Source organism: Punica granatum, chromosome 6, assembly GCF_007655135.1.
Source record: "Punica granatum isolate Tunisia-2019 chromosome 6, ASM765513v2, whole genome shotgun sequence".
NCBI lineage: Eukaryota > Viridiplantae > Streptophyta > Magnoliopsida > Myrtales > Lythraceae > Punica > Punica granatum.
The window spans coordinates 8,306,862-8,451,040 of NC_045132.1; the positions used below are offsets into that span (position 1 = coordinate 8,306,862).

Consider the following 144,179-nt stretch of genomic DNA (forward strand, 5'->3'; position numbering starts at 1 on the left):
TAGTGTTCCAACAAGACAAAGGCTATAAGTATCTTTTACCGTGACTTCAAAGCTCACGTGGTGGAAAAACATCGATTCCAAGCCTCGTCAACCATTGACCAAGACATAAAAGCATCACAAATAACGACGTCGTCAGGCCGATAGGTTGATCTCCACTCAATCAACCACTACCACCGTCTCACAAGTAGACACAGCCAAAGTTATGGTCCTCGATATGGTTATGGGATCGGTCAAGCTCCCGGGTGATTGTCTAACCTTGTTTCGCGCGTCCCGACCAAAGTTATTCTCCACTCGGATACTACTCAGGTTGAAATGGTGCTCGAGACTATACCTCATACCGTACTCAGGTTGTGCACAGTCGGTGTGTATGGGGGCGTTTGACTCCATGATCGATGGTTGGGGCGTTGGATTCCATGTTGCTCGAGCCCTATGGGTTTAGGCTCGAACTGCAAGAAAACATACGATAACAGATATGAAACTGATAAGATAAAACATAAAATATGTGAATTTAACTGTCGCGTTTACGTGATTATCATTTTATTGATCTGGGATTACTTAACAAACATGTCTCTATCCTAAACAGACAAAAGCAGAATGAGTACACATGGTGAAGATCGACCATGAGCCGCCATGAAGAGTATATAGCATCTGGTTTTATTATAAAGGACTTGATGGACATGATGTCTGTTATCGAATCCTAAGTGTGTAGGTTCATTTTAAGTTGATATGTTTCATGACGCTAACAAATGAACAGATTATGATCAGAGCGTGTTTTGTCAAAATCATAAAACCTAGGGTTTTGTCCTATCCGTTTTCCCATATTTGATTATGTCGAGTTCAAAATTAATTTGTTTTCGTGTTTTAACCCAATCTAAATACAAACTTAAGAAGGTGGGAACGCGAAACACCACGAGGGTGCCAAGACCCTTCTCTTGATCCCAGAGGAACTGGGCAGCCTTTCATGGGCCTTCCCTGCTCGCGTCTCTATTTAACGTTCCTAAGCACCCCAGTTCCTATTAGAATGACAGAAACACTCCAGTTGGATAAAGAAAGCTATGCAAATAAGACTTGCACTTACACAGGCTGCCCATTTTTACCTGTGGCTTGGAGTTTTTCGATCACTCTAACCTTAGAGCTGTCGGTAAATCATAAATTGATCGTCGTGCCCTTGAGTCGAAAAAATGCATTTATGTGAAGAGAAAGCTGAGACTGTGTGATATGGACCGTCGAGGTCAGTAGCTGATCTCAACCGATCCCCTCGACCCATCGGGGTCATGTGAACCCTAAAGAAGCTAGGAGACCGATCGCTTCGCCTAAAAGTAGTCCAGGGAAACCTCCTAGGTTCCGACACAAGTCGCTTCAAATTAGGCTCGGACTTGAGTTAGGACATGCAAGTCGTTCCTAGATATCCATGCTATGCGTATCACCTGTCTCGATAATTTGTAAAAAATTGTGGGTTTTGAGAATGACATGATTACCGATTCATGGTTGATTAATACAATTTATGTGAATGGCCAATTAATGCAATTTATTTGAATGTTGAGTGGATTAATTAGTCGAGTGGTTCATCCCATTTGCTACACGTGTAAAATTAATTGATTTAATGGATTTACCAAATGCTCTTGGTTTTTTGGGTTTTAAATCGTCGGATCAATCATTAATGGACTGTCCAAACATAATTCTCATTCTTGATCCTTTTAATTATTCGAAAAAGACTCCTGACATAAGGACCGCGGTAGGTTCCAAAGGGTCAATCTCATGAAGGCCGAGAGCTCTTTGGGCCCTCGCGGGCCCACGACGATCTCCGTTACACGAATCCATGCAACTTTCTCGTTATTGATGCGATAAAAGCGATTAATCATCAAATCGGCATTAGCACGGAAAACAAGATTACACGAAAATCGGGAAATGGGGTCTAATCGAGGAGGGGAGGCCGTTATTTGACATGAGATAGGCCAAGAGGTTCTAGGCCATAACTCCAGGCCGAGGGGCCTCATGGCCCGACTGCAGTCAAAAGCAATCTCCTCGTCCCGATTCGAATCGTATCCCGCATGCTCCGTCCATCAAACACGATATTAAGCAAATATACACAAGGCCGATACCGCTATGATAAATGAGGAATACACAAAAATACAAAATATAACCAAAACGGAGTCGAAGATAACACCACGGACCCGAATCGAGTGGGAGAGGTCTCGGCCACTCCCTCATGGGTATGGCCGAAACCTCCTCCAACCAATTCGGGTCCAAGGTGGTTTCCTTGACCCCTTTCGCATACCACATACACATAAACACATAGATGACACGATATTAAGTGGGAATTGATAAAATGGTACTAGCACGGAAAATGAGACAAATTGAAAACAAGATAAACATGAAAATAAAGTCGGAGAAGGGGCCAAGAAGTCCGTTTTGGACTCGGGACGGATTGAGAAAGGGTTGGATCAAACCCTCTTGGGTTAGGCCGAGACCCCCCTTGACCTGACTCGAGTCCGAACGGACTCCACAACTTCAAGTTCCACCTTATCTCCCTATAAGTGCGATAATGTAAAAGTCATATCTTATCTAAGGGTTAAGAATGTTACCTATGCCTGGGGCGTGAGTGAAGTGGCTCGGTGACAAGGAAAAGGCACGGGGGCCGCGAGTGATGAAGGAACAGAGAAGGGGTCCTCGGCTAGAGGGGGAAGCTATAGGTTCGCTCGGGTGTTCAGGGGCCAAAAGACCTATAGAAGGAGAAAAGTCACAAGTGTGGGCACAACTTGTTATAGCCATGGAGTGTCAAAAACTCGCCATAGCTATAGAACCTCGTATTGAGTACCTTCAGGTGGCCCGATGATCAATCGACCTTGGAAGTCTGCTGGAAGCCACCTACGATTACTCGAAAGCTTCTCATGAGGTGTAAATGGTTTCCGAAGATCGATCTGAAAAGTGCTCGATTGTCCTAGGAACCCCTGGGGTTGGTTGAGCATGACTTCAGGTATTAACCATTAGCCTAATGATCCAGCAGCTTTAGAGCCTTGCTGGAAGGGCCCTTTTTTTTCTACTCATGAAGTGTGGATTATTTTCGAAGAGCGATTTGAAAAGTGTTCCATGGTCCTGGGAACCCCTGAGGTCAGTTGATCTTGACTTCGGGTATTAACCATTGGCCTGATAAGTCTACGGCATGGGAGCCTCGCTAGAAAGGCCCATTTTCTACTTAGGAGTCACTCGTGAAGGGTGGATCGTTTTTGGAAAGTGATCCAATGAGTGCTCCATGGTCCTAGGAATCCTTGGGACTGGTCAGGCTTGACCTTGGGTGCTCATAATTCGCTTATTGAGTTGGCGACACGGGAGCCTCACTAGAAGCCACCTGCTATTACTCGAAAGTCCTTTGCATCAAGCAAATGATTTACGGAGCGTGCTCAGAGGGAATTCTCATCATTTTGGCACCGCAAGGGATCTTCGGCGCCTAATATTGGATATCTTTTAATGGCTCGATTATTGTGCCCGAGAGTACGCATCATTCAGACTCTCCGGTTGTCTCCGGGATTTGAAGGGGATTCCTGAGACTTCTTGCTTTGCTGTTACCCCGAGTTGTTAGTTTGACCCTGATGACCCGGCTATGAATAGTGACTTGGGGTTTGCCGGACCGCTTTTTGTTAGAGTTCTGGGGAAACCTAGTTACGGATCCTTTGATAGCCCTCAAGAGCCGGTAGACCAAAAGGAGGTACTAACGCTCAATCCATATCAGCTCTCCCTTCTTATCATCGTTATGTTCTTGGAGGATCTCCAGAGCCAGCATCCACTCCACCAACTCAGTCACATCAATGGCAGATTCTTGTCCAATCGGTGTGGACGAACCACTAAGATGTCCTAACTCGAAAACGGGTTGGACTTCATTATCTATCCACCTTCCTGTGCAACCACTCTTCTAGCCTTACTCCCGGTGTACACCATTGGTTGTTTCTCCAAGTTGGGATTAGCAGCAGCACCATCAAAGCGAGCCACCTCCTTTGGTTCCTGAATCATGAGCTTCCTTGGAGCCATCGTCACTTCTAGTTACAGGATTGTGAAAAAGAGATGAGAGGTATAAAGTCTCCCACTGTGGTTGCCAAAAAATTTTACGCATCAAATTTTGAGTCCCCTCTGTCATACAAGAAATAAATGCGACAAAATAGAATTTATATTAATGTTCATGTGTGTAAATATCTCTAATTGAAAACTTGTAAATAAAAATACAAGTAGATAGAAATTATCAAATTCTCTTCCATGTGTAGCAGAGTCTAAATCGAGGGCTTGAGCAGCTTGATCCCGTCGAGGTATTGGTGGAACCACTGGAGCCTTCATGGCTTGAATACAATGAATCCTTGGTGAAGTCTTCCGAGTCTTTGGTAAAGTCTTTCGAGTCTTTCGTTCAGTGGACTTTGAGAGAGAGTTGGAGTCTCGAGTTTTGCAGGGTTTCTCTAGGTCCTTCTACCTCCTTTTTTGTTGTTCGTTTCTGAGAGGGCTCCTCTATTTAGAGAATAGAGGGGAGAGACTGGTGATCAGAGTACTCTCACATAACTGGTCGTTAGAGATAATTATCTGATTTATTTAAATAAAGATAATCATCTAGTATAAGATATTCTGAAATATTCCATAACTTCCCAAATTTTGTTTGTTACAAGTGTATCTGATAAGTAGCTGAAATTAATTTATTATTTCAAATAATAGCAAATATGTCAAGTCACGCTCTCTATCACGAGAATGGCCTAGGTAACACTTAACATTTACTAAATGAGAGAGCACTGCTCAGGAAATGCCTACTCCGAATAATATGCAGTTCGGTCCATTTACCCAAAAATGAACAAAAAAATGGACCTGACTGCCAAACTTGCTGAGATTTACTTCTAAAGCCACAATCACTATCCTAACAGTTCAAATTTAATGGTGAAGATTAAGTCAGTCATAACTAGCTGTTAAGGGTGGAAAGGACTCCACCAGTGGCAGTTGGGATCACGACCTCCCAACCCGGTCCCTTGAGAGGCATCTCATCAATGGGAGCCTCAGTATTCTCAGCACCGCCCAATGATCCTACGAGCAGATCACTGCGATCCAAGAGTTTTTCCAGGTCTTCGTCACTTATATCGGTTTGAATCAACTTGTCCTCTGCACTCTCCTCATCTTTGAGGAGGGCCAGCACATCCTCTTCCTGAAATTCAAATTAGAATATGAGCATTACAACAAAGAAAAGGCACAGGGGACATTGCAGGCAAGGAAAGCTCATTGAATAAAAGATTGTAGAAAGGCATCAAGAAAGCAGAGAAATGTTCTGTTCCTTTTCCCCCTTGATAAGTGAAAGTAGAGAATGTATCATCTTGTTCCAAGTCGATTTTTCTTTGAAGACCAACACTAGTTTCCTTATCTCAGAAGGCCATGAAAAATTTCCTTGTAGAAAAAATAAATATTGTGGCTTAAGAAAAATTTTGGTGAAAGCCATTACGAGCCCAATAAATGGGTAGACAAGCTGAATGTCAAAATGACGATAAACCAGAAAACAAACCTCCATCAAATTGTTGGGTTTGTTCCTCTCTTGGTGAAATTGCCCTTTTGCAATCACTACATGCTCCAACTTCAACTTACTGAAAGCCCGTTTCAATATACGACCCTGTAAAGACACATTTAGTTAGGTGGATTCCCTTATTGAGTAACTACGCATCAGCTCAACCTAAGCCCAGTAGAAACTGGATGATATAGAGTACTTAACCCAATAATTACCTCCACTGACTGAGCCGTGGCAAGCCTATAAACATGAACAGGTTTGGTCTGACCAATCCTGTGACACCTGTCCATGGCCTGCAAATCCATTTGCGGGTTCTGCAATGAAGATGAAGCGTGTCCGGATTAGTTTATAACATTCACGATACCTCTACAGGCCTTCAAATGACTTCTTCGGGGGGGAAGAGAATTCAGTAGAGTTACCCAGTCACTGTCATACAGTATGCATGTGTCAGCAGCAGTGAGGTTTATACCCAACCCACCAGCCCTTGTGCTGAGAAGGAAAATTCTGTAATTGCTGTTTACATCATTGAAGTCTTTAATCTGTAGTCAAAGAGGACGAAGGACTTTTCAGCTAATTGGTTAAATCAGGGAAGTCAAAGAAGCTTTTGTAAATTGAAAGCCAATCGCCTGAGGCCTGATAGGCCAATATAAGCATAAAATTCCTATCAATTTCAGGCAACATTGAATCGGTCAATAGGAATTAGCAGTACAAGTTGAGAGAATACGCAGAAATAGCACAGCTATTGCTTGTCGGGAGAATAAGGAAACAACTGAATAGCGCAGGTCTAAGATGCAAATGAGGAAGCTGAAAAGCAACATCAATGGAGGAAGAAACAATATATATATATATATATATAAATATATAATATATAATATATAAAAGAGCATAGAAAGGAATTCTGATCCAGTTTATAATTGCAGAAACGATGCAAACCAAGAAACACAAAGTAACAAGAAGATGCCTATTAGGTGCCGCATGTGATATAAGCCATATAACCTTGCACAGAAACGACTAGCATTTTGATTGTCGAGAAATGAATTCAATATACAGCCAAAATTTGGTTTGGTGAAAGATTGGGATTCCCATAGAAAAGAAAACATCATGACATATCTTTATGAATGACATAAAGACTGACATCTAGCAGACGAGTATGAGCCCAATCTACCTAAATCATATCTTGTAAAACAGGCAAAGTAGAAAGAGTTAAAAGGAAACATCAAGTAAACAAAATCGTGATGGAAGATGTAAAATGCTTGAAATGTCGCTGGATTGCTCATAAAACCAACCTGGCGTTTTCTCTCGTCAAGTTTCACACTACCATCAATGCGACAGACCTCATATCCCTTTTCACTGAAATAATAGTCCATTATATCTAAAACCTTAGTCCATTGGCTGAAGATTAAAACCTGGAGAGAAAAGTAGCAAAATCTGTCTTAGAATCTCTAGTACAAAAATGTAAATATATGCATATATCGCTGTGTTTTAGTGAGAATTAATTGTATCTATACCTTGTGGTTGCGATCAAAGAGCTTCGCCAACAACTTGTCCAGCAAACGGTACTTGCCACACTGTTCCACGATTTGTTCCACAGGAGGATAAAAGTCTATTTGGAAACAACTGAGAATAAGTGCTTTGGTTTTGGCGAACACGAGAACTTTGTAATATAATATTATCCAGTAAATAGATATTACATGATCCATCAAAGGCCGACTCTAAGAGATCTGGATGGTTGCAGTTCTTTCGGAGCTGTGTCATCAAGTTATTCAGCTTCCCTTTCATACCACGTCCTAACCAACGAGAAATTACTAATGAACAAAACAATGTATGGAGCATGAAAATAATAATAAAATAAAGGTTCATGATTTAAATGTACAACTAAATGGAGGCATCCTAAACTTGCATTTCCACCAGCATTATTACAGACTGCACTGCCTCATCCCTTATTATGGACCAACAGAAATAGGAAGAAAATACAACAAAAGATCATCTACACTAATTTTTCATAGCAATCCATTCTGTTGAGTTAAAAAAAACGAGTACAATAAATACGCTAACATACAAACAAAACTATTAAAATGAATATGAAACAGATTCTAAAAGTTTAAATGGGTGCACTTCACTGTAGATTAGATGTTGCAGGAGTTTGACCAATACAAATACGAGGACCACAAGTATGATGAACAGAGAGAGCAATTATACTATGTCGGGAGTACAATGTGTCTATAACAGACTATTGTTAAGAATTCCACGAGGTCTGGACAGAGTTGATTAGTGTTTGATAACGGCAGCAGTTGCATCCTCATGCATCCTCATGTAACAACTAAGTCCAGCTCAACTCCATGATAAAATCATATTTGGAAATGCGTAAGAATTTGATTGCAATGTCAACCAGAAAAACACATTGCAAATTATCTGCCTGAAGGACATAATCAGAATGTACTATAATGGAAAGATACCAGTAGAAACTGTCTCTTGCAAGTAATTCTCCAATGTTCGATTTATCAGATGATCCTGGAAGTTCTTTTGATGCTCTGTCAAAGTAGCATATAGGATGATCTCTTTTTTTCGAGGAAGCATCTGCTCAACATCAGCCTTCATTCTCCGGAGAAGGAAAGGACGGAGGATAGCATGGAGCTTGGCTACCACCTACAAAGGACAAATAATGCTATTACATTTGTCACATGAAACCATCTACGACTTTGAATATATGCATTTGGTAGAATGCTAACCTGCGCCCTTCTCTTCTCTTCTGATTCCTCATTTATTGCTCCATTATTATGCTTTCCTGACAGATCAAACCTGGAATATAGAAACGAATTAGAATCTCTGAGCAAGCCAAGTACGCCAGTCGTGCACCAATTCGAAGTGCATTTCAGAACAGTACTATCCAAGCAATTGAATGCCATGGCCACATAAATGCAACTTCAAGGACGGAGCCTCGTGGTTCAGACTATGTCATACAGAATATAACAGTATAACCGTCATATGGGAGAATAAATTCACAAGGTTTCATGACTGCCTCTTCTAAAACAATAAAGGGGCAACTGAAAAACAGCAGCAGAACCACATACCAAGATTCGAATTCTTCATGAGAAGAGAAGATATCAGGCAAAAGAAAATTTAACAATGACCACAGCTCAGCTAGATTATTCTGAAGAGGAGTTCCCGTTAATAGAAGCTTATTTTCTACATTCAAGTATTTAAGTTCCTTCAGCAGCTTGCACTTTGAGTTTTTCAGTCTATGACCCTGTAGAAAGAATGAAAAAAGATAAATAAATAAATAAATAAGAAACTTGCAGAGTGATATTATAAGAAAAGGAGCAAAAATGAACTATGCGAACAATCTCTGTAACGAGCGGATCAAATTTATCACCTCATCAACCACCACATACTTCCAAGTATAATGTCTCAAATATCTCTTCGCATCATTTAGAGCAACCTCATATGATGTAACAATAACAGGGAATTTTGGTCCAATGGTTCTCGGCATATGCTTCCGCCTCAGTTCATCCCGTTCTTTCTTGTCCCCATGGTAAATAATTGCAGTCACTGAGGGAGCAAACCTGCTTAAAAATATATAGGCTTAACAATAAACTTCACCAAGTACAGGAGATTCTATTCCAGGGCAGAAACTGAAATGAGTATTTTACCTCTCAAACTCATTGACCCAGTTGGATAGAGTAGAGAGTGGAGCAATTATTAAATAGGGCCCATCCAAGCCCTTCCCCTTAAGATGTGCAAGGAAAGCAATAGTTTGAATAGTCTTTCCGAGTCCCATCTGATCTGCTAGAATACCATTGAGACCATTTTGCCATAAGGAGATCAACCACTTCACACCTTTGATTTGGTAAGGCTTCAACTTCCCACCAGTCAACAATGGAACAAGTTCCTTTTGTTCTTTCTCAACTTTTTCTTCCTCTGTCAGATTCACATCATCAATGTTTTCGCCTTCTTGTGATCTTGATAACATGGCAGCAACTGCCCTTTTGGCTTTCCGCTGTAAAAGTGGAATGCAACTATAAGCAAATGACAATGGCAATCCATGCAAGCAACAACTAATGGCATATCAGCTAAGAGATAAAAGATATACATACAACTTGAATTTATAGTTCGAGAAACACGATCACCTGCTTACAATTGAATCTTCCCTCCAACAATAAATGGTGTTACTTCATTAGAAAGAACCGATCATGATACTGCTCTCGTAAGAGAAGTTTCATTGAATTGGTTGTGTCATTTAACCTTCTAGATAATGAGGTTGTCTTCTTTAATCCATGGAAATCACTCAACAGGAAACCAGGCTAGTATAAAGCTAAAGATATCTCATCATTTCTAGCTACTTCTATGATTCTCACGCCACAACCTTGCTTCGATCTCCACATCTGATAATTAAAAACAGTAAAGCTTTGCTCACATTGTTATACTTAGGTGCAGCTTTTCTCTTTCGACCACGGCCTGTCTTATTCTCAGTGCTTTCATCTGCTCGTTCAGAGGCATTCTGGCAACACAAATAACATATAACACAATGAGGAACTTGACTAGAGATAGAAGATCTCAAGCAGAAATCACAAGCTAAACGGGGAAAATACACATACAAACGTGATGTCATCCATCTTTTCTAGCAAGAACTCAGTATATAACTGCGTCTGCGTCAGAAGTTCATCCAATTTAGTGAACTGAGAGTCATTCAGATCAGGTGCTTCATCCTGATTATTTTCTTGTTCAGCATTCTCTTCATTAATCCGGGTATCAAGCAACTTCTCTTCCTCCTCAGCCATGGCTTTTGAAATAAGAGAGGAGTCTCCATTTTTTGCTTCAAGAAGAACCTCATCCTCCACTTTAATTCCAGGTTCCTCTTTGCAATTGCCCTTTCACGAAAGCAGAAAGTGAGCAGTTTTATACAAACATAAATATAATAAGCCAGATCAAACAGATAAACTTTCAGGCGCAACCCTATCACACCCCAATAAACATTCCTGCACAGGAAGGCATCACATTCACTACTACATACAAATGCACCAACATAGCTCCATAAGGATAACCCACTTTCAAACTGATTAAAGATGGAGAAAAAAGGGAATTTTTAAAACAAGAGAACAGAAAAGGGTAAGGGACAAAACCGAGCGCTGTAGAAGAAAGTGAGGACCGGAAGACAAAAGAAGTTTACAGTAAAACAAAATCCATTCAAAAATCATAATAAGAGCCAGAGCTTCACCAGAAGACAAACATAGAAAAACATTAGCTTCATAAGAGCAGCAACCAACACATTAAGTGACAGCAGATTAGCTTGTGGAGCACATTAAAAGCATTAACTTTCTTTAAGCACTAAAAGAATCTACTTCAACATTCTTTCACCGAACAGGGCACACTCATTTCCTCCAACTTCCACCATGTCCGCATGAATACAAACAGGAATAGCAGCTGAAAACTGGGAAAAAAAAAGAGCTGATTTATCCGATAAAAGGGACGCTGTACCTCGTCTTCGAGCACCGAAGTTGGCGACTCTACGGAGTCATCAACCTTGGTTTCCGAGCCCATCTGCAACCTTCAAGCGCAGAAATCGACTGAAACGGCCTAAAATCCACCAGGAACAGCACAAAAATCAGCGAACAAAGCAAGCAAATGTCACATTACTCCAAAAAATCGATCCTAGGGTTTCAAATCCGCAGGAGAAAACGAAGGAGAAACGAAACAGCCATCACCGCTGGGGAGAAGAACTCACTCTGCGTCAACGGCTGGAGAGGAAGAGTTGCCCGAGCGGGAAAACGGAGACAGGAAAAGATGGAACCTTCGTGAGCGCACTGAGGAAATGAGACAATGGAAAAGTGGCTTTTCCGTTTTATATAATTATTTTTTATTTATTTTATTGTTTATTTTTGGTGAACAGCGGAAGGGTTTTTGGGCGGGAAAGTTGATTTAGAACATTTGCCCCTGTAAGTGGCGCTTAATACGATGTGACCCCTCCCACCGCCGGCTGGAGATACAGTTTTTGTCTTATTACGTTCAACCGGTGCCCCTGTTTTTTTTTTTGAATTAATTGCACCATATAACTTAACGTTGATATTTATTCTTAGATTTATCTCATCTTTTATTTTTTCTATAAGATATCCCGACGATAACGTGTTGATTTAACGTTTATCCCAAAGTAAACTTTCCGTCCAAAATTGACAAATATTGCTTACATGTGCTGGTATATGGGCCCCTCATTTGCCACGTTTCTCTCTTCCCGACCCATTCCCGGCCTTCCCGCACATTCCCAATTTTTTTCTATTTTCTTATAGCTTTCACTTTCCTCGTTCCTGCAATCTTTCACTTCCAATCTCCCTCTTTGTTTGTTTTCCACTGAAAATTGAAAAGGGCTTTTACAATTAGGGTTTGGGTTCATAAAGGCTTGTTTGGTTTGCAAATGTGATTTTAAAATCACAACTTTAACCTAATTCTACCCACAACAAAACAAAATAACTCATACAAAGTCAAAAAGTGGACCCCATTTATACCACTCTTTTTCAAAATCTAAATCTAATTTTAAAATCCTACTTTGAAACCAAACGCCGCATAAATTATTTCATGATTGTGTTTGATTAGTGTGGTGTGGATGACGAATTTGGGAGTCGTTTTAGGTTATGGTTTTCCGATTTACATTAACTTGTTGAGTTGGAGGTCCACTAAGAGTTCGTGGCTTTTCACAGAGGAGGATAACTCAATGCTCCTCATCTGTAGCAACACAGAGCTGGTAGTCCCAAAGTGCATCAAAATGAAGGTTGGTGATTATGTTTGCTAGATTCTTCACTGTTAGGTGGACCAGAGTTTTGCATTTTGCTTTACTACGTTGGGAGCTGCTTCTTGTCTCTTTCTTTATTGCTTTGGAAGATGATAAAGTGCTTAAAAAACTGCTACTTGTGTGCAGGTGCTTGTCCCGATTTTGTGCCCTTCATTCATGTATTAAAATTGATAATAGAAGTTAAAAACTTGTTATTTCTGTGTTTTGCTTCATGAAGTAAACAATTGAATGAACTTTAATTGCATCATGTCACCAATTGAAACCATTGCTTAATGCATGACAGGGGCACCCAGTTTGGCTTAATTCTTCACCATGGATGGTTAATGCAATTTAAACCTCATGTGAGGTATTTAGGAGGTGTAACAACCGTAATAGCTAAAGAGAAAGATAACATGTCCTAGTTTCATTTGAAAGGAATGTTGGATGAGTTTAGTTACAAAGAGTCGAGGAGGATGTGGTATTTACTCTCTGAGAATAGTTTGGAGACTGGTTTGAGAGAAATGAATACATATATAGAGGTGTGGGAGATGAATGAGCTTGGGATAAAGCATGAGATGATAGCGGTGTATGTAGAAGTTGATAGGAAAGATTATGATTATGATGATGATGCTAGTCATAATGTTGATGGTGTTGTTGCTAAGGATGGTGGTTTGGCTGTAGATGGTGGTGTTGTTATGGATAGTGTTGTGGCTGTGGATGGGGGTATTGCAATGGATAATGAGGATGAGGATGATACTAAGTATTGTCCACTTAAAAAAGAAGAAAGTGATGCCTCCTCAAGTGCTAATGATAAATATAATAGTGACAATGATAATGAAGAGTTTCTTCCCCGATCATATATTGAGAATTACCTAAGGGAACAGACAGACTCATATGCAGTTAGAACAAGAGAGGGCCAAATCACATCAAGGGGAGGAGAGTGATAAGCATGTTGAATCTGATGATAATGAAGTCACCCCTTATAATAGTGCTAATGAGGGTGAATGTAGTAGAAACTTCAAAAAGGTTGAATGTCTTCAATCCTAAGTGTGATATGGCAAGTATCAAGTTTAAATCAAGATTGTGTTTTATAGATCCTAAAGTGTTTATACGTGCTTTGAAGAAGTCTGGAGAAAAAAAGGTAGAGGTCGTATGCAAGGCAAACTGTCCATGGATGATATATGCTGCCTGGACACAGAAGAATGGGGCTTTTCAAGTCAAAATATTGACTGACGTGCACTCATATAGTAGAGATCCAAAGGACAATCAATGAACATATGATTGGATAGAGGAACATTTCTTATAAAAGTTTTGACTGATATGAATTTGAAAGTTATGAATTTGATGAAGAAAATCAATAATAAGTTTGAGATTATGGTTTTCAAATGGCACTTGTTATAGGGTTAGGGCACGTGCGAGAGAACTGCTTCTAGGGAGTATAAAGGATCACTATCACTTGTTGCCCTCTTATGTGGATGAGTTGAATATAATGTACAAGAACAACATATTTGATCTTATGCTTGAGAGAGGGATAGCTGATAAGCTTGTTAGATTCAAGAAAATGTATGTATGCTTTGATTCCTTGAAAAGGGGGTTTCTTGATGGGTGTAGACCAGTGATTAGTGTAGATGGTTGTTTTATGAAAAATGAATTTGGGAGGGGGCAAGTTTTAAGTTCTATTGGCAGAGATGAGAACAGTCAGATGTTTCCAATTGCATGGGTAGTCATTGAAGGAGAAACGAGGAGTCTTGGCGATGGTTTATATAGCATTTGAGGGAAGACTTGAGTATCATTGATGGACTTGGGTAGACTTTCATCTATGATCAATAAAAGGTAATATCTTTACTTTGACCTTCTTCTAAATGTTTTCCTAGTTATGAGGTTTGTTTGTTACTAATTGTGAAGTCATTATGATACTGTAGGCCTAGATAATGCAATAAGATTTCTCTTACCTAATATAAAGCACAGAAATTGTGCTAGACACTTGTATACTAATTGGAAGAAAAGGCATAAAGGTCTTGCAATGAAGTCAACACCTTGTGGAGAGCTATCAAGAGCACCACTGTCATAGGGTAATGAGAATACAGTGGCTAAGATGAGAGGTTTAGACTCGAAGGCAGCTAATCAGTGATGAAGTTCTGTCATACATTTATCAGTGAATGGGCCCAAGTGTGATGTCATTGACAACAACATCTGTGAGTGTTTTAATAACTCATCATGCTTGCTAAGTCTAAGCTTATTATAGATTTGTTGGAAGATATTAGAATTACAATGATGTCGAGGATAGTAGAGAAGATGGATAAGTGCATGGCCTCAACTGATGAAATATGCCCTAGAATAAGAAAGGTGCTTGAAGAGAATAAGCTTAGCTCTAGGTTATATGATCCCACTATGGTAGAGAGTCAATTTTCGAGGTTGGCCACTTTGGAAACAGATTTGTTGTGACTTAAAAGGCCAGGCCAAGACTTGCACATGTAGGAAGTGGAACCTCACACGAATTCCATGCCCCCATGCTATTAGTTGTATCAACGGAATAAGGGAAACCCCTGAATAATATGTCAACGAGATACTCAAGGAGGAAAGGTACCTTCAAGCCTATGCACACACATTGAGGCCTTTGAATGGTCAGAATTTATGGTGCAAACCAAGAAGAAATCCTGTGTTCCCTCCCAAAGTGAAGAAACTACCAAGGAGGCCAAAGAAAAATAGAAAGAATGATGCAAGTGAACAACACCCAGCTGGTCAAAGACTTTCTAAGAAAGGAATGGAGATGAGTTGCAGCATTTGTCACCAATATGGTCACACCAAGAAGTCATGCAAAGATAAGGACAAGCAACCTCCTCAAGCAACTCTTGCAGTAAGGTTTTTTTTTAAAAAAAATTCCTTATGTTTTTAACTAACTTAGAGTCTTAAATAAGTAAAGTAAATACTTTATAATTGATACATGAATAGGCTGGAGAAGGAGACCATACTAATAATGCGAGTCAAGTGGACCAGAACATGAGTAGTCAAGTTATCATAGATCATAGCATGGTTTAGCAGACAGACTAGCCAGGGGCAACTAAGCTTTAACAGAATATGGTCAGTCTACTGGATATGGAGGCAAGACTAGCACAGAGCAGGGAAAGGTCATGTAGGCGTCAAGGTACAATCCTCTGTTTATTGAGGCAGACCAAAACTTTAGGTTGGGGCTTTTCCTTTTCTTGATAATCTCCCTTTTTCACGCAAATATGTCAGTATACACAGTGTCATTATATATGCAAATTCAAAAAGAATCAACCAGTTTCATTCCAGCCAAATCCACATGGGGTGTCCAATGGATTCTCTTATTCATAGAGAAATGGCCCAAACTAACAAAGGGTTCGGTGTCCTACATGAAGAAAATGGAATGACTTATATTTATGTAAGTATAAACCTAAACACTATCAGCCCGTTTGTTTTCAGAGTCGTGATTTAAGATGAATGAGCTTGGGATAAAGCATAGATGAACAAAAGTATAAAAGTTAAATGGTGGTCATAATGTTGATGGTGTTGTTGCTAAGGATGGTGGTTTGGCTGTAGATGGTGGTGTTGTTATGGATAGTGTTGTGGCTGTGGATGGGGGTATTGCAATGGATAATGAGGATGAGGATGATACTAAGTATTGTCCACTTAAAAAAGAAGAAAGTGATGCCTCCTCAAGTGCTAATGATAAATATAATAGTGACAATGATAATGAAGAGTTTCTTCCCGATCATATATTGAGAATTACCTAAGGGAACAGACAGACTCATATGCAGTTAGAACAAGAGAGGGCCAAATCACATCAAGGGGAGGAGAGTGATAAGCATGTTGAATCTGATGATAATGAAGTCACCCCTTATAATAGTGCTAATGAGGGTGAATGTAGTAGAAACTTCAAAAAGGTTGAATGTCTTCAATCCTAAGTGTGATATGGCAAGTATCAAGTTTAAATCAAGATTGTGTTTTATAGATCCTAAAGTGTTTATACGTGCTTTGAAGAAGTCTGGAGAAAAAAAGGTAGAGGTCGTATGCAAGGCAAACTGTCCATGGATGATATATGCTGCCTGGACACAGAAGAATGGGGCTTTTCAAGTCAAAATATTGACTGACGTGCACTCATATAGTAGAGATCCAAAGGACAATCAATGAACATATGATTGGATAGAGGAACATTTCTTATAAAAGTTTTGACTGAATATGAATTTGAAAGTTATGAATTTGATGAAGAAAATCAATAATAAGTTTGAGATTATGGTTTCAAATGGCACTTGTTATAGGGTTAGGGCACGTGCGAGAGAACTGCTTCTAGGGAGTATAAAGGATCACTATCACTTGTTGCCCTCTTATGTGGATGAGTTGAATATAATGTACAAGAACAACATATTTGATCTTATGCTTGAGAGAGGGATAGCTGATAAGCTTGTTAGATTCAAGAAAATGTATGTATGCTTTGATTCCTTGAAAAGGGGGTTTCTTGATGGGTGTAGACCAGTGATTAGTGTAGATGGTTGTTTTATGAAAAATGAATTTGGGAGGGGGCAAGTTTTAAGTTCTATTGGCAGAGATGAGAACAGTCAGATGTTTCCAATTGCATGGGTAGTCATTGAAGGAGAAAACGAGGAGTCTTGGCGATGGTTTATATAGCATTTGAGGGAAGACTTGAGTATCATTGATGGACTTGGGTAGACTTTCATCTATGATCAATAAAAGGTAATATCTTTACTTTGACCTTCTTCTAAATGTTTTCCTAGTTATGAGGTTTGTTTGTTACTAATTGTGAAGTCATTATGATACTGTAGGCCTAGATAATGCAATAAGATTTCTCTTACCTAATATAAAGCACAGAAATTGTGCTAGACACTTGTATACTAATTGGAAGAAAAGGCATAAAGGTCTTGCAATGAAGTCAACCTTGTGGAGAGCTATCAAGAGCACCACTGTCATAGGGTATGAGAATACAGTGGCTAAGATGAGAGGTTTAGACTCGAAGGCAGCTAATCAGTGATGAAGTTCTGTCATACATTTATCAGTGAATGGGCCCAAGTGTGATGTCATTGACAACAACATCTGTGAGTGTTTTAATAACTCATCATGCTTGCTAAGTCTAAGCTTATTATAGATTTGTTGGAAGATATTAGAATTACAATGATGTCGAGGATAGTAGAGAAGATGGATAAGTGCATGGCCTCAACTGATGAAATATGCCCTAGAATAAGAAAGGTGCTTGAAGAGAATAAGCTTAGCTCTAGGTTATATGATCCCACTTATGGTAGAGAGTCAATTTTCGAGGTTGGCCACTTTGGAAACAGATTTGTAGTTGACTTAAAAGGCCAAGACTTGCACATGTAGGAAGTGGAACCTCACACGAATTCCATGCCCCCATGCTATTAGTTGTATCAACGGAATAAGGGAAACCCCTGAATAATATGTCAACGAGATACTCAAGGAGGAAAGGTACCTTCAAGCCTATGCACACACATTGAGGCCTTTGAATGGTCAGAATTTATGGTGCAAACCAAGAAGAAATCCTGTGTTCCCTCCCAAAGTGAAGAAACTACCAAGGAGGCCAAAGAAAAATAGAAAGAATGATGCAAGTGAACAACACCCAGCTGGTCAAAGACTTTCTAAGAAAGGAATGGAGATGAGTTGCAGCATTTGTCACCAATATGGTCACACCAAGAAGTCATGCAAAGATAAGGACAAGCAACCTCCTCAAGCAACTCTTGCAGTAAGGTTTTTTTTTAAAAAAAAATTCCTTATGTTTTTAACTAACTTAGAGTCTTAAATAAGTAAAGTAAATACTTTATAATTGATACATGAATAGGCTGGAGAAGGAGACCATACTAATAATGCGAGTCAAGTGGACCAGAACATGAGTAGTCAAGTTATCATAGATCATAGCATGGTTTAGCAGACAGACTAGACCAGGGGCAACTAAGCTTTAACAGAATATGGTCAGTCTACTGGATATGGAGGCAAGACTAGCACAGAGCAGGGAAAGGTCATGTAGGCGTCCAAGGTACAATCCTCTGTTTATTGAGGCAGACCAAAACTTTAGGTTGGTGCTTTTCCTTTTTTCTTGATAATCTCCCTTTTTCACGCAAATATGTCAGTATACACAGTGTCATTATATATGCAAATTCAAAAGAATCAACCAGTTCAGCCAAATCCACATGGGGTGTCCAAAATGGATTCTCTTATTCATAGAGAAATGGCCCAAACTAACAAAGGGTTCGGTGTCCTACATGAAGAAAATGGAATGACTTATATTTATGTAAGTATAACCTAAACACTATCAGCCCGTTTGTTTTCAGAGTCGTGATTTAAGATTTTAACTTTAACTTTAACTCAAAACACTACACAACAAAACACATATTTCAAAAGTCAAACTGGTGGGCCCCATATATTATTAAACATACAATCCCATTATAATTAATTATCTATACCTTCCATTCATTTCAATATTACCGATTTCCTCTTATTTCCGCATTCCGTATTGCATTTGCAATACGATTACGTAATGCATCCATTTCCCTGCTTCTCATGTCTACATCAACCCGATCCCCAGTTAGATGTGGAGGATTTCGGAATTCATCGTAATATTCCCATGCATTTCCATACTCTTCGAATAATCTATCGTGATAATTATTAAGCCGAATGAAATTGTGCAACACGAAGCATGCAAGAGTAATTTGTCCTTGGCGAATCGGGCCGTAATTTGATATTGTCCGCAGTATTGCAAATCTGTTCTTCAGCACCCCAAAATACCGTTCGATAACATTACGAACGGATGCGTGACGCTGATTGAATAACTCTTTCTCCGTCGTTGGTGGGGTGTCGTCATTATAATCACTGCGGTGATACCTTTGGCCTTTGTAAGGAGCCAGATAACCGGGAATATTAGGGAATCCCGCATCAACTACATAATATTGTTCTGCAAGCACAAATGTAGATCTAAGATATAACAGTAGTGAAATGTATTTATGAAAATACATACGCGATTAACAAGGGAACATACGATATGAGCATGAAGAACTTACCGCCATATGGTGCAGGAAATAATTCCAATGTAGCGGCATTGGAGAGAATTCGAGTGTCATGAGCAGAACCCTCCCATCCAGTGACGACATAAATGAACATCATGTCATACGAACAAGCGGCGAGTACATTTTGCGTAATCTCGTTATTCCGATCGCGATACGCGCCTCTCACCGATGATGGAACACAAGCAGACACATGGGTCCTATCGATTGTTCCAATGCAATTCTACAATAATAATGAAAAGAATACGAATTACATTACAAAGCAAAAAAAATTAGTGGTGTTTTAATTTCTCACATGTACGACATATACCTGAAAGAATGGGTACCATTTTCGGCAACTCTGAATTTCCGGCTGCACATCAACGTTCCTCCGTCTTATATACGTTGGTGACAACGAATGAATTCCATGAGCTATTACCTTGATGACTCGTGACACCGTCTCCTTAGAATGCTGAAATCGTTCGGCAACCACGGCCAAGCGAGTACTATGTGCAACTACCATTAAGAACATGCCGACCATCTCCTCGACGGTCATACCATTCCTGCTATTTCTGATTCCACAGTTTGCTCTTAGCGTATCGCACAGGTTATGAAATACGTGAGGGTTCATCTTGAAATTCTCGTAACACCTTGTGTCATTGTCAAGAACTTCCTCTATGTAATATCTGCCTTGTAGACGTGAGGTTCGACAAGGAATGTTGCGGGACATTTTCTTCGGCCGCTGCAATCTCCAGCGCCAGATAAATCCCCATAAGTTGGGCATCTCTTGATTGGTTATCATTTCGTCGTGAATTCCCGTGTCTTGACATTGTGTGTTCCCTTTAGCTTAGCAAACTATATCGACAAACAAGATAGCAGATTACCAAAAGCATAGAATTGAAATGATATGGTCAAAGGAAGAAGGATTCAAATGTAAAACAAATGCAAGTGCAATGCACAAACATCATAATTGCATGTCAAAAGAGTCACATAAAACAAACACATAGTTCAAGCAAAGTAATAGCACACGCAACAAATATAAAACAAAGGTTTGGTAAATGACATAACAAATAAACTCTTAGTTATAAAGATATATCGCAGTAGACGATGGACCGTGGCCGTTCAAGGGTCAAGCAGGCTACAAACCCATGGCAACTTTGTATCATTGAGAAGGCACATGAACATACGCCGTGTGTGCTCCTCCCTTGAAAGTCAATCACTAGCCACGAGATACTCTTTTATGGACATGAATGGACGCATTTTATTGAGCACATCCATCGCCTTCTCGATGCTGCCCTTCGCTGGTTTGTCGGGGCTCGTCACGGATTTGCTTTTCTTCGTTTCAGGAGGGGTACAATTTTTATCCTTATCCCTATTGTTGAGATTGCACTTCAACATCTCCAGGCACTCCTGCAACCGCGAGCCGATGGTCGAACTCCTTTTGCGCACACGACGACGGGACCCAGTAACAACTGGTTCGGTAACCTCATGAACGGGGTCATCACTATCGCCGGATCCCTCTTCAAGATTGATCGGTTCTTTCCCACGGCTTGACGCTGCTGCTAGGAACTCCTATTCCATGCGTGCATATGTTTCTGGGCTCTTTGGTGGGTCGGTGGATGAAATTCGTAATGCACCTGTTGTTGTCTTAGACCTGAACAACTCTTTTAATGATGTGTAATGCTTGCAACCTTTGTTCTGAAAAGTATTGAAGCTGCTGTTCTTCTGCATGTTTAAAAAAAACGCAACAAATATAAAAGTATGAACTACTTTATGTGGAAAATTACAAACTGAAAAAGTGTCAGAAGTAAAGGTTAGCGTTACTATACCTTAATAAACTTGTCCCAGACATCAGCATTCGCCTTTACGGTATTGGTTGTCTCATCCCAGCCGACTCCAGTGTGCGCAATCAGCTCAGTGAACTGTGTGTATTGGATCCTCAGTTTTCATAATTTCTGCCGCAACTTGTTGGCGTCGAGAATGGTGCCCGAAAATTGCTCTTCCAGCTTCTTATTCATTTGTTCTCAGTCCCTGGCTTTCCAATATGTTATATGCGTCCTTGTGAACTTCTCGAGCAAGATGGTAATGAAAGCGTTCTCCAGCGCTTCAATCCACTCAAGTATGCCTTCACCCTTGGGGGCCATGTCTTTGAAACAACTATAACAACAACTTATAAAGCCACGTACAATAAAATATGACAAACAACAATGTTTGTGTGCACTTGTGGAAAATGGAACAAAAACAGACATATAAATATGCAGGCAAGGCAACATCTTCAGTTCAAACAATAGAGAATATATCCAAATTCGACGTACAGAACCAAGTATTTTCGCAACCTAAATTCAGCACATATCGAATAAATTCAGCACAATCACTAAGACATACACACTGATACAATCGATTTGCGAATGCCAGATGTTTGTTGATCCATTAACACTAATAAAAAGTATTACCTGAAGCATACTTGTGCATATGCGTATGCTGATGCTGTAAAGAAGCATTTACTTGGCCAACTAACAGTAAAGCTAAAAGAATATATGCTGATCATTCAAACCATTCCGTTCATCAAGCCATGCTATTGATCAGTATGTGAATCCCCATAAGTTCATCTGACATCTGAGAAGCATCTACTTTGAATGAACAGCACAGGACGAAAGCAAAAGCAACGATTATATTGTAATGCTATTTCTATTAAGCCCTTCACAGACATTTCATCGAGCATGTGTGCTGCCTGTGACCAGGGGAACGAAACAAATGCAACCAGGAAGGTTTCAGCAAAACAGATCAATGCAAAACAGATCAGTATTCCAATCCAAAGCAGCCGGAATTGACAAATTGACCAACAGCAACAACAAAATCCACCGCACAAATGTACACAGAAAGCAATCAAACCGAAATCGACCAAAAATCATCAGCTACTTCGACCAACAGCATGGGCGAAGAACTATCCTCAACCAGGAATAAAAATTGGGGAAAATCACAGAATGTAACTTGGAATTGGTGGAAGAAAGTACCTTTCACTTCGATATGGAATTGGCTTCGGACGAAGATGCCTCTTATACCGTAACACCCATTGGTAGGGGCCCGACAAAATTCGACGGCTGTCCACTGATTCCACTGACGATCGAATTCTGCAGGGGGGACTATGCGGCTTCACGCGTTTGTACAGGATAGGGATCGTGCGGTAGAACCGATAGATTCGCGAATTAAAGCTTAAGGGATGTAGATCACAGAAGGAAGAAAGTGGGGGAGGCAGCGAGGTGTCTGAAGATTAGAAGAACGTTGGGTAGGGGCCTCTCACTGAGGTTGCAGTCAAACTAAGAATGCCTTTGCACGGCTTGGGTGCGGTGGGGGGCAAGGGTAGAGACAGGTTTGTGGACCCCACAAACGGGCAAATTTATTTTTGTCTTCTTCTACAATCAAAATCACAATCACAAATTCTTAACTTTAACTCCGAAAACAAACGCATGGTATATATACGGTAAAACTGATTGGAGGATATTTACATACTAGTATCTATTTTGTTAGTTGCCTAGTGAGCGGATGACGATGTCATACATGGGCAGACATGGAAGGCAGTTCAGCAGTCCATCATATGTGCAAACATGATAGCCAAGCAGTTCACCAGTGCAGTCCACATCCCACTAGGAACCTAAGAACCAGCAGAGAGACGACCATGAAAAGGAGCAGTCCAAGCCGAGTATAAGGGCACAAGCCCGAAAGATGATGGCTTATACTGATCAACGAAAGAGAAAGAAGTAGACGGTTGATGGTTGTCATAACTTGCTCATTTTGTTAGACTGTCTCATTTTGGTGGAATTGTAGTTGGTTGTCTTGGTAGACACTGGTAGTTAGGGAGTCTGGTAGATAGACATGATGAAATTTGGTCATTTTGGTGATGCTACTTGTAAATCTAGCAGGCATTCTTGTACATTGTGGTGTTCAACACTTGTGAGTACTCTTATGTCATAGAAGTAACAAAGTACTCTTTGTACATTTTGATGATACTACTTCTAACTTAAATGAATCAATGACAATTTGCCTTGTAAATTCTTTAAATATTGAGTTTTGTCGAATAAAGAAAATTTCAATTTTATAAAGTGTTTACCCGTTTGATAAACCAAAACAAGAATTGTTTCCGATATAATATAGGATTGCTAATTCTTTACTCTCATCTTCCCACATTAATATACATGTCTACTTGATATAATTTTACAGACTCAAGGTCTTTACATCTCTCGTTGGACAATTCCAAACTCTTTGCTCAGCTAAATAAAACATGTTAAACCCTATTACATCCAAGGTTAATCCCTGGCGACATGGAGGGCGAAAAAAGGAAAGAGGGGATGGGGTTTCTCTTGCTTTTGACATAGCGGGCCTTGACGGGAGACCTGCAAGATGGGCTATTAGCGGTGAACCCATACTTCGACATCTTTAAAATATCTTCTCCTTCACAAGACTTCCAGTACGGATCACAGATGTTACATGTGCTTGAATCATGTTTTGCCATTATTTTGGCCGAAGCCCAAGATAGTTTTTGAAATTTATATTTTTGCACAATGCCTTCTCTTTGAAGTTGGGGATCATCAAAATAACTAGGGGGTGCACAGGTATCCGGTATACCCGGAACCGATTGGAATCTACCCGTTAGGGTAGGGTCCGGGTAGCTCGTATTGAAAATAGGGTAGATTCCGGTTATTAAAATCAGGAACCAATGAAAATCGATTCTGATTCCGATTCCTGCCCACGGGGTACCCAGAACCGGTTATTTATTAAAAAAAAAAGAGGAAAGAGTAAAGTTACTATCTCTTCTAATGAATCAGAACATATGCACTTTATTGTGTAGGATCGTATTATGAATGTTTATTTTTATCGATGGATTGATGAGACATATTATTATTTTTGTTGTTGTGGATTAATGTAAATCTTTGTTGATATTTTATTTGGCATTATTACTGATTATGTATGTGACATTTTCAATTTTATTTAGCCAGAGAAAAAAATTTACAGGTTCCAACTGGGTACCCAGAACTTGTGGTACAATACAGGTTCTAGGTAGGTTCCGGTTCCAAGATTCAACAGGGTAGGGTCTGGTTCCAAAATCTTGGAACCTGTCCCTTACAGGGTAGGGTCCGGGTATCGTGAAAAAGACAGGGTACTCGGAACCGATCACCCATAAAAATAACTCCCTAAATATATATATATAACCAAATGTGACTTGAGCAGCTATTGCTTGGGAAAATTTTCTTACCATGGCGAAGATAAAAAGACATCTGACTCACTTGGACCAAATATAGCCGGGAAGGGAATTAAGGCACCAAATTAATTAAAATATGCTCAGATTGTACAAAATAGATATAACAATAACTCACACCAAATTATATTTTTCAATCCATAATGATATTAAATCAAATTGATGTTCATGAAAATTGTTTTTTCAGAACATTTTGTGACGCAATAATTAAACTTTTTTTTTTCCTTATGGTTGAATTCTTTGTATTTGCTCTTTTCTAAATGTGCAGACATTCTGATACAATTGCAATAAATTAGATGGGTTCAAGCTGTGAACTTCAACAGAAGTCTGTCATAAATTATTTTTGCCAAAGAAACCTCTCTTAAGTATTTTCATTGAACATAGAATCGCCCGATTTTTCATTTCCGGTGCCTTCATATGAAACAACTTTAGTTATTTTCTACGTTACCTACCCATTCGATTCATATTACTTGAGATCAAAGAAAGCAATCAATATTTTTTTCGGTTACATAATGAGGCTCATTGGCCTAGTACAATGAAACAGAAATTCTAATAACTAATAAATGAACATGAGTGATCATCAATGACTATCAAACCTGGACCTATTGATTACCCGATGGAGACGTACGCCACTTCTATACCTTCTTTGATAACCAATCAAATTTTGATTCTTGTAACTAAATGATGAATTCTGAGGTTTATACAGGATTTTCTTTTCTGAAATTTCCGAGAAAACTTAGAAGAAAATAGATGCTGAGATAATGCACATCATGCTCTACAAAAAAAGACGACCCTTTCCCCTTTTCTTTATGAAATTTCGCATCATAGCAAAATTTCACTTAAAAGTGGCTATTCGTAAGTACAATATACTATAACTAATAAGATTGTATGTGCATTGTGCGGACTTTCATATTTATATATATTTAATTAATATTTTGTACAATATATTTTGAAAATAAAAAAAAATTGATGGCTTGTAGTAAATTCATTTCATTGATTTAGAAGATTATTTGGATGTTCAAATATATTTATTTCTATGGAACAAAAAAAAAGAAAAAGAAAAAATCCCTAAAATGAGCTGCTTTTTCATTTTATAAAAAATGCTCTTCTTAACTTAATTAGTTTACAACTGTAAAAATAAATAATAATAATAATCTGTCCAAATAAACCATAATTCCCATAAGTCTAGTAAATTTTTCATGAAAATAAAACCTAGATCAAATTAAAATGCAATAGCAACCGCCCACGCACTAGTACATTTCACTGCTAAATATCTCGTCAAAGTTCGCTGGCATGATCCATATCATTGCTTAATCTTCAATAAATCTTGACCTTGATCTTCTTTCTCTGTAGATGTTGATGGAATTTGCTTAGCCGTCAACACTGGAGATCACAATCCTTGTCAGTTATATCTTGCCATGCTTATGAGATTTCAATCACATATATAAAATATCTCCTCGCTCTGCTTAAGTTGCAGCCTGTTGAGCTTGCCCCTTTTATTCCAAACATAGATTATTTTATTCTTAAATAAAAGGAAATAGCATGTCTTCATTTACGAAAAGATTGCACACCTTGCAATATGTCACTAAGATAGATTAGTTGCGAAAAAGTAAACAAAACATTAACACCTAATCGTCACGAGAAAGAGGCCAGGTGTTTTGTGATAGTGCAGTCGTTGTCTCATAATCAAGAGATTTTTATTCAATTTTCTAGTTGAGACTATATGGACCCTTTATTAGAATTTAGATTTTAAAATTTCTATTATATATATATATATATATATATACTTATTGGGTCAATGGGTCTTTCATTAAAAAAAAATTAACACCTAAATTTATCACTTTGGCCAAAACTGCTTAAATTAGGTGCTAAAAATCGCGTCTTGACAATTTGTTTCCTATCCCAACCCTTCCTACTATAGGGTTAAATTATATAGAGTATTTAGACTTACTGAACGAAATAAGGATAAAGCAGAATTGTCATGGAAAATAATAAATCAGATTAAAATTGATTTTTGATAACATTTCATTTATATTTTCTTTTTCTTCGAGCGCTATCTGAAATGCAGAAGGACAATGGGCTTAACTAATTTAGGTCAGAGGTAGGTTAGCCCACTAACAGAGAAAATTCTCACGATCATGGATTTTATCATTTATAGAACTCGAACCTAAAATATTATTTAAAGAGCATAAGTATCGAATCATATGAACCAATTCACGTTATTTTCACTTAATTAATTAATTAATTAGATGGAACAGGAAAATAAATAATCGAAATTTTGGGGCCGTTTGGCTTAAATTTTTTTTTTAATTCAACTCCACTCTACTTCACTTATCTTCAATTCATTAACGCAATTATTATTATTTTCCTTTTTCTTCAATTTTTAATATTAAATTCTCTCAACTATTCATTACTTTTTTAACAATTCAACAACACAATCAATATTTTCTCTCAACTATTAATTATTTTTTCACATTTTTTCTCATAATTCAACAACACAATCATTACAAACCAATTAAAATCAAAACTCAATTCTACTCAACTCTAAAATCAAACACAACCTCAATATTTTAGTTGTCTTTAAACTATTTAAAAAGAAAAAAAAAGGAAAAATGAACAAGAAGAGGTTTGATCTCAATCTGAGACGAAAAAGTTTTAACTTTTATTGGTTGAGCTTCGCGCATATCTTTATCATGATTATCAACAAATTAATCGTCAAGCATGAAATTTTTTATAGTGACTAAGTAAGTTGTAAATTTATCGCTGAAGTTGTCATCACCACCCTGTTACATATGTTAGAGGCTTTGCCTATTTTGGCATGACGAAGCCAAATCTAGCGTTGTTCGGGCCAAAAGTGGCCTTGTCATTCGGTTATGAGGTTTTGATGAATGACCTGAGACCCTTAGGTTGAGCTCTCCTTAAAGCGTCATGCAGTTTTGAACACTACAATTATTTTTGTTGTTTCCAGAAAAGGATTTTCTAGGAAATTCCAAAATCTCTACGGTAAATTCGTTTGGAATTCAAACTAAAATCTTTCAAAAATTCAAAATTTACTTATTCAGAAAATTCAAACCAAATTAAAAAAAAGAAAAAGAAAAATAGCTGACTTGGTATGCCACACACTAATCAGCCTCGCCAACAAGTAAGCAGAGCTGACCGTTGAGCGAAACCAGCCCGACTAGCTGTCCTCCCCCCTAAGGATGCTCCTTACCACTAGAGCTATGCTCTTTCAGTTGTCACAAACCATAAGTTACGATATCAATTATTTATTATATTTACTGATGAAAATATTTATTTTTACATTAATAATATATATATATATATATATATATTCTCTGTTGAATTATCTTTTTCACGATATTTTACATTCCAACAAAATCGGCAAAATTCCTTGCAGTGGAACCAAGGGCTGGCTTGCCTTAGTGTAGAGGCCCAAGGTGACACAGTCAAGATTATGATTCTTTCAAACCTAAATAAAACTTTAGACTCGAGCGGAAAATAATACGTCTAAAACACTAAAAATATTACCCAGAAGTGTCACAATCGACTTTGACTCATTAGTCAGGATAAATTTTAATATACATCCAGAAATTTAAAGTAGATTTTAAATTGTTTTCTTTAATATAATGTCTCAAAATACTTCCTAGAGATATTAAACCGTCTCAATACACTCCGAATCGCTAACACTGTCAATTTTTCATGGAAAAGAAGGTTAATGTGCGATTTGCATGATTCTTAATGTGGGACGATATTGAATTAAATATTGAGTTAATTACTTGAAAAAATTCGAACTTTTAATATTTTATCAATACTAGTACAAACTTTTTTTTCTTAACCTAAAAGCACCAAGTATCGATTTAGTATCAATGTTAGAATTGTTAGGGTTTTTCGATTCCGATTGGTGGGACTTCGACGGCAGCTACCACCCCACCAATTGGGGTGGCCGGTGACCTCTGTTATCATTGGCGACCCCAATTGGGGGAGAGTGTGGCCACCGACAAGGCTCCCCCCATCGGTCCCCTCTTCCTCCCTTTGTCGAATATTTTTTTCTTTTTAATTCGGGCAGTGGGTCCTCGCCAGAGGCCTTTGATGTCGCCGACAACAACTGACGTCAGCAATTTCCCTTTGAATTAATCGACAAATCGATGTCGTGCTAATATTGATACTTAATCGATAATTGGTGTATTTATAATCAAGAAAAAAAGTTAGTACTAGAATTGATAATATGTGAAAAGTTTGAGTTTTCGAAGATAATTACCCTTAAACATTACAAAAAGAGTTTCATAAGGGTCTACATCTATTTTGATACTTTTTCCCCGCCTCTCATTCCTATTTCTAATACTTCAAAGGAGATCGCAATGACTTCACTCTCTTCATTTTCACTTCCATGTTGTCGAGCGCCATCCATAATGTTAGTAGTAGAGCCATCGGTCTCTTGCCGTAATTGTGAAACTCTCTTGACCTCCGCTTTAGTGCGAAGTAAATGAGTCTTCGTATCTCTTTCCATGCTTGTTGAAACTTCATATATGATAAACCTAGCTTGGCCCTAAATGTAGAGGATTTTGGTGGTATCGCGGCGGTCTTAGCTGTGGAGATGGAGATTCCGGTGAGGAAGAGGCTGAGGTCGGATAGGAATCTCTAGAGAGAAGACGGAAGAGGAAGAGAGAGAAAACCGGGCTTTGCCGAAAATCTGTTATCCCCTTATGGATTGTTGGAACACGAAAATATGAAAAATCAATGATACGTACATCTCTCCTTTTACTTGGGCTTTGGCCCTATACATTAATATGAGGTCAGTTTTATTTTCAATTTTTCACTATCTAATTATATATGTTAATATGGAAATTATTTAGGTATTATGTAGATATAAATAACTATGAGAAAAAGACAATTTCGGTCCAGGACCTTTAATATTTTGTTTTCGTCATAATTGTTTTTGGTTCAACTCTGGCCATCTATTTTTTCTGTTAGAAAACACATGTGCCATCCACAAATTATATTTTTCAATAATTATTATTTTTGAAATTAAAAAAATAAAAGAAAGAAAGAAAGGAGGAATGGGGAATGGAACGGAGAAAGGGGGCGGTGGGTGGCAATGCCGGCAGCCACCATCCCTCAATTAGGCTTGTCGGCACCTCCCTGGTTGTCAGCGACCTCGATAAAGCATTGGTGGCCGTCGGTGTGGGCCCTTCAATCATCCAAATTAAACTAATTTACAAAAAAAAGAGAGAGAACAAATTAAGGGGAAAAAGGAGAAGGGGACCGGTGGGGGCCTTTGCCACCCTGCAGTCGAGCTTATCGACACCACTAAGGTCGACTTGGATCTAGACTTGGGAGGCGTTGACGGCCACCACTCCCATTCAAGGTAGCCGACTTCTCCAACAGTCGCCATTGACCCCAATTGCGTTGGGGTCGTCGGACCCCAGACTGACTAACCCGTCGTTCTCCCAACCTCTCAGTTCTTCCTGCAAATTTCTTTTCAATTTATTTTTTATTTTTTCTATATTTTGAAAATAATTACTATAACAATTATTTTTGATGGAAAATGTGTTTTTTGACGAAAATATAGAATGCGGAACCAAAACAGCGAAAGATTTATCATGACAATGATAAAAAGAAAAAGTTCAGAGCCAAAATGACGATAAGGTGAAAGACAGTGTCCCCCCCAACCCCCCTGAATAACCAAGGGATATCGTTCCCTCGCATCGATGACTAGGGGTGGCAATTTTTGATACGACACGATAACACGACACGAAACGACACGGAGTTAAACGGGTATGGGTTGGGATTTTTTGATAATCGGGTTGAACCCGTTCAACCCGTTCAACCCGATTATACACGATTAAACCTGTTTATTTAGACGTATTCAATCGTGTTTTGTAATCGTGTAACCCGTTTACCCATTTATCTAACTGAATTTACTAAATTATCCTTTGAGTCTAAGTCTAACCCTAATTTCGAAAGTCTAACCCTAATTTCGAAACTATCCTTCCTCCAGTGTCCAGAAGACTGCAGTCCTCCTCTTCCTCGGTTCCTCCCATCGGCCTCCATTGTAAACCCTAACTCCATTATTCTCTCAGATTTCTCGGAACCCCGTCGAGGCTTCGACGATGATCTGCTCAAGCTCAAGCTGTCAAAGAAACGGACCTCTTTTGAATCTCCCTCTCCGCCTTTCTCTTTTGTTTCTGGTAAGAATCCTACCCATTTTACGCTTCCTTGCCGATCTGCTCTGAAATGGACTCGTCTGCTCTGTTTTGCAATCGTTTTTGCCCGTTTAATCGATTTGTCTGCTCTGTTTTGCAACCGTTTCTGTCGTTTGATTGATCTGTCTGCTCTGTTTTGCAACTGTTTATTCTCGTTTTATCGATCTGTTGCCGACCCGATTGATCTCTATCTCTCTCGAGGCAGGGATCGATCTCTATGTGTGTACTCTGTTTTGGGCTGTTCCTATCACCCCCTTTCTCTTTCTGTTATCTTTAAGTGGAAGTTGCTGGAAAGACAATTTTTTTCCAGATGAAAACGTAATGGAATAATATGTAATGGAAAAAAGGAATTCAATGAAAACGTAATGCATTTATAGAATTGATTCAATAAGCAATGGAATGATTAATTCGTTGTAATTCAGGAAAAAAATGAAGATTAATAATGCATCTCACTCGGTTTTTTTAATCCTATTCTGATAGTTCGAAAAACAAGTCTCGACCTCTTCATGCTTTGAGGTTGCTGTGCTTGGGCTTCCATCATCGAGAGTAATTCCAGCTGTTCTGCTTGTTTGCTGAGGAATTTGGGGAGTAATTACAGAAGGAAAACTTTTTGTTTTACATAAGGAAAAGTTTTTGTTTGCTGAGTAATTCCAACTGCTCTTCTGTTCCACTTTTGTGATACTGTTTGTCCATGAAGAACCTACACCATGTTTCGCCAAGTGTTTGGCCTCTCTTCACTTTCTTTCTCTGTTATTATGCTAAGTCACACCTTCCTTTGCAATACTTGTGTGAATATTTTGAATTTTACTGCTGCAATGTGAAGAATGAATCTTCTATTTTTATAATCAGTGCAAGCATATGCGTTTTACCTGTTCTGACTATATGAATTCAGGTGGTCCGGTATAGAAGGTATCACCAATCTGTGTTTAAGTCTGAATGATTAAAGCACATTTCCAGTATGAGTTATTGGATAATTTTAGTCTGAGTTTCTCAGTTATTGGATAATTTTAGTCTGAGTTTCCCACTACCCAGCATGCTACGACTTGTTTGACTGCTTTGATTGCTTTTTAATTTATAAGTTCTTTTTTCCATTCATGTTAATCAGTTTCTCATTGTCTGTTTTTTTAGGAATAATGACATCAGAAAATAATTTGGAGGTGAACTTGGAATCTTCTGAGAGGGAAAAACACATGGCCACGGTAAACCAAGATGATGATGTTTTGGAGCTTGATGTAGACGACATCCAAGACACTGCAACAGGAACTCAAGTAGGGACATCAAAAGGCAAGCGAAAAAGAAGGTTGACCTCACCTGTGTGGCAATTTTTTGAAAGGTTAGCAGAAAATTCTATTGATGGTAAAAGCCGCTGCAAGTGTAAGAAATGTGGCGCTATTTTTATTTGTGATAGTCAGTATGGGACTGGAAATCTGAAAAAACATAGTGAAAAATGCATTCGTAAGGATACACGGGATGTTGGTCAGCTGCTCATGAACCATGATATGTCTTTGAGAAGTGCAATATTTGATCCCGAACGCTTTCGTGAATTGCTGATTGGTGCCATTATTTTGCATGATCTGCCTCTTGCCTTTGTGGAGTATGTTGGAATTAGATCTATTTTCTCGTATTTGCGTGAGAATGTGCCTGTTATATCCCGCAATACTGCAAGAGCTGATGTGTTAAAAGTTTATAAGAAAGAGAAGTCACGGGTCAAGAGCTTGCTTGAGGAAGCTAGTGGTAGGATTTGCTTGACATCTGATTTGTGGACATCGATTACTACTGATGGATATCTCTCTTTGACTGCACATTTTATTGATAAAAATTGGATTTTGCAAAAGAGGATTCTGAATTTCTCTCCGATGCCACCTCCACATACTGGCGTGGCATTGAATAATAAGATTACATCTTTGTTGGCTGAGTGGGGTATTGAGGGAAGATTGTTTTCTATTACTTTGGATAATGCCTCCGCCAATGACACTTTCGTGGGCTTGTTGAGATCACATTTAAATTTAAAGGATGCACGCTTAGGGAAAGGTGAATTCTTTCATCAACGATGTTGTGCCCATATCATTAATTTAATTGTGCAAGATGGACTGAAAGAGATTGATGTTGCGATAGAAAAAGTCCGAGAGAGTGTCAAGTATGTTAAAGGGTCGCAAGTTAGAAAAGAAAAGTTTCTTGAATGTGTGAAACTCTTCTCTTTGAATTCGAAGAAAGGCTTGAGGCAAGATGTCCCTACTCGTTGGAATTTAACATTTCTTATGCTTGAAAGTGCACTCTATTATCGTCGTGCATTCTGCCACCTAGAATTGAGTGATTCTAATTATATAAATTGTCCTACCCCATTGGAGTGGCAGAAGATTGAGAAGATAAAGAAGTTCTTGGGGGTTTTCTTTGAGATTACGAGTTTGTTTTCTGGGATCAAGTATCCAACCGCAAATCTATTCTTTCCTTCCACTTTCAAAGCATATTTGATGTTGAAGGAGTTTAGTGATGGGACAGATGAAGATTTGGGACCAATGTCGTTAGGGATGCTTATGAAATTTGAAAAATATTGGTTTGAATTTTCAGTAATTTTATCAATTGCGGTGATATTGGACCCTAGATACAAACTTGAGTTTGTGGATTGGAGTTACAGAAAGTTGTATGGTAGTCAATCTTCAGAATTTCAGACTGTTCGAGACAAATTATTCTCATTTTATGAAGAGTATACAGCATGTGATAAGGAGAATCGAACATTTGCATCGAAAGAGAAGGTGGTGCTAGATCTCGATCAAGAGTCCGAATCCGTAGATATGCTGGAGGTAAAATTTTTAATGATGTTATGTGTTCTTTTGTCAATATTTGTATTTGTTCTCCTCATTTTTGTTTTCATTTTCTTGTTGTTAGTTGCACTTTGAATACATTTGTCATTGATCTTTCCTTGTTATTTTTTTTTTCTAGGAGTTCGATGATTATGCTGATAATGTGTATTCAGCATCAACGAAAAAGTCCGAGCTAGAAAAGTATTTAGATGAGACAAGGAGTGATAGAAAGACGAACTTGGACATTCTTGAGTATTGGAAGATTAACTCCCAACGATATCCAACAGTTGCTAGGATGGCTCGTGATGTTTTGAGTATTCCCGTATCCACAGTTGCATCCGAGGCAGCATTCAGCTGTGGAGGTCGTGTTCTTGATCAGTATCGGAGTTCTTTGAAGCCCGAACTTGTGGAAGCACTCATGTGCTATCGAGATTGGCTTTATGGATTAGCCGGTAAGATTACTTTTCAGAGCTAATTTCTATGGTTCTTTTGTTGAGCTCTCTCTTTTTTGAATATAGATGGTAGTGGAATTTCCGTGGATCAACTCACCGAGGATGTAATGAACCTAAATATTAGCGACGAGCTATCAACTCAAGGGTCCAATACTGTGGTTAATCGAGGGAGAGATTAACTGGGAAGGTATTCCTGAACTTGCTCCCTTTTATAGATTTTTCACTTCAAGTGTTTCTCTTTGAAATGGGACTGTTACGAGTGACAAAATGATATCTTGCTGCGAGTCGTTGCCGCTGGTTCTATGCGTACAGCTCTTAGTCCTGAGGGTGCTTCTTCTTCCACAGCCATTTCCTTTGCCAATTAAACTTTCCCTCAGTCAATGATAGGAGAGAGCAAAGAATGCATACTTATATACCAACAGGAGATCGGAATCTTTGATTATTATTATTATTATTATTATTATTTTAATTGATCGATTAATTCAACATGGATATCCCAGCGGGCCATAATCTCCAAGTGAAGTAACAAAACTTCAATGGCATTTTTTGGTTGGTGGGGACTTTGATTGACTCTCCACAAAGTGATTTTTATTTGAGGGAACTTCCTCCGTCCGGGGCCGTGGCTGGACCGTCTACATTTTCCGGGGATGGATGGGTCATAGGTCGGTTTGCTAGCCGCTACTTGGATTGGCTCGTTGTTCAATGTTATCTTATATTCTAGGCGTGTTTTTAGGCATTGAACAAACTGGAATGTTATTGATTGTTATGGCATTGAACATTTGAACAGGAATGCTGTAAATGTGTTTTTGGGCATTGAACTGGAATGTTATTGACTGTTTTAGCATTGAACATGAATGTTAAAGATGTGTTTTTCATTTTTGGGCTTTCACTTTCGGCAATGACCAATGAGGTCGCCTTTGTTTTTCCTTCTCAGATAAACGTGTCCCGTGTCACGTTAACAAGTCGTGTAAACGGGTTGAACGGATAAACGTGTCGTGTTAACGTGTACGAGTAAACAGGTTGACGGATAAACGGGCCGTGTTAACGTGTACGAGTACACGGGTTCAACGGATACACGGGTAGGGCTGGCGTGTACGGGTAAACGGGTTGAACGGATAAACGGGTCGTGTTATCCGGTATCGGTTATAATCGTGTCGTGTATACGTATACCTATTATGACACGTTACGATAAACAGGTTTAATCGTGTCGTGTACGGGTTGACACGGATATAAACGTGTCGTGTACGGGTTTGCAAAATCTGACCTGTTTAATAATCGTGTCGTGTATGGGTTATGACTTTGATGACACGAACCCGTTTAGACACGACACGTATAAACACGACACGACACGAATTGCCAGCCCTATCGATGACAATGAGTCTTCGATCCGTCACTATTGACGGCCCATGGATATGGAGCATACTTTTGCGCACAGCTCTAGCAAGGCCGACCTGGGTTTGGAAAGGGTGACATTATTCATTGATATATACTATTATTAAACCATTTTTATGTTTTGACCCATTCATCACGAAGCCCGGTAGTATTCTGGCAAGAACTCTCAGCTCTAGAGGATCAATAAACTTACCGATATGGACCTTACTCAAGATCAATGACTAGCCTAATTACTAACTGATATATTGGTAAATTTCGGCCTATATAACGACATATAATACTGCAAAAACCCCAAATTGAGATAATGGCCATGAAAGCTCTTAACCCCATCACCAAGGCCCAATTGATTTTTCTACACCCGGCATACATCATCTCTATGGGGCGTATAGAAGGAATTCTTGAGGTAACCCTAACACACACTCTTACACAAACACTTGTACTACTCTTCTTCTTGCAGGTACAGGGCGGCGGTCGAAGACGGGAGGAGTTGGGGGATTCATCCTTATTTGGCCACACTTTACTTCTTGGAAGGATTGGAAACGAACAAATCTTACATATAATATGACTAGTGGTCTCAGGAGTTGAGCTGATCGACTAGACTATTTATTTGGCTGGTAATATCTCCCTCAAACTTAGCATCGAAGGGCAGAGATTGAGACCCCTTCAGGCCACTGGAGTCGTTCAGGACAGTTGGCAACGGCACTAGAACCACTACCAACCGGAGTCTACCCGGCCGGGCTCGAGTAGTTACTTTCCATAGTGTAAGCTACAAGTAAGATAACTTTGTATGAGAGAAGAAATAGAGGTGGCTTTGCAGCTATTCATAAAGTTAAGTGATCATTATAAGGTATCATGCATTCTTCTTTGCCTATATGACCTCAAATTAACCTTCTCTTTTTTTTCGATTTTCCCAACAAAATATCAAAAAATCCAATAAATTTCGACTGACCTAATTTCAAGTTGGGACGGTCGGCCTATTATAGGTAAAACTTCCCCGATTGCGAATTTTTTTCATTAACAAAACTTGAACCCGAAAATTTATTTGAGAAAAAGAGGTGTTGAGCTACCTGGACCATCCTTCACGATAAATCAAATTAACATCTTAACATATGAATTGTTGTAGGGTCAGCTTCTTTTTTCGGTTACAAAGGAAGTCTATGAGCCTAACACAATGAAATAGAAAATTTAATAACTAATAAAGGGACATATATAGTCCCACGAATATCAAAACTGAAATCACTTGATTACCAGACGAAGATGTGCATCACTGTACTACACCCTCTTTGATTGTGGGATCAACTTTTTATCATACGAATCCCACATCAAATAAGTTGATTCACCTTCTTTATCACAACATTATAACCAGTCACCGGACAAATACAACCCCACAGCACATCCCTGAATAAACAGAAACCACAAAACAAACGCATAGGTCAGATAGAAATCTTGTGGCTCTTATGTGCCACATTATCTACACATTTTTGGAAATCAAAGAGAGAGATCTCAGCCGAAGCACTGGTCGGCGGGAAGAGGCCCAGGGATGTAGCCCTTCTCGAAGAATTGCAACCCGAACACAACCAGGATGGCCAGCAAGCACAAGTACGACAGCCCTTCCACGGCCCCGAGCAGCCCGAAGGGCCCATTCGGGAGGCCAGACCCTGTCCTCGACTTTGTGTAGATGGACCAGCCCACGATCCCCACCACTACGAGGTAGCTCACTCCCTCAAGGGCCCCAAGGGACCCACCCGGGCCCGGTGGCAGCCCGCAGCCCGTCACCTTGAGGGTGTAGAGGGACCACGCGATCACAGGGGTGGAGATTAGGCCGCCTCCTATAGCCACCTTCTCGAGAATGCCAATCTCGGGTTCGCTAGTCTCCTTTGCCATGGCGCGTACCCTGACTGATGGGACCACGATGCGGGTTCCCCTGCTTGTGACATTGGAACCAGGCCGTTTTAAGAGTGCTAGTCGAGTAGACGCCGGAGATAGGAGGAGCATTCTTGAGCGTCTCGGAAGTAAGGTGGGGGAACTGAAAATGGCCGACTACGTGCGGCAAAAGTAAAGGGAGAGGAGAAGATGGAAGAAAATGTTCAATTTCTTCAACTGGTTTGGGGCCTTGAGATATATTGGACTAGTTCGGAGTTTTCTCAGACAACTTACCCGAGTTTTTTTTTTAAATGGTCATAAAGGAGGCTCGTAAACTTAATAGAAATTGCAGTAACAGGCTCTAGTATTGGTCACGGAGGCCCATTCATTGAGAAATTAATCTTAAAGAAAAATATTATTCGATTTCCTTAGTTATGTAATATGCTCCTTGTATGATTGTATCTTAAAAGTGTGTAGTGTACCCTCGACTACAAACTACAAATATTCTGATTATAATTTCATCACGCACAGATTCATTTCCTCTTCGCCATTCCCACGATAGACCTTCTTTTAACTAAACAAAATAACAACTCTGGCTCGATTATTGGGCAATGATTTATATGAAATTGATGATGAGATCGGGCTTAATTTAGTAGACTTACGGACTTAGGTAATTGTTATACACCCTGAGTTAACTCTATTTTCGAATCCCTTCTAGATCGATGTCACCTCTGCAACAAATAAATAAGTAAACAATTTTGTTTTATATTCCCCTCAATATAATTAGGGCACTTTTGGTAGTCCGGATACAGAGATTTTTTAAATCCTTAACATAAGTCTAATGACGACGGGATTGGGATTTTAATAGAGAAATATAAATATTAAGCACTAATCCTACTTAGGGGTGGGTTTATGAGGATTAGAGTAATATTTCATGCAAAATGATAGAAGTACCCTTACTATTGTCTTGAATTTACAAAATTTATCACAAAGGGAAGATGGGAGAGGAGTGTTACTGTGGCCATGACGCGGTCCGTAGTAGTTCCTCTCTCTCTACAAACAAATAGAGAGAAGGGAAGAGAAGATCAAGACTGGTGGTCCAACTCCAACAGTCCCAATTGAGATCGTTGGTAGTCATAGAAATCACTAGCGACCTTAATTAGGGCAATGATGGTCAAAGTTGAGTCACTGTAACTCTAATTTCTTTCCTCTTTGATTCGAGTTTGTCTTCCCCAAGCCGATTTTATTTTTGAAATTTTACTTTTAAAAAGTAGAAAAATCTATCTATATAATACATATATATATATATATATATGAAAGCAAGCCGATTTTATTCTATTTTATTTTTGAAAATTTACTTTTAAAAAGTAGAAAAATCTATCTATCTATATAATACATATATATATATATATATATATATATATATAATAAGCAAGAACAAGCAAGAACATGGAGTGCCTAATCAGATGGTCTCTGCTCTGTTATTGAATAAATTTTTTTTTCCATTTTTTAAGCTTTTCAATTTTATAATTTTTTTAATAAAAAGATTTTGTTAAATTTTAAAAGATTTTTCGTGATAAAATCTGATTACATAAATTTTTTTCTAATTTTTCTATGAGATATTATAAGTTACCTAATATTTAATAAATCCCAAAATTTTCAATTTTTTAAATTCAAATATGATTTTGAGTTTTCCTAATGTTTAAATTGAATATTGACATCAACATATTGGAATTTTATGAATTTCTCTAAATTTATCGTTAGATGGAATTTTCTCTTTTTCTTTTTAATTTTTCTAATTTATATAATAATTATATATACAATAATAATTTTATTTTTAAAAGATATTGATATTTTAAAAAAAATTCTAACATTTAGAATAATCCTTAAATAAAAACAATCTTTCTTTAATTTTCAAAATATATTTTATACTAAGTTATGAATAAAACAAAATATTTTTTAATTCAACATCACTCGTATATAACTAATATAACAAATTTTTATTGACCGTAAATTACAATTTATAACCGTTTAAAACACGTGCATGGTATATAATAATTTTTATTAGCTTGATATATAATAAAATTGACAAAAGAAAAAATGAATGATGTTCTATTCTATACAACCACGTGCTCCACGATTAGTTTTAAGAATAAAAAGGTCATTTTAGTTTCATATCCTCTGTCCATTCTCGACATGTACCAAACATGTCCATCAAACCTTGCCTTAAGTGGAGCGAGACGGTAGTTGCGAATCTTTGCCCACCATATCCTGCAACACGAGGAGAAACGAGGCGAGCAACATGCAATATCCACTAGGTGTGGTCCCTTTGCCACTTTGGTGCTCGATTTGAAAAAATTTTCTCTAATGTGGAATACATGATTGGAAGTTGTACAGAACAAGTCAGAGCAGTAACACAAGTCGCGCGACTCGTTCCCCCGCCTTACCTGCCATCAAGAAGACTCTTACCCTTGTCTCGTTGTTTGAGAACCTTAGACCGTTTCAACTGCACTACCACTTGAGTAGTATGTTTGATCATACAAAAATCTATGAGAGTTCAAATTACAACACTCAGAAGAACTATATCTACAAAACAGATCTACAACTTTTCATAGCAGCATGTTGGGTCCAGGTACCTCATACATCTTACAAGACATAGAACCGTTCTAGCAGGGAGTCGGAAAGAGATTTTGGAACCTGAGCCATGCTCTGTTTCTGGAAGGGAACCGATACTTAAAACATGTAGTAGCGGTTTGGAACAGCCTGCTCATCTCTGTTTTACATACATTATTAGTTTTCACTTTATTTCTGACTTCTCTTGGAAAATTATAATAGCTTGTTTGAGGATGATCAGATTGATCAGATGGAAAGCCTTGTTGAGAGACAAAGATTACAAGAGTAAAAGACATCCTACAAGTCTTGCGACCGAAAATACTCCTAATAACTACAAAGAGATTCATTAATCACTGAAACAATGGTAAAACAGGAATTGATGAGGGTAAAATGAAAAAGGAGACATTGCGATAAGAGTGGAGAGGAATTGCGGATTCAGAGATCGATGGGGAGGAGTTGGAATAGTTCCGCAAATTAAAGATCAAGAGCGCCAGAGCCAGGACATTAATCTGAAAACCCTAACATAAGTGAAAGAGACTGATTTGGCTTCCACATATCCCACCATTGCTCGTTCTACCAAGCAAAACCTTAAGAGCAAGCACGTTTCTGAGTTGCACAAACTACTGAACTGGAATTTCACTTCAAAGTCGCTCGACAATAATTGGAAACACAAAGAACAACCTACCTATTTCCTTGGGAGGAACCATCTCGAAACCAACCATCAAGATCAGTTCAGAGCTCATTTGCTGACTACTGTTACTACCTACAGCTCATCACAATAAAGAAAAATGCTTGAATTTGGATGTTGTGGATTATATTGCTCCCTTAGTCACATAAAGTAACTCTACCCAGTTCGGGAGCACCTTCGGATTTAGTTTTCATCAACAAATATCAGGCATCGCTTAAAATAAGCAGGCGAAAAGGTTGCTCCAATTTCTATCCCAGGAAAACAACGATATGACAACAAAACCTTACAAAACAATAAGCGGCTAACAAGATAAAAAAAAAGGAGTTTGTGTAAAAGAATGAAGAATTAGACCATTTTTGAACCTGCTATGACCTCAGAGGCTGGTGTAAAATTGCCTGGACTAAGGGTGATTTGAAGCACTGAATCCTAGAGAATTCTTCTCATCATCGCCGAGTTCCCCCTGACATGCCTCTCTCTGCTATGTTGAAACTCTTTCTGAATTCTCGGGCACTCTGCACAAGCAATAAATCACAAGGTGATAACATTACCGAACTTACACAAGTCTAGGCTCAGCATAGCTAACATATGAAGCTTTTGGGAAACACAAGCATATGGTGAGATATTTTTCTAGCTCTTATGTATATAAGAATTAAACGTATGACAATCCACTTCTGAGCACAAAATGTTGACAAGAGTCCGTTGCTCTGTAGAGAAAGGGACTGGTGAAAATGTTAACATTGAGCTCATCATCATTCCATCAGCTGAACGGCCCTTGTAGACTGGACTCTCTGTCATGAAGTCCAATTATGCTCCACTTGACTTTAGATAATGGTATTATGAGTCAAAAGTGCAGGGTGGATATAGTCAACTAGGTAAACAAGTTTGTTCTAATTATGCAACTGACTTCAGAGAGGACCATAAGAGTGCCCAACTGAAGACCATCAAATACACACGCACCAAGTAAAGAGGGTGACACTTTTGCCCTTTGTTGGGATGTAGTTCCAGTTATTGAGCTAGAGAAATAGCTAAGGAGCAACTATAAGGCATGCCTCTATTCTAGTGCATAAGAAGCTGGCCTGGTTATTTCCATATTAACAATGTCGAGCATAGTGATGAATAGTCATCAAACACAATAATTCATTTCTTAAGTACGAGCAATCCAAGTTTGTGGACAAAACAACAAGTGATCTACTAACCCAATATCCTCAGTCAAAAAACCAAGATGTTCAGTAGAAAGCAAACCCCAGAAATAATAGATGAGGAACAATTGTCCTCTCCATGAGCTTCTTTTAGGTTAAGATATAGAGGTGAAAGAGTGAAATGCTTGCTCACATGCCTTTACCATAAGAAGAATCTGAGCTTATGCGGTTTAAGCTCTTTAATTCTCAACTATAAATGTAGTCAAATAAAGCAAATAATTCCTAACAAACTGTTGAACTAGGTTGTAAAGTGGCATACTTGAATAGCAGCCCTACCAGTGGGCCCGGCCAGTCAAGCTGCCTAACGGTAAAGGACTCTTACTTTAATCCGTAGATAGCAGAAGTTGCAAGTGTCTCTTTTCAGATTAAATTGCTGAAGTCATTTTGTTAAGAATCAAGTAATTATGTCTATCAGGAAAACTGACTAGATCAACGTTCTTATGAGTCACTATGCAAAATTTCTGAGAACTAAGGGTCGAAGCATGTTAGATGAATATTATGTGACGACCATATTAAAAATCGATATTATTATGACAGTGATGACCAAAACTAAATCAGGAGGAAAGGAGGGCTTGAACCAGATGCAATACCAGAAAAACATGTTATTCAGACAGCTACAGCAATCAGAATAACATCAAGCAATAGCATAATCCTGTAAGAATTCTCTAGGACACTGGAAATCTCAGAGGATTTGACAATTTATTGTCATACCCCACAGAAGGATATATGACCCAGGACCAGCCATAAATTTCAAAAGAACATATCACAGGTGGTTTCCTAGTAAACAGGAACTTTTTGATTAATTGAGTTTTGAATAGATTCTGGCATAAGTGACTTGCCTATTTAGTATGATTTTGTCCTAGGTCTTGTCTCCAAGTATTGCTCCTCCTCCAGTGCTTAATAATGGAGGTGATAAGTAGTCCATGCGTTCAACTGCTGGCTTCTTTACCCCATCTTTTATTCTTATTTACACATTTCTTCCTTCCACTTTCTTGAATTGTGGCAACTTTTACTTAAATTAGTATACCAAAGAAGTGCTTAGAATTTATTTTTTGAAACATACAGAATAATATCTGAAATATGATCAAGCTTTCCTTTTTTCTTTTTACTTTTCTTTTTGGCCATAAGTAGCATTAATTCTACATACACCCTGAAATTTTAAGTGAGAGTTTCCATAGATTAGTTGAAATATATAACTCATCATTTCTTCTTCATTAATTCAAATTTATTGGAGCAAATCTCTTCAGGGAGGAAGTTTCTCCCTCATATTGTACATCCCAGTACAATTGTCAGTTAACTACATTAAATTCTTGCACTTCTTCACCTTCTGAAAGTTCATAGTCCTAGACACACGTGTTTACTACTAAAAACATTCCTAACAAATTTTACAGGACAGTATCCTGACACCATAGCGACATCTAAAATTCTTTCAGCTATGAATAGGATCTGGATTTTCCTGGGAAGAGACAAGATACAGAACACTAATTTGTTTTTCTAATAAGCTTTTTAAAGAACTTCCTAAATCTCATCCCGGTAGAATCTGATCCATGAGATTCGACTCAAACTGATGCAGTATGAAGACAAGCACTGAACCTGGATACCTCGTTATCATCTGATTGGTAGATTCAGTAGCAACGCCATTCTCCATCACCCTCCATTATTTCATCTTAATACATCAGTAAGGAGGGCACATCATGGCAAACATAAACAAAGATCTCTTTTGTGACCGAATACTAGGAAAAAGAATTCCAGCGCAATTTTTTAAATGCTAAAATTATAGATAGTCAACTTCAAAGTTCGGATTGTAACTTCCTGGATAAGGTAAGAGTGACATATTCTAAAAGAATCCCTTGGAAACTAAAAGAATTAAATCTTGTGGCTCTTAGACAGGAAGCTAAGAGCCAAGCCAAGCCAAGCTACACTGAGTATTATTATCAACACGTGAGAGGAAAAGACAGAAAGAAGACAGCAGCTGCCCGTCATGAATATGTAAGACGGAAAGGAAGCATGAATTGTTGTTTTACAGGTCACATGCACTAATTTTTCAATATACCTAAAGCAGCCACATAGTGGAAGCAGGTATTGATTCTTTCTCACATAATATTTTAGCAAGTTTTACATGGGCCAACTTCTCTTCACGAGATGCGATCAATTATCACATTCTCATGGTTTGATGAATGATCCCAGAGTGGAATAAGACTTGTTCACTACCGCGGAATATAACAATCCAGTGCACTCTCACCATATTGTTCAGCAAAGCCAGCATGTATATAGCATGATTCTTGATGCCATTACAACAGTGAAGAGCCAAATCTCTACAAATGAACTTGAAAATTCTTATCATTTCAATACTGAACCATATGATATTGAAGCCTATTTTAATCAAACACTTGAAACTCTACAAAATGTCAGACCTATACGAAGATTGTGTAAGCCAACTATGCTAATAGGTGAATGGAAAAGCCAGTTACTGAATAAGAAGTCAAGAACCATTAGGTATAGTCAAAAGAGAAACAGTGATTAGGGATGGATACCAACCGTGGTCTGGACGGGAGGGGGATGGACTATAATAGACCGCAACGACATCTTTGCAATCTCAGAGGTAGCGGCCTCTCTAATGCCGGGGACCTCGCTGGTCATATCCTCAAATGCAGCCTCGAACGCCTCACGCCAAAATTGAGCAAGCCTGACTTGACGGCTGCTAGTGTACACATCCCACATGTGCTTTACCATCTCCTCCCTGTCCTCCATTTCCTATTCACACAACATTCAGCCCCTTCCTTTAGCGCAAATCGCAGTACATGACAGGACATCACATTCGAGGGATGATTCAAAGCCAATAATGGCTTCAATTGGCCAAATAAATGAGATTTGAGCTACTCATAGAAGCAGGCTTTCATGGACAAATCAGTCATGCTCCATAATTATGTAACAGAAGACGGGAGGTTAAGACAGAATTGACAATAGAGCAAGCGAAGCACTCACAAGGACGTCAATGTCGTCGTGAACAAGAATGTCAAGGTCGTCGTACATGGGGTCCAGGTTGCCGGCAGACCACCGGAGGGAGACGGTGCCGGTGAACATCGACCAGCAGGCTAGAAGCAGGATGGCCGCCAAGGCCCAGAACTTGTACCGGCCTCTGCCGAACAGGCTCGAATCTGGGGCCTCCTTCTTCGAGCTCAGCCCGGAAGACGCCGTCGTCGGCAGGGGGCCGTCGTCGTCCATCCCGATCGATCGGCCGATTCCGGATCTCCTGTTCTAGTGAATGCGATCTGAGTGGGGAATGGACTGACTGCGGGCTCGAAGAAGAGGAAGAGGAAGACGGAGAGGGAGAGGGATCTAGTGAGTGTGTGAGAGGATTCCCTCGCCGCAAGAGATGCCAACGTTTGATTGATTGATTGTGAAGGGAAATCTGCTTTGAGGTTCTTCGATTCTTGACAATGGGCGTCGCGGGAAATGACGCGTGAGGGCAAGTTTGTCACATTTCGAGGAAGAGGGTGATGCTCCACATTCTCATCCTACTTATGTTCGATTTCCATTTATTTAATTAATAATAATAATAATAATAATAGTTATTATTATTATAATAATAATAATTATTATTTATGTATTGTTTATTTATAATAATGTTATATATAGTTTTTTTATGATATATGGATCCGAGTAAACGGGTGATACTCAGATCCCTTACCAATATGGATCGGTTCACATGACAATGGTACGAATATGCTGCGGCTAATATGAGAATCAGGATCAAAATGCAGTCTAACATGCCCCATGATCATGCCATTCAATCGTCGGATTTACTCCTTCAACCTTATCCTAAAATGTTCAGTTGATTGCTACTCTCAGTTACTTGATTCGATCTAGCGTCATTCTCATGCACATGACTGAGAGAGTTTGAGCTGTTCTTTATGTTGTTCAAACCAAAACAATCAATAAGTTTGAGGTCAATCCATTCGAAAATTTTGAATGCTTATTTGCAATCTAATATCAAAATAACACATATAATATGTAATTGGAATAGTCCCGATACAAAAAAAAATCCAATTATATAAATTTTAGAAAAGAAATGCAATACCAACCAAAGCAAAGTACATGACAAAATCAAAAAATTAAAATATAAACACATGTTATCTATATTACAAACAGAAGAAAGAAGGTAGTTGGAGTGACTTTTCTTATTCTAAATTACCATTATAAAATAATTTAATGAATTGAGAGCCACTAAATCATATAAATTAGAGGATAGTTTAATCATTTTGGATCTTTCTTAACTACCAATACCAATTAACCCACTTCTCTTACTCTCTCAATCCCCCTATTTCTTTCTACTCTTCTCCTTAATATATCAAAGTGATTATTTTTCTCTTTTTGGCTATAAGGTAACTAATTTAGCCTTGAAGATTTGAATGGATTCATCATAATTAAAGATTCTCCTAAACACCCACATACATCAAATATAATTTGATTGAAAGAGCAAATCAACTTATGTCCAAGTTTTAATAGATAATATAGAAGCAATAAATTCTAAAGTCTACGTATTTGTCATTGCCAATGCCCCCTAAAAGTTTTTGAATCATTCTTAAAGTCTAGGTAGATGGGTATTTTGTTTGTAACTAGATTTTGACCACCTTTAGCAAGAAAAATGATGGCATTAAGAGATATAGAATTCAAACTCAAACTCTTCTCTTTCGTATACTCTTGCTTCTTACAAGTTTACTAAAAGGTTATCAAATTTTCGCTTTCCTAATAGTAGCTTGCGTTTGAAGAGTATTAGGTTGGACATGTGAATGTGATTATGAGTTAATAAATTTATTTTCTATAATCTCCACGTCTCTTGATTCGACAATTACATTTGTTCCTAAATCCATTAGTCAATACGTTTTCGAACTTTTCGGATGACCCACAATAATGCTTCTTGGAACACTCAGTGATAATCCTATATTATAGGATAATTCAGGTTTTGTTTTCTCCTCTCCATAATTCATATCGAGCCTCTTTCTATCATTTTTTTCTCTTATCCAAATAAAATCCTAAGATTGTGCTCCACTTGATGAAAATCGATTTGCATCACCACTAGCCTTCATGCTCAACTCCATGTCATGTGTGCGCATTGCTAGCTCCTTGAACGTATGCAGCTTAATTCCTTGTAGAATGTAGCAAACCCCAATGCGTTCCTTGTACGCACATATTGAAGGCCGATTCTTCACTCAAATGATCTTTGCAGTTAAGGCTCAAGTTCTTCCATCGTTATATGAAGTCTATGACAACATCATACTCACTGTTCTTCTTGTGTTGTAGAACCTACCTAGAAACTCTTGCTCCAACTGCTCCCAACTATCAATAGATTTGAGTTATAGATGAGTGCACCAATCAAATGCATTTCCTTTCAAAGATCAAACAAATTGTTTGAAGAGTAGAACCTTTTTAGTTCTAACAACTGTCTAGGATTTCTTTCCCATCAAACTATTGGAACTTTGGTGGCTAATAGTTCGCTGGCATCCTCATGAGCTCGATCCTTTGGGTGTAGGGCTTTTCATATGTCACCACAGATGAACTGCTTGCTTCCACTTGACCTTTTAAGGCTTCTCTAATGATTTCTTGCAATTTGTTTGCAAGAATAGACTCGTTAGCAGCAACTTGAATTGTTTTTGCTAGGGTTGACACCCTTAGAGCAGCAGTAGCAGTTATAAATGCTTTAGCAGTCTCAGGTACTAGTTCTCGACCTGGAATTGTTGCAGGTGCTCTTAGGTCAGTGGCAACAACTTTTGGAATCTCCCCATTGTCTCGGAGTGTTGATATCACTGCTCAATTATCCCATACTATCAAGTTTGTTCATCCGCAATGTTGTTTGGGGTATATCATTTTTGTATGGTCTTCATGAGAGTTTTGAGCGATCAATTGAGCTCAAGACTTGTTCCTCCAATGATGTTGCATTCATCACTATTACATGCATGATTCCTGAGTTAAAGCTGCATTTTGAAATTGGAGTTAACCCCCAGGAGGTGGTCCATCAGAAATCTCAGAGATAACCAAATCAGTCCCATCAGCCAGAGTTGTTTCCTTCATCTGAACATAGTTGGGATCAATATTCAGCAAGAACTCTATGTTCCCACCTTGTTGAACTGCAGCTCTGGCCTTATTACTCGTCATTGGCCCTTTTGTATTGGGTGTTTCAAGTTGAATCAGCAGTGTTTTGCTTTCCCTCTGTGTTAAATCCTTTTCTTGCAAAGAGAGATAGGAGGTAGAGACTATCCCACCGCGAACACTAGAAATTTGTAAACAACAAATTTTGAGCGGAAAGAAAGGAAATTTACATGAGAAAATTCAATTGATTAAATTTAATGGGTTACAATCTCTAATTTGACTCCCGTAAACACAAGGACAAATCTTTTGATTCTCTTCGCTTATCCTAAATGCTATTGAGAGGGTCCCCAGGACTTTAATCTCAAAACTCCGCGATTTAGGCCTCAATTTACTGACTATGAATATAATGGATCTTCGGGCTTCCAGCTTGTTCAGAGATTTTCCTTTAAATATGAATACTTTTAAGAATTGTTGGGGCGTGTGTGCTTGATCCGATCAACCGTGAAGTTCGTCGCGATCTTCGGACTTTCAACTGCCATTCTTCATGTTCTTTGCATTCTTCACATTCTTCAAGTTCTTCCTTGGAATGCAAAATGTTCTTGAAATCTAAAGGCGTTTGATCTCCTAACATTCCTTTAACTTGTAGAGCACTCATTCTTCTCCCCATGTCTCTCCACAGCTTTTGCTCTCCAAAATGTCCTAAATGAAGAGTGAGGGGTCTGGAGGAAGAAGCATTCAATCCTCGTGCTTGCGTCCTATTGGTCGATCCAAAATTTCTTGCTTAATTTGGATTATCAATGTTATTTATATGATGACATTTCCAAGCTTTGTAGGAATATTCTTCTTGTTGTCCAAGATTACTATACATGACTTCCTGACTTATTTGCTTTCCATGTATACTTATTGCTTGTTTGGTTTCAAAGTAGGATTTTAAAATCATACTTTAACTTAATTCTACCCACAACAAAACAAAATAATTTATACAAAATCAAAGGGTGGGCCCATTTATATTACTTTTTTTCACAACAAAACAAAATAACTCATACAAAGTCAAAAGATGGACCCCATTTATACCACTCTTTTTCAAAATCAAAATCTCATTTTAAAATCTTACTTTGAAACCAAACGCAGCATTAAATTCTGACAAATTTTATATGCAATATAATACTATCCATTATTTTATATAAAAATATTCTTTTTATTACTTGAACAAATAATTTTTTCTAGTAATAATAATTATTCCTTTATTGATTATTAATAAAGATCGAGGTGGCATTTCGTAATATGTCAAAAAAAATTTAGCGGTCTACACCAAGACTCATCTTAAACACATAATTCACTTAATGAGAATTTAACGCCCATGTGTAACCTCAAATACGGTAGCATACCTTCTCCGAGTCTTTGTGGAAGTGGCAATAAGAATCGAGCTTATCCACTCAAACTCCGCCTATCTTCAAGATCAATCATCACCTTCGGCACCCTCAATCGGTCTGCGGATCTTCTCCGCCGGTTCCTTTTCCTCTCAGCCGCTGGCCGCTGATTTCCTTCTTGCAATCTCCTCCTTGCCTGCGAGCAGCCCAAGCTTTTTGTTCCTCCAGCTCTGATCCTTTCTGCCTCAAAAAAAGGAAGGAAAAAAAGGGGACCTTCTTGTTATCTCAATCTCCCTCTCTCCATTCGTGTAGCTGTCATCCTCAAATCTTCCCCACTAATTTCCTTTCCGGCATCTCCGTTCCCTTATACAAGTCGTATAACCAGCAATGAGATTTTTGGTCATCTTTAGAATTGAAATTTAATGAAGAAAAGAAATTAAAATTGTAATCGGTTTTATTTTTCATCAGAAAGGGAAATGAAATCTCTTTAGAAACTTGACAGATTTAGGAAAAATTTTAAGACCTCTTGTTTGAAAGTGAGAGAATGATATACCCCAATTAGTAGCAGGTTCTTTTCCTTCCCTTTTTTTTGGGTAGATTTCTTTCCTTTTTATTTGATTCCGAATTTCATTAAAAAATTCTATTTTATTTCCTTTTCTGGCTTTCTTTTTTATTCATCCCGAATTTTCTTATTTTTTATCATTCTTTTTGCTTTTTTTAATTGTTTTCCCAATGCACAATAGGAAATGGTCTCGGGTAAATCAATGGGTAGAAAAACACATATAAATCGAAATAAGATCATTTAAAAAGGGTTTTCAATACAAACATGCCTTTTCTGAATTACCTTTTTACAAACAAATACGAACAAAAATAATTGAAAGCATACATATAGAGATACACAATTACAAATGAAACGAATAAAAATGATACTAGAAAACAAGCCCGCGCTAGGGCGGACTTTTAAAATACAAAAATGGACCGTATTATGAGCTAATCAAGATAGATATTATTTTCTGTTGTTATGTTAATGTTATTAATAAAATTGAAATATAAAATTAATTGCCCTACATATAGTACTATTTCTAACTTAATATTCTGAAAAATTATATTTAAATCATATTCCCACAAAAAATGCAAAAAAGAAGAAGAAGAAAAAATAAAATAATAAAGAAAAGGAGAACGTGGGAGAATCCTTATCGAGAGAGTGGGCGAGAAAGAGAGGCAAGAGGCTAAGGGAGTAGGGGGTAAAGTGCAAAACCTAAAAATTGAAAAACTGACCCCACCGTGTTGTGTTTGGTTTTAGAGTTGAGTAATGTTGAGTTTAGTTTTAATTAGTTTGTAATTATCGTGTTATTGAATTATGAGAAAAAATGTGAAAAAATAATGAATAATTGAAAGAAATTAATGATTGTGTTGTTGAATTGTGAAAAAAGTAATGTTGAGAGAATTTAGTATTAAAAATTGAATTGAATGGTTAAAAAAATTGAAGAAAAAAAAAGAAAAATAATAATTGTGTTGTTGAATTGAAGATAAGTGGAGTTAAGTGGAGTAGAGTTAAAATTGTGTTGTAAAACCAAACGGGCAAATAATTTGTAGAACCGATTTTTGGATCCTTAAAAGAATATTGGGTGGCTTTACTGATTCTTCGATTTGCAATTACTTGTTCCCTTGCTGATGATGATGATGTTGATGCAGCGTTGGAGAAAAAGTTTCAATTTTTAGTTGGGAAGGGAGGGAGAGTGCTATTGTGTTAGTTGTTCTATATATGGATGGATGGATGGATGGATGGATGAATAGATAGGTAGATCCATACATTGGCAATTATACATTGCCCTTAGGCCTCAGAAGCGTTGAAGTTCGATTGTCACATAGGTAAGAAGTTGGATGCGAAGAAAGGGAAGACAAGTGATGTAATCGTGAAGGATGGAAGCAATCGGCCCGATTTTGGATATTCTGATGTTAAGGGAAGGGATGGTGTCGATTTAAGTGGGCATGGGAGAAAAAAGAGGAACAAAAATCATGAGAGCGGCGGGGTTGCTCATGAGACTGCTTCTGCTGGTAATATTTATGAGAATGTGGAGGAGGATGTCGATGCTGAAAGTAAGAGGGAGAGAATGAAGGAGAGGAAACTGGAGGGAGGTAATGAACGAGAGGGGGCACTTGAGAGGCCTCAGAAGAAGGACAAGAAGAGGAGCTGCGAGATACTGAGGCTGGAGTTGGGCTTGATATTGTCCCACTAACTGGTGAGGATTCTGAGGATGGGGTGAGAGAGAAGAAATATGAGAAGGTGAACTCTGCCTGTGAGGATAATACTGATGTAAGAACTAAATCTGAAGGGGTCAAAAGCAAGAAAAAGAAGAAACACAAGCAGAACTTGGGGGAAGGGCGGGGAAGCAAAATCATCGAAAATGGTGAAAACATGAAGGAAGACATGAAACAAGGCTAAGATGAAAATACAACTGATCAGCTTGATTCAGGGAATGGGGACAATCATGAGGAGAGTAAGAAGATGGAGAAGGAGAAGGGGAAGGAGAAGGAGAAGGAGAAGAAGGGGAAGAAGAACAAGGAAGACATGCCCGCGAAAGAATCATCTCAGAAAGAGCGGTTTGCTGATAATGTGGAGATTTTTCCTTCCTCTGACGGTCCAAGTGAAGGAAATGCCAGAGGAAAAGATCAACTGGTATGGGGCAAGCGATTCTCACAGGAAGAAGATGCGTTAATCAAGGAGGCCCTTTACAGGTTTCTAGAGGATCATGGACTGGGTGAAGAAGGTCTGGGGATGGTTCTACACTGCAGAGAGAATGCTGGAACTAGGCACTGTTAGAAGCAAATAGGGGCTGCATTAACATGTAGGCAATAAGAGTATATCATCGAGCGCATATATTGTTTGAGAGGAGTGAAACTCGTTCATGGACTGATGAAGAGCGCGAATTCATTAGGAAATTCCATGAAGCTCATGGATTAGACTGGAAAACCCTGGCTGAGGCTTTTAGGAAGCACAGGATTCATGTTAAAGACACATGGCAGAGGATAAGATTGCCCGACTGGAAGAAGGGGCCTTGGACACGAGAGGAGTACCGAACTCTATTCAATCTTGTGAACATATGTCAGCACCCCATTTTGGCTCACTCATTCAAATTACATTATCAGCAATGATCCAAGCTATGACTTGAGCAGAGTACAGAAAAACGGCTCAACAGAGCGGAAAATCACTATTCATCCTCAAGTCGGCAAAATTAAGCAAATGACATGTGGATATGACAGAAGGACTCCAGGGGTCATCAAGAAGCAACAGAGTGACTAGAGAGCTCAACAATGTCCGAAACCGGCATTTTTAGAGTTTACACGAACATGCCTATTTTCCGATAGTTCGCTCGACCGTCGGAAGATAGCCAATATTGGACTTCAAAAAATCCACTCCAATGCCAAACAGATGAAAAGTGTCCCCAAAGGCGTTTTGCAAATCATCTGTTCTATACAGAACAACTTTCTGTATACAGACAACTTTTCAGTGAAAGTCCAAAAATGCCGGTTTCTCGGAGAAAAGTTAATTCCAAATATCAGATGCGGCCATGCCCCACAATCATACAGAGCACGAGCAGTGCTTCAGATTGTCTTTTGGAAGCCATACAGACACCCTGAATGACTTCCGAACGACAAAACGGGCATACCTCTCTTCGGAAGAGCATAACCGGAGACTGGTCTGATGGAATTACGGCAAACGAAGTTCACACTACATTGCCCTGAAAACTCCAGCGGACATTCGCAATTGAGCAAAACAGGCAGCAAAACCCTTCACGGTTTCCCGAGTAACCTCTGAGGAGCACAAAAGGCCATTTTCAGTGAAAATCCATACCCGGAGGTCCTCTTTGGGGAAACTTGACGCCGGATGCTTACCTTACACAATGCTAGCCTTCTCAAGGCTCAATGTGGAATCGTCGGAATGAATCACACAACTCATCTAAACCCCTCGAGCAGTGCTTTAAGGGTCTCAGATGCACTTTTCATATCCTTAGAGGCCCAATCTCGGCAAACAGAGGTCATAGTGATCTCTGGATCGCTCAAGAAACTCAGAAAGCAATCTGAGAAATCCAGTTTTGGCCTCCTAGGACATCTCCGGCTCCATATTTGCATTTACCGGCTTAAGGGACTAGTGCCTATGTAATTTGACAATTTATGTCAAAATGACCGACGTGGGATGCAGATACAAGATATACTGTTAGAAGTGGGTAACCTCGCTCTGAATGCATAAAAGGAGCAAAATCGGCTTCCGAGCCTCATACAGACATTTGGCAATTCCTCACGGAAAATGCCAATCTCGGACTCATTAAATCTGTTTCCTCGCGTATATCGATAATTCAACATTCGGTTCGAACCACGAGCCTCGAATGCGCGATCAATCGAGACCCGAGCTTTTTCCCGATTTCTCCTCTTCGGTTGTGGGACCCACGGGCTACCCAAGATGAGTCACCCTTTGCACTAGAAGCTTCTTCTTCTTCTTCAATGCAAGAAGCCAACTTGCTCTCTCTTAGCCAAAATATCTTGGAGAGGTTGAAGACAACACTCAATGCTCATCAATGCTCATAAATGCTCTTGGATCATCTTCATCAAGAACACTTGGTCCAGATTCATCCTCATCCTCATTAGGCAAACTGAAATTTGCTAATGGGAGGCTTAAGTGTGCTTGCTTTTGCTTAATTGCCCATTAGCTTTGCCTATAAATAGCCCCAAAGTGATTAAGTTAATCACTTTTCCTCTTGCGCACTCTCTCCAAGCTTTCTCCCTCAAGAAAAGCTCTCAACTCCATAGCCAAAACCAGCAAGCTTCAACACTTCAAAACCAAGAGAGAAAAACCGAAGAAAACCCTAAGAAAGCTTTGAGGTTCTTAAGTCGGAAGCCGATGTTCATCATCCCGACTTAAGTTCAAAATTTCTCAAACTCCATGGACCACATGTTTTGGACCCAAGGAGTTCATTTATGAACTTAGATTTTTGGTTTGAAGTCATTTGCTCATCATTTCAGGTTGATTTCCTCATTTCGAGTGAAGATCGTGCTCTCGGGTGAATAGTGCACCCGTAGCAGCACGCTCCCTCCCGCGCGTCCAGCCGCGCGCACGCGTGCCCAGCCATGCGCCCGCGCACCCGCACGCCCGCGCGCCCGCCGCCCGCGCCCGCACGCCCGCGCGCCCAGCCCGCATCCGCGCACACAGCCGCGTGCCTGCCCGCGCGCCTCCCGTGCACTCCAACCGCCCTCCCCGTGCACCTAGCTCCTCGAACGTGCATCCTTTGCATCCGAGCATCCTTCCAAGCGTTCTACCGAGTCACCCGACTTTCGAACACTTCCCCGACTCTTTCCTCGTATCCCGAGGCTAGGTAAATCACTCTTGACTTAGAGGAGTTAGGGTTTTTTACATTTATTGCATGTTCATGGAGTTATATGGTGCATAAAGCATGTTCACTTGCAAGGCTTAATTTTCATACACTTTCATGTTATATTATGCATGCTCGTCATCATATAACATGTTAGCATGTCAGGAAACATTTGGATCGACCCTCGGAAGACCTTCCCGACCCGAAATAAGCAAAAGAGCTCTCGGGTTTGCTTCAGGAAGAGGTAATCGAGACTTGGCTTGCTTTCCTCGGGTTAAGAACGGCCTTCTTAGCCAGATCTAAGTTCGATTCCCGAGTTTTCTCGTGTTTTCTTACATGCATGAAGTTGGTATTATTTTATCGATTCCTTAAATAACTTGTTTGTGCACGTTTCCATGTTCGAATGTGTTATTCAAATCATGGCAATACCGACTTTCGTTTAATCGTGTCATTTATCATGTTTGTCGTTTAAGCATGCGAGAAATGATTCGAAACGAGACGGGGAAACCTCGTGGAACCCCATTCGGGCCATGGAACCTCTCGGTTATCTCCAAGGAGAAGTGACCGAGAGCCTCTTAGACTCGTACGGGTTGCATGAGGCTTCCTCTTCCCATTTTGAGTCCGTTCTCGGCTTTCGTGTAATTTACAATTTACCTTATCGTCGCAATATCGCATGAAAATGTCTTTTCAAAACAAAGCATGCATGGATTTGGGTATCGATGACTCATTTGGGTCCATTCGGTTACGAAGGTAGTTTCGGTCATTGGACCAAATTATCCTCGATCCTCATGGAATCGTCTTGCTCATCGAGTCGCGAATCGTTTTCATAATTAATACATTCGGCACAACCCTTAAGCATTAATTCCACAAACGGGTTAATCGGGACGCTCACATGATTAAACCCACTTCACAATGATAAAGTTTACACGAATTGGCCATTAACTGATAACTCGCGTTGATGAGTTGTCAAATAACGTTGGTGCCCTTTTCAAACTTATCAATTTCAAAACCCGAAACGCGCTGTCTGATGTAGCATGGACGTCTGAAAAGGGCTTATGTGTCTCAACTTGAGTTTTTACCTGATTCCAGGTAACTCAGGTTAGGATACAGAAGATCTTTCTAGATCACTTCCGGGCAGATCGACTGGTTCTTTGGCTTTTTCGAGGTTCTTGCACAACCCTGGACGATCCAGGGATTTGGTTGACATCGGCTACAGGCCGAGGTGGTCCAGACTACGATGTTTCCCCTTTTCTGAAAACAATTTTCAAATAAAGGGCAAAATCGTCTTTTCACAATTCAGCGACACCCTAGGGTTAGCATGACAAGAACACTACAATACGGGATAAGAACGGGCTACCTGTTCAGGTGCAGGTTCATCTGCATAGCCTTTTCTTATCTAACTGATGAGTTTCTGTCATCCTAACATAGACTCGGGTAACTAGAACGGTTATCTCTGTCAGAAAACATGCAAAATGCTGATTAATCTTTCACTCGACCTAACCAAACACTAGATAATGGTTAGGAGAAATTTTAGATTCCAAATCTAGAGTCAAAACACGAGTTTGGCTAATTCAGTGGAAATTCAGTGTCACAATACAGAACAACTGTAAAAGCAATTCATACACATGAGATTTGACCCTAAAACATTGGCACGTGCTTGTTTGTCTAGGGTAGGATTTGCATGCCAAAATACCCTGGATTAACAACTTGTTAAAACACGTACATTCGGTGAATACAAACACATTGTCTGTTATCTACATGTTGCGTGTTATCTTTTCGCACCTGTTTGCCATGGGGGTCGAGCCTGATCCCTAGGCCGAATAATATTAGGGTTCAACGCCCTAATCATCGATCACAGGGTCCAACGCCCTAATCAACACTCACAGGGTCCAACGCCCTATTCAGTGAGAGCGTGCATTGAATTTCAGTTCTTCGGTCTTTTCCCTAAACTCACGGTGAGTTAGAGCGGAATAATAACCGAACGCAAGTCGACTGGAATTCGGCCATTTGTAATTTGTATTTATTGTTTTCGAGAGTATTGTAAGGACTTTTATTATGTACATTTGTTCTGTAAGAATTCCAGTCGGTGAGCGAACGGTCTGAGAGTCGAATTAATCGAATTGGTCTAACGCTTGCCCAGACACAAGTAAATCCAAGATCTCGCGGTTTTGGTTCACGCAAGGATTCAACCTCTATGGTTCGATGAACTATAACGCAAGATTGTGAACCAACTCCCCGACATACGGGTTTACTTCTCTCTCGGCTTCTCAACCGACATCTTTTAATTCAGCGAATCTCCGGTGTCAAAACGTGCGAGCCGAGTGCAGCTTAATTCATGCGGTAAATCATAAAACATGCAAGTCTAGCAAACTAGAGTACCGAAAGGGCGTGCGGGATATAGGCCAGCACGTAACATGAACCCCCGAACACGGATTTTTCGGTTCCGCACAGATCAATGCCTTAACGACAAATTAGGTGTTCCATACCCCTAAACTTGAGTAACTTATCCGCCCTCGATAAGTGGCGACTCCTTCTCTCATTATTACTTCTGGCTGAGAGGAAAATAATGGTGCAAGAAGTAAATATGAAGGGGTCAAAAGCAAGCAAAAGCACCACTTTAAGGATGATGAATGGGTTGGAATTGGGGAAGGGCAGGGAGGCAACATCATGAAGGAAGAGAGAAACCAAGGCATAGAAGAATATACAATTTGATCAGGAAGAAGGAGAAGAAGAGCAGGAAGGACAAGCCAGCGAAAGAATCATCTCGGAAAGTGCGGTTTGCTGATAATGTGGAGATTTTTCCTTTCTCAAGACAGTCCAAGCAAAGGAAATGCCTGAGAAAAAGACCAACTAGTGCGGGGCAAGCGATTCTCCCTGGAAGAAGATGCGCTAATCAAGAAGGCTGTGCAAATTTATAAAAGATCATGGGCCGAGTGGAGGAGGTCTGAGGATGATTCTATGCTGCTGAGAGAATGCTGAAACCAGGCACTGCTGAGAGGAAATAGGGGCTGCTTTGCCGTGGAGGCCTAGTTCGAGTATGTATTATCGAATGCATATATTGTTTGAGAGGAGTGAAACTCGTTCCTGGACTCAATAGGAGTATGATCTCATCAGGGAGTTCCACGAAGAGCACGAACCCTGGTTGATGCTATTAGGAAGCACAGGATTCGAGTAATGGACACGTGGCGGAGGATAAAACTGCCCGACCTGAAGAATGGGTGCTGGAGCCAAGAGGAGTACCGGAACCTGTTCAACCTCGTGAACATGGACTTGCAAATGAAGGCTGTGGAAGAGAAGGTCTCCAGGCATGGGATGCTGAATTATAATGTCTGCTGGGAGGCTATAAGCCGGAAGTTGTCCACCCAAACGAATGCAAGCTGTTGTACTAAATGGTAAAAACAGTTGATGTCTCCCATGGTGGCTGAAGGAGAATGGGCGGATGCTGATGACTATAGGCTCCTCGATACCCTCTTTTGCCTTAGATGGTTGCTCAATGGAAGATTTTGATTGGTATTGTCTTGTCGAGAATAGGCCAGGGGTAGTGTCCTGGAAACGTTGGGCCCAGTCCCAGATGGTCAGGCACATTGGGGAGCACAGGATGAAATCCTCTGTTGAACAGGTGGAGATCCTTTCGAAGCGATGCTGCCCCAATCTGCTACAAGTAAGGGACGCATGGGACAAGAAATGCCGGCGAGGATTGATTGGGAATTTTGGATGCTTCATCTTCCTTATGTCGAACCTATGCCGTAACAGTGTAGCACCTTCGTGATTCGGGTTTATTCTTCGTCACCTCCAGGTTATCTTGCAGCTGCTGTTAGATTTGATCGTAGAGGAATCCAGGTTCGGCTCTTTCATGTCGTATTGTGAAGTTAATTTGTTTACACAGCTTCGATTATCTCTTATGTTCTCTGTTCAACTTAAGATCAATTTGGAAATTCTTGGTATTTTGACATGTCGATGCTCGCCGGGCATCATGTTATTGCCCTGCACTTTAGCTTCTGAAAGTGCTGACATATGGTATACGATGACCATGCTAATTAGCGCAAACCATTCTTATCAAGCAAAGTAAATGAGAAACCAACTGGCCTGAACTTTCGTCGACCGGTTCATCCTCGATCATACGGAACCGGTCTGCAACAGGATGGCCCATTCCGGGCTACCAAACAGCCTTCTTGCTGTACTCATTTTTGAGTTCGTATATGTCCCTGAGCCAATTAAGCTCAAGCTTTAAAGGCGATGCACAATCAAGCTCGAGCCATAAGTGGTATTGCCCCATGTTTTTTTTTTTTGCTAACCCGGGGTGTCCAAGTTTCGCCCGAGTAATTCCCGGGGCTCTGTGAACCCCCGGCGGTGCACAGAGCGGATAATCACGCCAAAGGCGCTCCGGTGGCCCCAAGGGATTCGAACCCGGGATCGGGTGCAAACTTAGGCGCACCTTAACCACTAGGCCAATCCTCTTGGGATTGGTATTGCCCCATGTTAGCTGGCCCTGAACTTGTTCAAGGATATAATCATCCTGAAATAATGACTGTGAAATTACTGTACATTCGAAATAAGTAATTTAAATACCATGAATATAATTACTTAAATTTCTTGTAAGTTACTTGCAATAAACCATAATAGAATAAGTTACTCCTACGTCGTGCGCATGTGTTTAGTGTAAGTTATTATGCATACTTCTAATAAATTATATGAATTCTGAGTAAGTTACCGTGGAATTTTACCTCTTGGGCTGTAATTTGTAAAAAGTCTACTCGATTTATTCTAAAAGACGAGAAGTCAGAGAAATTAATGGAAAGTGTAGTGGCCTTCGTTCCGAGTCACCTATTGGCTCTTGTATACCCGAAAGAATTAATCATGAAAATTTTATATAAAATTAAATCTCAATGAAGTAAATTAAAAAAATAATATTGTTACAACACTTTGGTATATCAAAAAGGGCTTTACTTCCTAATATTTACATTTGCTTTGGCTTCAAAATTTGTAACGATGAAGGGTGGAGGGGATGAGAGAAGATTAAGAAGAAAGCAACTTACATACCCAAAATGATGTAAAAGGACCCTCCTAAATCATTTAACTTCCTCAACAAAACTGCTGCCCTTTGCGGAGCTCCTTCGGAGGCAGGAAATCCTCCGCTGTCAGCCCCCAGACATTAAAGTCGACGTCTTCGAGCTTCCAAAGCTCTTGGATCTCCCTCTTGTGGTTGGCCGACTGCTCCCCATACCTGAACACTGTGACGGTCGTCCTACCCCGGTGAGCCACATTCACGCCGTCCACGTACTTGTATTCATCCATCACTGATTCGGTGCTTGTCTCCCAAAACACGTCTTCGTCCCCCTTGGTCTTCATCCTCAGGAGTCTCGAGTCCTCGAACTGGATCAGGAGCCCTGACCGCTGACTAAAGTAGCCCCAGATCGTGTGGTGGATGATCTCGTAGTTGGGGCCACTCTGGGCCTCCCTTGCTGCTGGCCCAGTCTCGAGTTTCAGGATAAAGCAATCCTCGTCGTTTATGATCTTCTCCCCGATGCACATTGCATCAAGAAACAAGTTCGCAGTCGATCTTGGGTCCAGTCCCTGACAGGAAATGCATTCATCATTCTATCAGCCGTCACGTCACGCGTTAAGTATCTTATCATGCCTTGTCACGGCCATATGGCCCGAACCACTTATATCATGATTGTGTGTGCAGGGTGCACTCTTCTCTTTATCAACTTTGTTCTTTATTGTTCATGAATTGAATCCTATAAATAGTTCATGAAGCTGAAATAGATGTGTAATCGATGTTGAAGATAGATAGGTCACCTGCAAGAACCTACGGAGGGGCCTCGGGGGGCCTGTTGAGATGGGCGTCTGTTGGTTCGAGGAGTGACGCCACGAGAGCTTGCCGTTACTTCCACAGATGACCTTGCACCCGGAAACTACAATCTCGAGGCTCCAGAGATCGGGGTTCTTTTGCAAGAGCAAGAACCCGCCCACTTCTTGGGTGCTCTTACCGTCGATGCTCTCTTCACCTTGGTGGAAGTCTGAGGCGTTGATTTTAACCTGTCCGGTCACACACATGCTGTTCACCGAGTTCATGGCTTGTTGCCCTCCTATGGCCGCGGTGTACTGTTGTACTATGTATTTCGCTGTCGAAGCTTCCTGCATAAAATATATGTATTATCATGCAACCAAACATATCATTTCATAAATAACGACATGTACGTCGCATTTGGTTGTAGATGACATGAAGCTCCATGGAACTGACTAGCGAAGTTTCGCATGTAACATAAATTTGTAAATTGTGTAGTCCTCTAATATAAGAGGTGGACTAATTCCTCACATATGTGAGGAACGCACCAGTGTTTCGCAGCTGAGTGATTTCTACGAGCCTGTGAACTTCCTTCAAGCTGGAACAAATCCGGTGACGGGGTCAGATTCAGATTCGTTGCATCTACATTGCATCTGAGTTCTGTGTTCTCAGACGTTATTGCACGACTGAGCGATGATCTTGTCACAGGATTGACTGTTGGTTCTGTCTCATCGCGATGCTCATCATGGTATATTTACAGAGATCACATATGGTTTTGAACATAGAAATGGTAACAGAATAAAATGCAATGCATGTATAACAAACTATCTGCCAATGATGATCTCATTGACCATAAATTAAGCTTTTTCATTGGGACAATCCAGGTAACATGAGAAACTCACGATGGAGCAGTCGCGGATGGGACGTTGGATCGGGTTGACGACCTGGACCTGGAGGGGGATGAGAGGGGACCCCACTAGGTAGAGGAGGAAACGGAGCTCGTTGAAACGGGCGGCTATGATCGGGGAGGACCACTTATCGGACGTCTGGGCCTTCATCCACGTGAGCATGTTCTGCATCCGCAGGCCGACGTTGCTGCCCATGCTTGCAAACATCTCCTCTGGTATCGGCACCTCCAACACTGTCTCCAGGCCATCCTCCCGGTCAATGTTCGGACACAGTCGCCTCATAATCTAATCTAATATGTATGTAATCGGACGTTAATAACGAAATAAGAGAGAGAGAGAGAGAGAGAGAGAGAGATCAGAGTTTGAAAGAAGGGAGGAAGAAAAGGATGAAATGAGTCAAAAGGGTTGATTGATTGATTGATTAACCAATTAACCTCCACCTCTCTCGTTTGTTTCAAGGATCGCTAGAGAGAGAGGAGAAGCAATTAATTGGTTTGGCTCTGTCTTTTGTTTTGGTTTTAATTTTTCGTTTTTTTGATGGTTAATTTTGGGCTTAAAGGCAGCCCTTGGTCGTAGGTGGTCGGGTGCGCCAGAATAGATCTGGTTTTTGTATATTTATGTATAAATTCTTTTTGGGTGATTGTATACTTTTATTTTGGCCTATTTTGGCCAATGAAATGCACAATTGCAGCTGGCCATATACAACCAAGGTTTCCTCTACCTGGCGCTCCCCCAGGAAGAGAAATCCCATATTTGGCATGCCTAAGGAATAAAAAATAAGAGGGTAATTTTGTAAGTCAGACTTAATTTTTTCTTTTTCCCGTTTATGAGGAAGAGGAAGGTCTATGATTTGGTAAAAGAATATGACAATAGGAGGCAAATTGAAGTTCCACTAATGAAGATCAAACTCGATAAATGTTTATGATCCGGTGAAAGAATATGAGAATAGGAGGTAAATCGAAGTTCTATTAATGAAGATCAAACTTGGCGGTTTCAAGGGATCTTAGTGCAGGAGACCTCACTGAGATCCCCCAAATTCCCATTGAGATCCCCCGAAATCGATGGATGGGTGGCTGGAAGGGATGCCCCCACCAGCCCAATTTGGCCAAATTCGAAGGTGGAGGCATCCTCGCCGACCACTCAACCACCGATCGAGGTCATCGGCAGATGGTATGCCCCCAGTACCTCAATTTAGGAGAACCCTGCTGACAAAATTCCCAAATGGGGGCGGGCCCAGTAGGAATGTCCCCACCCTCGATTTTGAGGATTTCAGTAAGGTATGGCACTGCGATACCCCAAATTGGGGGAGTAGGGGAGTCCCCTCCAACCACCCACCCCCAACAGAGGTTGCCGGCGGCTCTGACCCCATTAGTGACCTTTGCTGTAAGGGCCATTGGAGATGCCCCACCACCGTGTCCATGAATTCTTTTTTTATTTTTTTAGTTTATTGTTTATGTTTTTTAATCTATCTGTTTGTCATGTTACCATAAATGGTTAGCCACGCCAACAAATTGGATGGAATTACTGACAGATGATAGATATGCAAATAATAGTGTGTGCTTTTATTTGCCATAAAAAAATAGCTTGTGATAAAATTGAAAATGGGGGCAAAGTTCATGATTTTTTGAGTTATTTCCCTTATTATTTCATTGTATTAAAACCATAAGCCTTATTAAAAAAAGAAAATCATATTGATAACTGATTATTCAGAAAAAAAATTGTATCAATAATTAACCGATGTGATTCATAGGTTAATGCATGTCAAACTTTGTTATTTTAAGTTATTAATAATGTCATGAAAAAAAATGTTCAGTCAGCACGCCAAAATAGACGTCTTTTTAAAATTAATTCCTACAATATACTTCCCCAAAATCTATTTCTCAAAGTAGACTTATGTTGTTGTCTCAATTATTATTCCAATCCCTTAACTTTATAAATTGTTTCATTTAAATCCTTTTTAAAAATAAACTCTTTTATTTATTAGTATTAGTATTAGTATTAGTATGAGTGAATTCTTTATAAGATTGTCATTAGACTTATTCTTAAATAGATTACCATGAACCAAAATTTGAATTTTATAAAAAAAAATTATTAGAGTTTAACCAAGTGATTTTCATCTCGTACAAAAATATAGATAAAATTATGAATATAAATTTATCCATTTCATTTAGATTAGATAGTAGATCGATATACATAACAAGCGTTTTGGAATGAAATTCTTTCATCAGTGTTTACATTATATAATTTTGACATATATGTTTTTTTCTAGAAATTTAAGACTTGAGGATTATAATGCATTACTAACGTCTTAAAGTTTTATACAATGCGAAATAAAAAATAAAAAAATAAATTTTAATACACAGAAATTCTTCACTAGTACATTATTGATGTGAAATATATAAGTAAATATACTTAAATTGTAGCAATTCTAAAATAAGAGTAAAAACTACATAAATATCTATTCATTTTTCAAGGATAAACTTCTATTATGAAAAGGCATATTTTTCGAGGTAGAAAAGTCACAAGAGTCTTTTATATGAAGTATTTCCTACAAAATAAATTGAAAATTTATGAATGTTAGTATAAAATAATATTAAATATTTAAATTGATATATTGAATGCACATTAAATGTATAAATTCTATTTTACTATATGTAGACTAGTTTTCTATCCCATATATTGCACGGGTTCGTTTTCATATATTTCTATATATACCATTTTTTATTATAATTATTTACATTTTGAGACACAAATTTCTGATTAAAAATAATAAAAATTTCCAATTAATTATAATTTATAAATATTTATCTTAATATGTTTTGTTAAAAATTAGAGTAAATTAAATATTTTTTTGCCAAATAGCAAGTTAATTATTATAATAATATTTTGAAACTACTAATTTCAATTGCTATGCATCATAATATTTTTGTCAATTATCAATATAGAGTGACTTATATTAAATTTCGTAATTAGAATAAAACTTCATTTCACTCATTTTTTAAGCAATATTTGCGAGATTCTTATTTTGGAAGTCTTATTTTTATTTTATTTATGTGTTTTTAAACTTATAGCGCTAGATCATAATATTTTTCATTTATAAGATCATAACTTTTTCAAAAATTATATTTTTATTAATGAAGGTTGAACATTTATATATCATTTTTATAACAATTATTTTGAAATTTGGAAAATATCTTGACTTCTTAATATAGGAAAATATTTTAAATAATTAATTTCAACTTTCATGCGATAATTGAATAAGAAAATTGGAGTAAGTTTGCATGGTTCAATATGTATTTTGCAACAAATAGTCAAGATTTGTTGTAGATGATATCCTTATCATAAACTCATATATATTTACTTCATTAACCATTTTATAAATATGTAATTTTTGTGACATCCTTGTTTAATTTTTTATATGATCACAAATTCGTAAATGATAATAACAATTTTTATCTTATAATAAAAATTATGTTAACATCCAATTAAATAAATGAAATTCAACTTTTAAAATTTTGTTCATTAGTGACGGATCATTTATTGATATAGGAGTGAATTCTAGTTATATGACCAAAAATTCGAAGAATTAATAATTTTTTCTTTGGGAAATTTTTATATGAAAAATTAATTATTTTTGTATTTATCTTTGAATTATACGTGCTTTGTCCTTTTCACACATTTATTTCATTTCTATAATGATTATATATATAGTATATTTTAAAAATATTTTGCTTCTTAAGAATCATAAAAATAATAATAAAAAAATAGTTCAAAATTTCACACAATAATTTTTGAATAATAAATTTAAATGGAATATTACTAACAATATTTTTTTGGAAATTTTCTCACAAATTTGATTTATACATTTTTATCCTCAATTTCATATATTTTAATTTCTTTCACATTCCAAGTTTATGGTTTAATCCTGGATGTTATCATTTAATTTTTTTCAATATAAGATATATAATAATATCCAATTAAATATTTTATTGTCATATAATTATAAATTGACCATTTTAACCGTACTAACTATGATCCTATTTAATGTAAAGTGGAGTCAATTTTACTATATATATATATAGTTGGATGATCTGCTGAGTCAATTTTACTCTCTCTATATATATATATGGTTGGATGATATGCTGACATGTAAATTATATTAATTGGTTGTTTATGCGAAAAGTTTATTAGTATATCAATGATAGAAAATCAATGATGGTCGATCATGGTTAAGCATATGCCCGAAATTCTTCATAGAATACTCTCAACAAGCGACTCGTCAAAACAACAAAAGGCTTTTACTTTAAATATTTAATAAGTGAACTATTAAATGGTCTAATATATATGTTTAAAATTTAAATCTCAGCGTGAAGTTTATATTTCAAAAGGGATTTTAGTGAAACAAATCAAAAAATTTATGGACTGGAAGAATAATTAAGAAAAATAACATAAGTTTACTTTGAGAAATAGATTTTGGAGAAGACTATTGTGGGAATTAATTTGAAAAGAAAATCTATTCTGGTCGACTCAATATTATTGGTCAAGAGTCTAATTAAGGTGGTGTTTAATAAAACTTAATTTTATATATTGAAAGTTGTGTTTAATATTTTAATACTTAATGAATTGAGTGCTTAATAGAATAAATTGATTTTGTTTGGTATGAAATGTGCAAGTACTCTAAGTTATTATTATCATCTTGATTTACATAATGATCTCAAAACTTTTCTTTTTTGAACTTTGAGCCAATAATTCATAAATTGTATTATTTATTCATGTTTTTAGAAATTTTAAGAAAAAATTAAATATTTTAATAAAAAAAGAAGAAAAAGAGGACAGAGTTCAAATAGAGTTTGGGGGCTTCGATGGCTCATCTGTTGGCAGCCACAGCCCGGGCAAGGTTGCTGGTGCCCTTAATGGTCGCTGGTGATGTTGCCTCGGCTGAGGTAGCCCATGACGTTGCCTTGGTTGCCGTGGTTTGCTGTCACAACCGTAGTCTTAATCCCCTTCTCTAAAGAGAGAGAGAGGGGAAAGAGGCTCGAGAAGCGAATCTCAACTATGGTGGCTCTAGAGCAGATGACCTTGCCAACACCGTGGTGAGCTACTGACAAGCTGCGCCTCCCCCTCTTCGTCTCAGCTTCTCTCTCCCCTGTTTATGTTAGTTTCATGGGTCTACAAAAAAAAAGTAGAAGAATAAGAAATTTAAAATTTTCTATCCGTGAAACTAACCTAAGGCCTACTAGAAAAATAGAAGTAGATAAAGTGTATCTGAAACTTTTCGAATCGTTGATTGAACGCCCCGCGAGTGACTCTTCTACAAGTATCAACGCCGACTTCAACAATGGGTCTTCGAGATAAGCAATGCTAGCGACCAACGCTCTAAGAAAATAAAGATGTGACACTTCAAATTATTAGACTCATGTACCTATTCGAATACAACCATTTCAACCCGAATTTCCATATTTATACACACATATGCATACACGCCTTTCCCATGCCTTACTTATAAGCAATTGGGGGCTCAAAAGGATGCATGGACGGTGTGGGATATCTCATTTTGAGCTTCCCACCCACCACATGGCAATCCATTTGGATTGCATGCAAAATGGCCACGTGTGCCCGTTTATGGAGGGGTCAAATGGCTCCCAATTCGGGTCCCATATGTCTCTATTTCGTGTATAGATCAAGTCCATTAATTCTAATAAATTTTGAATCTAATTAATCAAAAAATTTAATCTCATTAAATATCCTATTAATGGATTCGCACCTTAACTCGTCTAATCTCTATTAGACTATATTATTGTTTCAAAACACCCATCAATTTAGTCGTCGTATGTGATTCTGTAGGTTATTGATTATGTTAATAGTAATATCGAAATCTTTATTTCAATACTATAAATACTGAGCGGCATCTAGTAATGCATCACTGTTACTCAAGTAATTAGAAAGTCAATTTCTTGGCGAAACTTGTGACCTATGTTACCGTGTAGTATAATCTCTTTGTCATCTATATCTATATTGAGCCAAAGGCATGGTCAATGTCATCCTTGTATGCTCAATTTCTCTTTCGTGGTACTGTGCGCATCCGAATTTCGTCTCGTCGGGGCCCGCATGCGCGCGCCTATGCAACGCTGCTTGGGAGTGTCCACCTTCCCGGGGACGCGCGACGGACACATGTGAGAAGAAGTCGTCACTACCTATTTACGACCCGAAGGTCGAGGGCCGGTGAGTTGCCCGGGTCTAGAGGTCTGTACGGAACCGAAAATTTCGAGTTCAGGGGTTCTATTACGTGTAGGCCTATATCCTATACGCTCTTTCAGTACTCTAGCTTGCTAGGCTTGCCATTTTTATTTATTTACCGCATGATTTGGGGTTGCACTCGACTTAGTCATTTTGACACCGTAAATTCGAAGAAACACTTAAACCATCCACTCTCTAACTAGGATTCTTACATGAATAAATGTACAACATAAACCCTTACATTGTTCTCTCAAATAAAAATATAAATTACAATGACTGAATCTCAATCGGTTCGCGTTCGGACGTTATTCCACTTGTACTCACCGTGTGGTTTGGAAAAGACTGAAAGTTAAATTAAGATGTGCACATGGTGTATGGGGGCATTAGACCCCATGGTCGACGATTAATGGCATTGGACCCGTGTAAATCGCATCCTAAGGATCGGGCTCGATCCGCATAACAAACAAGTACAAGAATGTAACAAGTAAGCACAAATAAACAAACAATGTGGTTCTATTATTGCCAAATTTACGTGAATAACCGATTATTAATCGAGGTATCTTGGCATGAAAATCCTACCATAAAACAAGTAAGCGGGGTGATAGAGAGGACGTGTAGGATTTGGCGTTATTTTGTGGACCCGGCAAACACAATGTCTGTAATCAAGTCTTAAATGTATGGATTGTTTTTAAATTGTTCTGTATCGTGACAATGTGATTTTTTACAAATTAAGAGTATTTTTACCTAAAATCCGAAACCTAACAATTTGCTTGACTATTTGCCAATGTTTGGTTAAGCCGAGTTTGAGGTTAATCTGTTTTTCGTATTTTAACTCGTTTTAAACACAAACTTAGGGAAATGGGAGCACGAAACACAGCTAGGGTGTCGGCGGATCAAGAACCGGTAGTCATGCCCTTGAACCGAAAAATATGTGTGTGTACGGAAAAATCAAGATTTACATGACACGGACTATCGAAAGTCGGTAGTCGGTGTCGACTGATCCCTTGGATCCATCGGGGTTGTAAAGACCTCGAAAGAGCCGAGTGTCAGCACCCAATTTCGGTGCATCGACTCCAGGGGGGGCAAAATTGTCATTTTCCAATTTATCACTTTTTTTTAAAAAAATTAATTAATAATAATAATAAATAAATAAAGGAGAAAAAAAAGAAAAAAAGAAAATTTCGGGCAGGGCCGGGCAGCGTTGACCGGCTGCCCGTGACCCGCCGGCCCTAATTTTTTTTTTAAAAAAGGGTCGGGCAGGCCGGGCAGGGTCGGGCAGCGCTTGCCGGCTGCCCGCGATCCCCGCCGGCCCGGAGAACCCCTAAATCGTGGTTTTCCGCGATTTTCTCCAAATCAGCCGAAATCTTAACGGAAAAGGGAAAAAATTGCAATTAAATGGACAGAAAAGCAATTGGGATGGGGAGGAACAAAGCCCAGAAGAAAAAAACGGGAAATTGGCTCTCGATTTGGCCGATTTGAAGATCGGAGATTTCGGAAACCCTCGCCGGAAAACGCAACCTTTCCCCTCGATGCCGGTCGTCTCGACACCGGCGAAGTCCAAATCGGACACCGCGCAGTCCAAGCGGTGCCAAGGGCCATCTCCCAAGCCCTCTCGTGCCGTCCTCGCGGCGTCTAGGGGCGAGAACCGCCGCCCGCAGCCTCGCCGCCGCCGCCCCCCCGATCCGAGCCGCTCCTCGTTAACGGGCCTCGACCCATTTCCTTGTTTCGCAGGTCCAGCCCAGAAGTTCGGCCCATTCGGCCCAACTCCCCAGTTCGGCCCAGCGTTTCTCCCGGGCGGTTTCTCCTTCGGGTGGGCGATCCGATCCGATCCATCCGGCGATTTTTTTATTTTTATTTTTATTTTTTACAGAGAAGCCTCTCAACTTAGTAGCATGATTAGCGCTCCTTTCCTGAATATTATTGCTTGCTTGATGGATATAATGTGAAATGAGTGTTCTTGGGTCGCGTGGGTGATCGGATTTGTCCCAAACTCGATTTTACGAACTTTCTATTTTGTCACATTTCAGTCCAGAGGACGTATTTTATTGTTTTAAGATCTTCCCCGAATTTCAAAATTATTTTCAATCAAGCCCCGGTCATTTTATTATTTTCCAATCAGTCCTTGGATTTTTTTTAGAATTTTTCCAAGAATCCCAAAGAACTTTTCAAATTGTTTCAGTTTAGTCCCGAGACCATTTTCACCCTTTTTCAGATCTTCCCCGAACTTCAAAAAATTCTTGTCAATCAAGTCCCAGTCATTTTACTATTTTTCAATCAGTCCTGAAATTCCCAAAATTTTTCAAGCATCCCAAAGAACTTTCCAAGTTGTTTCAGTTTAGTCCTGGGGCTTGTTTTTTTGATTTCAGATCAGTCCAGATTTTCAAATTCATTTCAAATAAGTCCTAGGACATTTTCAGTAATTTTTTTCCACAGTCCCCATTTTTAGAATTTTCATATCAGTCCCCAATTTTTTAAAATTTTCAAATCAGTCCCCAATTTTTTTTAGAATTTTCAAATAAGTCCCTGCTCTTTTAAAATCGTTCAATTCAGTCCCCTGGACATTTTCCAAAAATATCCGACCCTTTTCTACTTGGATCACCCACCGACAATGTATGTGCCCCATTTAAATATTTCATTTTTGTAATTATATACAATGTGACCATGTCGGAAATTAGAGTTTATCGGGCAGTCAACTAATGGCTATCTCGACGGTTCGAAATCCGTAGACTAAAGCATTCAGCAAGTTTTTAATTAACCTAAAATTCTACATATGGGATAATCGGGACGTTAAATTTGGCTAAATTAAATCACTTGATTTCTTTAAATGAATTGCAAGAATTGATTAATAATTTGTAATCGTGTCGACAGTTCAAGAACTGTTAGTCATGCCCTTTTCAAAATTCACGATTTCAAAAGCATCGAGATACGTACAACGTAATCTTGATTTTCATGCACACACATATTTACCGATTCAAGGGCATGATTACCGGTTTTTGTCTTGCCGTAATCCTAGCATAAGTTTGTGCATAGAATTGGTCAAAACATGGGAAAACAAATTAATCACAAACTCGGCTTAAATCAAACATGGGCAATAGTCAAATAGAGGGTTTGGTTTTTTGAGTTTTATGTGAAAATACTTTTAATCTGTAAAAGTCATATTGTCACGATACAGAATAATAAAAAACAACCCACACATTCGAGACTTGACTATGGACACCACGTCTGTCGGGTTCGTTAAAATAATGCCGAATGCTACATACCATATCCATCACCCCTTTTGTTTGTTTTAAGGTAGGATTTGTATGCCAAGATACCTCGGGTAATAATCAGTTAATTCACGTAAATTCGGCGATAACAAAATCCCATTGTTCGTTTATTTGAGCTTGCTTGTTACATCTTTTGCACTTGATTGTTATGCGGATCGAGTCCGATCCTTTAGGACTCGATTCACACTGGGTCCAACGCCCATAACCGTCGATCACGGGGTCCAATACCCCCATATACCGAGTGCGCATTTAATTTAATTTTCGGTCTTTTCCAAAACTATACGGTGAGCATGAGTGAAATCATGACCGAATGCGAACCGACCGGGATTTAGTCATTATAGCTTGCCTTTTATTTATTTGAGAGAACAATGTAAGGTTTTATATTATACATATATTTATGTAAAATCCCGGTCAGAGAGTGGACGGTCAGAGTGTTTATTTGAATTTACGGTGTCAAAACGCATAAGATGAGCGGAACTTAATTAAGCGGTAATTAAATTAAAATGGCAAGCCTAGACAAGCTAGAGTACCGAAAGGGCGTGTGGGATATAGGCCCACAGTTAATAGAACCCCCGAATTCGGAATTTTCGGTTCCATACAGACCATAGGCCTTAGCAATTAGGTGTACCCCGTACCCCTAGACCCGGGCAACTCACCGGCCCTCGACCTTCGGGTCGTAAACTGGCAAGTGGCGACTCCTTCTCACGTGCGTCCGTCGCACGTCCCCGGGAAGGTGGACACTCCCAAGCCGCGTTGCATTTAGGCTCGCGCATGCGTGCCCCGACGAGACGAAATTCGGGTGCGCACAGCTTGGCGACTCCACTGGGAACACTTAGAGGGTTTGGGTTCGTTCTCGCTTGCTTTGTTTGCTTGTTTATTTACCGCTTTCTGCAATTTTCCACTGATCTACTTTATGCATTTTTATTTCTCGCACACGCATTGCATATCATACTAGCTTCAGGTACCTACGGGTCGCGTTCCACGACTGATTTTAGGAAACACAGGTTAGATAGGGGTTCCGAGTAAGGGTACGTCGCACGGTTGGACCGTCGATTTGGCCCCCAAAGATCCCCGCTCGATTTCAAGGAATTGACACCCTTGAGTCGGGAGCCCCCATCCTTACGTAGCACGGTTCCTGTAGTACTAAAACCATGCATTCTGCAGGAGCTCCATGCCATCCTCCAACTCGACTCCAACAATAGTCCTTGAGTCAGCCTGCGCACCAATTTGAATTTTTTCTGTTCTTGAGAGAGATGTGCGATGTATATTATTGATTAAGTAGTGGGCATTTTTATTTTCTGCATGCATGCATGCATCATCCAATTTCAAAATTAGGGTGGCATTTGTATTGACTAGTCTTAAGTCGATCTTCCTTTCATCTTGGTAAGGGATGTCACGCCCGGTCTCCTGCCCGCACCTCGACAGAGTCACACCACCGCTCGAGGAGATTACCCGTATATGGAGAGCATTATGCCCAGTCGACCGCCGTTACATCTCTGCGTTCGTAGGGGATATCCCTTTGCTGGCTACTCGGCAAGTTGATTGGAATTTCCTCGAAGCCACCATCGCATTCTGGAACCCAAGTCGCGCCGTCTTAGACATACAGAGTACCGAGCTCACGCCAACCATCGAGGAGTACCGGACACTCATCGGTCGAACCGCAGTTGTCCACGGTATTGTAGAACCCAACTTCCACACCGCCCGATCAACCCTAGTCTCACGCCTACTCGGGGTTCCCACGACTCGTTTGAATGCTGAACTCGCATACTCCGGCAGCACGAAGATTGCAATCGAGAAACTCCTCTTTTTTATTGAGTCCCGAGCGCATAGGGTCCAGGGGGATTTTCTTCGAAAGGATTTATGTCATGCTGTTCTATTGCTAATCCTTGGGACCCTCTTATTCCCTCGCTCGCATAGTCTCATCGATGCGGCCTTAGCCAGCGTTGTCCTCCAAGTGGTCGGAGGGCGTGGTTATGAGGTAGCCCTCGTGGCTGAGACCATCCGGTCCCTCGACCGCGTCTTGAGAACATGCGACCGAAGGATAAGAGGATCCCCTATGCTTTTACAAATTTGGCTCCAAAGTCACGCAAACCCTCTACGTCTGATGCGCTCGATTATGTATTTTAATGGTCCAGAGTCAATTATTTCTCGATTGCTACCTCTCTTGCGTGTGGAAGAACGCAAGGTCTCTGAGTGGATCAAAATTTTTCATGAAATAGCACTTAGGGGCTTCAAGTGGCGTGCCGCGTGGATGCCACCCGGACCCATGGCCCTTAGGTGTCTTGGTTTTTATGGAGTCCCACTCATGAGTCATGCGGGATCCACCACTTATTTTCCGGCGCGAGTAGTGAGGCAGCTCGGTGGCTTACAGACGGTCCCCGAGGACACGGCGCGAACTAGATTTGAACATACTTGGCGGGAAGATCAGACACCCGCAGATCGCCAAAGTAACGTCGAACAGATCCTGAATGCGTGGCAAACTGTGATTATCGAGCGTCTATATTTCTCCGAGCATCCGACCCTTGATGAGCGGGATTTCCAGGCTACAGAAGAATACATCCTTCGCTTTTACTGATGGGGTCCAGCAGCACACAAGGATCTCGTCAACTCTCCGCGAGTCGGAGATGGCGGGTCACCCGGCGTAACTCCCACTCCGAATATGGACATCCAAGCCGAGCTCACTCATCTTAGAGCCGAAAGAGATCGTCTTCGTCGAGAAGTCGCAGAGAAGGACGAGCAACTTGTTGATCAGCGCCTACTACAGAGAGAGCTCGCCCAGACCCGTGCCGAGCTACAGAGGTGTGATCAGGAATTGGCACGAGCAAACGCCGCTTTGGAGAGGTCCAGGAAAAGGGCCCGCGGGGGTCTATATACACCCTAGGATAGACACCCCCGCCAGACCCTCGAACTAGGACTTTCCATGGCGATGGTTGATTGCTCCCGAGCGCAGTGGAAAATCGACTTAGGACTTCAATTTCAAAACTTGCATTGTACTTTGAACTGTCCCAGTCAATATGAATGACCGCATTAGTATTTTCAAAACTCATGCATCGCATGTATTCTGTTTATTTATTATTTTGCAACTACCACGCATTCCCACATGATAGGTGAGTCGTGCCAAATTTCGCTGGTAGACAACGTACAGTCTTCACCATTCCTCTACGCCTCCACGTGTTCCAACACGTTTCTTGGCCTGTCCTAGGCACCTCCCTCAATGCAACAGAGCGCGTCACTAGGCGTCGTGCGAGCACATCACTCCCTGCCCGTGCCGAATCTTCAGCATACGTCCCTCGATGCGCTCGCACGACACCCACCAGGCCAGTTCGCTTCCCTACACTCTTGCATTAAAATCCTGAACAGTTTATACTCTTTCATTGTTTTCTTTTCCCATTGCAGGAAATTCTCAACAAGAAGACAGCCTAAATACTGAGCGACCACAATTGAGACAACAAACGTCTCTCATCTAGCTCCTTGGGATTTCCACACTAAGTCCCCATCCTTGCTCTACAAAGTAAGACCGCAAGAAAAATCAGAGTCACCGCTTTGCAGTGCCCTGCACTTTTCCTCAGCATTGACCTTTGCTTTTGCATCTTGCACTTTCTTATCGAGCACGCATTTACTGCATTGGGCTCCGACCCCACATCGGGCTCTGGTCCTGCATCGGGCTCCGACCCCATATTTACTGCATCGGGTTTCGGCCCCGCATTGGGCTCCGGCCCCCGCATTTACTGCATCGGGCTTCGGGCTCGCTTTTGGGTTTTGGCCCCGCATCGGGCTTCGGCCCCACTTTTGGGCTTCGGCCCCTCATCGGGCTTCGGCCCCACTTTTGAGCTTCGGCCCCGTATCGGGCCTTGGTCCTGCATTTATTACTTTCGGGCCCCGGCCCAGCATTTACTGCTTTTGGGCTCCAGCCCAGCATTTATTACATTCAGGTTTTGACACATCGCATTTACTGCTTTCAGGCTCATTTGAAATCCAAAATCGACTTGGATTCAAATTCATCCAAGTGATACTCCGAGGAGCAAGTCTAATCCTTTCGCTGCAAAGATTGGAAGTGACAGCTCCACAAGCAGAGCATGACACAACTTTTGATTGCAGGAGATACCAGCATGATCATGCCTCTGATCAAAGAATGGATCTCATCCACCTCTGTTGTGGTCGCCGATTGAATACGGGGGCAACATGCGCAGTCTTCTTTAAACTCTCTTCTGCTTTAATTTAAATGCATTCCCACAAATGGGCTCTCGACATGAACAAATCCTCCAATGGAGCATTATGACAGTCTTTACGACGCCCTATTAGTTCTGTTGGACCTATTCGACTCGCCTGTTTTCATGGGACTCGACTCCTCGAGCCTTCCCTAGGACGACTGCGCATGCTTACTCGCAACTAGGGAAAATATGCTTACGTGACTTTAGTCACGGTCTAACCACTCCAGAGTAGTGATGACTAGATTCCCAAAAACGAATGCCACCTACACGTGGCACCCCATGGGTCCCGCGCGGGACAAAAAGGGATTTTCCTATGGGACCACCTCATATTTCTTACCACATATTCCCCGCATAATCGCCTAATGCATTGTCTTCTTTGTCATCCTTCACAGGGGCACATTGACCACAGGCGAAGAGCGATGTACGAGTTCACGCTTCCTTGAGAACTTGTCTCGGACCCTTTCCTTATACTTTGACGAGGGAGGTGTCCGACGATGAGGTACCCCCATATGAAGTCGAAAACAAGGACAATCGAGCGAATCACTCAGCATTGATACAACCGTCTTCCTCGAACATCCAGTGGCTTCAACAGCGTGTACCCTCCAAGAGGCACGTGCTGGAAAGAACAGCAAGAAATTATCGGAGACATCACACCAGACGCCTACCACGGGCCACTTCAACAAATGAAGACCGAGGCATCCCCGTTCAACATTCGCGCCGAGACAACCTCGGTTCCCTATTCCACATGGGGCAATTTGACATTTTCTTTTCCTAGACAATAGAAGAAATTCACATGTAATGCTTGCAAGGGCAAATGACAGGGAGTTCGACTTCCGAGTGCCCGAGAGTCAAACTTCCAAGAAAGCCGGTCCTCACAAAATAGGGCTAGTAACAAACAACAAGTCTCCACGAGGCGAAGCACACCAAAGCGGCCTCGGCGATGCAAAATCTTGGAGTTTTAAACAAAGACATGGGGCACAAAACAAACCCCAGCTGCAAGAAAAAAAAACAGAGTAAAAAGAAGTGGGAAAAACCCTCCAATAAAGAGAGAGAGAGAAAAGACGCGGAAAAAAAATGCCAATGAACAAAACAAGACATCGCCGAGATTTAAAACTCCAGCTTCGCCAATCTTGAAAAATCAACAAACCCCGACAAAAGGGGAGCAGCAGACACAACTCCTCGACGGAGATAGAAAACAATGCATTCGGAGATTGAATCCTTCGAAACCTTCGCCCTTGCAAACTCGAGAGATAAAAGAATCGAGCTCGCTAGGTCGAAAACCCCTTTTGGGGCGGCCTAGGCAAAAGTTAGGGTAAAAGAGAGGCATGACCGGAAACCCTTTGGGGCGGTCGTGGCAAAAGGAGAGTTCTTTCCCTTTAGGTTGAGAGGTGCGACCCCGAGGTGGGTGACCCGTAGCAAAAGGAGAGCAAAATGAGAGATAGATAAAATTGACCCCCAAGTCTCTCACACATCGTGCGGACTAGGGATCCTCAATGGAAGTGGCCAGATTATCTACTCCAACATGATTCTCGATCAGCCCTCCAACATAGCTCAACCGTCCAGCGTGGATTCCTCCTCAAGCACAGTGGGCAAACCAAGCATGCTATCCAAGCAGTTTGATATAGCTTATACAACAGAAGAATAGAGGAAAAAGGGTACATCTCGCTACAGGCGTGAACTCGTGTATCCTTTTAGCTTGGGGCAACGCGTTCCCCCCAAGCTTTCTCTTTTCTGTTTGTCTTTGCATAACTCCAGAATGGGTTACAGCCACCCTTCAACAGGCTACCACAAAGCCGAAATCCCAGACATTTCTTTTTGGGGTCTAGTCACAGCATTCTGGAAATGGTCAGACTGAGTCTGATCAAATCTAAGCAAAAAAATCCCCACGCGGGTCATAAGTGCAGTCGCCCTACGGTACCTTGACGAGAAGGTTCCTAAGCCGACGGGCGCGTCGAATAATCGACAGAGCCGTTAGGGCATCATTGAGAATGTCCCGATATGCTTGTGCATGGCCAATAGGAGCCTTGGAGGCCTCACATTGAGGCCTTCGAAAATGGGATCTCATTCGCTTTGCCAAAGCAAAAACTCTCCACGGGTCGCCCAGGCGACCCGAAATTGAAGAACATGCGTCGCGAACACATGTACGACGGATGACTTACTACTGATGTCAGGATCACAGGTACATACAAACGCCAGAACTACGACGGACTCTAATTCCCCCATCTCTCGGGGTACGTGGGCACTTCGTCCAGAGCTCGAGTCCTTCATCACAAGACCGGGGCGTCCCCATCAAACTACAATCGCCCCTGCGACAGAGTCGGCATCCGGCAGAGCAACGAGCGACCGCTCTAGTGGTAAGGTTGGCTTCTGGCAGATCAGACGCACAACCACCCAAGGGGCAAAGCGGGCCTCCAGCAAAGCACAACCACCCCGGCGGCAATGCAAGCCACGCCTACCATTACACCATCCCAACAAAGCCATGACCCAATGCCAAGCGCCCCTCTTCGGCGCCCCGCGCCATTCCCTAACACTAGTTGTTGCTTCTACATTCCCTACATTTTCGCATCATGCCCACCTTTACTGCTTTCTGGACTTTGTGTCCATCTTTGCTGCTTTTCGGACTCCATGTCCATCTTTACTGCTTTTCGGACTTCGCGTCCAGGACTCCGTGTCCATCTTTACTGCTTTTCGGACTTCGCGTCCAGGACTCCGTGTCCATCTTTACTGCTTTTTCGGACTTCGCGTCCAGGACTCCGTGTCCATCTTTACTGCTTTTTCGGACTTCGCGTCCAGGACTCCGTGTCTATCTTTACTGTTTTTCGGACTTCGCGTCCAGGACTCCGTGTCCATCTTTACTGCTTTTCTGACTTCGCGTCCAGGACTCCGTGTCCATCTTTACTGCTTTCGGACTTCGCGTCCAGGACTCCGTGTCCATCTTTACTGCTTTTTCGGACTTCGCGTCCAGGACTCCGTGTCCATCTTTACTGCTTTTTCGGACTTCGCTTCCAGGACTCCGTGTCCATCTTTACTGCTTTTTCGAACTTCGCGTCCAGGACTTCGTGTCCATTTTTACGGCTTTTTGGACTTCGCGTCCAGGACTTCGTGTCCGCATCTACTGCATTTTGGACTTCGTGTTTGCATATACTGCTTTTCGGATTTCGTGTCCGCATTTACAACTTTTCGGACTTCGTGTCCTCATTTGCTTCTTCCCGGACTTCGTGTCCGTATCTACTGCATTTCGGACTTCGTGGCCTCATTTACTGCTTTCCGAACTTCGTGTCCGCATCTGCATTTCGAACCTCGTGTCCACATTTACGGCTTTCCGGACTTCGTGTCCGCATATACTGCTTTTCGGACTTCGTGTCCGCATATACTGCTTCTCGGACTTCGTGTCCGCATTTGCTTATTCTCGGACTTCGTGTCCTCATTTGCTTCTTCCCGGACTTCGTGTTCGTATCTACTGCATTTCGGACTTCGTGTCCTCATTTATTGCATTCCGGACATGAACTGCTTTCCGGAGTTCGTGTCCGCATTTACTATTTTTTGGACTTCGTGTCCTCACTTACTACACTCCGGACTTTGTGTCCGTGTCCACTACATTTTGGACTTCGTGTCATCATCTATCACTTTCGGAATTCGTGTCCTCGTTTACTGCTTCAGGACTTCGTGTCCACACCTACTTCGTTTCGGGCTTCATATCCACATTTATTACGTTTTTGATTTCGTGCCCGCATTTACTGCATTTTGGACTTCGTATCCACTTTTACTGCTTTTCGGACTTCGTGTCCATATCGCTTTCCGGACTTCTTGTCCACATTTAATGTCCTTCAAGTATGCGTCTACATTTACTAATTTATGGTTTGTACTATTTTGCAACAGGCCAGACGATCGCCAGGACCAAACGAGGTGCTTTTCATAATCTTTGGCTGCATCCTCTATCCGAGCACGCAACCAAAGAGGGGAAAGCTGTCAGCACCCAATTTCGGTCCATCGGCTCCAGGGGGGCAAAATTGTCATTTTCCAATTTATCACTTTTTTTTTAAAAAAATTAATTAATAATAATAATAAATAAATAAATAAATAAAGGAGAAAAAAAAGAAAAAAAAATTTCGGGTAGGGCCGAGCAAGTTCGGGCAGCGTTGACCGGCTGCCCGTGACCCGTCAGCCCTAATTTAAAAAAAAAAAAGGGTCGGGCAGGACCGGGCAACGCTCGCCGGCTGCCCGCGATCCCCGTCGGCCCGGAGAACCCCCAAATCGCGGTTTTCCGCGATTTTCTCCAAATCAGCCGAAATCTTAACGGAAAAGGGAAAAAAATTGCAATTAAATGGACAGAAAAGCAATTGGGATGGGGAGGAACAAAGCCCAGAAGAAAAAAAACGGGAAATTGGCTCTCGATTTGGCCGATTTGAAGATCGGATATTTCGGAAACCCTCGCCGGAAAACGCGACCTTTCCCCTTGATTCCGGCCGTCTCGACACCGGCGAAGTCCAAATCGGACATCGCGCAGTCCAAGCGGTGCCAAGGGCCATCTCCCGAGCCCTCTCGTGCCGTCGTCGCGGCGTCCAGGGACGAGAACCGCCGCCCGCAGCCTCGCCGCCGCCGCCCTCCCGATCCGGGCCGCTCCTCGCTAACGTGCCTCGGCCCATTTCCTTGTTTCGCAGGTCCAGCCCAGAAGTTCGGCCCATTCGGCCCAACTCCCCAGTTCGGCCCAGCGTCTCTCCCGGGCGGTTTCTCCTTCGGGTGGGCGATCCGATACGACCCGATCCATCCGGCGATTTTTTTTATTATTTTTATTTTTTACAGAGAAGCTCCTCAACTTTCCGGATTAGGTAAATTCTTAACTTAGTGGCATGATTAGTGCTCCTTTCCTGAATATTATTGCTTACTTTATGGATATAATGTGAAATGAGTGTTCTTGGGTCGCGTGGGTGATCGGATTTGTCCCGAACTCGATTTTACGAACTTTCTATTTTTTCACATTTCAGTCCAGAGGACGTATTTTATTTTTTTAAGATCTGCCCCGAATTTCAAAATTATTTTCAATCAAGCCCCGGTCATTTTATTATTTTCCAATCAGTCCTTGGATTTTTTTTAGAATTTTTCCAAGAATCCCAAAGAACTTTTCAAATTGTTTCAGTTTAGTCCCAGGACCATTTTCACCCTTTTCAGATCTGCCCCGAACTTCAAAAAATTCTTGTCAATCAAGTCTCAGTCATTTTACTATTTTCCAATCAGTCCTGAAATTCCCAAAATTTTTCTAGCATCCCAAAGAAATTTCCAAGTTGTTTCAGTTTAGTCCTGGGGCTCTTTTTTTTTTGTTTTCAGATCAGTCCAGATTTTCAAATTCATTTCAAATAAGTCCTAGGACATTTTCAGTAATTTTTTTACACAGTCCCCATTTTTAGAATTTTCATATCAGTCCCCAATTTTTTAGAATTTTCAAATCAGTCCCCAATTTTTTTTTTAGAATTTTCAAATCAGTCCCTGCTCTTTTAAAATCGTTCAATTCAGTCCCCTGGACATTTTCCAAAAATATCCAACCCTTTTCTACTTGGATCATCCACCGACAATGTATGTGCCCCATTTAAATATTTCATTTTTATAATTATATACAATGTGACCATGTCGGAAATTAGAGTTTATCGGGCGGTCAACTAATGGCTATCTCGACGGCTCGAAATCCGTAGACTAAAGCATTCGGCAAGTTTTTAATTAACCTAAAATTCTACATACGGGATAATCGGGACATTAAATTTGGCTAAATTAAATCACTTGATTTCTTTAAATGGATTGCACGAATTGATTAATGATTTGTAATCGCGTCGACCGTTCAAGAACTGTTAGTCATGCCCTTTTCAAAATTCACAATTTCAAAAGCACCGAGATACGTACAACGTAATCTTGATTTTCATGCACACACATATTTACTGATTCAAGGGCATGATTACCGGTTCTTGTCCTGTCGTAATCCTTGCGTAGGTTTGTGCATAGAATTGGTCAAAACATGGGAAAACAAATTAATCACAAACTCGGCTTAAATCAAACATGGGCAATAGTCAAATAGAGGGTTAGGTTTTTTGGGTTTTAGGTGAAAATACTTTTAATCTATAAAAGCCATATTGTCACGATACAGAATAATCTAAAAACAACCCACACATTCGAGACTTGACTATGGACATCATGTCTATCGGGTCCGTTAAAATAATGCCGAATGCTACATACCATATCCATCACCCCTTTTGTTTGTTTTAAGGTAGGATTTGTATGCCAAGATACCTCGGGTAATAATCAGTTAATTCACGTAAATTCGGCGATAACAAAACCCCATTGTTCGTTTATTTGAGCTTGCTTGTTACATTTTTTGCACTTGATTGTTATGCGGATTGAGCCCGATCCTTTAGGACTCGATTCACACTGGGTCCAACGCCCATAACCGTCGATCACGGGGTCTAATACCCCCATACACCGAGTGCGCATTTAATTTAATTTTCGGTCTTTTCCAAAACTATACGGTGAGCATGAGTGAAATCATGACCGAATGCGAACCGACCAGGATTTAGTCATTATAGCTTGCCTTTTATTTATTTGAGAGAACAATGTAAGGTTTTATATTATACATATATTCATGTAAAATCCCGGTCGGAGAGTGGACGGTCAGAGTGTTTATTCGAATTTACGGTGTCAAAACGCATAAGATGAGCGGAACTTAATTAAGCGGTAATTAAATTAAAATGGCAAGCCTAGGCAAGCTAGAGTACCGAAAGGACGTGTGGGATATAGGCCCACACGTAATAGAACCCCCGAATTCGGAATTTTCGGTTCCATACAGACCATAGGCCTTAGCAATTAGGTGTACCCTGTACCCCTAGACCCGGGCAACTCACCGGCCCTCGACCTTCGGGTCGTAAACAGGTAGTGGCGACTCCTTCTCACGTGCATCCGTCGCGCGTCCCCGGGAAGGTGGACACTCCCAAGCCGCGTTGCATTTAGGTGCGCGCATGCGTGCCTCGACGAGACGAAATTCGGGTGCGCACACCGAGAAACCGATCGCTCCTCCCGGAAGTGGTCTAAAGAGGACTTGTATACCCCGACTTGAGCCACCTCAAATTGGGCCCAAACTTAAGTCAAGATATACGAGTGACACGTATTTCGGTGTTTTTGAAATTGTGAATTTTAATACCAACAGTTCTTGAACTGTCGACGCGATTACATATTATTGATCGATTCGTGCAACTTATTTAAAAGAGTCGAGTAATTTAATTTAACCAAATTTAACGTCCTGATTATCCATTGTGTGAAATTTTAGGTTAATTAGAAATGTGCCGAATGCATTAATTTACCGGTCTCGAGCCGCCAAAACGATCATTGGTGGACCGTCCGATACGAACCCTAATTCCCGACCGTCTTGAAATTTAAAAATTAATTTTTGGCCGAGTTTACATGATTAAACCAATTCATGTGAGGTTTTCGATTAAAACAATAAAGAACGCGTCTAGATACGGAGCAAGAATACATGATCGCATCAAACATGATAAACATACATATTTTATATAGTCGATGTCGTCATGATCACGAGAAGTGCACACAAGCATACACAAACATAGTATTAACGGAATTGATAAAACGGCACCGACGGGGATCCAAGTAGAAAATGTTGGAAATCTTTTAAAAATGTTCAAGGACTGAATTGAACAATTTCAAGAAATTGGGACTGATTTGGAAATTCGGTTAAAATTTTCGGGGTTTGATTTGAGACAGCTTGAAAAGTTTCCTGGACTAATTTGGAAGGTCTGAAAAGTTATGTGGCTGGACGGGAATTAAAAATGGCCTGGGACCTGATTGAAACAGATTTTAAAGTTCTGGACTGATCAGAAAAAGTGAAAAATGTTGCAAGGACTAAACTGAAACAAATATAAAAAGTGCCCTGGACTGATTTGAATAATCTGAAAATTCTGTGACTGAGCAGAAAATGTTAAAAATGGCTCAGGACTTGACTGAAACGCATCTGGAAAATGTTCCAGGGACTGAAATGAAACAAAATAAAAAGTTTGTAAAACCCGGTTTAGAATAATCTCGTTCGTTGACGCGGTCCACGAATAATTATCTCACATTATCACCAACCAAACATACATTAATATACGAAAGATGAGGCCCTAATCATGCCATTAAGGTCGAGTATCGTACCTCTCCTTAGCTAACGCTGGAAAAAATTTCGTGAAGCTCGCGCACCCCTCAAAGCTTCGAAAAAACAACATCGACAAACCTGCAAAAGAAAGAAATGGACGGCCAACAACGGGTAGGGGTGATCTACATTGAGAGTGAACAAGGGAAAGTCCGGGATAGGGGGAAACTTAGCTTGCTAGACCGCCTGAGGATAACTCGATAAAGGCTCGGGAGGAGACGTGGACTGCTAGACTAAGAGCTGAGGGGTGGGAGTGAGAGCAGCTGTCCCTTGTCTGAACTGAGGGAGAAACGAGAGTATAACCAGCTGAGGGAAGGAGGAGAACGGGGAAGAGAGAACTGTGGGAGGGGTCTGAGGTTTTTTTCGGTTTGCTCTTTTTAGCTAAGAGCATTCGGTTTTTTTTTTCTTTCAGCTCAGCTGACGGAGATAAGCCCAGAGAGGAAGGGAACGAGCTGGGGGATCGTGGAGCCAAAGGTTTTTTTGTGAGGGAGTTGCGGCTAGGGTTTTGTGAGGTGTGGGAAAGACCAGCCGAGGGAAAAAAAAAGAACTAGTTGTTCGTGAGCTGGAGGTTGCGAGGAAGGAGAGAGGGAATCCGTGAGCTGGAGGAGAGAGCTTAGGGTCTTTTTTCTAGGGTTGCATTAGGTTTTTTTTTTCCTTTTTCTCCTTTGGAAGCCGAAGAAGAAAGAAAGAAGAAGAAGGAAGAAGAGGAAGGGAGAAGAGGACAAAAAAAATGGGGGGAGGAGGAGGGGCAACGGTCAGTTTAACTGTTGCCTTTTTTTAATTTTTTTTATTTTAAAGGGGTAGCAATCGGTTAGACCGGCTCTGACTGACTCTGACCCCTTCGTCCTCTTTTTTTTTTCAAAGGGATTAAAAATTCAAATTTGACGCGCGTAGAGACTAAAATTCTCGTCTTTGCAATTGGATATCGAAAAAATGATCCGGGACCGGCATTGTGTTCAGAAAAATATTTTTCGGCCTTAATTTAGTCCCGGATTATGAAAATTGACGCTGACGTGCACGAAATCTAAAGAAGTCCCAAATAGCATTATTTTTTGAAAAGTCATAAAATTGATGTTAAATTATGAAAATTTCCCATTTCTAGAAGTCGTGCTTGCTTAAGCGATTAGCTGAAAATATTTCCCTCCGATGGATGACAAAAATGACGATTTTGCCCTTTTAGAGCCGGTGGACCGAAATGGGGTGCTGACAGTTTGCCCCTCTTTGGTTGCGTGCTCGGATAGAGGATGTAGCAAAAGACTATGAGAAACACCCCGTTTGGTCATGGTGACCGTCTAGACATTCTCCCAATGGTCGATTGCTCCATTGTTTTGGATATATAGGAGAAAACTGTGGAAGTATGCAGGCCCATTACGAGAGAGAAAAAGACAAATGAATCATTGTAAGGAAGCGGGGAAGTATAAATTTGTAACTCAGAACAGTAAATGCGAGGTCAAAGCCCATAAAGCAGTAAATGTGGACGCAGGTCCGGAAGATTGTGAACGTGGACACGACGTCTGGAAAGCAGTAAATGTGGACGCGAAGTCCGAAAAACGGTAAATATGGATGCGAAGTTCGAAAAGCGGTAAATATGGATGCGAAGTTCGGAAAGCGATAAATATGGACTCGAAGTCCGGAAAGCGGTAAACATGGACGCGAAGTCCAAAAAGTAGTAAATAGTGGGTGTCCAAACCCAAAATAGTAAAAGGTGGGTGTCCAAACCCAAAACAGTAAATGTGGGTGTCCAAACCCAAAATAGTAAAAGGTGGGTGTCTAAACCCAAAGCAATAAATGTGGGTGTCCAAACCCAAAGCAGTAAAAGGTGGGTGTCCAAACCCAAAGAAATAAAAGATGGGTATCCAAACCCAAATCAGTAAATGTGGGTGTCCGAACCCAAAGCAGTAAAATGTGGGTGTCCAAACCCAAAGCAGTAAATGCAAGTTGATAGGAAAGTGTAGGAAATGCATAAGCAAAGATCAGTCTTAGGGAATAGCGCAGGGCGCTGAAAATGGGCGCTTGTCATTGGGTCGAGGTTTTGCTGGGATGGTGCAGCGGTAGGCGTGGCTTACAGTTTGTCGCATGATTGGGTGCATGCTAGATCACTTGCGTCTCGTGCTTGGCGGGGATGGTCCGATCGCTGTGTTCACTAGGGATGTTGTTGCTTGTGATTGTTGCCATAGGGAGGCAGTGCCGCAGAGATGGGCATAACTTTTTGTTAGTCATGTGGATGGTGGTGTGCGCTGAATGTGCAGTGTTGATGCTATCCCAGAGGTGCTGATCTGCCGGAGGCCGGCGTTGCTGTTAGAATGAAGTTGCTCCGTCGGTGCTTTGCCGCTGGGCGGTGGTGTGTTTGATTTGTCGGAAGCCATTCTCGCCGCTGGGGCGATCGTGCATTGATCTCTTAGAGGTCGAACTTGCTACTAGAGCTGTTGCCTGTCGGACTGTCGAAAACCGGCCTCGCCGCTAGGGCAGTCGTGCTTTTGCCGGAGGTCGACCTTGCTACTGAGGCAGTTATGCTTTGCCAGAGACCGGCTTTGCTGTTGGGGCTTTGCTTTGCCAGAGGCTAACTTTGCTGCTATGATGGTTATGCTTTACCGAGGGTCTGTTTTGCCCCTGGGGTGATGCTGTATTTGATCTGTCGGAAGCCGGCCTCGCTGGGGTGATTGCTTGTTGCTCTGTCGGATGTCGACTCTGCTCCGCTCTGGGGTGGAGCGCCTACGTACCCCGAGGGATTGAGAATCAGAGTTTACTGTAGTTCTTGCTTGCAGTACATGTGGTCCTGACAACATCAGTAAATTATTGATGAGTTACTAACAATGTGTAAGAACAAGTAAAAAGGAGTAATTGCGACGCATGTTCTTCAATTTCGGGTTGCTTGAGCGATTCATGAAGAATTTTGTTTCTCAACACGAACGGGTTCCTATTTTTGTAGGCCTCGTTGCGAGGCCTCCGGGGCTCCTGTTGGCCATGCATTGGCATATCGAGACGTTCTCAATGAAGTCCCAACGGCTCTATCGATTGTTCGACGAACCGGTTGGCTTGTGACCCTTCTCGTTAAGGTGCCATAGAGCGGTTATATTTGTAACCCGCATAGGGCATTTCTATGCAAATTTGGTAAGACCTTGTTCTAGTCATTTCCAGATACTTATGACTAGACTCCCGGATAGGAATGTCTAGGACTTTGGCTCTGTGGTAGCCGAATGTAGGGTGGCTGTGACCCGTTTAGAGTTATCAATGGACTTAGAGAAAAAGAAAAGCATGGGGAGCACGTTCCCCTAGGCTAAAAGGATACATGAGTTCACGCCTGCAGTGAGATGCACCCCCCTTTTTCGTCCTTCTTTAATGCGGGCTATGCCAAATTGCTCGGATGGCGTGCTCGGTTGCTTACTGTACTTGAGGAAGAATCCGCCTTGGACGATTGAGTTGTGTTGGAGAGCTGATCGGGAATCGTATTGGAGTAGACAACCTGGCCACTTTCCCTAGGGATCCATAGTCCACGCGATGTGCGAGGGCTTAGGGTGACAATTCGGTTTATTTCTCTCTCATTTTGCTCTCCTTTTGCTACGGTCGCCCGCACCTCTCTTTTGCCCTAACTTTTGCCTAGGCCCCATAGGGGTTTTCAACCTAGCGGGTTCCATTCTTTTGTCTCTCAGGTTTGTAGGGAAGAAGAATCTGGAGAATTCGACTCCCGAGTTTGCTCTATTTTGCATTGTGTCTCCATCGATGAGTTACGATTATTGCCTTTTTGCGTTGGGTTTCTCGATTGATTTTTATTTTTTTGTGAAATCGGGGTTTGTTTATGCCTCTTGGATTTGCTTTTCCCGACTTTCACGTTGCTGCAGGTGCTTTGATTTGCGTCGCCTCGTGGAGACCTAATGTGTCCTTGTCCCCGTCTCATCAGTGGGGTCCGGGTCTTGGAACATGTCTTGTGCATTTGGAAGTCAAATCGAGCGTCTCTTCTCCTTTGCAAACTTTACATATGTTTTTCCCCTATTGTTTAAGCAAAAGAAAAGTACAAAGTTATGCCCCCGGAAAGGGGTGACCGAGGTAGCCTTGAAATGAATGTTGGATGGGGGTGTCCCGATCTTCATTTGTTGAGGTGGCTTGTGGCAGGTGCTTTGTGCGATCGCCATTACCGACCGTGTCTTGTCGCTCCTGTGGAGGGTGCCCTTTGGAGGATAGGAGCTCTTGAAGCCGAATGTGTCTTACCTCGGGGCTTGTCGTTGCTTGTTGTCGGTGGTGGGCTTTTGCAGTGGTGAAGGTCCGATTTGTCCCGAGGCGTTGCTCGATCTTGATGGAGATGCTTGCGTCAATGTTTAATGGTTTGCTCGATCGTCTCTATCTTAGGCTTCGTGAGGGTTACCTTCTCGCCAGGCCCTTCCCCAGTCGAATTATAGTGTGAAAGACCCGATAAGAGTTCTCGGGGAGGTGTGAACCCTTGCATCGTTCTTCGCCTATGACTGGCATGTCCCTATGAAAGACGCAAAGAAGATGATGCATTAGGTGATTGTGTGGTAGAGTATGCGGTAAGAAATGTAGAGTGGACCCATAGGAAATCTCCTTGTTCAACGCGCGACCCATGGGGTGCCACACGTAGGGGACACACATTTTCTAGGAATCCAGTCATCACTACCCTAGAGTGGTTAGACCGTGACTGGGGCCCGCATATGAGTACTTTTCCTGGGTGCAGGTAGGCATGCGCAACCATCCTAGGGAAGGCTCGAGGAGCTGGGTCCCATGAGGACAGGCAGGTCGAATAGGTTCGACAGAACCGATAGGGCATCTTCGAGACTGTTCTAGTGTCCTTTGAAGGGTTCATTATAGTCGGGAGCCCATTTGGGAATTGCATTTAAATGAAAGTAAAAGTTTGTTTAAGGAAGATTGTGAGCGTTGTCCCGGTAGCTGGTTGGTAAACATAGCGGAGGGCGGGCTGGGACCATCCTTCGATCGGAGGTGCGACCATGCAAACGACTCTCGCGGCTAGTGGGCTAGGCCATGCTCTATCTGTCGGAGCATTTGGTTGCGATCTTTGCGGAGGGAAGATTGGGACTCGGATCCAGGAAGCTGGACGGGAGGTGTTCGTTGTTGTGATTCTGGTCATTCGAGGTTCAAGTTGTCTTTTTGTCAATTATTTCCTGCAATGAGAAGAGAAAAAGCAATGAAGGAGCAAGAACTGTTCGTAATTTGAATGCAAGGACATAGAGGATCGAACTAGCCTGGTAGGCATCATCGTGCGAGCACCTCGAGGGACATGCACAAGGTGCGTTGAAGGTGTGTGCATGGGAAAGGAGGATGCATGCTCGCACGACGCGAAATGGCGCGCTCAGTTGGACGTGTTTGGTTGCACATAAAGGCGTGTGCTCAGTCAGGCGGTGACGCGCTTGGTTGTGTCGGGTGAGTGGGGAGTTAGTTTCGCCTAAGAAGGTGGGTCGGCCCTTGGACCACAGCTCGCTTTACCATGGTGGAAGGGTGAAGACCGCAAGTAGTCTATCTGTGAAAGTTGTCTCGACTCACCCGTTAGTGTGGGGTATTAGCCGTCGTGCGAAACAATAAATAGATAGGATGCATGTGATGCGTGAATTCCCAAAAACTAATGTTGTCATTCACATTAACTCGAGAAGTTCAAAGTACAATGCAATTGTTTTGCGAAATAAAGTCTTAAGTTGATCTTCCAACACACTTGGAGTTTGAGCGAGCGCGGTCTTGGAAAGCACTGGTTCTAAGCAAGGGCCTTGCGAAGACATCTATCCTAGAGTGCATATGTGGGCCTCCACGAGCCCTCTTCCTAGACCTCTCCAAGGCGGCGTTCGCTCAAGCGAGCTCCTGATTGCGTCTCTGTAGTTTGGCGCGGGTCTGAGCGAGCTCTCTCTGAGGTTGTGGTCGGCCGACGAGTTCCTCATCTTTCTCAGCAGCTTATCGGCGAAGGTGATCGATCTTGCTGTTGGTGAGGTCGACCACGGTGGCTGTGCCTGAAGTGGGGGATGTCCTGGCAGGTGTGCCAGTCTTGGTTTGCGGAGGCTCAGTGGGATCCTCGTGTGCTGATGGAATTTGTTGAGGCGCGAACAAGAGGCCGAGCGTAGCATCCATTACCAAGATGAAAGAAAGACCCACTTAGGACTCGTCAATATGAATGACACCCTAATTTTGTAAAACATATGATGCATGTGTGCGAAAAAAGTAAATGCCCACAGCTTAATATAAATTATAAGGTACATCGCTCTTGAAACAGAAAAGACTCAAGTTGGCATGCATGCCGACTCGATGGATTGTTGTCGGAGTCGGGTTGGAAGATGGCATGAAGACTCAGCACGATGCATGGTTTCGGCACTATAAGGACCGTGCTATTTAGGGATGGGAGCTCCTGGCTCAAGGGCATGAATTCCTCGAAATCGAGCGGGGCTCTTTGGGGGCCTAATCGACGGTCCAACCGTGCGACGTACCCTTACTCGGAACCCCTATCTAACCTATGCTCCTATCATCAGTCGTGGGACGCGACCCATAGGTACCTAGAGCTATCATGATATGTAATGCGAGTGCTTAAATAAAGGTGCGTAAAGTATATAAGCAGGAAATTGCAGAAGGCGGTAAATAAACAAGCAAGCAAAGCAAGCGAGAATGAGCCCGAACCCTCTAAATGTCTCCAGTGGAGTCGCTAAACTGTGCGCACCCAAATTTTAATCTCGTCGGAGCATGTATGCACGCGCCTATGCAACGCGGCTTGGGAGTGTCCACATTTCTGGGGACGCGCGACAGACGCACGTGAGAAGGAGTCGCCACTACCTGTTTACGACCCGAAGGTCGAGAGCCGGTGAGTTACCCGAGTCTAGGGGTGTGGGATACACCTAGTATGCTAAGGCAATGGTCTGTACGGAACCGGAAATTCCGAGTTCGGGGGTTCTATTACGTGTAGGCCTATATCTTACACCTCATTTCGGTACTCTAGCTTGTTGAGCTTGCCATTTTTATTTATTTACCGCATGATTTAGGGTTGCACTCGACTCGCCCATTTTGACACCATAAATTCGAAAAAAACACTTAAACCGTCCACTCTCCGATCGGGATTTTTACATGAATAAATGTACAACATAAACCCTTACATTGTTCTCTCAAATAAAAATACAAATTTACGACGACTGAATCCCGATCGGGTCACGCCCTGTCGTTATTCCACTCGTGCTCACCGTGTGGTTTGGAAAAGACTGAAAATTAAATTAAGATGCGCACTCGGTGTATGGGGGCATTGGATCCCGTTGTCGACAGTTAAGGGCGTTGGACTCGTGTCAATTGTATCATAAGGATCGGGCTTGATCCGCATAACAAACAAGTGCAAGAATGTAACAAGTAAGCACAAATAAACAAACAATGTGGTTCTGTTATTGTCGAATTTACGTGAATTAACTGATTATTAACCGGGGTATTTTGGCATGCAAATCCTACCCTAAAACAAACAAGCGGGGTGACAGAGAGGACGTGTGGCATTCGGCATTATTTTATGGACCCGACAAACACAATGTTTGCAATGAAGTCTCAAATGTGTGGATTGTTATTAACTTGTCATGTATCGTGACAATGTGATTTTTTACAAATTAAGAGTGTTTTGACCTAAAATCCGAAACCTAACCCTTTGCTTGACTATTTGCCCATGTTTGGTTAATCCGAGTTTGAGGTTAATCTGTTTTTCGTATTTTAACCCGTTCTAAACACAAACTTAGGGAAATGGGAGCACGAAACACCGCTAGGGTGTCGACGGATCAAGAACCGGCAGTCATGCCCTTGAATCGAAAAATATGTGTGTGTATTGAAAAATCAAGATTTACATGACACGGACTATCGAAAGTCGGTAGTCGGTGTTGACCGATCCCTTGGATCCATCGGGGTTGTAAAGACCCCGAAAGAGCCGAAAAACCGATCGCTCCTCTCAGAAGTGGTCTAAAGAGAACTCGTATACCCCGACTTGAGCCACCTCAAATTGGGCCTAGACTTAAGTCAAGATATACGAGTACTCCCTAGATGTCCATGCAAAGGTCGAGTATCGTACCTCTCCTTAGCTAACGTCGGGAAAAATTTCGTGAAGTTCACACACCCCTCAAAGCTTCGACAAAACAACACCGACGAACCTGCGAAAGAAAGAAATGGACAGCCAGCAACGGGTATGGGTGATCTACATTGAGAATGAACAAGGGAAAGTCCGGGACAGGGGGAAACTTAGCTTACTAGACGGCCTGAGGATAACTCGATAAAGGATCGGGAGGAGCCATGGACTGCTGGATTGAGAGCTGAGGGGTGGGAGTGTGAGCAGTTGTCCCCTGTCTGAACTGAGGGAGAAACAGGAGTATGACCAGCTGAGGGAAGGAGGAGAACGGGGAAGAGAGAACTGTGGGAGGGGTCTTAGGTTTTTTTCGATTTGCTCTTTTTAGTTGGGAGCATTCGGTTTTTTTTTTCTTTCAGCTAAGCTGAGGGAGATAAGCCTAGAGAGGAAGGGAACGAGCTGGGGGATCGTGGAGCCGACGATTTTTTTTTTGTGAGGGAGTTGTGGCTAGGGTTTCGTGAGGTGTGGGAGAGAGCAGCCGAGGGAAAAAAAAAAAGGAACCAGCTGTTCGTGAGCTGGAGGTTGCGGGGAAGGAGAGAGGGAATCCGTGAGCTGGAGGAGAGAGCTTAGGGTTTTTTTCTAGGGTTGCATTAGGTTTTTTTTTTCTTTTTTCTCCTATGGAAGCTGAAGAGGAAAGAAAGAAGAAGAAAGAAGAAGAGGAAGGGAGAAGAGGATAAAAAAAAGGAGGAGGAGGAGGGGCAACGGTCAGTTGCCGACTCAGACCGACTCAGACCCCTTCGTCCTCTTTTTTTTTTTAAGGGATTAAAAATTCAAATTTGACGCGCGTAGAGACCAAAATTCTTGTTTTTGCAATTGGATGTCGAAAAAATGATCCGGGACCGGCATTGTGTTTAGAAAAATTTATGGATTAATGTTATACAATAAAATATTTTTTAGCCTTAATTTAGTCCCAGATTATGAAAATTGACGCTGAAGCGCGCGAAATCCAAAGAAGTCCCAAATAACATTATTTTTGAAAAGTCATAAAATTGGTGTTAAATTATGAAAATTTTCCATTTCTAGAAGTCGTGCGTGCTTGAGTAATTAGCTGAAAATATTTCCCTCCGATGGATGACAAAAATGACGATTTTGCCCCTCTGGAGCTGGTGGATCGAAATGGGTCTAACAGGTACCAGGTAAGTATATCAGAACAAATGAGCTCGATATCCCTCTATCGACTCATTTGGGTAGCATATTTTTTAAACTCTACCTACCAAACGGCCGTTATACGGACCCAAATGTGGACTCTCGTCGGGGCCCGCATCGCGCGGCTTGAGAGTGTCCACCTTCTCGTGGGGAGGCGTGACGGACACGCGTGAGAATGAGTCGCCACTTATCATTTTACGATCCGAAGGTCGAGCGCGGATAAGTTACCCGAGTCTAGGGGTATGAAACATCTAGTTTTGCTAAGGCATTGATCTGTGCGGAACCTGAAAATCCGAGTTCGGGGGTTCATGTTACGAGCGGACCTATACCCCGCACGCCCTTTCGGTACTCTGATTTGCTAGGCTTGCATGTTTGATTATTTATCGCGTGGATTAAGTTGTACTCGGCTCGCACGTTTTGACACCGGAAATTCGGTGAATTAAACGATGCCGATGGAGAAGCCAAGAGAGAAGCAAACCCGTGTATCAGGGAATTGGTTCACAATCTTAAGTTACAATTCATCGAACCATGGAGGTTGAATTCCTGCGTGAACCAGAACCACGAGTTCTTGGATGTACTTTCCTTTGGGCAAGCATTAGACCGATTCGATTAATTTGACTCTCGAACCGTTCGCTTATCGACTGGAATTCTTACAGAATGAATGTACAGAATAAAATCCTTACAATACTCTCGAAAAATACAACAAAATATAAACTACAAATGGTCGAATTCCAGTCGACTCGCGTTCAGTTATTATTCTTCTCCAACTCACCTTGAGTTTAAGGAAAAGACCGAAGAACTAAAATTCGATGTACGCTCTTACTGAGTAGGGCGCTGGACCCTGTGAGTGATGATTAGGGCGTTGGACCTTGTGATCGATGATTAGGGCGTTGAACCCTAATATTATTCGGCCTAGGGATCAAGCTCGACCCGCATGGCAAACAAGTGCAGAAAGATAACACGCAGCATGTTAATAACAGACAATGTGTTTGTTATTGTCAAGTGTACGTGTTTTAACAAGTTGTTAGTTCAGGGTATTTTGGTATGCAAATCCTACCTTAGACAAGCAAGCACGTGCCAATGTTTTAGCATTCAGCTTTGGTTGAAAAATCTGACATATCGGGTGTCCGTAGTCAAGTCTCGTGTGTGTGGATTGCTTTTACAGTGATTCGGTGTTGTGACACTGAAGTTACACTGAATTAATCATAACTTGTATTTTGACTCTAGATTTGGAACCTAGAGTTCCACCTGACCATTTTCTATCGTTTGGTTAGGTCGTGTGAAATGATTAGTCAGGTAATTACATTTTGATACAGAATACCCGACTAGCACCCTAAACTATGCTAGGATGACAGAAACTCATCAGTGGGAATAAGAAGGGCTATGTAGATGAACCTGCGCCTGAACAGGTAGCCCATTCCTATTCCAATATCATCGTGATTCTGTCAAACTAACCTTAGGATGTCACCAAATCAGAAAATGATGTTCTTGCCCTTGACTTGAAAATGTGTTTTCAGAAAAGGAAAACAACGCAATACGAGCCACCTCGGCCTGTAACCGGTGTTGACCAATTCCTTGAATTTTTTAGGGTTATGCAAAAACCCCATAAAAGCCAAAGATTTGGTCGATCTATCCGGAAGTGGTCTAAAAGGAACTTTTGTATTCCGACCTGAATTACCTGAAGTCAGGTGAAACTCAAGTCAAAACACAAAAGTTTCTCCTAGATGTCCATATTACTTCGTATTGCATGTCTCGGGTTTAGAAGTATGCGCATTTTGAAAAGGGCATTAACACCATTTTGTAATTCATTGACGCGAGTTACGGATTAATGTCCAATTCATGCAAAGTTGTTTAAATTGAATGAATTAACCGTGTGAGCGTCCCGATTAACCCGTTCGTGAAATTAATGCTTAAGGGTTGTGCCGAATGCATTAATTATGAAAACGATTCGTGATTCGGCGACCAAGACAATTCCATAAGGATCGAGGATAATTTGGTCCAATGACCGAAATTACCCTTGTAACTGAATGGACCCAAATGAGTCATCGATACCCGAATCCATGCATGTTTTGTTTGGAAAAGACATTTTCATGCGAAATTGCGACGATAATGTAAATTGCAAATTACACAAAATCCGAGAACGGACTTAAAACGGGAAGAGGAAACCTCGTGCAACCCGTACGAGTCTAAGAGACTCTCGGCCATTTCTCCTTGGAGAAAACTGAGAGGTCTCATGGCTCATATCGGGTTCCACGAGTTTTCCTCGTCTCGTTTCGAATAATTTCTCGCATGCTCAAGCAACAAACACGACAAATGGCACGATTAAACGAAAGTCGGTATTGCCATGATTTAAATAACACATTCAAACATGCAAACATGCATAAACATATTATTTAAGAAATCGATAAAACAATACCGACTTCATGCATGTAGCAAAACATGAGGAAACTCGGGAATCGAACTTGGATCGGGCCAAGAAGACCTTTCCCAACCCGAAAGAGGCAAATTAAGCCTCGGCCACCTCTTTTTTAGGCAAACCCGAGAGTTGTTTGCTTGCTTCGGGTCGGGATGTTCTTCCGAGAGTCGATCTAAATGTTTCCCGACATGCTAACACGTTATATAATGATGAACATGCATAATGTAACATGAAAATGCATATAATGATGAACATGCTTAAAACTTCATATAACTCCATAAACACGCAATAAAAGTAAAAAGCCCTAACTCCTCTAAGTCGAGATTGTTATACCTAGCCTCGGGATGCGAGGAAAGAGTCGGGGAAGTTTTCGAGAGTCGGGCGACTCGGTTGAACGCTTGGAAGGGAGCTCGGGTGCAAAGGATGCACGTTTGGGCAAGGAAAGGCTCGCGGCTAGGCGTGCGCTGGCGTGCACAGGCGCGGGAGGGTGCCCCGACGAATGGTCGGGCTTGCGGACGTGCGCGGGAAGGCAGGCGCGCGGGACGTCACAGACGTGCCGGGCTCATGCGTGCATGCATGCACGTTGAGAGACGTCGGGACACACTGGCGCACGAGTGCAGGCGCGCTCAGTGACGAGCGGGCGTGCGCGCGGTGATGAGCTAGCGTTTGCTCGGAGAGCACGCGCACGAGCGTGCGCGGGCGGGTGACGCCGAGCGTCTAGGCGTGCGGGCATGCGATGGGTGCACTGTTCACCCGAGAGCACGATAATGCCCCGAAATCACCTATTTGACCTGAAACGAAAACTTAAAGACTTCAAATGGAAAAACCAAGTTCACCAATGAACTCCATGGGTCCAAAATGAATGGGATATGGAGTTTGAGAAACTTCAAACTTAAGTCAGGATGATGAACACCGGTTTCCGACTTAAGAACTAAAGGCTTTCTTGGGGAATTTTTTCGGTTTTTCCTCTTGGCTTTGAAGTGTTGAAGCTTGCTGGTTTTAGCTATGGAGTTGAGAGCTTTTTTTGGAGTGACAAAGTTAGTAAGAAGGTGCAAGAAGAGAAGTGATTTGCTTAATCACTTTGGAGCAATTTATAGGCAAAGCTAATGAACAATTAAGCAAAAGCAAGTGCCCTTAACCCCTTGGATTAAGCTTGGGCGGTTTGATTAAGGAAATATCAAGCCTCATCTTCTTCCATTGCATTAATGAATAAGAGATAGGAGCATTGATGAGCATTGATGAAGATGAAATATTGTCTTCAAATTGTAGGCTTGATATTTTCCTAAGAGGATGCAAGTTGCATGGAGAAGATGACAAGGAGATGAGGGGCAGTTTGGGCAAATGGAGTGGCTCGTGGACCCCATGGTTCATGAGAAAGAAAATCGGAAGAAAGCTCGGGTCTTGATTGGTCGTGTATTCGAAGTTCGTGGTTTGAATTGAACGTCGAATTGTCGATATACGCGAGAAAACGGATTTAATGAGCCCAAGATTAGCACTTTTCATGAAAAATGCCTCGGGTTCGTATGAGGCTCGGAAACCGATTTTTGCTCATTTTAAGCATTCAAAGCGAGGTTACCCACTGATGACAGCATATCTTGTATCTACATCCCACGTTGGTCATTTTGACATAAATTGTCAAATAACGTGGACAACTGACCCTTAAGCCGGTAATGCAAATGTGGAGCAGGAGATGTCCTAGGAGGCCGAAACTGGATTTCTCAGATTGCTTTCTGAGTTGCTTGGGCGATCTGGAGATCACTGTGATCTCTGTTTGTCGAGATTGGACCTTTAAGGACATGAAAAGTGCATCTGAGACCCTTAAAGCACTGTTCGGGAGGTCTAGATGAGTTGTGTGATTTATTCCAACGATTCCACATTGAGCCTTAGGAAGGCTAGCACTGTGTAAGGTAAGCATCCGGCGCCAAGTTTCCCCAAAGAGGACATCCGGATATGAATTTCCACTGAAAATGGCCTTTTATGCTCCTCGGAGGTTACTCAGGAAACTGAAAAGGTTTTTGCTGTCTGTTTTGCCTAATTACGTCTGTCCGCTGAAGTTTTCAAGGCAACACAGGGTTAACTTCGTTTGCCATTATTCCATCAAACCAGTCTCTGGTTATGCTCTTCCGAAGAGGGGTATGGCCGTTTTGCCGCTCGGAAGTCATTTGAAGTGTTTGTGTGGTTTCCAAGAGACAATCTGAAACACTGCTCATGCTCTTTATGCTTGTAGGGCCTGGCCGTATATGACATTTGGAATTAACTTTTCTCCGGGAAATCGGCATTTTTGGACTTTCATTGAAAAATTGTCTGTATACAGAAAGTTGTTATGTATAGAGCAGATGATTTGTAAAATGCTTTTGAAGACACTTTTCATCTGTTTGGCACTGACATGGATTTTTGAAGTCCAATATTAGCTATCTTCCGACGGTCGAGCGAACTATCGAAAAATATGACTGTTCATGTGATTTACTGAAAATGCCGATTTTGGACATTGTTGAGCTTTCTAGTCATTATGTTGCCTTTTGGTGACATCTGGAGTCCTTCTTTTATCTGCTCGATTTCGCCAACTTGAGGATGAATAGTGATTTCCTCCTCTGTCGAGCCATTTTCTGTAATAATGCTCAAGTCGTGGCTTGGATCACTGCTGATAAAGTAGTTTGAATCGGTGAGCCAAAATGGGGTGCTGACAGCCGTGAGATATTGCTCCCGTTACGTAGAAGGGATAAATCGTAGCTTGGTCACTCACATCCCTCTCCAATGTCTGTGGCATATTTAATCATTGTCTTTATAACCAGCCTGTTACGATGGCATTTGCTAGCATTAAATATATGAAATTACATGGAGGAATACATTGTGACTTCAAGTCAAAGGACCACTGTACCATAGTCACTATGAGAACTACTAGTGATAGCCATGTAACGACCCATGTAGTAGTCTCATGGGTCAATCCAATATACATTACTCTTAATGTATACATACGGTGTGACTCGATGTCTCCACATCCATGATATGTGAGATTTGGTTATCAATTAACACCCGCATTAGTTTAATCACATTATCGTCGTCCTAATTAACAATAATACTTTGACTATGGACACTTAGGAATAGTGTTCAGTAATTATGAGTTCTCACAATCAAGTCACACTTGGTGTCTATTAAACTAACTGTTCCAAAGACGTTATTGTGTAAAATAATATTTAGCGCAATCCAACAATAATAGAAATGCCTCGTATTATAAAGAAAAACATGTCATATTACAGAATTGATGACATATTCCCTCTAGAGCATACACCAATTCTTAACAATCTCCTACTTCTATTGCAATTTGGCATCTCCCTAATGCCTAAGGATTTATTGTGAGCCTCATGCTTGCGCTATACAAGAGCCTTCATAAGTGGATCTGTGAGATTCTCACCTGTTGGTATTTATATATCTTGACATCTCATCTGTCGGTAATCTTGCGAATGAGATGGAAGCGCCTGAGTATATGTTTGGATCGCTAGTGAGCTTTAGGTTCCTTAGCTTGTGCAAGGGCTCCATTGTTGTCACAATAGAGATCCAATAGGTCTGCTACGCTAAGAACCACAACAAGTTCTATTACGAACTTCTTGTTCCAAACGACCTATTTTGGCTGATGCATATGGAGTCTTACTCATGCAGTCCTTCTCCTCTTAAGTTGGACTTTAGGCCTTCGAAAGTCTTATGCCATGCAACATAGGTAGTGATAATTTGTTAGAACCCCGCATGTTAAAGCGCCGAAGCACTTTTTTTTATGTATGCACTCCGATTTAGGCCAAGCAGTCTTTTGGATTTATTTCTATATATCCGAATACCTAACACGTAGGTAGGTTTTGCCTATGTCCTTCATGGAGAAATATCTTCCCAACCAAGTCTTCATAGATTGTAGAGAAGGAACATCATTCTCGATATGAAGTTTATTGTCAACATGCAACACTAGGAAAATCATTGTGCTTCCATTAACCTTCTTGTAAACACATGAAGCCAAATCTTTGACTACATTGTCAAAACGAAGATTTGAGTTCTTAAGAGCCTGTTTGGATTGGAATCATTTTCCAACTCAACTCCATCCTAACTGGCTACACGACAAAATTGGATTGAAATTGCATTGCTGTGGGACCCAATTTATTCTGTCGGTGGGTCAAAGTGGGAAGAAAGCAATTTCATGGCCACAGACGACCGTTGGACCGAAGAACGACAGAAGCCGTGAAGATCCCGTCCCCAGCGTCCTTAGGGTTGCATAATTTCGTTGAAATTGGCTGCAATAATTTGAAATCGAGCGCGGAAGAAGCCGATTGGTAAGTGGGTTCCTTCAATTTCATCGATTACTCCTCCAAACCCGAAAAATTCATCGATTTCTCACTTCCACTCCATGAATGGCGTCAATTGCAGAAACTGTTCGTCCGTGACGAGCAGAGGATCGTCTTCACAGTGATTAGATCGAATCTTGTCAGGAGTTATTGGATTTCCTTTTGTGCATCAGCACGCGTGTCTAAACCAGCGCCATCTTGCTTAGTTGTAGGGGCCCCTCGACGTGCTCTGTTGTGGGCTGAATTTGCTGATTTAAGCAGCGGCTTACGCGAATCCCAGCCGAAGCATTCCTCACTTCAGGTATGTTCGCTCGCATCTGAGTCGACCTGCTATGTTGTCGTTCTTCTTCGTTGGATGCTTGTTCAGGCTGAGCTGCATGCTGCTGAGTTGATTTTCACTCTGCCGATTTGTTATGTGTTTGCTGCGATGCACTTGATGAAGGCTGCGGCTTATGTTTGTTTTTAGGGTATTGAATTCTGCGATTTTTGTAAGCTTGAAAGCGTCACTGTGCTTGCGGTTCTGTGATTGACTGCTTGTTCGTGGGCTGAGCTGCATGCTGCTGAGTTGATTTTCACTCTGATGTTTGTTATGTGTTTGCTGCGATGCACCTGATGAAGGCTGCTGCTTATGTTTGTTTTTATGGTATTGAATTATGCGATTTTTGTAAGCTTGAACGCGTCACTGTGATTGCGGTTCTGTGATTGACTGCTTCTTCGTGGCCTAAGCTGCATGCTGCTGAGTTGATTTTCACTCTGATAATATCATGCTTGCATGTTGCTGTCTCGACCTGCTCGGTTTGTGTCTGCACTTATACGACTATGTCTCTGTTCTTATAGGAAATTTCAATCAAAACATGCTTCAGATATGCAGAAAGACATGTACGAACAGAGTAGTGTATATTTGAAATTGCAGGGCCGATATAGTATACTGTGTGTTCTCTACCGATTAATATTAGGTAAACTAAACAATGAAAATGTTGATTAACTCATTTCATAAAATGAATGTTGCTATGAGGCTCAGACATGTTGATGTGTTTTTGCTGGTTCGAATCCATCTGTTCTACTGATAAATTGTCTGAGAGAACGATCTGCAAGTCAGTGAAATTTCAGTTTCCAGATTTTCCTAACTGAGGACAACAATTGCTTTTGTTGTTTGGCTGTTATTCATTTTGTTTTGCATGTTATTTGTTGAGGTTTTGCTACAGCAACTGCATGCAGCATGGCTCAAAAAGGTGAAAATATCATCGAATGGAGTGATGAAATGGACGTAGCTTTCCTAAACGTACTGCTTGAGATGAAGAGAAGAACACACACTACAACATGGAAGACTGGCACTTGGAAAGAGATCACACATGAAATGATCAACCTTTTTCCCGAAAAGCATCTATTCTTGCAGAAGGTGAAGGACAAGTATCAAAGAATGAAGACAAATTTCACCCGATTTTCTAAAATAATAAAGCATACAGGCGTCGGATGGGATGCTGACACAAACACCATCACCGCCGACTCAGATGTTTGGGATATGTTTATAAAGGTACATGCTTGTTTCTTTGTTTGTTCGTCTTCTACTGTTGTTTCCAGCATATGTCACTGATGTCCTTCGATCATGTCATTGTTCTTGGTACAGAAGAATAGGGCGTACAAGACTTTTCGGAGTAAGGGATGCAAGCACTATGATATGCAGAAGCAACTGTTTAGTTCTTCCGTGGCCACCGGTGTTCTTCGCATATCCTCGACCGATCCACCACCAACTTTAGAGGAATAACGGCGGTTGAATGCGGAATTCTTATCTAGGGGGAAGGGAAAGCAGAAACACCATGTTGATCTCGAAGAAGAATCCGACGAGAGTGACGACCCCGTCCATGTTGCAGAGCCCATTTTAACCGAGTCTCGACGTCGAGTGCCGAAAAGATCGCAAAGCAAGAGCTCACAAATGCAGGAGTGCATGGACATATTCAGGGGGAGTTTCACGAAGAACCAACAGGACACCCCACCGTCAGCAAAGAAAAGCAAGTCCGTATCGAGCCCCGAGAAACCTGAGAAGAATAGCATCGAGGAAGCCCTCAATGAGTTGGCTAAATTGGATTCGAGAATCCCTCAATCCTTGTTTGTGAAAGCGGGCAAAGCACTCCTCGATCCGGCCTCCCGAAGGCTTTTCATGTGGTTCAAGGAGGAGTCACGAATGGAATGGATATTGCAGCTGGAGCATCCTTGAAGCAAGCGTCATCAGATGTTCCTTTTTTTTTCCACGCATCGAAAAACAACGTTTTTTAAATTTTTCTGACTGAACTCGTACTGCTGATGTTTGTTATGTGTGTTTGGTTATGCTGATGCGTTTTTATTTTATGTGTGTGTTGCATGTTATTGTGTTATGATTATAATTGAGTTGTTTCACTGTTAACGATTCATTCATGAATTCATTTCTACAGTAAAAGGCGATCATTTGGCGAACAATATGTCTCGTTATCGCACGTCTTCAGACAATGACAATAACCCCGGAGACAACGAGAATGAACGTATGCAACGTATGTTCTACTCCTTGATGATGCAATATGATCAGATGGAAAATCCCGTTCCACAAAACTTGCCATGTAGAAATTCTGCACTTCAAGGACAGCAGTACATTGTTGAATTATTAGGGAGTGACGTCCGGTGCTTCGAAAGCTTCAGAATGGAACCACACGTGTTTAGAAATCTATGCGACACATTGCGGTTGCGCTGTGGCATCACAGATACTAGAAAAGGTATTACCGTGGAAGAGCAAGTCGGCATGTTCATGTTGGTTATTTCACATAGTATGCGATTTTCAATGGTCGCTGAAAGGTTTCAGCATTCGAAGGAAACGGTTTCACGAGTTATCAAACAAATTGCACGCGGAATGCAAGAATTATCTGCCGATTTTATAACACCGCGGAACGTTATTGTCCAGCCGGAAATTGAAAATGATGAAAGGTGGCGCTTCTTTAGGGTATGTTATCTACTAATTTCATATTGTATAGAGCTGTATTCGGTATAATATCCTCGACTGATATAATTATGCGTTTTTTCATGTAGCATTGTATTGGAGCTATCGATGGAACTCATGTCGATGCATGCATGCCACATGCGAACATAGTACCTTATCGCGATCGTAATGCCGATATATCACAAAATGTATTGGCTGCTTGTACACACGACATGATGTTCACATACTTGATGACAGGTTGGGAGGGTTCAGCACACGATTCAAGAATATTGGCTGACGCTGCGTCACTTGATCGCTTTCCAGCACCGTGTGGTCGTGAGTATTTGCTTTTACCTTTATAATTTTCAATGAAATTGCTTGTCGAAATTCGTTATCTTTAATTTTCCTTTTGTTCTTTCGCAGGACAATATTATGTTGTTGATGCAGGGTTTTCAAATATACCGGGATATTTGGCTCCATACAAGGGAGAACGGTATCACCGGAGCGATTTCCCTAATCATTATCCGCCAACATCGGAAAAAGAGCTATTCAACCAGAGCCATGCGTCAGTGCGTAATGTTATCGAACGTTACTTCGGTATTTTGAAAAAGAGATTCGCAATACTGACTGCCATGACGAACTTCAAACCGTATACTCAAGGACAACTTGTCCTTGCTTGTTTTGTTTTGCGTAATTTTATACGCTGTAATAATTATCATGACAGATTATTTATGGAGTACGGCGATGCGTGGGCGGATCACGATGAATTTCGCATTCCACCACAACAACACGGAATTAGAGTTGATGTGGACATGAGTAGCGCGGAAATGAATGTTGTACGCGACCGTATCGCTAATCGGTTATGGCGTGCGGAGCGAGGAGGGCGATGACATACACTGAGGTGTTTGTATTTGAAATTAGTAATAATTATTGTTATGATTCATCCATGTTGCAGTTTGATTTTTGTATGCATGCGTTTTTGTTTTCATGCGTACAATTACCTGATTGTTGCGGCACGTTCACCCGAAAATTGTCAAAGGAAGATAAAGCAACAAAAAAAAATTCCCTCAATGGCAACCGCTTGCTGTGTATGCCGTGGCCTTCTGAGGTCAACTCATGTGGAAGAATTTAGGTATGGATTGAATTGTCATGGGGTATGGGCCCCACCATCTTCACTTATTTCAATCATATTTTGTCCTTTTATGAAATGAGTTGAGTTGAGTTGGATAAAGTTCCCAATCCAAACACACCCTAAAACTTTGCTTCAGTCCAAAAATAGAGTGTTACAACTTACAAACTTTTCTAGCACTCTGTGGATCGATAAAACCCTCAGGTTGTGTCATATACACTTCCTCGAGGAGCTTCCTATTCAGGAAAGCAGTTTTGACATCCATCTGTCAGATCTCATAATCATAGTAAGTTGTAATTGCAAGCAAGACCTTGATGGATTAAGTATAGCCACCGAGAAAAAGGTTTAGTCATACTCAACGCTATGAACTTATATGAAACCTTTTGACACTAATCGGCCCTTAATGGTAATCACATTATCGTCCATGTTAGTTTTCTTCTGGAAAATCCACTTGACCCAATGGGTTTTACGCCTTCAAGTGGATCAACCAAGGTGTGTACCTGGTTGGCATACATGGACTCCATCTCAAATCTCATGGCCTTCGGTCATTTCTCGGAGTCAGGGCTTGTCACAGCTTTCGTATAGGTCATAAGCTCATCATTATCTATGAGCAACACGTCATTATCTTGAGTCACAGGAAATCCATATCTCTCGGGCCCATGACGTATCCTCCCAGACCTACGATGTTCCTGTGTCATCTGTGCAGAAGATTATGCCAGAACACCTTATGGTACTTGTTCTACAACGTCATCCGTCAACTGGTCAGTTTCATTTTGTAGTAGAACTTCCCCAACTTCTAATTTCCTCCTACTAGTTCCTTTGAAGGGAAAGTCTCTCTCGAGAAATACGATAGTTGGAGCGACAAACACTTTGTCCTCGGTTGGATTATAGATGTAGTATCCTTGAGTTTCCTTAGGATAACCCACAAAATAACATTTGTCCGACTTAGGGCCAAGCTTATCCGAAAACAATCTCTTCACATAAACTTCGCAATCCCATATCTTTAGAAAAGATATATTGGGACGCTTCCCATACTACATCTCATATGGTATCTTTTCAACTGATTTCGACGGAGCATGGTTTAATATGAGAGCGGTTGTCTGTATAGCATATCCTTAGAAGGAGTCAGGTAAGTCCGCATGATTCATCAAAGATCGAACTTTATCTAATAAAGTTCAATTCCTCCTCTCAGCTACACCATTCCACTATGGTGTTCCAAGTGGAGTCAGTTGGAATAAAATCCTTCACTGTCTAAGATAGTTAGCAAACTCGTAGCTCAAACTTTCACCTCCCCAATCTAATCGAAAAACTTTAATGCTCTTACCCAATTGATTCTCCACTTCATTCTTAAATTCTTTCAACTTTTCAAAGGATTCGGATTTGTGTTTCATCAAATACACATATCCAAATCTACTAATATCATCAGTAAACGTAATGAAGTAGAGATACCGACCTCCAGCAAGCTTGTTCATCGGTCCACATACATCGGTTTGTATGAGAGCCAGAAGATTATTAGCTCGCTCGCCCTTTCCGGTAAAGGGGGCTTAGTCATTTTTCCCATTAAGTAAGGTTCGCCTGTCTCGGTTCATTCTAAATCAAACGAGTCGAGTATCCCATCCTTATGGAGTCTGAAGATGTGACTCTCGCTAATATGGTCTAAACAACAGTACCAGAGGTAAGTTGGGTTCCAATCACTCAACTTGAGCTGTGGTTTCCATGTTATAAACGAGCAAGTCAAGATTGAGAACATATAAACCATTACCCATATATGCACTACCAAAATATACATCATTCATGTACATATAACAACATATGTTCTTAATAGTGAAACAAAATCCTTTTTTGTCCAAACAAGAAACAAATATTATGTTTATACTAATAACAGTCACATAATAATAGTCGTTCAGATCTAGTACAAGCCTAGTAGGCAATAACATGGTGATAAGTCCCTATAGCTAATGCAACAATCCTTACTCCATTTCCAACTCGTAGTCCACCTCGCCCTTTGCCAACGAGCTACAATTCCTTAGGTCCTACACATTTTCACAAATGTGAGCACCACACCCTGTATCTAATACCCAAGATGTAGAATCAATAGATACGTTAATCTCTATAACATGTATACTTGAAGTTGAAGTCTCACTTCCCTTCTTCTTTCTCAACTCCTCCAAGTATACCTTACAATTGCACTTCCAGTGGCCAGTGTAGTCGCAGTAAAAGGAGTAGTCATCCTTTGTCACCTTGGCTTTGGGCTTCAATACACTCGAGTCATACTTGGATGTGCCATTAGCTTTCTTGCCTTTCTTATTGCCCTTTCCCCTTTTCTTAGTCCTCTAGATCATCAGAACAAACAACCCCTTGCTGATACTCTCCTCAGTTGTTTTCAACATGCTAAGCAGTTTAGGCAATGGTTTATTATACTCGCTCATGTTATAGTTCATGGCGAATTGACTGTAACTGCCGGGCAGCGACTGCAGGTTTAAGTCAGTGGGAAACTCTTGACCTAAAGGAAAACCAAGTTGTTCCAGTGTCCCCACATACCTAATCATCTTGAGTACATGAGGACCGACGGGGCTGCCGTTAGTTAACCTTGCCTAAAAAAGAGCCTTTGATACCTCGAACCTCTCATGCCAAGCCAACTCTTGATAGAGTTGCCTGAGATGTACGATCATATCCTACGTCCCCATGTTCTCGTGCTACTTCTGCAGTTTTGGATCTATGGTAGCCAGCATGAGACATCTGACATTCATAGCATCTTTTGATGCTTTCTGTAAGCATCTCTATCAGCTCGTGTGGCATTGTCAGGCGGTGGCGGAGGAAGAGGTTGCTCCAAGATATATAATTTTTTCTCCTGTTTGAGAATAATTCTCAAGTTCGGGTACGAATCCAAGAAATTATTCCCGGACAGCTTGTCCTTCTCAAGGACTGATCGTAAACATAAGGCAATAGTAGTATTCACTGCCGTGGAAACTATAAAAAAACCGAAAATAAGTGTTATGACATAACAATATTTAATGAGGACTTTATTAAATATTGCTCCCATTATTTTTAGCAAATCAATGACCCTCACCATTGATTCGAAGATTCTCATTCTCATAGTGGTCCAAAATCCATATTTCACCAAGTTCTGAGTCAGCAACGGTTGATTCACCCAAAACTGGCTATTTACGTTCGGAACCCCCTTTCCCAAGCGCATCACATGCAACTCTTGATTAGTTAGGTGAATAACACCTTATTCCAATCTACCTTGTAGATCGATGCCTAACTCATTGCCTTTGATTTCCTAATCCTATTAGGTTTGTTTAGTTAAGTTCGACCCACCGATAAACACCACATCTTACCAGAATAGACTAGGGAATGCTGCGAGGGCAAGGTCTATACTCACATCGATCTTGAACTTGATGAGCGTTATACGGTAGAAGGTTATGGAATTAATATTTTTGAGAAATTTTGCCAATATTTAATCGATCTCACTATATACTATTATGTAACCATTACATAACAGTTCTGATATATAGATATTATACCAACGTACCGATAACAGTCATGCATGTATAACTATTATACCAACACAACTATAGCCTAGTCTAGGTCTAACAGTCATGCACCGCAACTACCAAGCATAATCACATAAGTATTAAGCATAAAATCCTATTTCATGCTTCTATCTACTCAAATTCTAACTAACTAGATTCTTATACCAATTGCTAGTTTCACAGGGTCTACAGAAAGGTGGAAGAAGGAGAAATTCAAAATTTCCTACTCGTGAAACTAACCTCAAGACCTACTAGAAGAATAGAAGTAGACAAAGCTCAAGACCTACCAGAAGAATAGAAGTAGATAAAGTGTACCTGAAACTTTCCGAGTCGTTGATTTAGCGCCCCATGCGTGAAGCCTTTAAAAGGTATCCAACGCCGACTTTGTCAACGAGTCTTCGAGACCGGCGATGCTAGTGGTCAATGCTCAAAGGAAACACCGATGTGCCACCTAAAATTATTAGACTTGTGGCCCATTTGAATTTAACCGTTTCAACCCGAATTTCCATATCTATACACACACATATGCATACACATATAGGCACATATACATATCTCTTCTAAGCCTTTCCCATACCTTACTTGTGAGCAACTGGGGGCTCAAAAAGATGCATGGACGATGTGGGATATCTCATTTTGAACTTCCCACCCACCACATGGCAATCCATTTGGATTGCATGCAGAATGGCCATGTGTGCCCGTTTATGGAGGAACCACATGGCTCCCAATTTATGTGTCTCTGTTTCGCGTATAGATTGGGTCCATTAAATCTAATATAACTTTGGATCTAATTAATCGAAAATTTAATCTCATTAAATATCCGATCAATCAATTCGCACCTTAACTCGTCTAATCTCTATTAGACTATTTTATTGTTTCAAAATACCCATTGATTTAGTCGTTGTGACCATATAGGTTCCCGATTACGTTGACAGTAATATTGGAATCTCTATCTCAATACTACAAATAGTGAGCGGCATTTAGTCGTTGTGTGTGACCATGTAGGTTTTTCAACGAACCTTGTGACATATGTTACAGTGTTGTATAATCCATTTATCTTGTATATTTCTATTGATCTCAAGGCATGGTCGATGTCATCATTGTACGGCTCAATCTCTCTTTCTTGGTATCAGGTAAGTCTATCAGAATAAATGAGCTCGATATACTTATATCGACTCATTTGGTATGCATACACTTTTGGATTCTACCCACCAAGGGGGCCATGAGATATCGCTCCCGTTATGTGAGAGGGATAAATCCTATCTTGATAACTCGCATTCCTCTACGTGCTCTGTGGCATGGCCAATCACTATTTTTATAACAAGCTCGGTACGGTGGCGTTTGACAACACCGAAGTATATGACATTACATAAAGGAATCCATTATGACCTCAAGTCAAAGGCTTATTGCATCATAGTCACTATGAGATCTGCTAATGATAGCCAAGTAATAAGTCTAACAACCCATGTAGCAATCTCATGGCAGATCAGTCCAATACACATTACTTATAATGTATACCTTATGTGTGACTCAATGTCTCCACATTCATGATCTGTGAGACTCGATCATCAATTAACACCCGCACTGGTCAACCGCATTATCGTCGTCCTAATTACGATAATACTTTGACTAGGGACATTTAGGAATAGTGTTAAGTAATTATAGGAGTTCACAATCAAGTCACGCTTGATGCCTATTGAACCTACCATTCCAAGGACGTTATTGTGTAAAATAATATTTAGCGCAATTCAACAATAATAGAAATGCCTCGTGTTATAAAGAAATACATGTCATGTTACATAATTGATGACAGATTGCCTCTAAAGCATACACTAATTCCCAATACTTTATGCTTCCTTCCCAATCAAATTGAACTTATTAATAAGTAGGGAAAATTGGAAGGGCACTGCTAGTGAACTTGCTCAAAGATCTTAATCTTGGTCATGTAATAAAGCGTCAATACCTAAATGCTAGTCTTACGGTTCCCCTTTGACGTACGTGGCCTCAGAGATTGGGTTATCATTCTTTCTTTGTAATAGATGGTAAGGCGTAATTGTCTTTTCTTTCTAATTCTACATATTCGTTACTTATGTTTGTGTCATGCTTCTTAGAATTGTACGCTATTTATATGCTTTAGGGACATTACTCTTTGGCGGAGCAGTTCAACAATGGTACGATAACCAATGTGCAAGGATGGGCTCATATTCTCTCCAGTTGGAGTATATGTTCCCAAAGACAAGAAGCCTATTGTTTTATATGAATGACCCCATACTCTCAAGTGCATAGAAGTATGTGCCCGGTGCACCATTGGCTTTTTGATAACTCCACTCTTCCTAAGAATTAGTGAATAATCCAAATGATATAACTCCTCAAGGAGATATCACGCATATTGAATCATGTATAGGTTTTTTAAAAGCTTGCATAGCATTTTTGAGATTCTTTAATGGCCAAACTGGCAGGAGATAGGGTACAACGTTTTACCTAATATAAATTAAGAATTACGAATAAGTATTCCACAATCAATCTTTTTGTTTATTTGCCAATGCCAAGATTAGTTCCTATATATACACCTCATAGGACCAACATCTGAGCAAGGGCACATATAAGTAAAAAAAAAACAAAAACTCGAGATAAAATAAAAACTCTACATGAACACAGAACACATTGACACAAAAAACAGGCGGCGTCAATTGTAAACGAGAGCACCGGTTTTTGTTGGTGATAAAGCGACTTTGTAAAGGCAATGCTTAGCCATTCCAGTTGAAAATTCATGCATAATACAGATTTCATGTTTACAATATGCATGCATGATGTTACTACCTTTGGCACGTACACTTCTTGGGAAAAACCTACATGTTTGTCCCTAGAATTGATAAGGCGAGCGACTAGAATCAAAATCTTTTAGGATCACTTAGCATCTAAAGTCTATGAAGAGGGGGACATCCCATCTATTGCATGGGGCAAGGTTTTGAGCATAATTTTGAAAATGACACTAATATTCCGTTGTGGTTTTCATGTCCCTCAATTGGATGGGTGCATCATATACTTTATAGGAATAATTTAAAAGTACTTTTCAATTAACGAGTGTTCTATCCCGTGCATTGTAAGGATTCATTTTTATTATAATTATTTACATATAAAAAAAATTAATTTGCTTATTAAGAATAAGAAATTTTTCAATTCTTCAATAAAATTTCAAACAATAATTTCAAGAAAATCAGAGTAACACTTGAGAAAAATTAGAGTAATTTGGATTAATATCACCGTAGAATACGATATTTTAAAAAATTTCACCACGTAGCACATACCGAATTAATTTTACCATTTAGCATGATATTTTGAAAATTTTCACCATATAGCACAAAAAATTGACAAAAAACTAACGTCATGCTACGTTGTGAAAAAAATTTAAAATTTTGTGCTATGTGGTGAAATTATTGCTTATTGTGCTATGTCATGAAAAAAATTCAAAATATCGTGTTGAATAGTGAAGTTTATATGGTATGTGCTATGTGATGCAAATTTTCAAAATATCGTGCTATACGGCGAATTTAACCTGAGTAATTTTAAATTAAAATTAGAGTAAGTTTAATGATTCAATAATAATTTTATAACTAATCTTGCAGTGCATTACACATACTTGCTTTTATCTATATATCTAGCACTATATTTGACCATTTATAATGTAAAAATATAATATTAGTATACATATTATTAACTCACTCAATAGTCTAACATCACTACCAAAGTTATGTATAAAATAGAAATATTACTCTAATAAAATCAAGAATGTCCATTACAATTTTTATTCATCGATTTCATTTTCTAATATTATATACTTTCTTGATAATATTTTAAAAATTCCATAATTTTAATTATTTATTATTGCTTACTTATTATTAAAAAGATAGTGCATACTGTTATTAGTATTTCATTATTTTCAAACTATATTATGTTTATAATTTTGAAAATAGTATTGTATTTTTTATAACTTTCAATTGCATTGATTGAATTGCAGTTATTGTTTTCAAGTCGATTTTACTTTATGTTCCGCCATTTAAGAAGATGGCCAATCGCAAGAAACATAAATGGGCAGGATGGGAGGTGTCCATTGAGATTCTGTGAGGCTCCTCTTGGAAGTTTAAAATTAACTGAAGAGTATTTTAGAAATAAAATGTGGAGAAAGAGAACGGCCATTTCACACTTTTATGTTTAGTAATTTGTACAGATTAGGGAGACATTAGGTCAAAGAATTACTTAGTTATAGAGCGATAGTTACTTGAAAAAAGATGAGACCAAAGGGTGCCTATGTTGGAGATGATGTACCTTTTATTCATTTACTATGATAAGAAAGTGTAAGTATCTCGTTCTGGTCTGGGCTAGGTCAACAATCTGGGGCACACATTGAAATCAAAGAGTAGATAGAAGCACACGGGCTGTATATCAAAATGCGGGCCTTCAAGATTTAAAAGATAAATCCTCGAGTGCTAAGAATGTAAGGTCCACTTTCAATGCCTATTTTTAAAATAACACTAGATAATTGGTAAAATTTCATTTTCGGAAAAAGCGCGTATAAAACGAATTTTAAAACATGAAGCCTATCCTTCGGAGACCTTGTTTTAAACCTCAATTATGCGTATTTTTTACTAATAAAAGGGCACTTTAATTTTCTCTGATTAAAACCCTTTGGTTCGCATAATTCATTCAATAGGAAAATGGTTCGGGACGGAAAAATTGATATTCTCACGTAGCGAAAAATATTCATGTCGAGGTGTTTTCCAGTGAAACATTATTTTATGGACTTGAGGATATTTTTTGATAATTTTTCTCTACTCAAATGTGTTGTAAAATCCCAAAAAGGGTGAAAATAAAGTTTTTTGACAAGTTTAAGGTCAAATGTCCTATTAATTCAACTAAGCAAGTTCAATTCGAAATTATTGAACTTAGTTCCCGCCCATGTACAGATGCGCCGTTTACGGAGGCACAATTACCATCCGTGCCCAAGGTCCAACAGTCCTGATGAATAAATTTGGACAACGAGACACATTCGGAGCTCTCAAATTTGAAAATTATTTTTCATTTTGACCCCATATGTTTCGTTATCTGCAAAAGGGTCTCTGACTCCCTTTTGCCTATAAATAGATGGTCATTCCTGAATTATGGACTTTTGGTCATTATCATGTGTTAAGACTCTACCAAAATACTGATCCAAAATTTCAAATTAACCTAGCTCTAGCCAAACTTAGTAAGGAAATCCCTCATTGAAGTCCAGTGACACGATTTGGAGATTGATCCCGAAGTTTTGGCCAGAAAAAAGGTAGAGCTCGACACTACAAAGGCTGATTAACCACCAGTCGAGCTCCTTAGCTTAGGAGTTGGTCGATTCACTCCTCTCCTCCTTAATCTCGACTTGTTATGTAATTTTCTAAGGGAAAAGCGGCGTTTACGTTCTTTTTAGGCTAGTATCCTGCTAGGATAATGTTTGTATGTTTAATACCATGTTAATAGGGTGATTTAGGGTAGGATTATGAGCTTAATTTAGTGTAAATACATTAGGATTAGCTTAATCGTGCTAATTGGTAGTCAGTCTTGTTTGATTAATGCCTCCATAGGATTAATCGGTAGTGGCATGCTAATTAGGCTCCACTTTTGGCTTAATCTTGCTTAATTGATCTCGGGTCAATTATGTTCGAGTTGTGTCCGAGTACAATTTGGGTCAATTGTCTTGTTCGGGTCAAATTGCATGAAATCAGATTAATGGCACACTTGGCTATAAGTAATTAGGCTCGTGATTGCTTAATTTTGTCAAAACTAGCGTGAAATTGAATTTTAAACAATCTGTAATTTTCAGATAATTAGGCTTAGATGAGTCAACTTGATGATTTATGGCTCGATTAGGCTTAATCAGTGATAGTTAGCTTCCGATTGCCTGAGATTAGGCTTAATTTGGTCCGATTGGTCTAAATTGCTTTCAAATTGATGAAATTAGCATGCTGTAAAATCTTTGCTGAGTTGATCCGAGAGTCAATTGGGTGATTACGGAGTTAATTAGGTTTAATTATGGGTCAATTGTGGTGATCGGTTAACCCCTTGTATGATAAGGCCTTATTGTGACCAATTGCTTTGATTTTTGCTTCAATTGAAGAATGGAGCCTTTGGTGATGTTGATGGTGATTTGGCCGAGTGGGTATGGTGTCCAATTAGGTTCGATTTTGCTCAATTAGGGTCTCATTAGGATTAACTAGACTAATTAAGGTGAAATTGGCCTAATTAGTGTTTCGGCCTTAAGAATTAGAATCTAATTGAGTCTAATTGAATGTCCTTAGGCTTGATTAGTGTAAATAATCATTTTTGTGTGTATATATGAGTATGACCGAATGTGTAGAGATGAATTCGAGGTCAAAATTGGTCAAATTGTAAGATGAATGTATTAATTGGTATAATCATGTAAAATTGGTATAATTACGTGGAACTAAGGGTAGTTAGATTACTATTAGAGTGTCTTAGAATATGTTTGGATTTAGAGTTGAGTTGAGTTGAATTTTGGTTTTAATTAGTTTGTAATGATTGCATTGTTGAATTATGAAGAAAAGTGTGAAAAAGTAGTGAATAATTAAGATAAATTAATAATTGTATTGTTGAATTATGAGAAAGTGTGAAAAAGTAATGAATAGTTGTGATAAAGTAATGATTAAGTAATGATTGTGTTGTTGAATTGAAGATAAGTGGAGTTGAGTTGAGTTGAATTAAAAAAAAATTTAAAATCCAAACACACCCTTTGGCTTTCAGGAACACTACAAGAAATTTCATTTATTATGAAAAAATCTCTCGCCACAAATAAATGTTTGTCAAAAGAAACAGTTATATAGTGATAAAAGATAATTTTGTCATAATAATTGTCCAATCACGATGAAAAATAATTTGTCATTTTAAATTGGGTAAATTACATAAAAAAAACCTAAATTTTGTAAAATATCTCAGTTTTATCCTAAATTTTGTTTGTAACAAAAAAAACCACTTGTTTTGATAATCGTCTCAAATTTGACCTCCCGTTACCATTTTGTTAAATTTGTCGTCTATTTGCCTACGTGGACTTAACGGGACCCACAAAATTTTCACATTATATGATCATCTTCTCTTTTCTTTACAAAAATAACCAAGTTTTCAGAAAAGTCTCAGTTTTGTTTCAAATTTTAATTTGTAATTTAAAAAAATACATATTTTAAAAATTTCTCAGAAATGGTCTATGAGGGGAGATGCTAGTCGGGACCGACTTTAGGAACAAAAACATATGGTTTTTTTATTACGAACCAAATTTATGATGATATTGAGACTTTTTTGAAAATTTAAATTTTTTTATTTAACCTATCTTATTTGTTTATTGATTTATGTCTGAATTTAACAGTCCACGTATGCAAAATTGACGGAATTTATAACGGAGACCATTTTTGAGACAATTTAGAAAACTTATGGTTTGTTTTGTTACAAAACAAAATTTAGAATAAAACTGAGACGTTTTACAAAATTTAGGTTTTTAAATTGTCAAAAACAATATACTTAGAGTGACAAAAAGTGATTTTGTCACAATAGTTTGTCTCGATTGATTTGGCTGACAATTCGTTATGATTCATAATTGTAATATTATGAAAAAATTATTTCATTACGAAAACTTTATCACAAAAAGTCATACCAAAATATACAGTAACAAAGATATGTGTCACTAATGACCTGCTATATCGTGACAACTAAATTCTATCTCGATAATCTCATTTTTCAACTAATAGCAACAAATAATTTTTCACAATATATAGTATAATTTTTCGTGACAAATGATTTTATCAAAAGTATTATTATTTACCTACGAAACATCCTTGATTTTTTTATTTTTAAATAATTTATAGTATTCACAAATTCATAATTTTTATTATAGATAAGTACTTTAGGGTAAAATGTGATTATCTATAGAATAATTTCATAATTTCTTTGAATTTTCCATATTTTTTATCTGCCAAATATAAACTTAAGTTTTAAATTTTTTTTTCAAATAATACGATCTAAATGCATTAATTTTTCAATTTTTCAAATATATATTTTCCGGTCAATTGTGGTATCTTAATAATATAATCTCTATTTTTTTATTTTTTATGATATCATTCAAAAATGTCAAATTTTTTATTTTAAAAATCCTTTTAGTAATATTACTTAGTAATCACAAATCTTTAAATTTTAAATTTAATTGAATTTTTTACTATGTGATTACTTACATAATATTTTAAAGCATTTTAAATTTTTCATGATGTATTAATCTTGAATGTTTAAGGGTGTGTTTGGATTTTGAATAATTTTTAACTCAACTCAACTCAACTCCACTTATCTTCAATTCAACAATACAATTATTACTTAATCATTACTTTATCTCAACTATTCATTACTTTTTCACACTTTTTCTTATAATTCAACAACACAATCATTACTTAATTATTAAGTTCTCATTTAATAAATAATGAATTTTTATGTTGTTAATTAATTTTTATTAGATATATCTATAAATGTGGTTGTATATATAACTTTGAAAGCAAATTGTGTTTTCCATACTTATCATCATATTTATATGAGATCCTGTACATTGCTTTAACAAATAAAATAATCCTTTATTCACTGAAAAAAAAAGCCTTTATGTCACAACTTGTAATTTCTTTTAATTGGATGTTTTCTTTTAATTTCTAAGTTCAAGTAGAAGTAGTTATTTCTTAGACTTGTAATTTGGAATTTCTTTGACATTTTAATATTATAACTTTGGATTGATAGGTTAATATCTATTTGGTGCTCTTGATTCTATTTGAAAATGTTTGTATTGCTTTCGTTTTTCACTAATTTTGTACCTCCAATTTGGCCTATGATTACAGTATTGGATAAAATGTAACATTCGCCAAATTAACCGTATGAATTATAGATAAAATAATTATGATGAAAGAATTCGTCAATTATGATGAAAGAATTCGTGAAAAGAAGAATTTAATTTTATAAATTTTTAGAAAATTAATATTTCAAAAAATCATTAATTATTCCTAATTACAATTTTTTAATTTTATTAATTTTGTTATTTTGACGAATATTTCGTCATGTATTTTATCACGAGATATTTCATTCGAAAATTAAAAATCGATTTTTCATGACAAAGGACATTTATCGCAACGAAATCATCTTAATATTGTGACATTTTCATTTTGTCACAATAAAATGATTTATAACTACAAAATATAAATTTGTCACAATATGTGATATGATATTGTGATAAAGTAATATTTTGTCACGACAAACTTATTAAGACGAGCTTATTCTAATGAAAGCTGTGACAAAAAAAAATTGTCACGAGAAACATTTAGTGACAAATACCAACCATATTTTGACAAAATATTTTGTAGCGATAGTCTAATACTCTTGTAGTGGAAGGCCCTTATGACCCAGAGGGTGGGTCATTAGGATTCGGGATCCCTTATACTGATAAAAATCCATCACATGACTTAATTTTATAATTAATTGAATAAAAAATCCAACTTCATGTAGATTGATTAAAATGATTAATCACGTATATTGACATGAATCATGGCGATTGAGGGTAATAAACCCACTAATTCAGTTCTAAGATCCAAATTGAAGGTCATGTTGACCTTGAGGGGATTATGACCATTCTTGTAGATTTTTTGGGATTAATTGGCTAAATCATGTAAATATGGCTGTCAGCACCCCATTTCGGTCCATCGGCACCAAGAGGGCAAAGTCGTCATTTTTCCAACTTATTACTTTTCTAAAAAAAAATATTTTAATTAATTAATTAATTTAAATTAAATTATATATATATATGTATTAAAAAAATTTCGAAAAAATTCAAAAAAATTCAAATCCCAGGAAGGCCGAGCAGCGTTGACCGGCTGCCCGTGACCCCGCCGGCCTTTTCTTTTAAAAAAAAAAAGGGTTCAGGCAGGCCGGGCAGCGCTCACCGGCTGCCCGCGATCCCCGGCCAGCCCAGAATCCCCAAAATCGGATTTTCGCGATTTTCGGCCAAATCGGCCGAAATCTTAACTGAAAATGGGATGGAATTTAAATTAAATAAACAGAAAGTTAATTCGGGAGGGGACGAACAGGACACAGTGAGAGGAATCGAACAATTTGCTCTCGTTTCGGCGGATTTGAAGATCGATTGAGCTCGAAAACCCTCACCGGAAAACCCCAAAATTCTCCCCGATCCCGACTGTTTTAACTCCGGTGAGGCTCAGATCGACCTCGGCGAAGCGTTGGCGGTGTCCAGAACCGTCACCGGCGTCCATTCCGGCCCTCACCGCGGCGTCCAGGGGCGAGAACCGCCTCCCGCGGCACCGTCGACGCCGCTGCCCCCCGATCCCGACCGCCTCGGTTAACGGGCCTCGGCCCAATTCTTTTTTTTTTTCGCAGGCCCAGCCCAAGCCCAGCCAGGCCCAACGCGCTCCAGTCCGGCCCAGCGCTCTTCCGGCCGAGTTCTCCTTCGGGCGAGCGATCCGATCCGACCCGATTTCATCCGGCGATATTTTTACTTTTTACAGAGAAGCCCCTCAACTTTCCAAACTAGGTAAATTCTCGACTTAGTGGCATAATTAGGGTTCCTTTCATGAATATTATTTATTGCTTGATGGATATAATATGAAATGAGTGTTCTTGGGTCGCGTGGGTGATCGGATTTGTCCCGAACTCGATTTTACGAACTTTCCATTTTGTCACATTTCAGTCCAGAGGAAGCATTTTATTTTTTTCAGATCTTCCCCGAACCCTAAAATTATTTTCAATCAATTCCCAATCATTTTACTATTTTCCAATCAGTCCTCGGATTTTTCAGAATTTTTTTAAGCACCCCAAATAACTTTTCAAGTTGTTTCAGTTTAGTCCCGGGGCCATTTTTCACCTTTTTCAGATTTGCCCCGAATTTCAAAAATTATTTTCAATAAAGTCCCAGTCATTTTATTATTTTCCAATCAGTCCTGGAATTCCCAGAATTTTTCAAGAATCCCTAAGAAGTTTTCAAATTGTTTCAGTTTAGTCCTGGAGCCATTTTTTTTATTTTCAGATCAGTCCCGATTTTCAAAATTCATTTCAAATAAGTCTTAGGACATTTTCAGTAATTTTTTACACAGTCCTCATTTTTTAGAATTTTCAAATCAGTCCCCAATTGTTTTCAGAATTTTCAAATCAGTCCCTGCTCTTTTAAAATCGTTCAATTCAGTCCCCTGGACATTTTCTAAAAAATATCCGACCCCTTCCTATTTGGATCACCCACCGACAATGTATGTGTCCCATTTAAATATTTCATTTTTGTAATTATGTGACCATGTCGGAAATTAGAGTTTATCGGGCGATCAATTAATGACTATCTCGACGGCTCGAAATCCGTAGACTAAAGCATTCGGCAAATTTCTAATTAACCTGAAATTCTACATACAGGATAATCGAGACGTTAAATTTGGCTAAATTAAATCACTGGATTTCTTTAATTGGATTGCACGAATTGATTAATAATTTGTAATCGCGTCGACAGTTCAAGAACTGTTAGTCATGCCCTTTTCAAAATTCACAATTTCAAAAGCACCAAGATACGTACAACGTAATCTTGATTTTCATGTACACACATATTTACCGATTCAAGGGCATGATTACCGGTTCTTGTCCTGCCGTAATCCTAGCGTAGGTTTGTGTTTAGAGCGGGTTGAAACATGGGAAAACAAATTAATCACAAACTCGGCTCAATCAAACATGGGCAAATAGCCAAGTAGAGGGTTAGGTTTTGGGTTTTAGGCGAAAATACTCTTAATCTGTAAAAACCATATTGCCACGATACAGAATAATCTAAAAATAACCCACACATTCGAGACTTGACTATGGACATCACGTCTGTCAAGTACGTTAAAATAATGCCAAATGCTACATACCTTATCCATCATCCTATTTGTTTGTTTTAGGGTAGGATTTGTATGCCAAGATACCCCGGATAATAATTGATTAACTCACGTAAATTCACAATAAAAAAGTTTCATTGTTTGTTTATTTGCGCTTACTTGTTACATTTTTACACTTATTTGTTATGCGGGTCGAGCCCGATCCTTAGGGATACGATTCGCTAGGTCCAATGCCCATAACCTTCGATCACGGGGTCCAATGCCCCCCATACACCGAGTGCGCATTTAATTTAATTTCCAGTCTTTTCCAAAATCATACGGTGAGCATGAGTGAAACAACGGCCAAACGCGAACCGACCGGGATTCAGTCATTGTAATTTATCTTTTATTTGAGAGAACAATGTAAGGGTTTTATGATGCATATTTATTCATGTAATAATCCGGTCGGAGAATGGAGAGTTCAAGTGTCTATTCGAATTTACGGTGTCAAAACGCGTAAGATGAGCGGAACTTAATTAAGCGGTAATTAAATAAAAAATGGCAAGCCTAGACAAGCTAGAGTACCGATAGGGCATGCGAGATATAGGCTCGCATGTAACAGAACCCCCGAATTCGGAACCTCGGGTTTCGCAGACCATATGCCTTAGCAATTAGGTGTACCCCGTACCCCTAGACCCGGGCAATTCACCGGCCCTCGACCTTCGGGTCGTAAACAGGTAGTGGCGACTCCTTCTCTTGTGCGTCTGTCGCGCGTCCCTGGGAAGGTGGACACTCCCAAGCCGCGTTGCATTTAGGCGCACGCATGCGTGCCCCGACGAGACGAAATTCGGGTGCGCACAGCTTGGTGACTCCACTGGGGACACTTAGAGGGTTCGGGCTCGTTCTTGCTTGCTTTGTTTGCTTGTTTATTTATCGCTTTCTGTAATTTCCCGCTTATCTACTTTACGCACTTTCATTTATGCACACGCATTGCCTATCATACTAGCTTCTAGGTACCTACGGGTCGCGTCCCACGACCGATTTTAAGAAACATAGGTTAGATAGGGGTTCCGAGTAAGGGTACGTCGCACAGTTGGACCGTCGATTAGGCCCCCAAAGATCCCCGCTCGATTTCAAGGAATTGACACCCTTGAGTCGGGAGCCCCCATCCTTACGTAGCACGGTCCCTGTAGTACTAAAACCATGCATTCTGCAGTTGCTCCATGAAAACTTCCAACTCGACTTCAGCAATCGTCCTTTGAGTCGGCCTGCGTGCCATTTGAGTCTTTTCCTATTTCGAGAGAGATGTATGATATATACTATTCATTAAGCCGTGGGCATTTTATCTTCTGCATGCATGCATCATCCAATTTCAAAATTAGGGTGTCATTTGTATTAACTAGTCTTAAGTCGATCTTCCTTTCATCTTGGTAAGGGATGTCACGCCCGGTCTCCTGCCCACGCCTCGACAGAGTCATACCGCCACTCGAGGAGATTGCCCGCATATGGACGACGCTGCGCCCGGTCGACCGCCACTATATCGCTGCATTCGTGGGAGATATTCCCTTGCTGGCTACCCGACACGTCGATTGGAATTTCCTCGAGGCCGCCATCACATTCTGGAACCCAAGTCGCGCCGTCTTTTACATACAGGGTACCGAGCTTACGCCGACCATTGAGGAATACCGGATACTCATCGGTCGAACCACAGTTGTCCACAGCATTGTGGAACCCAAGTTCCACACTGCCCGATCAACCCTAGTCTCACGCCTACTTGGGGTTCCGACGACTCGTTTGAATGCTGAACTCGCATACTCCGGCAGCACGGAGATAACAATCGAGAAACTTCTCCTTTTTATTGAGTCCCGAGCACACAGGGTCCAGGAGGATTTTCTTTGAAAGGATTTATGTCATGCTGTTTTACTACTAATTTTCGGGACCCTTTTATTTCCTCGCTCGCATGGTCTCATCGACACGGCCTTGGCCAGCGTTGTCCTCCAAGTGGTCGGAGGGCGCGGTTACGAGGTAGCCCTTGTAGCTGAGACCATTCGGTCCCTCGACCGTGTATTGAGAACACGCGACCGAAGAATAAGAGGATCCCCCATCCTTTTACAAATTTGGTTTCAAAGCCACGCAAACCCCTTCGGTATAGTGCGCCCGATTATGTATTTTAATGGCCCGGAGTCGATCATCTCTCGATTGTTGTCCTTCCTGCATGTGGAAGAACGCAAGATCTCTGAGTGGATCAAAATTTTTCGTGAAATAGCACCTAGGGGCTTCAAGTGGCGTGCCGCGTGGAAGCCACCCGGATCCATGGCCCTTAGGTGTCCTGATTTTTATGGAGTCCCACTCATGAGTCATGCGGGGTCCACCACTTATTTTCCGGCGCGAGTAGTGAGGCAGCTCGGTGGCTTACAGACGGTCCCCAAGGATACGGCGCGAACTAGATTTGAACATACTTGGCGGGAGGATCAGACACCCGCAGATCGCCAAAGTAATGTCAAACAGGTCCTGGATGCGTGGCAAACTGTGATTACTGAGCGTCCATACTTCCCCGAGCATCCGACCCTTGATGAGCGGGATTTCTAAGCTACAGAAGAATACATCACTCACTTCTACCGATGGAGTCCAGCAGCATATGAGGATCTCGTCAACTCTCCGCGAGTTGAAGATGGCGGGTCACCCGTCGCAACTCCCACTCCGTATATGGCCATCCAAGCCGAACTCACTCATCTCAGAGCAGAAAGAGATCGTCTTCGTCGGGAAGTCGCAGAGAAGGACGAGCAGCTTGTTGATCAGCGCCAACTACAGAGAGAGCTCGCCCAGACCCGTGCCGAGCTATAGAGGCGCGATTAGGAATTGGTGCGAGCGAACGCCGCTTTGGAGAGGTCCAGGAAAAGGGCTCGCAGGGTCCATATACACCCTAGGATAGACACCTTCGCTGGGCCCTCGAACTAGGGCTTTCCATAGCGATGGTCGCTTGCTCCCCGGGCGCGGTGGAAAATCGACTTAGGGCTATCTTTTCAAAATTTGTATTGCACTTTGAACCATTCAGAGTTAATACAAATGACAGCATTAGTTTTCAAAATTCATGCATCTCATGCATTCCCTCTTCATTACTTTGCATGTTTATTTTAAAAAGAATATTCTTGCATCGAAACTCACACACTTATGGATTAGGTATTAACAACTGGCGGCGCCCCACCGGTATCCCACACGCTTCCAATTAAGAATGGCAGAGGAAAATCAACTCGCTGTCTTCGAAGGGAATACACCACCGACACCGGTTCATTCTCCACAGCCCACGATGAACGCGCCACCACCACTTACCACTGCAGGCACGCCACTAGCACATCATGGGACTCCCTCGGCCCATCTCCCACAACCGATTTCATCAAGCATGTCACTATCGCCGGGGTACGCACCACCACCACCTGGGCACTCGCCGCCGCCACCGATGCACGTGTCGTCGTCGGCGACTCAAGCACCACCACCTGCCCATGATCCTACTCGCATGGCCACGCTCGAGGGCAACGTCACAACTCTTCAAAACACGGTTGACGTTATGGCCGCTAATATGGCCGAGAGATGATGGCCTTGCTCAGGGGACCAAATCGCGCGTCTTCGAGCTCCATCCCGCCTCTTACACGCGAGCCAAATGTCGACCCCGCTCCTTGGGTCCCGCCAACCCATGCATCAGAGGGCGACATAGCGGCCGCCCCCGCGCCAGCAATTATCCCAGTGCCCGCTCCTCATCCGAAGCACGCGCCAGCAATTCACCCAGTCGACTCCGGCCATCCTCAGTCCACCATTCCAGCAACTGTCTCACTTCCGTCCATGACGATTCCCGTGCCGGATCCGACCATGTTCGCACCACCTCCTGTGTCCGTGCCAGCTCCAGCTACCGTTTATACTGCTCCTCCGCCGATGGGTTTCCCGACATCGAGCGCCCCTGTTCCTGCTCACACAACTGAGCCTTTCCCTCACCAAGTTCCACAACCCCATATCAGCCTCCCCTACCAAGCTCCACCTCCCATAAATATTACTTTCTCCAAACCGGGCACGCCGACTCAAGCGGCTCCCAGAGCTCCACCCATAAATTTCTTTCCCGAAACGGAAACCGAGCAGGAGAGGAGAATGAAGAAGATGGAAGAGACTATTAGAGCCCTCCAAGCTAGTGATCCCCGACATAGCACTAGTTATCTAGATTCGACTCTCTTCCCGGGGATGCAGCTACCCGCAAAAGTCAAGGTACCCGATTTTCAGAAGTACGATGGAACTAAAGACCCGCGACACCACCTCCGTCACTACAATGGAAAGATGCTTCAATACTGGGACTACGAACAGTTCGTCATCGCGACTTTCCAGGAGAGCCTGTCAGGACCGGCTCTTAATTGGTTCATATCTCTTCGAGCGGAGGACATCCCCTCCTGGACCGAACTGGCCAAGAAGTTTGTTGAGCAGTATCAGTATAACATGGAGACGCCCCCGTCCTTCCTCGAGTTGAGCACGATGGAAATGGCAGAGGGGCAGAAGTTTAAGGATTACGCTACGAATTGGCGTTCGGAAGCAGCAAAACATTTCCCTCCAATTTGCGAAGCGCAACAAATCCAAATGTTTCATGGGACTCTCAAAGGGGCTTACTACTCTCACCTCATGGGTCACAAGTCTACTTTCTCGGAGATGATTATGGCCGGGAAGCAGGTAGACCTGGGCATCAAACTCGGAAGGTTAGAGGGCCCGACAAAGAAAGGGGAAGGAGAGTCCTCGAGGAAGACTGCCTCAGCAGCTACCCCCACTAGCGGCAGAAGGAGTAAGGAGGCATCGGTCAATGCCGTCAATGTGGGCCACAACGCGCCGCAACAGTACTCGGTGAGCTTCACGCCCGCACCATCTACCACCCCCGCGTATGCTCCATCGCCTTCGCCCTATCCGTCTCAGTATTCTACTCAACCGGTTTATTATTCGTCTCCGCCGACAGCATTTCCATCGGCCCCGCAACAAGTCGTCCATCATTACGCTCCCGCTCCTCCTCAGACCCCGCAGTACAGGCCTCCGGCTTCGAGAACTCCTCAGCCAACGCAACAGGCCCCAGCCCCACAGGGTCAACAAGGCGGCGCAATGCAAGCTCGGCAGCGCATACAGTTCACACCCCTGCCTACCCCGCTCTCCCATATATACAGGCAACTATTAGCTGGCGACATGATCCGACCAACGGTTCCCGGTCCCAGTTTCGTTCCGGCAAACCAAGATCAGAGTTTACGCTGCGAGTACCATTCGGGTGCACCCGGGCACACCACCGACAAGTGTTAGAAATTACGGGAGGAGGTTCAGAAGTTGATCAATAGTAAAAGATTTCGTTCAATGCCATTAGGCCCCCGAACGTGCAAGCCAATCCTCTCCCTGATCATGGGTCGAGCTCGGGGCCCACCATCAATATGATCAGTATTTGAACTGTGAGAGAGGACGAGAGCCAACAGGAGGGCCCTACTCCATTTATAATCGAGTATGTCCCCGCGGAAGCCACCGTAGGGTTCACAGGGTCTAGTGCTGCGCCCGTCCCGTTCATAATAGAAGTCCCCGCTCGAGAGCCGTACCAAGACAGTAAGGTCCCTTGGACTTACGAAGGAAGTGTTGGGAATCTTGAGCAGCAGTTCAGTGTCATGAGCGTGACACGCTCGGGCCGGGTGTACATGAACCCGGAGATCGCAGGCAAGGGTAAGGCTCCCGCTGCATCCGGAGCTGCTCCGGAAGCCCCGCCTATCCCGCAGAAGAAGGTGACCGAAGAAGAAGCTGAGGCTTTCATGAAAGTGATTAAGGCGAGCGAGTACAAGGTAGTAGAACAAATGGGTAAGTCTCCAGCTCATATTTCACTACTCGCTCTCCTCTTGAGTTCGGAGCCACACCGAGAAGCCCTCCTACGGGTCCTTACTGCAGCACAGGTTCCTAAGGAGACAGCCCCGAATCGGATTGAAGAGACCGTCAGCTCGATTTTCTCCAATGCCATCTCATTTTCAGATGATGAGCTCCCCTCCGAAGGGTGGGCACACTCACGGGCATTGCACATCGTCTGCAAGTGCAACAATTTCATCATTGGCCGGGTCATGATCGACAACGGCTCCGCCCTCAATGTTTGCCCAGTGTCCACGTTGAAGCAAATGAATGTGGACCTCAACCGCGTCCGCCCGAGCAAAACCGCGGTTAGAGCCTTTGACGGCTCGCAGAGGGAAGTGAATGGGGAGATTGACCTCTTGATCGATGTCGGCCCGTGCTCATTCAGCGTCACATTTCAGGTCCTTGACATCCCGAATGCTTTTAGCCTGCTCCTCGGGAGACCCTGGATCCACTCAGCTGGAGCCGTTCCCTCGTCCCTGCACCAAAGGATCAAGTTCATCGCGGATGGTCGGCTCATTACGGTCAAGGGTGAAGAGGACTACGCCATCTACAAGGAAACGGCTGTGCCCTATATTAGCATCGGAGACGACGAGAACCTCCCATTCCATTCATTCGAGACCATCTCTGTCATTCGGGACTATGGAGAAGTCCGTCCATCTCGTGCTGACCGCATGGTCGGGAAGGTCCTTCTGCGTCACAACTACGTTCCCGGTACCGGGCTTGGAGCACAGGGGCAGGGGATCAATTGCCCCATCGGGATTGAAGAGTACAAGAACAGGAGGAGACTCGGTTTTCGCCCTTCCTGCCACGAAATTATCGAGGCCCGTAGGGGCAAACACCTCCACCATCTCGTCGCGCATTATGGGAAGATCAACAGGGGCATCCCGGTTCCCCCACTCTCTCACTTTTTTCCCGCACCGCCACACGTCATCGGAGGTACTCTTGACGGCCCCTCCTCGGTTTCAGACGCTGAGCTTGTCGATCTGCCAGCCATATGCGCCGTCACTGAGGAGACTCCTCTAGGGGTCCATATCCGCCTTGCACAGGAGAATGAGGAGCTCAACAACTGGACCTCAGTCCCGTGCTACTCGGTTGTGATCGCCGATGTGTAAGGCTATCTATGTGTTTGATGTTTCCCCGCGTGTCGGCATAGCCATAAGCCACATGACGGAAGAGGGATTTTGTTATGGCTTCATGCTTACACCAGTAATAAAATCTTTGCACGCATTTTTTGAATTTCCGCGTCTACTTTCTCCTTTCTTTCACTTATCTCGCAACGCTCTAAATTTCTAAGACTACTCGTTTAAATTGTCAGGCTCCACTCGAATCCAAATCATCGACACGTCGATTCGAACTCATCCGAGGAACACCTCGAAGAGTCCCGACCCATATACTTCGGGGAAGGACTCGACGAGGATGGTCGAGTGCCCGAGATAGAGGAGAGTTTGCGCCGCCTTGAGAACCGTCAATTCACTTCAGTTGAGCCGACAGAAGAGTTCAACGTGGGTACCGAAGAAGAGCCTCACATTCTGAAAATCGGGACGGGTCTCGACCCCACACAGCGGGCTCGGATGATCAATTTCCTCAATGAGTACCAAGAAGTCTTTGCTTGGTCTTATGCCGACATGCCAGGTTTGGATTCCTCAATAGTTAAGCACTTCCTTCCGCTCGATACGGAGAGGTTTCCACCCAAACGGCAGCACTTACGGCGTCAGCGAGCCGGCCTTCTCCTCCGCATTAAGGAAGAGGTCATCAAGCAAATCAATGCGGGCTTCCTGGAAGTTTGTAATTACTCTGAGTGGGTGGCGAACATTGTGCCTGTGGAGAAGAAAGATGGAAAAGTCGGAGTTTGCGTCGACTATCGAGACCTCAACAAGGCCAGCCCCAAGGATAACTTCCCCCTGCCTCACATTGACGTCTTAGTTGACAACACAGCACGCCATACATTGTTCTCCTTCATGGATGGCTTCTCCGGATACAACCAGATTCGGATGGCCGATGAGGACAAGATCAAGACGACGTTCATTACAATGTGGGGCACTTTCTGTTATCGAGTCATGCCTTTCGGCCTCAAAAATGCCGGGGCAACATACCAAAGGGCCATGGTCACGCTATTCCACGATATGATGCATAAAGAGATCGAGGTCTACGTCGACGACATAATTGCTAAATCAAAAGAAGGAGAGGATCACCTCGTTAATCTAAAACGCCTCTTCGACCGACTCAAGAAGTACAAGCTTCGACTTAACCCGACAAAGTGTACATTCGGCGCCAAGTCAGGGAAACTGCTAGGTTTCGTGGTCAGCGAACGAGGCATCGAGGTTGATCCCGACAAGGTGAAGGCAATCAGGGAGCTACCTCCACCATCGACAGTCCGCAAAGTACGAGGCTTCCTGGGACGGCTGAACTACATTGCGCGTTTCATTGCAAACCTGACAGACAAATGTCAACCACTCTTCCGCTTGCTTCGCAAAAATGCAGCGATTAAGTGGGACGAAGAATGTCAGAAGGCCTTCGACACTATCAAGGCATACTTGGTTCAACCCCCGGTATTGGTCCCGCCTACTCCAGATCGCCCTCTTATTCTCTATCTGACAGTGCGCCGGCAATCCCTAGGATGCATGTTAGGGCAGGAAGACGAGTTCACGCACGCAGAACACGCCATTTACTATTTAAGCAAGAAGTTCACCGAAGGGGAGTCCAACTACCCAGAGATTGAGAAGATGTGCTGTGCACTAGTGTGGGTCATGCAGAGGCTCCGGCAGTACACTCTCTATCATACTATCCGCTTATTGTCAAAAGCGGATCCCCTGAAGTACTTGCTCGATAGTCCATCTTCCATGAAGAACATTTCAAAGTGGCGATGTCAGCTGACGGAATACGACATTGAATATGTGCCCCGCACGTTGATCAAGGGGCAAGCAATTGCGGATCACTTAGCGGAATTCCTAATCGAAGACGATACCCCGATCAACTCTGACTTCCCGGATGAAGGGATTCTCCAAGTGGACAGTGAGGAGAACAAATTCGCATGGAAGATGTATTTCGACGGCGCAGTAAATTCCACTGGGTCCGGCATTGGCGCAGTGCTGATATCCCCTGACGGACGCTACTATCCGGTTGCAGCAAAGGTTGATTTCCCCTGCACTAATAACGTTGCCGAATACGAAGCATGCATCCTCGGCTTGCAGGCGGCGATCGACTTCAAGGTGAAAGAACTGGAAGTATTTGGTGATTCCATGCTTACAATTTTCCAGACGTTGGGGCAATGGAAGACGAAGGACGCAAAGCTAGTGCCATATCACGAGTATCTCGAGGAGTTAGCGGAGAACTTCGAGAAAATCTCATTCACATACACGCCGCGCATCAAGAACCAATTCGCAGATACACTTGCAACGCTCGCATCCATAGTGAGCATCACGAAAGAAAACCTCATTGAGCCACTCGAAATCGAGATTGCCAAGGGCCCTGCTCACTGCGACGCAATCGAGGCAACTGACGAACAGCCGTGGTATGAAGACATCAAACATTTTCTGCAAACCGGCCAATACCCGACATTCGCCAACCGGCGTGACAAAAAAACACTTCGGCGACTCGCAGCACATTACTTCTTGAGTGGAGAGGTTCTTTATCGTCGTTCCTTCGATGCCACACTACTCCGGTGTGTCGATGAAATTGAGGCACAACGCCTTATGGGAGAGATACACGAGGGAAGTTGCGGACCTCACATGAGCGGGCTCATGCTCGCTAAGAAACTTATGCGTTTGGGTTACTTCTGGTCCACCATGGAGGCCGACTGTGCCAAACACGTCAGACACTGCCACTTGTGCCAAGTCTACGCCGACCAGATCAAAGCACCCCCCAATGAGCTACATCCAATGGCGGCCCCGTGGCCCTTTTCAATGTGGGGCATAGATGTGATCGGCCCTATCAATCCCAAAGCATCCAACGGACACCTTTTCATTTTGGTGGCAATCGACTACTTCACCAAGTGGATCGAGGCCATAACGCTTGCTTCGGTCACCGCAAAGGCCGTGGCACGCTTCCTCAAGTGCAACATCATCGCCCGATACGGAGTCCCCGCGACAATCATCACTGACAACGCTAAGAACTTGAACAACAAGATCATCGATGAGTTTTGCGAGCAATTCAAAGTGCAGCATCGTAACTCCACACCGTACCGTCCCCAAATGAACGGTGCGGTGGAAGCTGCGAACAAGAACATCAAGAAGATCATCGAGAAAATGACAGTGACCTATAAGGATTGGCACGAGATGCTCCCTTTTGCTCTCTTAGCATACCGAACATCTATCCGCACTTCAACAGGGGCAACTCAGTACTCTTTGGTCTACGGTATGGAAGCAGTCCTCCCAATCGAAGTGGAGATTCCTTCCATGAGGGTCCTTGCTGAGTCCGAGCTCGAAGAGGCAGAATGGGCGAAGCAACGCTACGAACAACTCAATCTCATCGACGAGAAGCGGCTAACAGCGTTATGCCACGGCCAATGCTACCAACAAAGAATGGCTCGAGCGTTCAATGCAAGGGTCTGCCACCGCGAGTTCAACCCTGGTGACCTTGTCCTGCGGAAGGTTCTTCACATTACACCTGACTCTCGGGGCAAGTTCGCATACAAGTACGACAGACCCTTCGTCGTCAGGGAAACCTTCTCTGGAGGAGCAATTATCTTAAGTGACATGGATGGAACCGAAAACGCACTACCAGTCAACGCTGACATCCTCAAGAAGTACTATCCCTGATAGCCTTCTTCGTCATTTTACAGCCTCTTTATGTACCCGCAGGCTGCAAGCCTCATTTCCGACCTTTGTCTTCTTCTGTATTCTTCAGACCCCATGCTCATACTACCTCAGCGCATCCTGTCATCAGCACTTGTACTCTTTCCATCTAAGATCACCTTTGAGAGAAAAGAATAAATTTCCCGTTAGGTCGAAAACCTCCTCGAGGCGACCTAGGCAAAAGTTAGGGAACGAGGGGCACGGCTTAAAATCCCGCAAAAGGGAGCCGTGGTAAAAGGAGAGCATAAATCATATCCTTGCTAGGCTGAAAACCCGCAAAGGGCGGTCTAGGCAAAAGTTGGAGGAATCGAGAGATGCGATCGGACCCTATCTTGGGCGGTTGTAGTAAAAGGAGAGCATTCATGAGAGAAAAGTCAAAATAAAATACCCCGTCAGGTCGTCACGCGTTTTGCAACCTGGGCAAAAATTAGGGGCAATTGTCGGTTCGACCACGAAAGAACAGCAGCACCCCGCGTGAAGCTACAACTAGTAGTGGTTCGGCAGTTCTCAACGCAAACAAACTCTCCTCGACTCTCAAGGCTCGAGACGCGCCTCGAAATGGGGTCGAATCGTCATATCCTTGATTTGGAGGATCCTAAAGATCCTTCCCTTTACCCTTATTCAAAGTTCTGTGGGCCATGCCCTCATTTTGCGAAAAGCTTTTCTTTTGGTCAAGCATGAATTCGGGACACGGCCACCCCTTAAATGGTCACCAAGTTCAGATCCCCGAAGCATCATTACATAGATTTCCTTTGCACATCGTAATTCCAGCAGTTTCACGCGACTGACAACGGCCATTAGCTGTCACCCTCCTATGCAGGTACGGGCATGTGGATCCTAAGAGGCGTCTCTCCCTGACGGACTCATGTCTGCCTCATGCGACAAGATCGTCATCTCAAACCCGAGCAAAAGGCCCTCAAGGAGACACCTAGCACCATCATCTGACAAATCCGTTGGCATTATCGAACCCAAGTCAACTCTCTCGCGTTCTCGGGCCATCCTCGATGACCGAACCCACTTTTACTGCTTTGGGTTTGGACACCCGCCGTTTACTGCTTTGGATTTGGACACCCGCCTTTTTCTGCTTTGGGTTTGGACACCTACATTTACTACTTTGGGTTTGGACACTCACCTTTTATTGCTTTGGGTTTGGACACCCACCATTTATTGCTTTGGGTTTGGACACCCACTTTTACTGCTTTGGGTTTGGACACCCACATTTTACTGCTTTGGGTTTGGACACCCACCTTTACTGCTTTGGGTTTGGACACCCACATTTACTGCTTTGGGTTTGGACACCCACTTTTATTGCTTTGGGTTTGGACACCCACCTTTTACTGCTTTGGGTTTGGACACTCACATTTATTGCTTTGGGTTTGGACACCCACCATTTATTGCTTTGGGTTTGGACACCCACCATTTACTGCTTTGGGTTTGGACACCCACTTTTACTGCTTTGGGTTTGGACACCCACCTTTTTACTTTCTTTGGGCCCGTAAACCCATCTTTACTGCTTTTAGGGCCATAAGCCCATCTTTATTGCTTTCGGATCCATAAGTCACATATTCACTGCTTTCAGGTACATACGTTTATCCAACTCCCTCCCATTTATCCAAAATCAGAGAGAACAAGTGACTATGGGGGAAGATGCCAGGACGGTCGTCGAGATCAAACGGGGTGCTTCTTATGGTCTTTGGCTGCATCCTCTATCCGAGCACACAACCAAAGAGGGGCAAGCTGTCAGCACCCCATTTCGGTCCATTGGCACCAGGAGGGCAAAGTCGTCATTTTTCCAACTTATTACCTTTTCTATAAAAAAAATTATTTTAATTAGTTAATTAATTTAAATTAAATTATATATATATATGTATTAAAAAAAATTTCGAAAAAATTCAAAAAAATTCAAATCCCGGGCAGGCTGGGCAGCGTTAACCGACTGCCCGTGACCCCGCCGGCCTTTTCTTTAAAAAAAAAAGGGTTCGGGCAGGCCGGGCAGCGCTCACCGATTGCCCGCGATCCCCGGCCAGCCCAGAATCCCCAAAATCGGATTTTCACGATTTTCGGCCAAATCGGCCGAAATCTTAACTGAAAATGGGATGGAATTGAAATTAAATAAACAGAAAGTTAATTCGGGAGGGGACGAACAGGACCCAGTGAGAGGAATCGAACAATTTGCTCTCGTTTCGGCGGATTTGAAGATCGATTGAGCTCGAAAACCCACGCCGGAAAACCCCAAAATTCTCCCCGATCCCGACCGTTTTAACTCCGGTGAGGCCCAGATCGACCTCGGCGAAGCGTCGGCGGTGTCCAGAACCATCACCGGCGTCCATTCCGGCCCTCACCGCGGCGTCCAGGGGCGAGAACCGCCTGCCGCGGCACCGTCGCCGTTGCTGCCCCCCGATCCCGACCGCCTCCGGTTAATGGGCCTCGGCCCAGTTCTTTTTTTTTTCGCAGGCCCAGCCCAAGCCCAGCCAGGCCCAACGCGCTCCAGTCCGGCCCAGCGCTCTTCCGGCCGAGTTCTCCTTCGGGCGGGCGATCCGATCCGACCCGATTTCATTCGGCGATTTTTTTACTTTTTACAGAGAAGCCCCTCAACATTCCAAACTAGGTAAATTCTCGACTTAGTGGCATGATTAGGGTTCCTTTCATGAATATTATTGCTTGCTTGATGGATATAATATGAAATGAGTGTTCTTGGGTCGCATGGGTGATCGGATTTGTCCCGAACTCGATTTTACGAACTTTCCATTTTGTCACATTTCAGTCCAGAGAACGCATTTTATTTTTTTCAAATCTTCCCCGAACCAATCAATTCCCAATCATTTTACTATTTTCCAATCAGTCCTCGGATTTTTCAGAACTTTTTTAAGCACCCCAAATAACTTTTCAAGTTGTTTCAGTTTAGTCCCGGGGCCATTTTTCACCTTTTTCAGATTTGCCCCGAATTTCAAAAATTATTTTCAATAAAGTCCCAGTCATTTTATTATTTTCCAATCAGTCCTGGAATCCCCAGAATTTTTCAAGAATCCCTAAGAACTTTTCCAATTGTTTCAGTTTAGTCCTGGGGCCATTTTTTTTATTTTCAGATCAATCCCGATTTTCAAAATTCATTTCAAATAAGTCTTAGGACATTTTCAGTAATTTTTTACACAGTCCTCATTTTTTAGAATTTTCAAATCAGTCCCCAATTTTTTTTTTAGAATTTTCAAATCAGTCACTGCTCTTTTAAAATCGTTCAATTCAGTCCCCTGGACATTTTCTAAAAAATATCCGACCCCTTCCTATTTGGATCACCCACCGACAATGTATGTGTCCCATTTAAATATTTCATTTTTGTAATTATGTGACCATGTCGGAAATTAGAGTTTATCGGGCAGTCAATTAATGACTATCTCGACGGCTCGAAATCCGTAGACTAAAGCATTCGGCAAATTTCTAATTAACCTGAAATTCTACATACAGGATAATCGAGACGTTAAATTTGGCTAAATTAAATCACTGGATTTCTTTAATTGGATTGCACGAATTGATTAATAATTTGTAATCGCGTCGACAGTTCAAGAACTGTTAGTCATGCCCTTTTCAAAATTCACAATTTCAAAAGCACCGAGATACGTACAACGTAATCTTGATTTTCATGTACACACATATTTACCGATTCAAGGGCATGATTACCGGTTCTTGTCTTGCCGTAATCCTAGCGTAGGTTTGTGTTTAGAGCGGGTTGAAACATGGGAAAACAAATTAATCACAAACTCGGCTTAATCAAACATGGGCAAATAGTCAAGTAGAGGGTTAGGTTTTGGGTTTTAGGCGAAAATACTCTTAATCTGTAAAAGCCATATTGCCACGATACAGAATAATCTAAAAATAACCCACACATTCGAGACTTGACTATGGACATCACGTCTGTCGGGTACGTTAAAATAATGCCAAATGCTACATACCTTATCCATCATCCTATTTGTTTGTTTTAGGGTAGGATTTGTATGCCAAGATACCCCGGATAATAATTGATTAACTCACGTAAATTCGACAATAAAAAAATTTCATTGTTTGTTTATTTGCGCTTACTTGTTACATTTTTACACTTATTTGTTATGCGGGTCGAGCCCGATCCTTAGGGATACGATTCGCTGGGTCCAATGCCCATAACCTTCGATCACGGGGTCCAATGCCCCCATACACCGAGTGCGCATTTAATTTAATTTCCGATCTTTTCCAAAATCATACGGTGAGCATGAGTGAAACAACGGCCAAACGCGAACCGACCAGGATTCAGTCATTGTAATTTATCTTTTATTTGAGAGAACAATGTAAGGGTTTTATGATGCATATTTATTCATGTAATAATCGTGGTCGGAGAGTGGACGGTTCAAGTGTCTATTCGAATTTACGGTGTCAAAACGCGTAAGATGAGCGGAACTTAATTAAGCGATAATTAAATAAAAAATGGCAAGCCTAGACAAGCTAGAGTACCGATAGGGCATGCGAGATATAGGCTCGCATGTAACAGAACCCCCGAATTCGGAACCTCGGGTTTCGCAGACCATATGCCTTAGCAATTAGGTGTACCCCGTACCCCTAGACCCGGGCAACTAACCGACTCTCGACCTTCGGGTCGTAAACAGGTAGTGGCGACTCCTTCTCACGTGCGTCCGTCGCGCGTCCCCGGGAAGGTGGACACTCCCAAGCCGCGTTGCATTTAGGCGCGCGCATGCGTGCCCCGATGAGACGAAATTCGGGTGCGCACAGCTTGGCGACTCCACTGGGGACACTTAGAGGGTTCGGGCTCGTTCTTGCTTGCTTTGTTTGCTTGTTTATTTATCGCTTTCTGTAATTTCCCGCTTATCTACTTTACGCACTTTCATTTATGCACACGCATTGCATATCATACTAGCTTCTAGGTACCTATGGGTCGCGTCCCACGACCGATTTTAGGAAACACAGGTTAGATAGGGGTTCCGAGTAAGGGTACGTCGCACGGTTGGACCGTCGATTAGGCCCCCGAAGATCCCCGCTCGATTTCAAGGAATTGACACCCTTGAGTCGGGAGCCCCCCTCCTTACGTAGCACGTATATTGACATGAATCATGGGGATTGAGGGTAATAAACCCACTAATTCAGTTCTAAGATCCAAATTGAAGGTCATGTTGACCTTGAGGGGATTATGACCATTCTTGTAGATTTTTTGGGATTAATTGGCTAAGTCATGTAAATATGGCCATGATAATAAATTTGAAAAAATTGAAAATTGTGGATAAAGGGTGTAGATATAGGAAAATCCACTTAGAATTTTCTAGGTGATGAACTTTAGGTCCATTTTCCTCTTTTTGTGTCGTAAGCTCACTTTTAGGCCCGCTTGGCCAATTTATTGAGAGTAAATTACAAAAAAAAACCCAAGTTTTGTAAAATGTCTCAATTTTGTCCTAAATTTTGTTTTGTAACAGAAAAAATCATAAATTTTCTAAAATGTCTCAAAAATGACCTCTGTTATAACTTCCGTCAATTTTTGTTGTTGATGGTGGATCCCTTTAACAGTCCACGTAGGTCACACGTAAGCTGATGGGTCCCTTTAACAGTCCACGTAGGTCACACGTAGGCAAAAATTGACGGAAGTTATAACGGATGTTATTTTTTAGATATTTTAGAAAACTTATGGTTTTTTTTTACAAAACAAAATTTATGACAAAACTAAGATTTTTTTACAAAATTTGAGTTTTTTTTTTTAATTTGCGCATTTATTGATATTTGGCCTGAATACGGCCATGGTTGAATGTAGACCTGAAGTATAGCCCTTGTAATGTATGTATGTATATGGATGTGATGGGCACATGTGTGATGTGCGAAAGGCCTTGTAATCTTTCATTCTTTATTCTTTCTTGTTTAAACACGCGATCAAGACCATAGACCTTAGGATAATGATTGGATTTTAAAATAAAAAAGTGTTAGAAACCAATACCGAAATGGCGGATTATTAGCTTACGGAGCTTCTAATCCCGTAATAAAGCCCCAAACAAAGTTCTTTGGTTCGAAGACTGAATCAAACTCTAAATCCTTAAGTGCTTAGTAGCTTGCCCCATAGGTAATATAGGTGGCTCACCGACCAACAAAACGGTATAGTGGCGAATGCAAAAAAAAGAGTCCCGGGTAACACGGACTAACATAATATCAAGTCGGGCTGGAGGCCTAAAAAATCACGCCTATGCCGACAAAGAGATACTAACGCGACTCAAGAGTTATGTCTCTTAGAGGTTGGAAAAGGGCAATAACATGTTTAAAAATATTAAACGGTATATTTGGAATTATAAAAAGAGAAGAAACACTTTCGAGAATCCTGTATATTATAATTAGTGCAGTTAGTTACGTTTATTCTACCATTCTTAACTTATTGTATTTTATTTCGCAAGGTTTTGATGTACCTTTTTGAATAAAGGAAGAGGGAAAGAAGAGTTTTCGAAGCACTGTTTAAAATTAAAAGGGATAGGAGGGCATTTTGGGAATATAAGAAAAAAATAAGGGTAGTTACGGAATTGAAAAGTGGAGAAACAAAAAATGAGCTTCACGTTTTTATATTTAGTAAGTATTAATTTATACAAATTAATAAAAAGGAAAATAAGATGATCAATTATTTATAATTATTTCGTAGTGCTACGTGCAACCCGCCCATCTAGCTACTAATATTTTAAAAAGAGCTTCCAATTGAGATGATTAAGTAACAAAAATAAATAGGTCTCCTATTGCTTAACTTAAGAAATATGTTCAATAATTTCATCACTTAATTGGAGTAAACAAACATATTCTAAGACTAAATCTCATCGAGGTATTGACTTCGTCATGATTACGAAGTGTTTCACCTAGTAGTATTTTGATGGGAAGCCACATGATTCATTTGTGGCAGAAAGTAAATCATTGTTCAGTGGCATCAAGATGGCTCCATCATTCAAATAACACAATGACATAAGGTATGTTTGGTTGGAGGCAAGAAAATTATATATACCACCTCTAAAAGAGTAGTTATAAGAGAGGTTAATGCGCCTAGTATAATGAAAAAAAATTTAATAGCTAATATATGGGTATGGTTTAGGGGTGTGCATGGGTACCAGGTATACCCGGAACCGGTCGGAACCTACCCAGTAGGGTAGGGTCTGGGTAGCTCGTATTGAAAATAGGATAGGGTCCGGGTATTAAAATCAGGAACCGATTCCGGTTCCGGTTCCTGCTTACAGGGTATCCAAAACCGGAACCAGAACCGATAACCGGGACCGAATATTTATTTTTATTTTTAAAAAAAAAGAAAGAGAAAGAGTAAAGTTAACAGAACCCTTGGCCCTTGCAGTCCCTCCCTCCCTCTCTCTCTCTCTAGGAATCCGAGAAGACGACAAGAGCCTTCTCTCTCTCTCTCTCTCTCTCTCTCTGCTGCCGCAACCTACACTCCCTCTTCCCTCCCTGCGAAGATAGAAGGACCAGAATCGGCGGAGCTGAACCAAAAATGCCAGGACTCCGAGCACCGTCCGATTACTCCCAGGAACCGCCTCGTCATCCCTCTCTCATCGTCAATGCCAAGGTCAATTGCCTCCTTCCTTCGCTTCATTCATGCTTTCAATCCATTTGATCGAAGCAGCTGACAACGATTTGGATGCCGTGTCGCTCTCGCTCTCCATGATTTGTTGCGTTAGTATCGATGATTTTCATTTCTTCACTTCTAGATAGTGCGTTGCGACTTGCGTGCTGGTTTTGGCTTGATGAACTCATTTCCGGAAACTGCATGATGATCATATGCTTGTGCGCCTTGCTTTTCAAAGCATAGAGCGCGATTTTATATCAGTCAGGACTCTGTTGCTCCGTACAAAATGGAGATTAGATTGTTTGTTGTTTATCTACTGAAAGGCTGTTTGATGTTCTAGTCAATCTGTTTTGATCGGAGCTGACACAATTTGGATGCCGTGTCATTCTCCCATGATTTTGCAAATCGAGTAGATTTCAAATCGGAACAAAAAAATTTACAGGTTCCAACAGGGTACCCGGAACCTGTGGTATAATACAGGTTCCGGGTAGGTTCCGGTTCCAGGATTCAACAGGGTAGGGTCCAGTTCCAAAATCTTGGAATCGGTCCCTTATAGGGTAGGGTCCGGGTATCGTGAAAAAGACAGGGTACCCGGAACCGATCACCCCTAGTATGGTTAATCTCATAACAACTATCGAATCTTGAACTTTTTAGTTACTCGGTGAAGGCATGCGCCACTACGCTACACCATCACTGATAAAGACCAGTGTGGACACCCCATCTTGACCCAAGGCATGAAGAGGGGATTATATGAATGGAAATGAGGTCAGGGGCAAAATGGTCAAAGTTAACCGAAATAGTCAACCCGATCCCAATCAAGGAAATCAACAAAAAAATGGCTCAAGAATGCTTAACAGAGCTAAGCACTAGATACAGAGCAAGAAACAGAGGAAAAATGGACAAAAATCAATCCCATCAAACTTGATCAATGAAGGTCAAAGGAGGGTCAATGGTCAAAGTCAAAGTCAAAGTCAAGGTTAAACTTGACAACCGGAAAGACCTGACTCGTATTCACAATTGACCAATGCAAGACTGGTAGCATACATTGTTTCGACAATCAAAAACTGATCCAATCCGATCAAGGGCAGTCAAAGTATAAATCAGAGAAGCCAAGTCAATTAAGTCAAAATTGGTCAACATTGGTCAATTGTTGACCAAAGGTCAATTTCACTCTCTAGGATTCAGATCGACTTGAAAATTTTACAGTAGATAGGACACTTCGGAGACCCACTCTAGAATTTCGTGGCGCCCGTAACTCATCCTAGATTCTGAGATATGACCTCTCGAAGTTCCCGAATAAGGAGGTAAAGGCCCAAAGTACTGCTTCCCTATACATCGAGAATGGATGAAATCGGCTAGCTTAACGGAAACAATTTGTCCCAAAAAACTTTTTCCCTAAAATTCAACAAGTCGGTGACGTCCAAGCATGAAAATCACCCCAAAAGCTTATCGGAGCCGGGAGATAAAATTTCTGGAATTCAAGATGTTAGGGAGGTGGATCCGAGACAACCCAGTTTAAGATATAAATACACATTTTGGGTCTTATTCAAATCCAAATGGCAATTCTTGATGCTAAGACATGTACCATTGAGTTAGGATCGATTTGATGGGTATCCCACCTCGAGATTCTACTCAAGCCGGGAGAACATGAATTTAAAGTGAATTATGCGCATATATATGAACAGTAGACAAACTCACAATGTCGGGGGAAATAATTCCTCTAAAATCACCCAAGTTATACTTACATGCAAGGCTAGCTTTCATGGACTCCTAACTCCTCGAACTATGTGCCAATGAAAAAATATTTGGGGTGTTATGAAGAGAATTTAGCCCATAATTGTCGATTAATTCAAACATGTCTAGAAACGACCCGTATTGACAAACGAATTTTTCGACATGCTTCCCAAAGTCAAAATGAGCTGAAATTTGGATGGCATGTGCCTAAGACATGACAATTTCAGATAAAAGTACCATCTTGGGTTGGGGAAACTCAGTATTTTTCTTAAATTCGCTGAAACCCCTCCGCCCTACTAAGAATCACATATAGCCCTTAGATCAAGGCCCTTTTACCATCTAATCACCATCAATCCATTATAGTTAAGTGGAAACTTGCCCATTTTGCAGAGGGGGCCGACTCTCACTCATTTCCAGGTCTGAAAAATAAATTTGCAGTTAATAAATAATCAAACGTTAAATTAAATAATCTAAATCTGATAATGGTACCCCTTTTTAATATATTTTCTCATTTCCGAATGGGGGTTCTTTTCTTCCCATCGGTTCACTAATCACAATAATAAATAAGTTTTTTTTCTACATAAAAGAAGATATAAGATTTTTAGGAAAAATAAAATTAATAAAAAAGATCGTTGAAATTAATTGACTAAGTTAAAAAAAAACTTTTTTGTAACTTTAACTTTTGGAATCTTTATTTTTCTGACTCGATATAGAATATATTCCCAACTCCTTTAATTAAATCCTCTTTTTTATTCATTTAGGTAGAGACGGATAATGCAAGAAAGCTCTCTATACTCAACCACTTTCCATAACAGAACAACAGATCTTCCCTTCATTCCTTCTTCCAGTCAGCGGCTGGTTAAGGCCATTCTCGACCACCTCTAGCCGCCTTCCACCCACATAAAACACTAGCAACTTGACCCTCTCCACTCCCTGAACCCTCTCCCGGTGGTCCTTGGTCCCCCCTTGAGGCCCATAAAAGCACGCGTGGTCCCCCATCTGAGGGTCCTTTAGAGGCATTATCTCGACTTCTCTTCTCCGAGCTTCTTCTTCTACCTTTGTTCTTCTTTTTTATTTGTTCGTGTTCTTCTTTTTTATTTGTTCGTGCCTAGGAATCAAGCTTGGAGGAGTCGAGTCCATCCTTGAATTCACGGCCACACCCCATCCGAGAAGGGCTGAGAGCATCCTTCCCCCATTCTTCGTGTTTTCTCGGCTTTCCTCCCAAGAACGCTTAGAAGAGGTATAATCCTTGAACTTTGATGCATGGAGGACTTCTTCTTTGTGTGTGGATGATGATTTGGTTGTGGTTTTCTTGAAGTTGTTGATGTGGTCGCCCCCTATTCTTGCACGAAACTGGATTAATATTGACTTGGATGTTAAAATCGGACTTGTGTGCACAAGAACGAACCCACATGAACCCGGATTAACCTCTAATCAACCTAATTGACTGAAATCGACTTAGAAACCGACTTAAGAGCATGAGAAATGGATAAAGGGCACTCGGCTGCCTAGGATGAACATTATGCAGCAAGCTATAAATGGGTTAAGGAAGCTCGTGTGACATGTTCTAGCTTGGTTCATGTTAGAAATCATGTCTAAGGCCCCCTTATTCGATCCCAGTGTTCACACGGTTGGAATGAAATTCATCGTGTTCTTCATGTTCATGTTCTTGAGTTGTCGGGTATTTTGATGAGCTTGAGTTGATATGGATGAGAATCAAGTGTTTATACCTTTTTGACATAGAAAAGCATGTGTTAGGATGCATTTAGTTGTTTGTCGAACCGGAACCACACGAACTAGTTAATCACTTAAACCCGGTTTAATGAACTTAAGATAAATGGAACAGGTTTAATATTGAATTGATTTATTAAATGAACTGGTCCAATGATGTTGTGTGACGTGGGCCCAAACCCAGAGATTTGAATGAGAGCGACTAAACTTGAAAAAGGGTCCAACGCCCAACCTATTTTCGAAACAATTAAGCTGGTTTGAGCAAGACATGGACATTGTGTTACGATAGACTCGTATCAAGTCTTTGAGACCTTCATTGGATCAATTAGAGTTGGTTAATTTCTATCATAATATGACAACTTCGGGTCACAAATCGGATAAATCCATCAAGTTGATATTCGGCCCAAGGCCCATTTGAATTCCATGGATCAATCCGTATTGGTCTCCGGCCCTTGAGGGATTTGAGCCAATGTTTTTCATATGAATCACATAGTCTCGGTGAACATGAGAGAAAAAAAAATTAAATTAGACCGAGAGAAAGTTGGAAATCGAATAACAAGGATTTGCTAGGACATGTTAGGATTAAACTTGGCAATTATTAAAAAAAAAAAGTTGGGCCTTAGTTAAATAAATGGATGTGGGCTCACATAAAGCTCATCCCATGGAAATCATGAAATTGGATCATGCATGGAAAACCAAGACAAAAGATTCATATAGTTTAATCAATAATGGATTAAGAAGGCTAAGGTGGGTTTGGGTCCATATAAGGCCCATCCCAAATCAAATTAAATCATTATTCATGATGACATGCATACATGTAGGTTTGGGCCTTGGGAAGAACCCATAGAATATTACGTCCATGATCCATGCATACATATCCATTGAAGCCCAGATTGTGCCATGATCATTAAATATAGTTGCATGTCCAAAGTCAGCCCGAGTTGTTCGATTTCACTTAAGGATAATGTGAGAAGCGGGAAAACCTAATCTAACTTGACTTGATAAATAAAATTGGCAAACTTAGACAAGTAGTACCGAAAGGGCACGTGACTTGGAGATCATGTGTAATAGAACCCCCGAACCTACTCTTTGATTCAAGACCAATAAATAAGGATATAGATGATATAGTTGGGTACAAATCCTTTGTTTTTGGGCAACTAATTGGCCCAGGATTCCAACAACCCCAAAAATAGATAGTGGCAACTCCATCCATCCGATCAATCCGGTTGGAAAATGACCCAAGTTCCATTCTATGTGCGGATCCAATGTTCGCACAAGCAGCACTTTTAACGGGGCATTTGTTGGCTGGAATAGAATTGAAGGAGAATTAAAGAATTTTTACGTAGAAATTTTAGCAGAAAAGGTGGGTTAATGGTATTAATTTCAAACTTACGATTGTGACGCTGGAATTTTATAGCTTCACGTCTTTAGTCGTCATGGGGTGTCAACTGGTAATAAAAATTTAAATATGATAATAGAAATGCGAATTATTAAGTCAAACAGTAGACGGCCTGATACATCAAATGAAAAACTACTGATCTAATTTATAGTCGATTTGTCATTCTTCAATCCAAAAGAAGGACAATCAACTGAAACTTACAATTGATTGAAGGTACAGCTCAGAGAATATTGTGAACAATTTCTTTGTAGTTCCCATCTTTATATGCCACTATAATCAAGCAAATCTCGTACTCTTGATATTCAAATCTAGTTACCTAGACCTTACCGGAGATACTCTCGATAGGCTCCCTCATCAATGCTAGAACTAGACATTTCCAATGGCAGGCGAAGCTTATGGTCGCCAATACTGGACTCGTGATTGAGCTCGATTAAGTTAACACCGTCGCGGCAGATATACGTAATTAACGATATGCCATGGTATGCTTGACTCGATTTCCCTACCATAATAGGAACATTTTAATTACAAAGGGTCTAGTAAGCAGAGCTTCCAATGATGGTGTCAATGGAGGTGAAAGGAAGGATGACAGAGATGGGGAGTGAGAGGACAATTTTTACATGTTTAGAGATGATTTTGTTTCCTTGGATGCCCATCAAAAAGCGTTCGACAGAACAAAGGCAAAGGCTACTTTGTTTGATTGACTTCTCCTCGAGGCCTTATATATTCTTCCTATATACGACCGAAGAATCTTTTGATTCTTTTAGATGGCGAATAGCCAGGCTGATTTTACTACTCAATCAACGGAATAATTAAAAGTAGAGCTCCCTTTTGCTTTTGCCATTTGACCATTAATTACACTCTCCTACCGTCGAATTTTCATGGCCTCCGGTAAGAAATAAGTTCGATCCAAAAACAAATATATTTCTATATCTGTACATGCGGTGATATTTTCTTTTTTTCACTTATAAAGGAGGACGGTGGCGGTGAGCCTAAAAGGAAATAGATATGGGAAGGAAATTATAAGAATACACCGCTAGAATTATCGAATTTACCGAAGGAACAAGTTCCTTGATAAAATTCCCATAGTAATCCTTTGGTAAATTTACGGAGGAAACTTTTCCCCCAATAATATTAAAAATTAAAAAAAAAAATTATAATAAATTACTAAGGTAATTATTCCTTTGGTAATTTTTCGAGGAAATTACCGAGGGATGAGTGCCTTCGGTAAAATTAAAAAAATAATAAAATTAAAAAGTTATCGAGAAAATATCAAGGGATGAGTTTCATTAAAAACCAAAAGAAAAAAATTAAAAAATTACTAAGGGAAGTAATCCCATAGTAATTTTCTCGGTAAGTTTGAGGAAAGTATTCCCCTGTAATATTAAAACAAATTTTAAAAAGATTGAAAAAAATTACAAAACAAAAAATATCAAAATAATTTTAATGAAAATTTTAAAAAATAATAAAAATCCTAATTAGAGAAGTTTTCAATGTCGTAATTTGTTCAATAGGAGGCTCAAATTTACAGTTGTGCCTCATATATAAAGTATAAAAACAGTGACGAACTTAGGTCCCAAAAGCTCATGAGTGTAAACTATAACATTTTTCTGTCTTATAAAATATCATTTAGATAATTTATTATTTTATAATAATAGTTGTTATTGCTAATAAGGAGGAATAAAAACTCAATTACCAAAATCTAAATATATTAAAGTATCTAATAATTGTGATAGAGATTTGTGGGATTTTTCTTCTTTTTTTGGGCACTGGGCCCAATTTCTTCTTTTCATATATGAGACGGTGAAGAAAAGAAGTGAGTACAATTTATAATGAACATGGTATAATAAAATAAAAATTTTAATATATGGCTAATAAAAGTGCACGGGTGCACTGCACCCTCTTTTCACAGTGCATTATACTTTTTACATCTCAATTCCTTGAAATTTTTAAACGCCCAATTGAACTAAAACGAGAAAATATTTATTAATATAGCTACCTTGTAAAATTATTTAAAATTTACGGGGCTGATTTAACCCCACTAATTATTATTCAAAACCGCATGAAACAAATTGTAGAATTCCTATGCAGAATATGTTCTCTAAATAATAATATATAGAGATAGTAAACCTAGACATATATACGTCCTCCACATATTTCATTGGCATAGTAATCTTGTTTCCTTTGTATCTTTTTGCAGGCCGTACTTGAATTATCTGAGAAGCATCCTTGTTTGGATTCCGAATTAAAAAATTTTAACTTTAACTTTAACTTTAATTCAACATACTACACAACAAAAGCACACATTTCCCAAGTTAAAAATTTTAACTTTAACTTTAACTCAACACACTACACAACAAAAACACACGTTTCCCAAGCCAAA

At 41.0% G+C, this 144,179-nt stretch overlaps 6 protein-coding genes and 1 pseudogene across 6 annotated transcripts; 2 read left to right on the top strand and 5 right to left on the bottom strand.

The window, feature by feature from the left end:
• Nucleotides 1–4,712: 4,712 nt before the first annotated feature.
• Nucleotides 4,713–11,368, bottom strand: LOC116212517 (ATP-dependent DNA helicase DDM1). The gene is made up of 16 exons (XM_031547166.1): nt 11,244–11,368; nt 10,997–11,095; nt 10,117–10,389; nt 9,936–10,019; nt 9,172–9,518; nt 8,895–9,084; nt 8,593–8,768; nt 8,251–8,320; nt 7,978–8,167; nt 7,213–7,308; nt 7,030–7,124; nt 6,808–6,927; nt 5,941–6,060; nt 5,737–5,835; nt 5,522–5,626; nt 4,713–5,170 (listed from the first exon to the last, which is right to left on the bottom strand). Exons 2-16 carry the CDS (start codon nt 11,057–11,059, stop codon nt 4,931–4,933), a joined length of 2,268 nt encoding a protein of 755 aa, XP_031403026.1. The 5' UTR covers nt 11,060–11,095; nt 11,244–11,368; the 3' UTR covers nt 4,713–4,930.
• A 7,380-nt stretch (nt 11,369–18,748) lies between these two features.
• Nucleotides 18,749–20,108, bottom strand: LOC116212124 (protein ALP1-like). Its single transcript, XM_031546701.1, has 3 exons — nt 19,638–20,108; nt 19,325–19,550; nt 18,749–19,218 (listed from the first exon to the last, which is right to left on the bottom strand). Exons 1-3 carry the CDS (start codon nt 20,106–20,108, stop codon nt 18,749–18,751), a joined length of 1,167 nt encoding a protein of 388 aa, XP_031402561.1.
• Nucleotides 20,109–30,537: 10,429 nt separating this feature from the next.
• LOC116210071 (zinc finger BED domain-containing protein RICESLEEPER 2-like) lies at nt 30,538–34,891 on the top strand. Its single transcript, XM_031543879.1, has 6 exons — nt 30,538–30,586; nt 30,645–30,748; nt 31,892–33,564; nt 33,704–34,016; nt 34,083–34,203; nt 34,517–34,891. Exons 3-5 carry the CDS (start codon nt 31,897–31,899, stop codon nt 34,193–34,195), a joined length of 2,094 nt encoding a protein of 697 aa, XP_031399739.1. The 5' UTR covers nt 30,538–30,586; nt 30,645–30,748; nt 31,892–31,896; the 3' UTR covers nt 34,196–34,203; nt 34,517–34,891.
• A 1,727-nt stretch (nt 34,892–36,618) lies between these two features.
• Nucleotides 36,619–37,565, bottom strand: LOC116210053. The gene has a single exon (XM_031543855.1). The coding sequence runs from the start codon at nt 37,401–37,403 to the stop codon at nt 36,912–36,914; it is 492 nt and encodes a 163-aa protein (XP_031399715.1). The 5' UTR covers nt 37,404–37,565; the 3' UTR covers nt 36,619–36,911.
• Nucleotides 37,566–40,665: 3,100 nt separating this feature from the next.
• On the bottom strand, nt 40,666–45,272 carry LOC116211666. The gene is made up of 3 exons (XM_031546134.1): nt 44,757–45,272; nt 44,310–44,525; nt 40,666–41,084 (listed from the first exon to the last, which is right to left on the bottom strand). The coding sequence occupies exons 1-3, from the start codon at nt 44,994–44,996 to the stop codon at nt 41,016–41,018; spliced, it is 525 nt and encodes a 174-aa protein (XP_031401994.1). The 5' UTR covers nt 44,997–45,272; the 3' UTR covers nt 40,666–41,015.
• Nucleotides 45,273–51,803: 6,531 nt separating this feature from the next.
• LOC116212125 lies at nt 51,804–58,369 on the top strand (annotated as a pseudogene).
• A 1,107-nt stretch (nt 58,370–59,476) lies between these two features.
• Nucleotides 59,477–62,931, bottom strand: LOC116210430. The gene is made up of 3 exons (XM_031544297.1): nt 61,294–62,931; nt 60,403–60,741; nt 59,477–60,174 (listed from the first exon to the last, which is right to left on the bottom strand). Exons 1-3 carry the CDS (start codon nt 61,579–61,581, stop codon nt 59,683–59,685), a joined length of 1,119 nt encoding a protein of 372 aa, XP_031400157.1. The 5' UTR covers nt 61,582–62,931; the 3' UTR covers nt 59,477–59,682.
• Between the last annotated feature and the right edge of the window lie 81,248 nt (nt 62,932–144,179).

What these genes read in the sequence shown, in the direction of transcription:
- LOC116212124 (XM_031546701.1), bottom strand. Translation starts at nt 20,108, where the DNA reads ATGATAACCAATCAAGAGATGCCCAACTTATGGGGATTTATCTGGCGC. An exon ending in AATGGTACCCATTCTTTCAG is followed by an intron (nt 19,551 to 19,637) that starts GTATATGTCGTA and finishes TTATTATTGTAG; the next exon opens with AATTGCATTGGAACAATCGA. An exon ending in ATTTCCTGCACCATATGGCG is followed by an intron (nt 19,219 to 19,324) that starts GTAAGTTCTTCA and finishes TTGTGCTTGCAG; the next exon opens with AACAATATTATGTAGTTGAT.
- LOC116212517 (XM_031547166.1), bottom strand. Translation starts at nt 11,059, where the DNA reads ATGGGCTCGGAAACCAAGGTTGATGACTCCGTAGAGTCGCCAACTTCG. An exon ending in TTGACGAGAGAAAACGCCAG is followed by an intron (nt 6,061 to 6,807) that starts GTTGGTTTTATG and finishes CTTTGACTACAG; the next exon opens with ATTAAAGACTTCAATGATGT. An exon ending in CCACGGCTCAGTCAGTGGAG is followed by an intron (nt 5,627 to 5,736) that starts GTAATTATTGGG and finishes GTGTCTTTACAG; the next exon opens with GGTCGTATATTGAAACGGGC.
- LOC116210430 (XM_031544297.1), bottom strand. Translation starts at nt 61,581, where the DNA reads ATGAGGCGACTGTGTCCGAACATTGACCGGGAGGATGGCCTGGAGACA. An exon ending in CCATCCGCGACTGCTCCATC is followed by an intron (nt 60,742 to 61,293) that starts GTGAGTTTCTCA and finishes TATTTTATGCAG; the next exon opens with GAAGCTTCGACAGCGAAATA. An exon ending in CCCTCCGTAGGTTCTTGCAG is followed by an intron (nt 60,175 to 60,402) that starts GTGACCTATCTA and finishes ATTTCCTGTCAG; the next exon opens with GGACTGGACCCAAGATCGAC.
- LOC116210071 (XM_031543879.1), top strand. Translation starts at nt 31,897, where the DNA reads ATGACATCAGAAAATAATTTGGAGGTGAACTTGGAATCTTCTGAGAGG. An exon ending in AATCCGTAGATATGCTGGAG is followed by an intron (nt 33,565 to 33,703) that starts GTAAAATTTTTA and finishes TTTTTTTTCTAG; the next exon opens with GAGTTCGATGATTATGCTGA. An exon ending in TTGGCTTTATGGATTAGCCG is followed by an intron (nt 34,017 to 34,082) that starts GTAAGATTACTT and finishes TTTTGAATATAG; the next exon opens with ATGGTAGTGGAATTTCCGTG.
- LOC116210053 (XM_031543855.1), bottom strand. Translation starts at nt 37,403, where the DNA reads ATGCTCCTCCTATCTCCGGCGTCTACTCGACTAGCACTCTTAAAACGG.
- LOC116211666 (XM_031546134.1), bottom strand. Translation starts at nt 44,996, where the DNA reads ATGGACGACGACGGCCCCCTGCCGACGACGGCGTCTTCCGGGCTGAGC. An exon ending in ACGACGACATTGACGTCCTT is followed by an intron (nt 44,526 to 44,756) that starts GTGAGTGCTTCG and finishes TTGTGTGAATAG; the next exon opens with GAAATGGAGGACAGGGAGGA. An exon ending in CCCCTCCCGTCCAGACCACG is followed by an intron (nt 41,085 to 44,309) that starts GTTGGTATCCAT and finishes TTGCTTGTGCAG; the next exon opens with AGTGCCCGAGAATTCAGAAA.